The sequence below is a fragment of the Varroa destructor genome, unplaced genomic scaffold (genome assembly GCF_002443255.2).
Source record: "Varroa destructor unplaced genomic scaffold, Vdes_3.0 BEIS01000007.1, whole genome shotgun sequence".
NCBI classification, from domain to species: domain Eukaryota; kingdom Metazoa; phylum Arthropoda; class Arachnida; order Mesostigmata; family Varroidae; genus Varroa; species Varroa destructor.
The window spans coordinates 11450248-11592759 of NW_019211460.1; the positions used below are offsets into that span (position 1 = coordinate 11450248).

Sequence of the window (142512 nt, forward strand, 5' to 3'; positions counted from 1 at the left end):
ATTACTATTGAGAAAGATATGCATTTTGCAGTTAGTGTGACAATAAATAACTTTCTTTAGCTAGGCTGTGTAGTACGCGTCGTTGGCGGGACTTGAACCAAAGACCACCGCTCACGTTTATCGAGAACATAAAGACATGAAATATCGCCTTTATCCTTTACTTTTCCCGAGTTATTGGCTTCCCTTTGAAAATCTTCCAGAAAATTATTCTTTGCTGAAAAAGACGCTATATGGGCAGGGTGCTTGCTTCGAAACCCGGAGAGTATATAATTGAAACTAACGCGAGCCATCCTCAAGCTGGTTCTTGGTTTCTCCGATCCAATTCAGATAGACCTTGATTACGATAGCAAGTTTCAACCCGTAAAAAAGCAGCAGATTTATAGCATATTTATAAGTGCTGCGGTAACATTGTATTGAAGCGGCAAAGAACACTAATTCAAATTCAGTGTTACCACTGCGTATATCTATGAAATTAAGCGACCAAGATTATGGAACAGCCACCGCTAGAAGCGATAAATACAGAAAGTTAACTAGTGGCTTCCAAAAATTCTGCACAGAACATAATCTATGATATCTGCAATGATTACCCTGCAATGATGCTCAAAATTAAATTGTGAAATATGCTTTCTCCCATTGCAGTTTCTTCCTTTCAGTGGCTAGGTAGAAAAGTAATGAGGAATAATACTGCCTGTGTGACTACATATTACCCAAACACTGACACTACGTTAAGTTCCAAACAAAAATATTCCACTGAACCAGTAGGTATCCAGACAGATATCCAGCACGCCAGGAGCGAGTCTTGAATGTTGGCGCCAAAATTGGTCACCGTTACTTGATGATCCGAAATATAGGGGAGTCGCTCCATGACTTTGTTTATGCAAGCAGCGCGCGTTGCGAGAGCGGTCCGTACTAACACAAAAAGCAAATCCATTTTTTTGACAGGGCGTCACTAGTTACGTTATGCTGGTTGCATATGCTCGCTTGTTAGTATGTGTCGTAATAGCGTCAGATTTATGGATGGAGGCAGAACGTTCAAGCTAGATATCAACATGGGCTTCTGGAAAGTTTTCTGAGGGAAATATTGGTTTACGTTTCACTTTACTGTACTTGATGATGGCATTTGAAGGCAACGATCTCGAGCTTGTTGTAGTATATTGAACGATACCTTGAGGAAGCTTCACTTTTGCGCGCCTTTTTTCACTCGTCATTCAATAAATGATTGAAGTATAATCAAACACGCGTACCTGATCTAGACGAGAGGTGAAGCGAGTACCTAGATGGTGCTGCCATATTTAGTTTATGGTATTTGTGCACTCCGAACTGAACTGGTCACTGTCTCCACAGACACACGAAGACACTTTACAAGGAGTCGTTTTCTTCAAGAAGGTCGATTTCACATAGACGAGACACCGAATATTTGTGAATACAAACTCATTTGTTTATTGCTGATCGAAATCCAGTCATTTTAATGTCGCCTCATAACAACCACACAAAGTAATCCAAATTCATAAGCGACAATAACGCAGGTTTTGTTTGGCTTCAAGAACTGCTAAAGTATTGTCACAACCTGCTTAACTGTGGTACGGTCACTGAAGAATACAGGAGGAACAGCTTGACTCTGTTTCCTCACCGACCATTAGCTGGTCGATATCGATACTGTGATTAGATGAGTATCAAACCCTTTATGAAAGCCGGTGAAGTATACGGTGGCTGTAGCCCGATACGAACTTCACAGTGGCCGAGAACACTCTGTGGGTAAAACACCAAGCCAGCCTGTCTTCATCTTGTCTCCGTTCGCCCAACCACCAGCTGAAGTTGGGCGAAGTCAAGGCGTGCTTGACAATGGCGGCGGTCCCAGATGGCGACCACAGCGCCCCTGCTAACGAAGACAGTATCATGCGAAACAGACCCTTTCCACTTTCATTCTGTCTTCATCATTTCCGCCACTTGGGCTCGCACCGTGTGCGCAATGATTCCACTAGATCCGAAAGAAACGCGCGATATAACCGCCACATTTCTACGATGATAGAATCTTCAAGACCTAGTCGGCAACTTTGAAACCTTAGCTAAAAATTGTGCCTTTTATGAATACTTTGTCTTTATTCTAAACTTATCAACTCGTGCACTTCTGGTAGGTTCTCGAAACAAGGACATACGCTAAAGTGCCATTATGTATCTGACATTTGACATGATTATGACAGAGATATATTTGCTATTAGGCCTCGGGGATTATCTTCGGGGTCGAACCAAGGAAGCGAAAATGAAAAAAAAAAATAACAACAATAAAATCGTATTCACTCCATACTCACAACCATTTAAGTGTCTGTAAGCCAGCAAAAGTATATACTCATTCGGAGAAACTGCAGCTTTGTAGGCTAAAGACTTTGATCCTTATTAACATTCATTGAACGAGTGTTGTTAATAATAAAAACATGTCAAACATGCGTACAATTTTCACAATAAAACGTATTTATGAGTTTCGACATATGAGTAGGAAACGTTTAGTTAACCCTATTTGGACTTTATTATTATCATTAATTTGGAAGCGAGAATTCTGCAGTGCCAGAAGCGGACTAAAATGATGATGACTAATATATTTATAAGGTAATGGTATTGAAAGCTCTAGCTATGTGCCCAGGATGCGCCAAAGTCTGAGGTTAGTTCTCGAGAAAGATGGCTAAGGTAAAAGAGGGTATTTGGCTACGCATTTTCAGAATTCTACCAGTTTTCGGTTACTTGCTTGTTAAGCTACACTATCTGTGTATGCGAGCTTTCCGTAATTAACCTTAAAGGAGTCCCCTTATTAACACTTTTTTAAAAAAGCTGTACTGTGAAATCAAAAACTAAAGCCTAGGACGTACGAAACTGATGCGGGAGACGGGGGTGTAGGCTTACTGCAATCTCATTGAAACAAGTATACCGATTCAAGTTCTATCAAATGTTACTGGCTCTATATTTGGATTGTTGTTGCTTTACATAACATGTTAAGTGTTAGTGAAGATGTGTAGCTCTATGGGAAATTAGCTGAAATTTAACTGTCATTTAAGCAACGCATTTTATGTTCTGCAACTACATATTTACCTTTATTCAGAAACGTTAGAGATAGAAATTAATCTGGAAAGTATGACGTGAAAAAATCTTAGTTATCAGTTAAAATTCTATAATATAGGTAAGCCTCTGGCCTATTTGAGCTCATCTGGAAATTCCACACATCGTCAAATTTTATCGATACTAAATACTTTTGTTTTTTTTTTGTGAAAAACTAGACGAAGGATTAAAGAAACTATTGTAAACTTACTGAAGCTAATGTGGTTTGTAGTAGTATTCAATAGTAAAGTACGATCATCATTGCTCCTTGGTTTAATATGCTCCGAATGCACTTTTGTACCATCTTCGTTATGCCTGGATCCTGCCATACTTCGAGTACCGTATTATTTAAATGATGAAACGTTTCATATTTTCGTCGCCTCCGATTCGCCTTTTCGCATAATTCTACAGGTTTTCGAGCGGATTCATGTCGGGCAACTTTGTAGGCCATGATAGAACCTTAACACCATTAGCGACACACACCTTTAAGGACACTTTGCCGTATGGCGCAGTGAGTTTTCATACGTGAGCACATAGTTTTCGCCTGAACACCGTTGTTGTACTTCAGGCAGTATTTTTCTTTTGAATTACCCCACTGTATTGTCGTTTTGTTTCCATAATCCTACTAACAAAAATAGAGATTCTCTAGCCTGAATAGAAATCACGATATTTTGTTCAGATTTTTGATTCGCTAAACTATACGGGCTTGTGGAATCTTTCGCCAAAAGGCCAATAGAAATGTTCAGTAACTATACGAAATCTCAAAATGCAATTCACCTAAAAAAACCCTTCCACAGTCTTCAATATTTCAATGTTAAAACTATTTAGTCCATTCGATAGACGTATACGTCTTCTTGTTGTGGTAGGACGTCAGTAGCTTGTTATAAACATGGTGACTCAGCGCTCTGACACTCTCTAATGCAACCGAGAAATCGTTGGAGACAATCGTTTTGTAGCTTGCTTAGAATGGCCACATCCGATCCCCACTTTGTATTTCCCTTGATGATAGCGACACGTTATCTGTGGTCACAACAAGGTCGCTGTCATTGAATAGATGAGAGCAGCGATAATTGCTTTGAATCTATTAGAAACGGAAAACGGTGAAATCGGGTAGCTAAAGAGTACACGATGGCTTTAATGTTTATATATGCTGTGTAGCACACGGTGCATCTTGCCTTTTACACTGAAAATATCTTTCTAGTGAACACGTCATCACATATGCTGTCCTTGAAAAGCATAGCTTTGACATACAAAAGACACTTACCGATACTGAGCTCGGATGCAGAGATATCCTGCGTCAATTTCTAGGTGGCCTTACTTGATTGGCCTATTACATATGTATATATATATTGGGCAATAAGTATTTTTGTCGCATTTCATCCAGGTTTTTTCGAACTGTATTGACCAACCAGTTCGTTTTTCTATCATGATTTTACTTGTGCTGAAAAAAGTTTCTAAAGGTAAACTAAAGGCAAGTCCCGTTCGATGAAAGTTACTATATCGATTTACGTTACTTGATCGCCCAAAGAGTTATATAAATCAGGTTGAGGTGGGGCGATTGGGTTTTATTGCAGTTTTGGGCATCTATGAAGCAGGATGCCGTCAATGCTGATTCTACAGAGAATTTGAAAAGAGAAACGCGTATATGCGTACATATGTCAGTTAAAGCCAAGGAATCTATTTTTGCACCTTTTGAACTACATGTCGTTGCTGCCAACAACGTACTACATATGATTGCTTTTGAATGAAATTTTATCGGCATAACAGAGCACCAAAAGTCACCATGACAATTTATAGATGCGCCAATTAATGACCTGGCTACACAGAACTTCGTCTACATTTATGTTTGACAGTAAAATGTTACAAAGTATCGTCTTTACTAGTCGGAGTAATAGCCCATTTTATAAAGATATTCGTCTCCTAACTTTGTTGAAAGGCTGACTTCTTTGCGCGACGCCATTAGCTGCTCATCTGGTCTCACCTCCGCGTCACATGATTTCATCCGGTTGGGTTAAGTGATATATTTAATTGACATTCTTTTAAAGTGAATGAGTGGTAGTGATTTAGGCCACACAATGGAAAAAGTCTTCACTGAGTTTAGTGGTAGATTTTCTCTTTCCTGTGGAACCGGTCGTTTTCAATAGCGTTAAGCAAGTTTTGACCCATATTGAGCCTCCCTTCTCTATATTAAAAAAAGAAAATAAAAATAAACACCTAAAATAAATCAGAAAAAAGATTTTTCAAACAATTAAACGTTCACTGACTTCTTAGACGCTTGCGAAAGTTTCGTAATATACTGCACAAATTGTTTCATAAACATATGATTGCCTTTGTTTTCGGGCCAAACCTCGTAGCCAATATTTGGACAGATTACGTTAAAAGTGTACAGCGGTAAGTATTAGGGAAGACCAAAATGATTTAAGCTTATAAGCTAGCAAGTTAATAACTCGCAAGGCCTACCATGTAGATAATAATAATAACTAGCCAATGTTTCGATTCGTTTGAAAGCGCTTGTTATTATTATTTAGACTTGATTGATTTTATGTTGACACTATGTGAGATATCGTGTCGGATCAGTGTGTCTATATCATCAGCTTTGTTTGTTGCCGTTCGCCTGCTAATTTCCTATCTGTTGGTGAATTAAACCTTCATGTGAAGATTAATATTTACATCACAGATCCTTAACGATCCAGAAATTGGATACGATAGAACGACTTAGTCGTAAATGTTGTCTCTTTTTGTTTACTCCGTTGCCTCATATATAATCGCTTTTACATTCGATGGCAAACGTGTACCGTACGAGTGATGTAAGAATGACTTGCCGTTTTGGAACATTACGGCAACGTATAGAACCGGACGGCTGAACTACAGACGTTAAATGAAATCGATGGGAATTAAGTTGAATCATTATATATATGTTATAAAGTCACGATGAAAATTAAACACGATAAAAGACAATTGTCAGCTCCACAATCATGCAAACTGTGAATTGTAGTAATGTCGAAATTAGGCAAACGATTACCAAGTAATATTATAGCAACAATATTAATTCAGCAAGCGATTCGGTTCCGTCTCGATCATACTATGTTTGTAAAGTTACCGGACAGGGGTAAAACGGGGGGATAAAGGTAAAAGGTTCGACAAACGAAAAAAGTTCGCCAACACATCAACGACCGTAGACAAATGCCGCGACGTCAGAGACAATTCGCAAGAGAAACAAAAGCTAACTGAAATCGGAAGAAAAAGGACTAACAATTAAACCTAACAAAACCGGTAATAAGTGTAGACAAATAACGATTCGGCCCGTCCTCGTAAGCCCCGTTTACTATACGGCAATGCCACAGCAGAATTGACCGTACGATTACTTGATAAAGCCTCAAGTTATTCACATAAATTAAAAAAAAAATCACATGAATTCGAAGGATTACAAAGACTCAAATCCCCACAATGACGATGGTGGTACCTTTTGCGATGGTTAAATGCTGATTAGGACTAACGAAAAATGTAGTGCTTGCACAAAATTGATACATTTTTTAATTGCCATCTATGACAATCATGCGCAATTTTCATAGAAGTTTGATGTACAACTCTAGATTAACCTGCCACAAATATTACGAATATCACATATACTTCTGCTTTTCCGTTCGCCCGTTCACCCTGGGTTACCTTTTAACTTTTTTGCTCTGGTAGGTTATAATCAGGTGCCTAGTCACAAATATTACTTTTATTATTTTAGGGCGGACATGAAGGAAGCAATCACATAGAAAAAAATCAAATATTGTAAGATGCGTTTATTTCGGACTGATCATGGCTCCATATTCAAAATCTAAGTCTGATGCTTTAAAGTGAAGCGGACAACTTTTGACTGAGTCTAAAATCACCTCAAATGAGCTCGGCAGACGCTAAGGTTTTTCTACTTTGTGTACAAAAATATTTAAGGAAATTGAAAAAAAAAGAGGGGTATCAAAGCTGTTGTACGAACAAGATCTATAATGAATTAAGCAATCGCGTAGACTATCCTGGATTCTAGGTCTTTTCTTCGATAAACAAATATTGCCTTTAAGGCCTAAGGTTTTGGGTGAAATTCTTCAACAACTTACGGAACAAAAAAGCTGTTATGTAAATCGTTGATAAAAAAAAAAAAAGAAAAAAAAAACACAGAATCTGAAAGGTTTTACATAATTCAGCACCAAAAGCAGACTTGAACTTAAAACGAAAAGCCAGAGGACTGATCTCAATAAAACCCCTGCTTTAATCGTATACAGTAATTTGTAATGCTACTGACGGTGCTAGAATTGTACTCAACGTACACTTAGTACTCAACGACGCTGTTCAGCTAGACGTTTTAATAGTATGCCATCTATATGCTGTGTTTACTTGGGACCCTTCTGGTTGACCAGTTTGGCAGATGTTGTCGGTTTTTCGCCATGGAATCAGCGGCTTCAGTTGATTTTGTTCCGCCTTTCTTTAACGCGTTACATCCTCTATTTCTTTTGATTTATCATTAAAACTTACCGAGTACTTTCAATCGAGCGTTTCCTTCCATATTCTATTAAAACCTTCTCAGTATTCAGGCTGACGGCGTCCCCTCCTCTTCCGAATGTACGTTCTTATGCACATATCGTCGTCGTATTCGTGGAATAATTTGGTCTTTTTTGTATTGTACTCGTACCTGGAACGGATCGCTACAAAAAAAAAGAGGGAACAATCGAATATCTTTTCGTTTATGCTAAAAGACGTTAAATGTAATGATCCCCTTTAGGAAAGTATAAATGAACAGAATTACATTTACAGAAGTGTATCTATTCTGGACGCACCAGTCCATATATAATATATATATATGTGTGTGTGTGTGTGTGTGTGTGTGTGTGTGTACGTGTTTCTGTATTGATAGGCCATTCATGACACGGCATTGTAGCTACGCGTAATGTTCGTGTCGTGTTTTGTCGAAGCTTCAAGCCGATAGAGTCACAGTCATTTATTCAACATAGATTTTGCTTACTAGGAAGTACAAATGGGGGGAACATCACTTTAAATTCGAGAAAGATAAAAAAAAAAACTGTAGATCGATGATGCTATCATCAGCAAATGTCATCGGGTATTTTCTTATTTTTTTTTCAAGCTTTGCTTTGGTATATTGTAGGTGTTATCGTAATCGGTATTCCGTTTTTCAATTACCATTGTTTACTTCTGTGTTTATTAAATAGAAATACTCTTCGCTTCTGCCAGCTTCTTGGCATCTTTCCTTCGGCAAATATGTGGTTAAAAACTATTGCGTTCATTACACCTTCTGTTGTCCGATCTAGCCGATGTGCAATGTTTTGTTTCATCTCTACGACGGCTCTTCCAGGTACTGCTTACATTTACGAACGCCATAATCTCGGTGCTCATTCGCGAAAGGCAATATTTCTTTAGCTTCGTTTATCTCGATTATATATATGCACGAGCTTTTTGCACGTGCGGGAAAAGTAATTCCTGGCATTAATGGCTATTCAATATCGTAACTTTTTACAGCTTCAACTTGAAACTTAAACCCCTAATGTTCTTTAACCTTCTTAAATCAGCAAATACATTTTAATAGTGTATAGCATCAAGCGCTATTCGTAAACGTAAATTTGCCAGAATGCACTATATACAAAAAATATTACCAGTATTACAGTTTGGACTTATAGAAGGTTAAAAACCCCTAAAAATGCGCGAGCTCAAAACGGCCAAAAGGTTCAAAGGGGTAAGAAATGCACACCTCGGTAAGGTGGAGCAAAATCATTGTAAAAATGCAGTAACATGTCGTATTTAGATGGTATTCTAATTTTTTCAAGCTGATAAAACAGTGATAACGCGTAGTGTCGATTCTCGTGTCACCGATTGAGACTGACTGACTCATTGTTGAATTCGGCCTGGTTTGTACGAATATTTCACGAAGCACAACAAGCCCGAACGGATTGCTCTGTACCTTTATACTAGGTTACAAATCGATACGAGCCTTGAGCAGATCGATTTTTGAGGAACAGACACCTATAGGAGACGCAGTTCCTGAGTCTACTTATTTATCGTGATCACTGTCTTGTTCTGCTGTTCCCTTCAAATGTTCTATCGCTAACTGGATCCAATAGACGTATCGGATTATATCCAGATCTGTACACTAATCTGTAACGCTTCCATTCAAAGTGAAATCCATTTTTTGTATATCGCAGACGAACTTAAAATTGGTATGAGAGATAACAAAACAGTCAGAAAGAGCGATGCGTGCTTTCGTTACGTGAGATTAATATTGGCCTCGTTTTGCTAAATCCTCTTACTATTTACATGTATCTTATTTTAGCAGCGGAGCTTTCTCTGTCAGTATTCAGGAAATATAATTTCCTGGGTAATCTGTAGCTTATATTCAAATATATTTTGTTTAGATTCAAATATTGTTTACAGAAAAATTGACGGACAGCAAGCCATACCAATCTGCCGCTTCGCAGCCTTCCGACGACGACGATCAAGAGATAGCTCTGTATTTAGAATTACTAAACGATTTCCCAGTCAGCCTCTAGCATAACCAAAATAGGCCAAGCAATATGGAGTAATTTAGGATGCAATAGGTGTATAATCAATATAGCGCTATTACAAAGTAATTAATTTAAATTCAGTGAAATTTTCGGCTGAGGCCGAATGTTCAACTTCAGTGTTCTCCTAGGCTTACCGTTGCAATTGAACTATTCTGATTATGGACGATGCTAACAATTCAATGTGATTCCATTGTTGATGACTAAAGCTAGCCACTGGCATCATGGCTGTACGTATAGCGTAACTGTCTCTCTAAAGATCTAAATTAGAAAATATAGGACACGATTTATAGCCTTAAATACAAAAATGTGTCTAGTTCCCGTTCATTTTCGTTTTATTGATTCTTCATTGTTTATCATAGTCACTACCGAGGATCAGCGTATCTTATTAACATAGTATATTATTTTTTTGCTCTTGTAATTTTACCGCTGCTTGCAATGGAACATGATTTATTTACTTCTGTATAGATTCCAATATAATCTCTCACGTCCTTTAAAATTATGGATTATATCACCACGTCATCAACAGAACGGACATCTTCGACGCGTTTAAAATGAACCCATTACACTACGAGATTTCAACAGTTGATGTTTGTCGTTGTGTCAGGAGACGCGGTCCTAGCATCACATGTTATCTAGTCCTATTTCTTAGGCAGTCAAGTACACATTGTGCCCGACACAATATCTGACCATGTCCATCTGTGTAAGTAAATACTTTCCACTCATGTTAGAAAGTTACAGGCTTCAAGCACTTTAATGTGATACAATCATTATGAAATGATATGATCATTTTAGTTTCACAGGCAGACATGGCGGCAACAGCGTACTCGTACGGTGACGTGTAGATAAGCTGACAGTGAGTTATTTATTTCTTGGCTATCGAACACGGCGTACTTCATCTACGTCATTTCACGCTTATACCTCCTATCTTAGTAAACATTTATACGTATGTTAACTTAGCCTAAAGCCACTGGCACGGTGATCAGTCGAGAGCGGAAACCTACAGCGGTTATTTTGAATTTACACTTGAATTTATTTGGATAGAGGAATAGCCGTTTGAAGCAGCGTGTTAGGTTTCTCCTCGCTGAAAATCTCAGATTTACTCTTTTTTTTTTTTCTTTTTTTTGTTAAGCCTTGTGTTTCGTCAATATATCTTATTACTGGTCGCTTTGACAGCGTCTCGGACAAATGCTTTCGCATTTTAGAAATCTACGTTTATGTGCTGGTAGGTGCGCACTGTTAGAGATCTTGATGGAAATCTGTTTGCACAATTGCCATATGTCATTAGTCAATTTTAAATCGGCGACAGCGGCGCGCAGAGACTTCAGCCCTTAGAAAAAAATTGGCCAGTTTCATATCTGTAGTCTACAGTACAAACATGTACGATAGTACACTGGACATCCGCGAAGTCGGAGAAGTATTTCGAATGTCTCCGTGTGCGTTTTCACACAGAATAGTGCACCCCACAATGAAATTCAGCAAGGGTAACTGTAGCACCTGTGTTAAAACTGTATATAGCCTAAGTTATTATTCATTATATAGATGCAATTATCTATTTGGTAGGCAGTTTACGAGCTGAACAAAATTACTTATCGTTATTAAATTATTTCTCATATACATCACAATCTAACTATGTTATAAGATAAGACCTCATGCTTACAGTAGAAGGAACCACGTAGTAAAAAGGTTTTTGTCCACAAAAATACTCGTTAGAGTTCGGATCGTATCGGAAGTATTTTTTACAACGCTTAGGTAATGCGTGACTTTAGAAATCATATAATTCAATGCAATTATATTAGGAACAACGGGTCGTTTGGCCAAAACGTCATGTGAGAAATACACATTTCAACCAATGTAGAATTACAATATGTGTCCTATAGAGCAAGTTGTAAAACACGTTGTAAAGCCCGTCAAAGATCTAGTCATATTTTACCGTCAGCCCACTATGGAGTCATGTAAACGCCGTGTGTCTTCAGATCCAGCTATCTACCTGTTTGTCGCGTAGCTTTTTTGCATGATAAATTTCTATATAGCCTCGCATCGTTGCCTTGCTAAGTACAGTAGATAATTACGAAGCACTGGAAAGGTCAAAACAGCAGATAAGCATACTTCTCACTTTGTACGTTTTTCCATATATATATATATATATATATATGATTTACAGGTATAAACACACCCCACGCGCATGAGCTCACGACGTTCTGGTTCTACATGTGAAAATCTACGCTCTCGCAATCATTCTTTAGGGCTGCGCGTTGGAACACGTTTAGTCAATGATACGCACTCAAAACGAATTCGATATTGAGAATAAGCTCCAAGCCGAAATCACTATCTTGAGAATTTACGATTGTCTATAGGCAAACTTCGAGTCACCGAGATGTCGACGACTCGTAGAACAGGACACCATTCAATACGGTGGGTAACAGCGCGGCAAGCAATACTGTCAAATATGCAGCTACGCTGGCTCTACTATACGCGTGCCCGTAGCAGCCGAACCAAAATTGTACGATCGATCCGGAGTCATTGAAGATTGACATCCTTTTGTCGTGGAACCGCCAAAAGCGACGTCCTTTGAAGAAGTACGTGGACTCTATAAGCAAAGTAAATAGACGGTAATTAAACTGTCGAAATTTTCGGATACTGTCCGCATATAGGATAGCGGATAACATCATTGTTATATTATTTTGGCAAAGTAAATCATACCTCTTCTCAACGCCATATTCGATGTAAAAGTAACATTGTTTATGTCAGATCGGAGTAAGAAACGGGTAAGGGCGTCTATTGACTTCTGTTATTATTTGCATGCATAGTCGTAATAATGGTCAGTATATTCATTATCTGGGGCTTTGTGGACAATTCGATCTCATGAATCAAACGGATAAAATAGACTGTGTACAGTATTTGTCAATACAAAATGTAATACATTAAACTTTTTTAAATGATAAATTCGAAACTTACGATCGGTCCACGTAAAGGCAGCATCAAGATTTGGAGGAACACCACCCCAGCTTCGTATATGACGCGGATAGTCGGGCTCGACCTACGAAAGGACGTTATATAACGTACGGGCTATATGCATAGAGTTGATCAATTCAACATTCACGTAGTTTATCTAGCCGAAACCAGAATTTTCGCTCTGAGCTCTGGACCAATCAATCCTTTCTGTTAAAGCGAATGAGTCGACAAGCAGAGTTGCAGTAGCAACGCGCCTCTGTTCCGATAAAATTAACTTACCCTTCCATCGTATTCATCGAATCGCCAATACAAGTTTTCGTGAAAGAAGTAGATCTTCTGGTTGTAGCCCCATATAAACGCAGCATCGATCTTACTGATGTTCAAAGGGAGTCCAAGCGAAGAGATCGGAAGAGGGTAACCGGGCTTCAATGTTTGCCCTTGGAAGACATATAACTCCTAGAACGAAGAAACACAAAATCAGTCTTAACATTTCGACTGAAGTTCGTTCGATTGAAGTTAGAGCAAGACTCTATCCCGCGCTTTGTTAAACCGATTTACATAGACAAGCTATCCACTGGAAGTATGACAATAAGAAATTTTAATTTTAACTTATTTTAAGACATCCGTACCCGTCCGATAAAGAAATGAATTTCTCCGCGACGATTTTCGTAGACAGCGTCAACAGTTACGTCCCGTCCCTCCGAAGTTTCCGTAGGAAAGCCACGGAACAGCCGACTCACCTCAAATGCGTGCGAGCTCATTATCTGAAGGTCGTTGTTTAGACGAAAGAAGTATTTACCTGTAGCAGTGATGAATGATTAAATAAAGCTTGCTAGTTACGGAAAAAGGACATCACCTTAGTTCGAGGAAAGCCGTAATGAGATCACGATTCACGAAGGGCTCACGAACTATAAAGGCCGTCAGTGTTATTTTAAAGGGTGATATTTCAACTAATAGTAGTATCCCTAGCAAAGATGAGGACGAAATTAATCGATAAAGCGTGCTTAAGCAACAGTTTCGAATTGTTAAAGTATTATATATTTTTCCTAAGTAAAAATAGATTCTTTTTGCTATCTCGAACCTTTAAAAATAAACGTTTCTCCTCGAATGATTGAAATCGCGTCAATGCTATCCACAGCGCACGGTTCCGGTGGCTGCTCCCTTGGACTGATGAAAACTTCTCCACGTCGCGTCGTCGTTGCCATCAGCGGACGTCGGGTTGTCACATAATAACGTGCTGAAGAATCGACAGCCCGCTCCGGACGACCTATACAAATAATTAAGGCCAGCCAGATAAATCATCATGGAACATATATGTAATGATATTAGATCAAGTAGAGTTGTGATAAAGGTGCCGGTCATCGAAACAGTTGGGTTTTTTTTTCTTAAACTAGCAAATAGACATTGACCGCGTTGGTCTACATACGTTCGTATTCAGCTACGCATCGCATAATTGACTTGGGTTTGCATTTTCAAGTATCAGAAATATAAACAAGAATTCCTTGGGTCAAGAAGATGAGGAGGAGGACCATATGCGATACCTGTCTCGCCAATGAGCTTAGCATGTAAATCAATAATAATAATATTACCTAACACCAGATAACGCAGTACGAGAATAGTAGTTTACCGTTCAATTTTAAAAGCGATTATGATTACTGCAGTGACTAACTGGCGATCATCCCAAATATGTTACAGATGTTTGTAACGAAACTGGCAATAAAAATACCTAGCATGCGTCGCTTAGGTAAGTCTGTTGCCGTCATACCGTATAGATGCTGTATGCCTTGGATATCATCTTGAGGTAGCACAAACGAATTCTCCGTGAAGTGTGGACTATCCTGGTACCAAGGGTACATAAGCGATGAAGGCTCAGATACGTGAGCCAAACCCATCGAATGGCCGAACTCATGGGCACCGGCAACAAATAGTTCCACCCCTAAACAAAACCAGAATTAGAACATGCATGGTAACATTGTCTTTGAAGGTAGTCTAGCGAAAGGACAATTTTGAAAAATATAAACGGTAGTTAGAGCTCAATGAACGTGTGTTTTCATTTCGATTCTGTTACTGAAGGAAGCTCTCCTATTTATAAGGTGTTTATTCAATTTTCTACCATAGTCATCATTATCACCATCAAAAAACCAACAACAAAAGATCACAGATTTCCCCTGACGGTGGACGTTAGCTTGCGACAACGTCCACACTCTCGAAAGATCAATAAGACTAAAAATACAAAAGGTTAACATAAACGGCAAAGGATTTTAATTTCTTGGCATCGATATAAAGTAGATATTATGTTGGCTCTTGACTGTCACTTGTGCTTTCAAAACAGATATAAAGTTGACGCTATAATATGAAAGATATTGTTTACCTAAGATTGGTATAGGTTTTGGGAGGATTCGACAAAAACGTGGTAGAAAAAAATTGTGAAGTCAGACGATGCTACGAAATTAAGTTACTTTCATCTCTAGACGGGAACAGAGAGCTTTGTGGGTGTCTATTTTATGCAATGTAATGCGTAAAAATGAATCAGTAATTTATAACAACAGAAACCATGCAGACCAAATATAACCAATATTCCAAAATATGACATGCTAACCATCCTTCGCTTTACAATAATAATAGGTAGTAATAATAATAGCAATTATCCAAAAATGATTGATCAATTCTTTGAAACGTGTTAGCGACAAAAGTGTAACCCTGCTGTTTTAAAATTTACCCAGAGTCGCCATATTGCCTCCCCAATTCTCGTCGGCGTCGAAGTGTACGTCACCTCCAATATCGTTGCCAGGAAAATAGGCGTGTGCCAGAACCATTCCCGGGCCGTCGAATGGGTACGCATCGCCATGGCGCCCCTGCGGATCAGCCCACAAATATAGAGCAACAAAAACAATGGAAGCTAAATTGAATCGGGCTATTTTTACTTGCCTCCGCGAACTCTGAATGGGTTGGGAGGTTCGTTTGCCTCGGACGGGATTTGCCTAATATAGTTTATTCTCAGAAATGTCGCCTCCCGGACCGCACAAGTTTTTTTTTGTGTTGATCTAAGGGCTTAAGCGTGTCCAAGTCAACAATCAGAAGTGCAAAGAGGAAATTTACCGTCTAACTTTGTAGACCAAAGGTAGAACTGAATTCGTTGTTTAGGACAACGAGTTCTTCTACACGTGCGATAAGATGAGCGGTTTGCGACGTGGAAATGATACGATATTTGGTAAGTCATATAAGTGCATCGTTGCTACTTCCACGGTTTTCGAATACGTATTCCTTCTATTCGTAAGTTAGCTTGGGTAATGTGATTTTTACCTTCAAGAACTTGACGAGAATATCAGCTTTTACGTCCCGAGTCTCCGTGAATACGAGTCGTGAATGCCTTGACCATACATTAATTGCCTGTTGGCAATTAACGCGAGCGAAAGGAGAAATATTGAACTAGCGGTCTCAGTACCATATCTAACACGTGAGATATTACGTCTCAAAGGTAATGGGTTCTGAATTTTACGGTATTGATATTGGGTAAATCTCGTCTATTACTGCCTATAATATCTTGAAATTCGTTGAAATGAACTCTATTCAGTACGCATGTAATTGTAACGTAATTGGAGTTTCTTTTAATTCTCGCTTTTGTCGCATCCTTAGCCATGATAATCTTATATGTAAAATCACTTCTGCACTATATAACGTACACTATATGACGCAAATCATTTATTATTAAGTATCATCCTGTATGTGAGCCGTCGGCTAATATTCTATATATTTGATCATAAAAATGTACTAATTTCTACCTTTCCGATTTTTTGTCGCACGAAGTTGACATCCAAATTTGATGGCCAATCGGTTATACTGAAATGTAGATCATGTAGCAAAAAATAACTACAAACCCATAATTATTTTTATACAACGGAATAATCCTTCGAACCTACCGCATCTATCGGAAGTGATCCTAGGACAGAAGTAACTTTTCTTTACACATTTCACACATAATATTTAGATGCGGCCTTTTCGGATGGTTTATAACCGCCACGTAGCAGGGTCCTAATTGCTTGGGAATCCCTATTCTCTATCTCATATATCTCACGAGAAACTTGGCCTTGCTTTTTTTTACCAAACTTTCAATTACTAATCAAGCATAGAGCAAATACATGAACCTTTTGTTTTTCTGCTCCTTGTTTACAGCACACCTGTCCGACCCGTTTGCATTTACAGCATAAACCGTTTGTTATTTTCGCTTTCCATCGAAAGATACGTCATGAATACAATTATCTTTTTATCGACGGTGTGAAAAGGCATCGTGTGAGGCGAACTTCTCAAAACAGAATGTAGAAAACACGGTAATAATGGCGGTGTCTGGAATCGTGAAAGGCCCGATATTTTTTATGTTTTTTAATTAACGTAGCAAACTGCCTCGTTCAGCTGGACGAAAATTTTGAAACGACTAAAAGCGTTGGGGTGACAGGTTTCAACGGACGACCTTATAGTGTATGAGCAGCTCTTGTGACAAACATGATCACTCTTTTATCTAGGAGAAAAAAAGTCACAGCAGAATTAGCTAGGGTAGTCTCTTCTTACACTGACACTAAGCAAAGTCTATCAGCGGCGGTGATCAACGATATGTTATTGCATTATTAGCCCTGCTAGGATTAGGTAGATCGTGCCTCTTACCTATAGGTGAGGTTCATTTTTGACCAAGGATCACCGTGTACAATATATCGCTTTCTCCGTTTGACGCTTTCACGACCCCAATCAATATCACTCATACCGCATCTAGGTCGCGCCATCCGAGCTATTGTGGCCGCGTCCGCTTTCCCGGTGACTGGTAGATTCGCGAACCTTTGAAAGCGACGGATGGCGCGCGACAATGAATCTTCTGCTGAGTAGATATTGGACACGAAGGACCGCGCCGAAAAATCGTTATTTATATAGCCGAAACGTCGCAGATAGTTCTGAAAAGAAGAGAAAAAAATATGGCATTTTCAATTAACTCTTCTATTATTTATTCTATTATTAGTCGTTAAATTGACTACATCGATTTACTAAAAGCAATAGCTTTTACTGAAAGGTTATTTTAATTGCTTTTATAGGGAAAGACATATACAAAACTGCACGGGGGTGCTATGAATATTTAGGTCTAATATCAACGTATTTATATCTGCGTACGAACATTTCTCTAAGAACAGCCTGTGAGATGTTACAAATTGTCCTTGTATTATGCACTATTTTTGATTTTATCATCAAAATTGTAGCAAAAAATAAGTGCTTCCGCTGGGATGATTTTCGATATGGGTTCGCCGGTTGTGTCCGCTTCATGGGCAATACATGCAAAACATGAACAAATGTGACCTCGAAGTGGTTATTACAAAAAAAAAAAAACGAACGGAAAATAGTACAAATGAATCAGCTGGCGACATCAGTATATGACAACCCGAATAATTATAAATTGTGCCTACGTTCGCCAATGACCAATCAATATGTATATGTAAGTAAGCAGTTAAAACATCTAATCAGAAATTATCAGCTTCTTCGGCCATATTTCAATCAGTAATGTTTTCTCTTTTCGAGTTTACCTCATTCTATTGATACTCGTATTATGCGCGTCGGTAGTTAGAACCAGCGACGCCCTGAGCTTTAAATCTTTTTAAGCTCGTTTTAGTTTTGAATCAAAACAAATTTCAATTCAACTACGAGCCTATATTTTTGTTACCCAAAAAACCATTAATAATAATAATAATAAAATATTCATGTACAATTGAGCAGTAGCCAGTGTTTTAGTGAATGATACTAGTCGTACTATTTCCTTTTTAATTTGTTATTTGCAAAACATCGTTTCCGTTGGTCTAGTGAACCACCACGTTCCGATTCTTACTAATACTATGTACACTCTGTGATTGTTTGTTATAAGATTGACCAATCTCTGTTATCGTCAAACATTCACTTTCAATTTCAATGAGAATTCGTTCTTTGCTTACTGCTCTATCATCGGGACCCTTTTATTGGATAAACTACTCTGTCACCTTACGCGCCGCAATGCCTATTTATAGGAGTTCCATATTGGCGTCAAATCATGGTTTCTGTATTTCAATAGCTTTCTCAGCATAACCCTATTGTAGTTTCAGGCTGGCGAGCACGAATAATCTCTATAATCGGTGTTTTATGTAAGACATTCAATGGAGAATCGATGCCACAGTAAAAACCTATAAAAAAAAGCGTTATTCCTCTCCAGTGGGACGTAATACCTATAGTATTCGCTGTACTCTTGAATGGCAAACTGTTAATGTTGAAATAACAAATGCCTTTTTAATCAAACACAAAATATTGTCTTTTTTTTTTTTTTTTTTTTTGTTAACCTAGTGACCCCAAAACTCGTTCCGTGACCCATTCCATCATATGACGAGTTACCTCGAAAATAGCGCATAATAGAATGAGTTCGATAACTGACCAATTCCAGCGTTTTCTATAACATAGCGGGGGAAGACAGACTAGCGTACCCGTTACTCCGGGCTTTCTGTAAATGGCTGCTTTGTCCCTAACAGGATGGGGTCCGTGACTGCCAAATGGCGTGACGGCGATCAACGCCGCTTGCCTTTGGTATATTGCGCGGCATATATATTCATTTGGGACAAGGGGTTCGAGGGAGAACAGGGGAAAATGAGTTCACGTACGACGTGGGACAGCGCGTGCAGACAAAACTGAATAGAACTCCTCATCGCAGTACGAGGTTAGCTAGGCTTAGTATTGCTGCTGCTGCTGTTATGCCGATGTGTATAGACACATACATACAGCGACGCATCTATGGCGTCAGCAGGCGAGTGACTCGCACCACCGCTCAATCTTTGGGGGTAGCATTGATCGCTTCCGGATTCGTTTCCACCGTGCTTTTATTATTCGTTTGTTCATCCGATAGATTTGTTGCGATATGCAAGCGAGACAAACGCATCAAAAATCGGGATGCAGTTAAAATTTGCTGGCACTAATATTAGACAGGGCAGTCAGCTTCGTGTATAGGTAATCTTGTCTTTTACTTATTGCTCTTATTTATTTTTTTTTTTTCTATTGATGGTCAAGTGTTATGTACCGTTCGAGACCTATTTCTTTACCCTGTTAGGTTATTGTTTTGATAGGATCACAACGTTTTACGCGCATTTCGGATTCCAATGATAAGTGCGAAAAACACACTCCACTTGATTTTTTCGAATTCGTCACGGACCGCCTTGACCCACCTTGCAAGATGCTAATTGTTAGATAAACCCACATATTTTGCCTGTCAAGTTCTCCAGATATGCGAGGCAAGCATCCTAGAGTGCTTTAACGAACGGGAAATTAGGCAAATGCCAAAAATTCTGTCCTTTACTGCCTTACGTAACCATCTCTAGAGCCCGAAGTAAAAGCAAACCGTACGATCTGGGCTAACCTATGATAGCGATGCATGAACGAACGTTCCAGCACTTAGCCATCAACAAAACGTGGACAAGACAACAACCAAGGACGTGATTCTAAGGACTTAAACCTTACAAAAAGAAAATCAATCCGAATAATATAATAAAAAACTTTGATAAATTAATGAGCGTATATGCGGCCATTACTCAAGATTTACGAACACTAAAAGCTACTCGATAGCTTTCTTAAGACAAACTTGTAAACAACAAACTGGTCAAAAACTATGAATGGACAGAAAGAAGCGTGTTAGAGGTAGTTCGTCGAACAGCATATTTCTTCATAATTTTGTTTACTTATTAGTCAAGACGTAGTTCGGACATACGCAAGACGAGCACGTTATAGGACAATCGTCTCAAACAACAAATTCTGCGTAACAATTCTAACAAAACACGCTTCGTCCTTTCTATCTAACGCTAAGCACACTTGTAGCCCTTCCCGGTTTCGCTGTAAAGTAGCGCAACAAAACGCCTCCGTCTCCATTTGCCTCTCCAGAAATCATCGACTGGCAAGATGTCGAAACTCACTTTCTCCCTTGCACTGATAACACACAGAAAAATATTTTGCAAGCGTCTTTTCGTACTAGCATTTGAGCGAACTAACTTTTTGTTTCCTAATAAAATACCGATATATATCGTTATTGTTGTTATTGCACGTCACATTATAAGGTATATTATATGAAGTATAGCAGTATACGACAAACTGAGTCTGTCGGTCTCAGGGAAATAGATACGAAGTTAATAGAACCATTGAAACTAAGTAATATTTCTTGGGATATGAGTGTATAGAAAGTTGCTATGTAGCGTGAAAAGCAGACTAAGAAGCGTTGACTTATTTCGACCTCGACGGCTGAACCTAATTTTTTGCTCAAAGGATAAATATATATATAAGTGTGTAATTTCATAGCCTTTATAGTATTGTTTACCACGCCAAAGCGCTGCCGCCATCAATATTGCTATTTGTTCCTAAGTGAAAGCGAATAATGAGCACCGTCTGATCGCCTTTTCCACTCATACCTTTAGCTCACGTCCTGTTAGTCCACTAGAAAATGAACATTACCTATGTGCTTTAATATAATTCGCTATGAGCAAAGCTCAAAACAGTGCACACGCACACACTGTCAAAAGAACTACAGTTGTTTACAATGACATGGACATTTAGCATCGTCACGTAATATATGCCATGGGGAAACCCCGTGACGTCACATCATTGTCGGTGAGATCACCTACCTAGGCTACACCCTAGCTTATTTTTTTCGGCAGGATTTCTTTCAGCAGCCACAACGGCAATGTTGGTGGCAATACAACGGTACAGGTGGCAGGTCTGCACTTCCTTGAGGATGTACAAAACACGTCATTTTGCAAAAACTTTCAGCCCGTAATGAATAAGGGGCAGTCCAGGAGCCGCCTCAGCGTATCTCATCTGGTTCGCCAAAAACTGTGTTGCTTTCAATGGCTCTCAATGGTGACGCAACCCTTGTTTCACTAAACTGATACCTGGTAAAAAGATTAATGTGTTTCGTTTCCACAAAGACAGATAGCAGCGGCATCTTCGTTAGTTTTCCGTTTGTAATGCTGCCCAATCATTTGCCTATTGTAGTTACGTTTAACTTAAATGAAACATCATTCTTATGTATGTAAGTTTCGGTTTACCGCTAGGAACTTCTAAAATACATTGGGGCAACCAACCTATGGTGCGCTTGTCAATGCAATTCAGAACTTCGAAACGCGTCTATCGAAAGCATAGAGGACAGAGGGCTATTAATACAAGTGACAAACGAGAGTTTTTATTCGAATAATGGAATAATAAGTGGGCTTGAAACTCATCATAACAATTAATATTGTGCTAACAAATCAGAAAATAACTAAAAATAAGGTAACTTATTATTACTAAGTAGTTATATATCATCAAAGGATATGGACGTAAAGTAGCCACTGATCACAAATCTACTAACTTAGACAGGGTATAGATACGTTAGGGTGGTTTACTATCTACTGTTTTGGTGATTTTGTTGAACAACGGAATGCTCGTACCCATAACACGCATTCAACTAATTAGTAGCTAGCGTTTAGATGATACCCGAAATACATCGACGACCTGCGACAATCTGTCAAATTCAAGACAGAAATCTCCCGTCCAAATCGGCTTACGTCGTTCAGATACACGTCAACCAGAATCGTTCACGTGTTAGTATGAATTTTTTTACCTTTATGTTGTTGTTCTACACGTTATTCGTATTAGTAACGTGTAGACGACCAGCGAAATAGCGGTATCTAGAGATTTTTAGCCAAAAGCTGCTTCTATTAGTTACGCTTCAAGAATATAATTCAAAATATGGCTTAGTATAGCGCACAAAATTAGTCCAGGGCTACAGGCACTGGGGAATTGGGAAGGGGACAAATATATTTCAAATTTTATGGTAGAGCTGTCGCGACGCGCTTAACCACGTGGACAGACCGACACGTGCTACAATACTTAACTACAGGAGTAAACACAGAGTGTCCTGGCACGAATATTACATAGCAGACTGGCTTTCTTCTCAGGTCCTATAATACGAGAAAGGTTTGCACAACCTATAGTGATCATCAGTGTCTTCGTCACTCACCCTTGCTCCCCCTTAATTATTCGAGCAACTATCTCAATAAACTTTCATTACGTATTAACGTTTAAAGAGTCATTGCCGCAAGCAATTCCATTTTACTATAGCAACTATCGAGAAGTGTTTAGTTTGATAAAAGAAAAAAAAAAGTTATTCAGTGATTTCTGGCTAACTAGTTAATTAGTAACAGGACGTAGACGCTTTTACAAAAATTCAAATAGCTCACTCTAATATAAAAACAGCTAGTGCCTAAAACCAATTAAACTAACATTCCGCTAAACGATCTAAAGAAGTGCCTCAATCCATCATTCGGCACAAGTTCTAAGTATGATCGAGACGAAATAAGCAAGCTTAGTAGTCAAGTCTAGTAATCATAAAGGAACACGCTTTAGAAACGGGTGTCTACGCAAAAACAATATTTATCATTTCCCAAAATATCAATTTATATATGTATTGCTTAAGATGACGAGTCAGAATTGCTAGAAACTGATCGTTCGGCCAACGGCATTTCCTTTGGCCCAGTCTTATCATGCACTGGAAGTATGTCCGAAAATGCCTTCCTTCCACCCTAAAAATATGCCCCATGCGAATCATTTTTAATCATATACGTAAGACTATTACTCTATGATTTCAATTGCAAAGGTTATAGCGAACAGCTTACTGCCCCTTTTCCTACAGCCTTGTCGGCAGCTTATACAGGTAGAGTGTATAAAAAAAAAAACCGATCATTTACCACGCGCTCATTTCTATTTCTGACAATGTTCAAAAACCAAGGTAATTTTAACTGAGTGGTTTTCTATTATTAGTACAGTATTCTGCTTTTCGAGTTCTCTGCTGTAACGCCCAGAGGTCAGATTCACGGATATGTCAGTATTTATTGGGAACCATTGATGCAAAACTTTCATGGACTAATGCGAAAGATCATTCAAATTGGCTAGTAACGGTATCAAGGTGAATGTTGCCATAACAATGATAGCATAAGCGTTCAAGCTTGACAGCGAATCTCCGCACACGCCAGTTTCGCATGGGTAAACATTGCGGTAAGCATCTATGTACTGTGTGGGTATGATTTTAGGCTAATTTCATCTATTCACAAAATGGCCTCAAAATGACCTCTTATAGCAACTGTAAACTTTACATTTTCTTCCCAACGTCATGTTTGCTAATAAAAACCAATTAGCGTTCTTTAAAAAAGCATGACCATTGTCAAGGGCAAATAGCAAATAGCAAAAAGTCCAACATGCTGACCTTTTATTGAAATTACTTCTTTGAACTATAATATTCCTCCATTTTATTTTGTACACGACATTTTGCATTATTTGGAAACCTGAATTTGGGCCTCGTGTAGCTTAGACGATTGATCTTTGGCTTTTCTCCCTGTGCTATTGTTTCCTTTATACGACAGTCTGCGTAATGGCAATTTTAATTGGATGGCAGTTTTTCCACAAAGACGCGACTGGAGGCAGGAACAATAGGTACTGAATTGCCCTAATTCCTTCCAATTCCTCTAATCTTGGTTGTAAGGGTCTCTATGTCCGGTATTCCATCAGACAGTTGGCCCCCAATACGAGGTAGTAAGGGCCTAAGAACGATTTCTTTACGCGACAAGTCTAAGATTCAAACCGAGCCAATCAATTTTCACACGATCGCAATGCTGTGCCGGCATTATTCGAGACCCATATAAACGCTTTCTAATGGCACACTCCGTAACAAAGGACAATTTCCAGTACCGAAGATGCCCCTCGTCACCACCCTACTGAGGAACACGGCTCTACCTCAATCGACACGATCACCCGGTATGAAGGCTACAAAGTAAAATACGTCTGTATGTTTGTATGTGGTTGTAACAAGAGACATCTTCTGTACGGAGAATGGCCGCAGCTACTTTCGTTGAAAGGTCAACTTGTGTGGGCCTCACGTGCTTACTGCGCCAAAAGATGGGCTCAGGATAGCACAGGCTGGAGAAGTTGCTCAGCATTGAAAGAATGTTGCCTGCCGATTCGGTTATCTGTTCTGTACCCATGAGCCACCGCTGCTTCCCGGGCTTTATAGCGTACATTTCTACGATATTGACTTGTATCCTGTACAGTGCATGGAGCCTTACTCTGGTGGGCCATCAACGAGATGCACATCATGGTGTCAACCAGACTAGGCACTGCTAGCTATGGCAAGTTCCGGTTCTCTACATCTCATACAGTTAGACGAAACTCCGATCAGGGACAGGAGGGCCACGCGACAGGCATATATAAAGAGACGGGAGGCCTTCACCTAGTTCTGCGTTGCCCCTGCCCTTCCTTTGTTGACTAATCCCTATGCTGCTCATTTACCCCAGCTTACCTTTAAGGGGAGAACACGTCCACCTGTTTCGGGGTGTTCAAGCAAGCGGGCAAACGAACAATATAAACTATAGCCTAAGCTCTGCCTAGACATAGGTCAAAAGTTTTCGAATGCACTTAACCAACACAGGATGTCTCAAGTGCAGCCCTAGTTAGATTCTAATGTTCTTAATAGGGTTGTACGACCTTTGAAAAGCATGGCCATTTTGATTAAGTTGTTGAACAGCCAGCGAACATACAACAGAACCCAAATGTCGAGCCTAAGGCATGCCCTAAGCAGGACATTTGAGCATTTCGCAAGCATACCTTAACTATAAAATTAAGTGAGGTAAGGTTATCTAATATTTAAAATTAAATGACTCACCATTTTCATTGATACGCTTTTTATAGCAACGACCGTTAAACCCATAGATACGTTTTATGACGCATCTATTACAATCCTCTTTCTTGTAGTTTATACATCTGTAGATTCCTACGTTTGTAGAAGGGTCTAGATTTACGATCGAATTTTAAGATTAGGCAGAATGTGTTATTTTCAAATGAACGTTGAATACTGAAAATACAAATCCTTAAAAAAGACTCTAACGTAAGGTATACTGAAAGTGCAATAGTTACCCTTAAGTTCAACGCCTACAAATAGATAACTAGATATATTAGCTACAACTTAACTTGGGCCTGCGCGACTCTAGCTACGGCCAGTCAACGGGACTGAGTCGGTATAAAGCACATGGTGTAAATGAATATTTATTATGCCATTGTTTCCACACCACAGGTTTTCCTGTAAGAGTGATACTTGACCACCGAAAATAACTTGCTTGTACATGTCGGTAGCACAATTTGGACCCAAACGATCAAAGCCTGTAGCCTTTATGATTTATTGTAGAGTAACCCGCATCGCCGAACAGAAATATTGAGTGAACTCACGTACAGGAACGTAGAAATAGTAATCGGCAAATTATGAGACATGGTCAGTCAAGGAATCCTGGTTTAAACTACATTCTGATAGTATTCACAGGTATTTATCAGTAGCTCAGGTATTTACAACGAGGACTGACTCTTAAAATAGGCACCAACTCAAAAGGAACGCGGACAGAATGGCGTTTACCGCAAATGTCAATAAACTTATCACATGTATTAATTGATATTGTTCAGGTAGACGATAACCAGCGCAGGGAGTTCGTATTAAACCTGCCTATACGCTTATACATAACGTACCTCAATAATATCACTATCGATATTAGGCAGGATAAAGGACGCTGGAGCATAATTTTGTTCCTTAAGCTAAAAGTGCCTAAATCTTTCAGCTAAAACACCCACTGCTGAATAATATTTTCAGCTATGGAGTCCTCATCATACACGCGACATTCATTCCACCTTGCCTGAGCAGGTTTCCGGCTTAGGCGACGGACGAAGAAAAAATATCGAAAATGCTATGTTTCACTATTCGTTCGAAACAATGTTCAAATTCGAAATAATGTTTTGTAACCCAGAGGATTGGAAAACGATCAAAGAGCCTTTCAGCTCTCTATAATATTCGACCATTAGCAAACGAAAAATGTAAAAAAAAAAAGAAGCAATAATTACAAACGATCAGTAGGTTACAATTTATGCCAGACCGATCTCTTATGTAGAGGTAAAAAGCCACTGAAGTGACACGCACTTCTGAAGGGACATGCAAGACTTTTTCCTTGTCTTGTCCTGCAGATTAGAATAAAGGATGTTTTCGTTTAAATATATTTTTGCTAGCCTTGACCAGTATCATGATGAGAACATAGGGAGAGAATAACTCGAACACCCTAATTAAACAAACGTCTGCTGTCATCTCTCACAGATATTCTTAATCCTCTAGAGGTGGCTTTCCTCAACAGTTGTGGTGCTATTAGCAAAAACGTGCAGGAAATAGCTACAGTGTTACAGAACGGCATGTAAGAACAGATTCGATGGTACAATTTTAAACATGTAGCTCTTCCTTTCGTCAAATGATTGATTCATCTGTATTTCGTCGTGGCCATCGTCCCACTGGTAGATTCTCGATGACAACTGACTGTCGACAGGAAGAAATGAGCTGCAACACCTGTCGGTTAAGTAGACGTTCTTTGCTTTACATGTTGTATGTAAATGGTATGTGCGTGCTTCCAAAGCTCATTTATTAAGGCTGAGCTGGATGAATATATCGGGCACCTATGAAGATGCACAAAAGTGCACAAATGAAGACGAACTTGTTAGTTCGAATACGTATTCAAACAAATATCGTTTTCTTTGCTACATCTTGGAACTATAATCCGTTATTGTAGTCGATCTGTAGATGAAATGGCTAGGTAGTGCAAATACCTATAAATTTGCACCGCCTGATATGTCCTGGGGTTGATTTTTGCAACCCCTTGAAAATGACAACAGCCGAATTTAGCAAGTTAACTCATTAAATTCGTGATTTTATGATTGATTCGCATATATACTTGGAGAGCTAGTTAGATTAGCAAACGTGAGAGTACCGAAATGTAAACAAATATTACAAAGAAATCCTGTTCCGAGTAGTATACAGTCATGGGTCTATCTTAGCAGAGTTAATACCCATATGTAACTCAGCTAATTTTATGATTTTATAACGTCCTTGTTACTGGATAATTTTGTTTAAAGAAATTTGTCAATCTTCAAGCTGTTCTTTTTGTGCAATGAGAATACCGACTGCGCTGTTCTATACGTGGAGCGGCCTTACAGTCGTAGCTAGAATGATTATTTAGAACGTTAACGCCTCTTTCGTCCTCGTTAAAATAATACCCACCCAGAACTAGAACACCCGCATTGAACCTGACCACGAACATAGATTATTCGATTTGCAAAACATGAGAAAACTGTGTTTCACTAATCCAAACAGCCGCTCAACGGTTAAATAGGTGAACCAACATAAGTGAAGAGCACGGGTTATTTCCATTGTTTGGGGGCAAATCAGAACAATCGTCCTTTAACGGGCATCACAGAAAAGCCGAACTGCTCAAACATTTTTTTTCAGTTCAGCAAAGAATGTTACAGATATCACCGTAGCCCTACAGCTATTGACGAATCCTAGATACCGTAGGACATCTCCAAGCCCTGAGCATTCGCGAGCATCTGCGAAAAAAAATCCTATGACGCTATAGTTGCAGCGTTCAACTAGCTGAGTCAGTCTGAGTACCGTATAGGACCTAAAATGTAAACATATTGCCCAGAAACAATAAAATACTTTCCTTATACATGTATGAAGAGTGAACCGCCCGGCTCTGCTCTTCCGGTCTATGTTGTCCTGGCCGGTCTACATATCGCGCATGTGCGCCTAATTTGGATCAACGGGGATGTGAGCTTTCAAAATAGCAACATATAGATGACCATTATAAAAAGAGCACAGTGGTGGTAAAGAATGACATTATACAGCGCAACGGCGCATCAATTATATGTATGTTTCGTGTCCTCTCCGGATGATTTACTTTTGCCACTTCGTTCTTTTTCCTACCGTATCGTTTCTATTCAGTCTTTTATGCCCGACTACGTTACTTGACCATGCGTAGGGTCAATATACTATTGCTTGAGTCCTCACGCGTGCGTTCATCAAGAACCACAAAGATGATCATGTTGATAGGGCCTTTTTGCCACGGGACATTTATAGAGACGCCTGCATGCTACACTATTGCTCTGGTCTCGTCGTTCGACCGTTATCGGTTACACCAAACGTATTACTTTATTTATCTTTTATGCTTATTTATAACACGAATATGTCAGTGTAGACACTTATTCGAAGGCGTTTTTCTAAATGACCATTTTATGTGTGATGTGAGCGCCTGATTCTGTCGCTGTAAGCCAATCTCTCGCTGAGTTATCCTCAGCCACTTAAGCCCGCCTTCTAGGCGGCATTTCTCGCTATCGAGTCGACAGACCGTTTTCTACAGTAGCTTTATAGAAACAGAATTCTAAGTCGAGTTTGACTATTGCTCTTACCCAATAGTCCGGAAAATAAAGCCGACAGCAACAATGACGCCGGTAACGATTACGATGGGGGGCAACAAACTATTTCTGACGATGTCGAATGACCCTACACTATAAATATGTTCATGGTCGACCTAATACCTGTGTCCAAGGGCTTGCCGTCATTGGGCGAGACGAAGGGATCAGGTGCACAGGCACAATGCTAACTGGTGCAGAAGCAAGCAAGTACGTTTGTCCGCTTCCTAGTTCACGTGTCATATCTTCCCGTTTCATTTTGTTGTGCAGCCATACTCCGCCCCGTCGGGTAAGTAGTTCATGACGTTTCTGTGATGTGACATTTTTCTAGGTTGCTCACCGCGTCAGGGTAGCGGTAAAAAACGATACGACGGCGGCGGCGCGGTTTAACTTGGTGGACCATTAAGTTGCTATCGTCGATGCCCCCGTTTAGTACGATGGCACATCATCATGCAGACATAAGTTTGCCGCTGAGCTCATATACATACAATAACTTTAAATGAAAATCACTAAGTTGTGCTGAATGATTACTGGCCAGAGCGCATCTGAAGGTGCCACAGTCATTTAAAAGAGCTCTGTATCCATGCCTTAGATTCGGCAGAGTTATCTAACGGTCCCTTAGCAGATTCCTGTTAAGCTTTATGAATCTACTATAAAAAGGAGTCAGATCTACACGAAATAGACTACAGCCTTGTCGAATGATCTCTTTACAATTATGTATGATGTTTGTTCGACATAAAACGGATAGCTGTGAGTTAACTTGCTCGACTCTGCCCTCCGTTGTGATTAACTTAACCATACCAATAACCTGATCCTGTGCTACTCGGTACTCGTTGGCTTGCCTAAGCAAACGAACCTCGTGTTGTAACCCCGATCGCCTGCTTCTGAATATGCACCATCACGTAGCATCAGATCATTTTCTCCACTGTCGATTTCAGCCTTGGAAGACAGATATATAATTTTTATTTGTCACACAGTGACTCGGCTTCACTGGCCTAACCGTACATTTAAAATTCAAACGACGAGTGAATTTATATAACAAACTTACATGACCTTTGATCAGCATGACAAATAAGCGACGTAGACACAAACGAAAACATTTAGGAGCAGAAGTTACATTCAGCTTAAACCATCTAATCTAGTAATAGGAGCCAATAGGTCAGGCTTCACTTATTGCCTCCATAGATCTCGTTTCACAGGTAGGTTCTTAAGTTAACCGTATCATTAGTCTATTGTGTCGAAGGCTTTCTTAGTGGGAATAACATAAAGCGATCGTGTCATTCTAAGAATCTGTTAACTTAATAAACGAATTATTTTAGAATCGTTACATTCAACATGACGCACTGTTGTGATCTACTTTATAGTTCTAGTCATTTGTTGAAGCTGACCATTCAAGTTAAATAACGGCAGGTATGCGTCAACGAGAACGATAACAATAAATTTATCGATGTCTTAGTAATACTTTTAGATGATGATTATGGTAGTACATATAATAACACTCCACCGCCCGTGTGTCATCTACCCAAAAACAGTTGTGCCTACGCTATCTAAAACACCGATGAAGCGGAACTTAAAGATTCGATTTTCCCATTCCGTCGCTCCAGTTTCATATCATTATAATTAGTATATGACTCTCTACTTTAGCAAGCAACAAAAATTTGATATAACCTATACTATAAGACTCTCCAAATTATAATAATGGCGAAATACCGTCGAAGTGACTCATGAAGCATTAAATGAGGCTTGCGTAACAGCAGTCACAGTTGAAGTCGCAGCACTGCCCAAAGATGCTGCTAGTTATATAACGTCCAATAGGGCAACGTAGTTGTTTCAATAACGATTATTAGAATAACTAGTCAACATGTTCGGTTATACTGATTCGCTTTTTACAGAATGCTCTCTAGCGCAAAGGTTTTAGACACAGATCTATACTAAAATCATCACTAGAATAGATTGTCCATACAGCTTCTAACAGAAATTCATTCAGCAAGGTCATTTGTCTCGATTGACCTCTGTACTGTTAAACGTTGGTAAGATCATTACTATTCAAGTGGAAATAGTTATTATCTTGTTCAAGTTGATAAAACTATTTACAGCATTGGCGTGTGATTCACATTGTAGCCACGTTAGAAGCTATTGTCTTTCTAGATGTGCACGGTTCTGGACATTTTAGATTTTTCCACAGCTTGCAAGCCAGACAAGTATGAAAGCTAGCCCGGACATACAAATATTTTACGTAAAAATCTAGTGAAATATAGGTGTACTTTCTTATCATTTAAGAATCGCGTCCGTTGGCCTGTAACCTTTCGTCTGCTATTTTCTTCTAGCAGTTAGTTACTCGTGAATGTTTTAGCTGCTATTGCAATAAATTGGCGCATATCGCCAGGTCCAGCCTGGAACATCGAACATTCGTCATGGAAGGATGCGTCCTTGTTGGAAGGCATAAGCGTATTACATGCTCACACGTTGAAATAACATTTATAATCACACAAGACGTCTTCTTGTCGAGTGAACTCCTAATTTTGAAAGGTGAAATCGATGACTAACTCCGAATTTCGCTGCTATTTCACACGAACAAAATATGTTTGGCCATTTGATTGTATACAACCTTTTGAAAAGCATTGAAAATTACGCTGAATTGTAGCAGATGTGTTAGGATGTTCATTCGTCACCTCCATTCAAAATACGTGTGACTCTCATAGTTTCTATTTACGTACGCGCCAACGTTTATCCGAACTGGGAACGCGGAGCCGTTAGGGAACACCTGTACGAGCTGTATTATGTCTTGATCTGTAGCGGTACAAACAGTTTCATCTAAGCACTTTGCCTTAAGACAACTATCTGTAGGCCACTTAAGTAAAGCTATACAGTAAGTGTAAATATATTCTTTATCGGCGCATATCTTTGCAAGAGTTTTATAGAGACATTGTCAATTCACCTACCGTATTCCTCTCGATGACTGGAAAACGCCATGTGCAATACATCTGGCGAACGAATCTCGTTAGAAATGGCTAGGGATAATTCTATAAATCGGTTTCATAAAATCCATTTTCTGTTTAACAGCAGTACCGTAAAAATGAAAACATTGGTTTCGGTCCCAACAAATGCAGTTTTGGATACGAACTTGACCAGAATTAACCGACCATCGGGATAAATGCACACCACTTGAATGTGTTAATTATTAACGATGACATAATGGTAGACACTTCGTAAGCAGGGTCAGGATTTTTTTACACCGAGTTAAGAGTTTTCGCTCAGTATATACATATACCTGCTAAGATTTCCATTATCCTAAAATAATCCCTATTTTAAAATTCCCTAAAATAAAAAAAGCATTATTTTTACCGTGTAAACTAGTGCTGGACGTGTTATTCCTCACGGTCGCGTTCATTCAAGATAACCAAGATAGCTAAACTATTCAATATAGCTACCGCGATGACACCCTTAAATCGGTACCTAAACCACAGTTTAACAGTCAAAAATTAAATTTCCAAAAATACGAGGGCTCCAAATACGCACAAAGTTAAATGTAGCAAAAAAGTCTTCAGACTAACTACTAAAGTTTAAGTAGACTGTTGAAAAGGGTTGTATATTTTTACCGCATAAACCCTACGCGTGTCAAAAAGTTTTTCTCTGCGTCATTTTCACGAACTTCCGAACCCTAGCTAGTAGCTAATCTGCGTTCAAAAACTAAAGACAACACACCGCTATTCGCCATGAGAAGTTTGTTGTTTTATTCTGAAAAGACCTAACTTTCTTCTGCTAACTCGAGTAGCGAATGAATGCATGTCCGTTAGGAGAATCAGCCCTTTAGTAATTTGAGTACACCACCCTGTATATCGACGAGGACCGTATGACAAATCGGCCATTTAAAAACGTTGCTTCACTGCGACATAACACAAGCATTTCATTCAGTAGAAGTCCTAGTGCCAATGTTTCTTGCCCGTCCCCTGTAGTTATAATAAGGACCACAAATTTCTCATCAACATTTGTAACAGACGAACTTTTAACTAGCTTAAAAACATTTTTTCAGCTTCTTAATCATATCTTGGATATATATAAATGATGAATGAACGCATATAGTATAATACCTGTAAGACTAGTTGACGTCTATATACGACGCAGCTGCCAAAGTAAATATTTACTACATTATTATACTATGTTAAGGGCAGGCCGTGGGGTCGCCATATTTTACGAAAAAAGAAAAGTGCAAATATTTCAAACGGTGTTACCATGGTCCTATGTAGCCTGGCTATTTCGGGCATACTAGGCATTAAACCGAATAAACTACGTCAGTATGATCGCCTGTATGGCTATCAAAAACATTTTATTGACAATGCTTTAATACAAAACCCATCTTTCTTCTTAGCTTTACAAAATGCATGTACCATAACTTCGAAAAGCCATTGCTTTTGTCAGAAGCACTAGAACCTATGGAGATCGATAAGCGAACAAGCCATTAGTTACAGGACGGATATAATGATAGATCTGTCGGTATTGAAAAGCCGTGAATAGCTTTTAAATTCTCATATGGGTTGTATGATCATGTTTCCCTAATCCGGTCATTTCTGATTACGATATGAGCCATGTAAGATCACTTATGATACATAATACACATATTACTACAGCAGATAAATACCTAGAAGTATATCAATAAAGGCCACCACCATAAGCGTAGGCAGTTATGTTTTTTACATTTGAATTACTAGACTAGGGACAACGATCTCATTATAGTGGACCTAATGAAGCAACTTTACAATCTGCGATGGATGCATTCTATGCGAGACATTGTTGAATAGGTCAGCTACCGAAAAGTACACAAGACGCTTTTCTGGGAACGAAATATTGCGCATCGCCTTTATTCAATCATACCAGTGTCCGCTGGCATCGTTCTTTCAAATAGGGAGAAATGACTTTTGCGTGTATAATTTCTTAATAAATTAATTGTCAAACAATGTTTGTTTTCCTAGGGAAATCACTGCTATGGAAATTATCTCTCTGTCATTGAAGATTGATTTGCTGGAAAACCATTGCAATCATGTAAACATGTAGTTTCCTGAAAGACCATTGCTGTTAATAACAGACATAATCTTATACTAAAAGCACTCAGGGGGTCGATTATTATTGATTACTTGACCAGGTAATTAATTTTATTATAATTAGGATAAACATTTGCACATTAAGTCGGATTATCGACAAATACATAGACTACCAAATGTTATTAGTAATATAAATAACAAAAATAATAACATAAATAATAATATTTATGTAGATTATTCTAGAGCATCTTTCTGGAGAAACTTGTCTTACTTGAGTTACCTTGACGTGAAAGTTTTGTCGCTTTACGAAACTTAGTAGTTTTTAAAACGGCTTAAACGCAAAATTCTTGCAAGGAAATAGGGGCATCGCTGTGAGAGCTTAGGTTAACCTTTGTCCCCGTGATAGCTTAGTGGGTAACGTATTCTTATACTAATATTAGGGACATCTTGTGGTCTAGGTTCGAACCACGGCATAGACCATTTCGTGCTGGGAACCAGCCGTCTAACGGTGATACCCGACGTAAACCGTCGAAACCTACAGGTTACTTTCGTGAATGCTGTTCGTAGTAAATGTATATTTTTATACTTCGCATTGGGGCGATTCTATTCTAGTGTTATCAGGTTATGTAGCTGCTTAGACTTGGCTCAGGTGGTTGGTTTAAAGGATGATTGAGATATTGTTCAAGGTAACTAAACCGTCCTGCAAAGATTTTAAATTATGTTTGCATTATGCAATTATGATTGTAGCACGGTTCTGATGTTTCCCCAGCTCCGTGCCTTATGGTGAACGAAGGGCTCTGTGAGATTTGTAACCTCCAAAAATCAAAAGTCTCCGGTGGAGAAGACAGAGCTGACTGGAATTTCTCATTCCATCATATCTACAAATAGATCTCCTCAACGACTGAAGCGCTTCTTCGTTCGAACGCATTTATACGTTTTTTGTCGTATCGTTTTCTAACAGATTGCTGGCTAGATAGATAGGCTCAGCGTCTTCGCGTTACACTCCTCACTTGGTTAATTTTATAACATAAATTATTGTTTAAAACTCTATACAGTGTCTTTACACCATCTGTTGCACGTTTCGACCTAAAAAGAAACGGATACTGCTGCCAACATTACTTTGCCAGCTCTACAGTCTCTTTGTTGTTAGATATTCGACTTTCAGCCATTTTCTAGATCTGGAAGAATGGGCAATCGAAGATGCCGGTTCATTGAATTGTGGAGTCCAGGAACGGGATTTATTAATAAAGGCGACCCAATGCATGGCGTCCAGCTTCCGCTCTACCACCTTTTACTTTTCTCTAAGAAACACATAAAACTCGAACGTGAACTTCCGTAGAGCTTACAGTACAGAGGCCATTTTTAATGACAACTTTTATTCGTTATCGGTCATAAAACCAGACTGACTTTTTAAGAGAGCCGTATCGTAGTCTGCTGTCTTGTCGTGTCGAACTTTTGTCCGGGCATTTTTCTGAGAATACTAATTGCTATCTCAAGTAGACAGTTAAAGCCTGCAAAGACTGCGTGAAAGTGAATCTTGACATCACTCTTTTTTCCTATACAGCCTTGCAACAATTGTTAATTGACGATAATCTTCTTCATATTAAAATATAAATAGTCCTCATCCTTAAGTTAAAAATACCAATTATATTGATTTATTTTTTTTATAATATACCCAGGAAAGGGTGATTTCGTTTGGAGAGATTCAAAGCAATAAGTTCTAGGCTTAAATCTTTGACATTACTACTGATGTTCACCAAAGAAAATTCGTAAAAATAAATTTTACAGCTAGCAGCCCCGCATGAAAGAGACAGGTCGCGCAACGTATTGTTTCGACAGCTCCTATCCGTAAAGATAGACTTAATATGTAAACATATTAACTTATCTTTATGCCTTCGTAGATGTTTCGAAAGTTGAACCGCTTACCTTTACGGCCCGTTTGCATGTCGTTCTATGAGCATGCTAATATAAAATATGCACACAGCAAATGGTGGGTTTAGAACCACTGTTGGTCCAGCATAGTAGTTGGTCATGTTCTTGCAAAACTAGCCATTTATGGAGAGTCGGAACTTAGAGGGCAAAAAATGACAATCAATTCTGTCGATTTTATCAGATGCACACCGCCTACTCGTTAATTGCACTGTTCAGCTATGGAGTACCAGTAAGCTCTTTTGAAGTAAAACAGTAAAGATTTAAAAACAACTTACGACTATGTCCTGTTTTTGCTCCATTCGCCGCTGCTGTTGTTCTAAGGTTACTGTACCATGTATAGTTTCACCGGTGTCCAGTGATGATCCGGGTTGCCTGCGTACTAGGTCACCGAGCGGCAGTCCCTGAGGACGAGAAGTTGGAAGGCAGAACACCCCCTTTGATAGAACAGCCACCATAACGCCCAGCAGGAGCACCAACAACGCTCTAGCCGGACAGTTTGTCACTCGAGTAGCCATGTGTTAAACGGAGCTCGGGCATACGGAGGAGTACGGGCATTAGGGAGGGAAGGAGCCGCTTAGGAGGTTGTTAGTATCAAAGCGACATCACATTATTTCCACTATCTCGTCTATTACTCCTGGATACTCGTTGCTGATCGAGTCTCCAGCTTAATGCTAATGGTAGGAATGGTTGAACTGCACTTGGAGGTACTGTGAATCGCAGTGAAGATGGAAGCTCGGATAACTAGTCTAGTATACATACGTAATTCACAGGTTCTTTCTAACGTTGAGAGGGCAAACTTGCAAACATTCTAAGTAAGGTCTTGAATGAGTACATGAACCTTTTAGAGAACAATTCGGAGTGCTCAGTAGAACCTGGTCCTTATATGGCAATTAAGTACGTTCCGTCCTGAATTCACTCATACATTGGTCACAAAGCTGTAGGCATACGTTATTAAACTAACGGGCGCCGCTTAGTACTCTTCAAGTAATAATTAGCGCTACGAATAATTTTGACTTTTCGGCGTATCTAGATATAATCATTATCACTTATCCACCGGCTCTTGTCGATTTGTTTCTTTTCAATCCGAACAAAAATATAAGGAAGAAGCTTATGGAAAAGTCCACATAAACAGTGTCACATCATGCTACACGAACTCTCACAACTCCCAATTGATTGCCTGCTAAGACCAAATAAAGGAGTACCAAATAAATCGGGCCCGATCATTGCGTTGTCAATATTCAGCCATCCACACAGCCGCTGTTCTACCGGCTGATCTAGCATTCGGCGATAGCATCACTGGTAAGTACTCCACCCAGCGCGTGGCTTTTTGAACTGCACTATGCACTGATCAACTGAAGGTTTGCGCGCGGAGAACACTTCCGATGGGCGAGGGTGAAATTGGCAGGCGGCACTGCAACTCAGTAGCTGCTTCCTACTGTCAAATGGAGCGGGTATGTGGATGAGTTGGAACCCCCGAGGCTGCCCTTTCATGCACCGCCTCGCCGCCAGCAGCGATAGCCCTCGCCGTTTCTTCTCGTCTTGTCCGCTTTGTCTAGCTGGCTTCCTACAGCAGGACCAGCTTTACTTTTTTTACTCACTTTCTGTAAGATGATAGCAACATTTATGCTTACACTAGAAGCGCTGCTACATGTTAACAGCCGTTGTGGTGACGCACAGGTTGCCACATTGGCAGAGGGAGTTCTACGCTAAACGAATGGCGCATTCTTTATGGCAGTCACTCACGACCCTTTCATTGTAGGTCTAGCTTTGGTCGGGGCTGATTAGTGGGCAGTTAATAACAGTTGACGCGGTGACGCAGATAAATGAAGAGACTGTCAAATAATGAAGCCATTTCTACGGCAAAAGGGGATAAATTGACAATAAACTCACTTCGAGGATCTCGTTTTGGAGATGACGCGCAGTATAAATGAATAGGCCACTACCAAATCGATGTAATCACATAACATGTAGAGAGACAATCGTTTGTACATAATCTCGTATCCCGTTTACTTCGTTCATAGCCTAATAAAAGTAAAAGAATAGCGAATTTTAACCCGTAGATGAATGATTACCCACTTAAAGTACATTTTACTCCTTCTAACAGGAATATAGAAAAAAAAAATACAAGTAATACGGACAGTTGGGTCATTGTCATGTAGGATCCATGTTTCTGCAGCTTCGCCATTGCTGCTCATTCGAATAGTTCACAGCATACGAACATCGCAAGTTGTAGTCATAAAATTTCAACTGTATGTAGATGCCTCGCGCTAATTCTATAGCGATCTTTGTTCCACTGACATCGTAACACTCGGACCGCTGCTAACAACACTACCGCAAAGACGCACCGACGCTCAAAAAGGCATGAAAAATATAATGAATGCAGCCGATACCTGAAAGAACGCGGTGAAGATGATAGCCCATGTCTTCCCAATAGGACTATCACGTGATCGAAGAAAATTCAGTCAAGTTTAGAAAATCAAATCGAGCGTTCCTCTTTGTGACCACTTTAAGACGCTACTTTTATTCTCTAGCTCTTTAAATGCATTCGAAGCGCGCTCACTGCTTGGCTTTTCGACATCGATACGCGCCGCTACTATGCAGTATGCCTTGTTGGCATCACGTCCCATCCAATGGCGTCAAATGAGGGGCCCCGGAGAACGGAGAAAGGGTGTTGCGATGCTGCTGATACTTAGACCATTCATACCGTTCATTTTGCGCAAGGAAATGAATATCCGTACAGCCGGTTTACAGTGGCGGAGGGCTATAGCCAAATGTATACCGACGCCAATTTTTTTTCACAAGTAAATAGTCCAAATCTGTATAAGAAAACGTTTGATATTAGTCACTGATGACAATCTATCATTTGTAAGTGATGTATCTGAAGACATCTCATTCGTATTGGAACTCATGGGTTATATATTATTGGAGATGACCGCGAAACGAAATTTGATTGTCATGATTTAAACAATAAGATATGATGTTTTAAGCTATAATCCTACTTTCGAAAAGCGCTTGGACGAATTATTCATTCAATCCAATGACGCTATCTAAAACTCTAGGAAAGATTTTGAATATTTCCGTACATATTTGAAGCTTCCGGGCTTAAGTATGTGTATTGCTATGAATTTTCGCTGACAGTCTCTAACAAAACAAAACATTTGGAGCATTTAGGCACATGTAAAGTACATGCAGCAGCATCAAACAATCATTTAGACAATTTACGCGATTGCACATGGTTCTGCGCACAGCACCAGAAGATAATTTTGTCGAAAAGAAGTTGAAAGTACATAGTCTTCTTCTGATGCTTCTCCGAAGTTCCTATAAAATGAGCTTGTTCGGAACGTGTTCACTTCGTCATTCAGCGAATCTTTCCATAACCGATTAAGACACTGAGCTTCTTTGCTTTTTTTTTATTTGTTTTTGGGGACTGAATAATGCAATTATCCTGCTAGGAATCACTCAGCATCGTCTTATAATAGATATTGAAACAGCAGAAACCTATTGTGATACCTTTTATATACTGTTAAATTCTTAGCTTTTTGATATCCATACCGAGGGGGAAGTGCTCTGAGAAGATCTCAATTTTTAAGAATCTTTTTAGGAATTTTTTTTCTGTCAGGACTATTCTAATTTATTTCCCTACAGACAAATAAATAATGTGTATGGATTATTACATTTATAGTCACCTCTCTGCGAATTTACAAATATCAGGGTTGTACTATTTGCCTACATGCGTAATACAAAATATACATGTTTAAGACTAAACCTACCGACACTTTTTTTATATCGATCCGAACCGTGCCCAGTCAAGACGACCCATACTCAATAAAACTCGGTATTTTCCTAGTTGAGCATAGATTTTCGATAGCGTGAGGTCTGTTGACGATGTCATATTGCGGACCGGAGCATCCTTTCTACCTCAAAAAGTATCAGTTTAACTCAAGATGCTGTAACTAATCAACGACTATGGCTATCTTATTAAATTATTCTCAGTAAAAGATTCCTAATCTTCTTGTGTACAAAATTTTCTTGAACAAAAATTCCAGCACGCTATGCAGTTAATTACATACTAGGGAACACCATTAAGGACTCGAAATAGAGAGAAATAAAAGTTTAAGAAAAACTGTTTCATTGCGCAAAGTGTAGCTGCCCTAGAGGCAATATTGGTTTCGCACCAGGGTATTGTTTGATACGTATGGGTAATAATATCGTTAAGAACTGTTTCTATCCAATGAGTAGTTCCAAATTACTTATATAAATACGTCACTCCGAATCTAGGAATCAAAAGCATGAATATCGATCTTTTTTTTTGTTTGTCTAGCTTTATAGATGACACTAGGCATCTACATTCAGCAAACGTAATCAGTGGACAGAGAACCTGTTCCGTCTACTTCAAACTGATAGTTGTTTTTTCGTGTGATTCTACGCCAAATAATCAAAAGAAGAGCGGTCCGAGTTTAAACCCCTGATGATTTCCCAGGTGCGTATTGGTCGAGTATGATGATATCAATCTTACAGTAAAACATGTTTTTTTTTTCAAATGGGGTTTAGTCCACTTACCGACTGGTCACTCACACAATCTTAAAGTTGAGCTTGCTATGATTGACCCTGTTAAATTGCTTCATAAGTTATATCGTCTATAATTAGGATCAATATTAGTGCTTTCATCGTGGTTACTGCCTTGATTATCCAATACAAAAACGGTGCTCGGCGCTACGTGAAATTACCTTTGTGTGAACCTTATGTCTAGTATGGTCGATTATGAATATTTTGGACTTTCAAACGGTCGATTCTGTTGTCTCCACAATATTCCTTGTACTCCGACCTCAGAATTGCAAATAAGAATTGTCTTTTTAAAAGTAAAAGAAGCAAATGCTCTTTGATCTGATTTCATGCGCCAGCTACCTGCAGTGGCTAGATAATCGTATTCGATTTGAAAAATCAGCCAAATAAACCACATAATTTAGCAGTCCAAATAGAGAGTTCGGTGGAGTGTAAGAAGTCCTAAAGTACGTATTCCAAAGATTATTAAATAACTAGCAAAAAGATACCTAAAGTTTTCTACAAGTAGAAAATGAAATATTCTAAAAGAAGGGGCTAATGTTTACCTCTAATATCTCAAGTTTAGGATAAATACAAGAAATAGAAGTAATCGACCAGAGCTTAGAATTTTAGGCAAAAACAGGCCAGATAGTCAGAACTTTTATAACGAATAGGCGATCCATAGCGTGCCTTAAATACGGCCAAGATGCGGCCAGGAAATGCGCAATCAAACCTAATGGGACACTTTATTCATGCCATGACAAGCCTCAAAAACTCATTACATATTTCCTGCTTACGAATAGAAGGTAGAAGGTAAATATGGGTCACACTTCTTGATACACCATCCGGTAAACCTGCAACTTTAAGCTCCAAACTGTCCATACGCTGACAAATGGTAATTATACATCCGAAGAATAAAACTGCTCTGAGCTATCTCTAAATATTAATGTATTCAAGAAAATCCATAATGATTGAACTTCAGTAAACTCTTGAAATTCCTCGCTTTGCCACATACGCGAAAGACCGTAAGTGTTAGTTATAATACATACTTTTTTCGAGCTTTAGAATGTTAAACTTTTAAGCACCTTGAATAACTAAGGCCTTAAACTTGGAAGAACGATTTTAATCTTGATATATGAAAGGAATACTGAAACTTTTTCCTTTGATTTCCAGCAAGCTTAGTCTACAAGTTATCCAGTTCGCAATCGCCTATTCAAAACTCAAGAAACTGCTTTTTACAATTAAAACTCGGTCTTGAAAGCCATTAGTCCAATTAGTCTGAAAATATTTCATTTCGTCTACGTAGACTTCACAGTCGCAAGCTTTCCAAAAATAGTTCTTGCCTTTTCAAAGGAGCTACAAAATGTCAACTAAATTATTTCAAGCAACAATATCGCTACACGCATACTCTTTTACAATTCCCCAAGTGTTTTCGCACATATATTTCGGTCAGTAATTGGTCATTAGATAAAACATGTACTGAGGCTTCAGGATAATACCGAGGCAAATCAATCGTACAAGAACACCAGCGGAAAATCTAAGCGTAGGATTCTATACCGCTGAAAAAAATGTCTACTCAGTTAGAATTTGTGGCGGGCAAAGTTTCGACATTTAGTGGCCGTTTAGCTGGTTTGTAAACAAACCAGCAGCCTCCACGGAGCACGATAGCACTTGTTCAAGTGATTGGTTAGCCGCTGACGTGCAAGAGTCAGAACATTTATCATATTTTATTGTATGTAGTAATCTATGTCTTGTACGTAGCTCGTTCATTTCGAATGAGAAAACGCGAGATAAGCCGCTAAAGTTAAGCTATAGCGCGAACAGCACTGAAACATAAAATGGCTCCGGAACGTTCGAAAGATCTGTTGGCTTTAGAACATCGATCAAAGGAAAGGCACCTCGAAAGGTTATTGGCCAGTCAAACTAAGCCAAACATCGAACGACTTCACTCGACTGTTCTTCAGGTATTGGCTCCGTTTGTTTTAACTTTGTTAATGTTGAATAAAAAAGCATAATGTTTTTTAATACGAGCCAAAAAGTCGCGCATCCCTAAAAAAATTACCATCTTCCAATAATCAGACTACAGAGTGGTAGTAAAATTAACAACCGCGGGCTTATGGACAACGATCAAGTTCAAATAGTAATAAAGAAAGTCAGACGGGTCAAATGCAACAAACTGGATTAAGTCATTTATCAATTAACCCCATTCGAAAGGACATAATTTTTCATTGTAGTAGAAGTGTATGTATTTTGTTGTAGATAGCCTTTCTTTTCTATTCAAAAGTCTTTTTTGTTTTTAAGTCACTCAAGATTGTCTATATCTTACGGTTTCAGGATGCGCAACGCTTTCTACCGTTAATGCAAAGGGCTAACGAAACTTTGATGCAACGGATAAGACCCGTTCAGGCTGAGACATCTAATCTAGTAGAAGACACCACGGGTCCCTCTATCCGGACATTTGACAATGAGAATACTTCCCAAAACGAGGCGTGTTTTGAACTTGATGAAAACCATGTAGGAATTGCTATTGAAATGAACCTCATATTAGCGCCCGAAGATCAAATTAAGGTAATTGTTATTGACTTCACTGATAACGACGGAGAATATCGTCAACATTTGCTTCTTTTTTTTTTTTGTTATTTAGGATATGATATGACAACTGAATCTATTAATTAAGGTCTTTACAGTTAGTGTAACGACTAAGCGCAGGTATATTTTTGGCAATGTGCAGTCAAAATTACGATTGCAATCTTCGTTGACGAAACAAAATGTTAGGATCAAAAAATGTAAGGACGTTGTCTCAGCTATAGTTGCAATTAGTTAATGTGATAATTGTCGAAGTATAATCGCAAAGGAAGCGTTTCATAATTGCAGGTGATCACTAATATGGAAGCGGTCGTTCGAGCATCTCAGCCAGATACTATTAGTGATTCTGATAATGCCTCGATTACAGAGGACAGCGAACCAGATTCGAGCTCCGATAACGACGATGACCTTATTAAATATGAAAAAATAGACGTTGTCCAGACTATCCAACAGTTAACAAGTGACACGGCTGATAACGAAACTGTATCGAAACAAACCAACAAAACACAAAATAATGGAATATTCCGACAACTCTCCACTGCAACAGTTACCTAACGGAAGAACATTTATTTCTATGAGCAAAAGGCTAACGTAGTTAAATCTCAATCGTTGATAACAGCTTTTCCTTGACATAGGCCTTGAACCTACGTGTCACTAGTTAACAAATTTATGTAATTCTGCCATTTATCGCGAGTAGCGCATATATACGTAGATAATTTTATCACGCAGGGCACCCACGTTTCACACACACACACTAATTATTAATCAGTTCAAGTGAATTCTAGTTAACTAGGTCATGTTTGGTATTTTTGTATATTCAATTGCTAACCTGCGTCCTCGTATGGTAGCTACGTACAATATATAGAAAATAGTTCATTAGTTCTGTCATTCATCAAGCGACTGCGGTACTTAGGTTGATTTGTTCTATGCTGTCATGCTAAATATTTTACTAATGTTTAAACAAAACTGAAAGCTGACGAAGAAATCAACCTCGAATGTGCCATCTTATAATAATCGACGTTTATTAAATACGACCTATTCAGGGAAATGTCAAAACTGCTTCTCGGCTCCAAGACAAGTATGCGAAGACACTAATTAAAGAATAAACTATTATATTTCTTTTGACAAGAACAATTGTGAGATTAATGAAGAAGTCATCAGTTGAAATGAGTAAAGTTCGATTGTTAGTGAGTTTGATCCAGGGGCAGGCTTTCTCTGACCCTACGTAGTACGTTGGCATGGCAAAGAGTTAGTTACACACTACAATTTTCCAAAAATCGTTGTTTGTGTTGTATATACGTATGTTGTATATATAAACTGTAGTGTATATAAATCACCACAAAAATTTAAACTTTCGTTTGATACCAATGTTCACCTTGTTTTTTTGACAAAGAATAAAGAACAATAATCTTACAACATAGTAACTCCTTGTTAGGTGAAGACATATATATATATATATATATATATATATATATATATATGCAAATAAAGAGAAATAAGTTTTGCAGCTTAAAGATGTTTTTGGCATTGTCGTTAAGCATTGCTTCATACAGCTGGCTACCAGCAACTGTCTACACCAGGTTTCAAACCATCGGCCATACCACGTTGAATTCGTTGATCCTCGTCAGGTCAGCGTCAAACCTAGGTACTACATGCGATCCTCACTCCGCATAAGAAGATTATATTTAATACACATTTTTTAATAGTCAAAGCAACTTTCTTCAAGTTTTATACTTTCTGAAACAAAGAATTATGATGATATATGAATAAAATGGATAAGAGAACATATAATGAAAAGTAGCAATCATTCAGTTCAAACTATCGCAATAGTTTTTATCATTCGTACCTTATGATCAATAAAAATGGTGCATATATTTATAGTTATTTTTACTTCGGCATTCAATTATCAGACGGACCGTTTACTCCAAGGCCTAAAGTCAATGCTATCTTTGTTGTTTCAAATAAGTAAGCAAAATATCCAAGTTCGTTTGCGGTTTAAACATTGTAAAAAGACAGGTAAGCTTAGTGGAGATTTAATTATTACTTCACAGCAACTCTTTATCTTTTTACATTTCAGATTTATGCTCAGTTTTTAATTTACTTTTTGGGCTATCCGAAGATGTGACTGATGGCCACTGCCAGCGCCAGCGCCAGCGCGCATCTGATTCAAAGCGGACGAAAACGCAGCACACTGTTGCACTCGGAATTGCTGCTTTCAAAACACAAACAAATATGTGCAACGTTGACGTAGCCCGAAACACCCTGAGTTGATAAACCGAAATGTTCGAAAAGCGGTGGTGTGTGTTCAGTTCTGTTTCCCTATAGAAACCATTGTATGTGTAATTCAGAACAACGAAGTTTCGCGGCAGCGTTGCTGTTTCTAACTTGCGTCCGTGACGTTTTGCAGTTCAAGATACTGTTGACAATGTCAACTGAAGTTGATAAGACCCTGGAGGAGCGAGACATTCTTTATGAACTGTTCATATATTCTGAGTGGGTTCAGGAGCCTGAACTTGTGGTGAGTAATAGTTACTCTCGTCGTATTTGCTGCGCGGGGTTGTTCACGGTCAGCTGTTGACTACTTGCTACATTTATGTTCCGCCTATATATAAATATTTGTCAGAACTTTACTAAGGGCGGCTTTCAATGTATCCCGTTTTTATCTGAAATAAAAAAAAGTCGAAAAAATAGTTTATTGCTTAAAAAACCCGTTGTTGTTATTTCTTTGTTGACTAGGTTGGTATCAAGTAGTCAATGTGTCAGCGGCGAGACGCTGACAATAGGAAGTTTGTTCTTACAAATAAAGCTATTTATTTTCCGGAAATGACGAATATGCTCAGTAAGTGGTCTGCGTTGTTTAATGCAAACTATATTCAGTATGCTAATCTTCGCATTGAACGGTTGTTTAAACTAAATCCAACAGTCGCGAATCAATATACAGTCTGTTTTACAGGTCTACTCCATCGGTAGACACCTTCAAAATGCTCCAGATTTTTTAGTGGTTTTCCGGTAACTATACACATTTGCATGGATATATGTAATTTTTATAATTCTTTTTAAACAAATCGTCTGTTTGCCATATAAGCGGGCTGGTATGACTCTGCGACATTGCTGTGGCATCATAACTTTCCTCAAGGAAGCACTTTGTGTGAAAGATAAAGCTGTATATGGCATCGGCGTCATATCGACTTAAAATAGATGACTACATTAAAATGCAAGTAGCAGGTAAAATGTCGCAGTGACAATTTCCTAAAAAAATGATTTAGTTCTCTATTATGTTTTATTTTACTTACAAGTAAAAAGTATTTTCACTACTGATATTAATGACCAACTCTTCACTTTCTAAGACGCCTTGAGTGAAAATATTTGCTTAGATGTGTCTAGATGTATTATCCAAAATTATTTAGCCGGATATATAGCGGAACGTAGCCTAAAGTTGAGTAACAGACATGAATATAGTCTGTTCTAACAAGTAAACCATATAGTGATCTATAAATCTTAAAAAAATAGACAGATATTATTACATAAAATATTTTCTTGTTATAATTGAGAAATTCTTAATATAAAGTATGACTTGTTACTTCAACTTCATAAATATCGATTAATGATTTGAAAACTGTAGTAACTATTGTTTGGCTTTGTTGCATCTTCATCACTGCATACGAGTCCGATAGTTGGTGTCAATTATTAATTAAACAACGTGATCGTATTACTTCCTGCCTCAAGAAAAATACATTGGATCTCATAGCCATCATTTCGATATTCTCAGTTGGGGAAACTACTGGTGTACTCCCTAGAAAAAAAGATGGCGGCGCTGTAAAAGAATTGAGACGACGACAAGAACAAAAGCTAACTTTAATTTTTAATAAGGCACCGTAAAATCGTATATTATAATGATTAATGGTAATCCAAAGTACTGTGATACATTAAAACATACCCTAAATTGTACATTATCTAAATTCTTGTTAACTATATATGTACCATTACTATACGACTATAAAAACGACGATGGAAGTGTCGTTTCATAAACTACTCGTTATTTCAGACAAAATTCGGATATGGTGATGACTCGTTAAGGAGACGTAAGTACTTTTCAAATTGTGCATGTTAAGTTATGTTATTCCTTTTATGTAATTTTTTTCGGAAATAGTTGAAGGTGAGATGTAACTATTTATATGCACAGTAATGTCTAACACTGAGCTCGAATATAACTTAGCCTAGTACTTTTCCCCTGTGGCAAAGTGATAAGAGCATATATTAATTTATAGTAATCGAAATCGGAGATTTCCGCTCAGCAGAGATAACTGAAAAATTCAATAAAAAATTGATAACTAGTTTTATATACATACCTTTTGTAATAAACATATTATCATGGGTACCTTTTAGGCAGCCGTGGTTCCGGTTTGATTAGTTGGTTCACGCCAACATCGTCCGTGTGTCCACCAATTCTCTGGCACAGATCCTCATTTCCCCCCTGGCAGCTAAGTCTATCAGCAGACCATCGGCTCTGTGCCATTCTCAAGCATAATGAGACAGTCGAAATTCGTAGCAGTGGCAAAGAGAGAGCCGCTTTTAGCTTTGTCGTGGCTACCTGCCACTGTAAGCATCATCCGCTTGAATTGTATGGAACGAAAATAAGCTACCTGTTTACTTTGTTCAAATTGCCAAATAGTGGAAACACGTCTTAAATTGCATCTTCATAAGTATGTTTGCTTCTCTGAGCCAATTACTCGGTAGTTTATCTGTATTCTTTTGCCATTTTTTGAAACGCTGTTATATAACGATGATTAACTGAAATTCATCTAAGAGATTTGTTAGATACTATAAAGATACTACTATCTATGATTTTTTCTAACTGCTAAACATTTTTTTTTCGAACAGTAACCCCAGAAGCGGAGACACACTTCCGTTGTTTGTCATGGTCTCCTGACTCATCACTATTAGCTGTTGGCTCGCCCTCCGGACGAGTTGAAATGTTTGATCTAGCGGGAGGGTTACAGTATAGTCTAGAAAATGACAATCCACTGGCCGCGTTAGAAGGTGCGGCCGGAGGTCATGCACTTGTTGACATGCTCTGGACCCGGACAGATAACACTAAACGGACCCAATGGTAGTTATATGATTTTTCTTTAATTCGATCTAGTAAAACCAGCACTAATGTAGCTATACGTTTGTAAGGAAGGACAATAGAATTATTAATACAGAGGAAAACGTAGATCTGTTTAAAAAAACCGTCACAAAAAACCTATGGCGGAGAGAACAGCGTTCGTACAGCTTTATAATCGCTGTTTATTTTATTATATCATGATAACATTTTCAGGTTATGGTGCTACTATTCGACTTTTATAGTAGGCTTACGGCGGCAAGCTTTTCAGGTTGTTTTTTTGTGCTTGTGTATCTCATTGTTGTGTATTTAGGTCGTACGAGCTTGTTCTGGTCTCTTATAATGGCCAGGTTCGTAGCTACCTCGTAAACAGCGAATCATATTCACCGGCGTTTACCCTCGACATCCCTTTAAGAAATGGATCATCTATTGGCTCCGTCGTTTATCATCCAGGGTAAGTAAGCATGTTTTGATCGGCAGTTCATCGATTTGCAAAAACAGTGTCTTCTACTATGGGACCGTATTTCTCTTCAAGATCATGAATGCTATTTTCCTTTGTTAATTTCATTCGTCCTCATCTAGGTACTCCTTACTGTTGATCGGTGAAGGTAGTCTACGACAGATGGACCATGCAGATGTAAACGATCCGACATTGGTAGCTGAGGAAGCAGGCCTGAGTGCCTGGAAATTTTTATCTGAGAAGCCCTATCTGGAAAAGCTTGCTACGATATATCAGGACACCACACGAGTAAGAATAGAGTTTATCGGAAAAAAACTGCTGTCTTTGTAAATCGTTATAGTTTTGTTTAAGCTTGAGCAAGAATTTGTTAGTACGAATACAGAGAATTTTATGGCAATGCTTATTTTGTTTTTCCCTTCTGTTTTTATCTATCTATACTCATAGGTGAATTTATCCATTTATTTCTCTAGGGTGGTATCTTTTCGTCGATGCTTACATATTTTCGAGTCGGTTGCGAAGACGCTGTGCTCTGCCTGGCTGTTTCACCATCGGGCAAACAACTACTCTGTCTTCACTCGTCAAGCACCATTTCACTCTGGTATAATATTTTAATTTTTATGGACAAAGCCATTAAAAGCTCATCTATTTCTAGCGACTTTTAAACATCGTTTTATATAGCAATATTTTTTAATGACTGATAAAACATCATGAATGACAAGAGAAAAACTACTGCAGTTTTTATCATTAACAACATAGTCTGCTATAAACGAGAAGTTATCAATATTTAGAATCTTTATGGTAATATTTTCTACCTTTATGCTTCTCCCTGGTACAAGGTTACCTTTATAATTTTAAGGGCAGGTTAGATTTGCTACAAAGAAGCAGTGTCTTTTTACGCTACAGCATGGTATTTTGCTGGCCACTTATTACGCATATACAGTTACCAAAAAGCTTGTTGCAAAGCGTTGTAATGGATCAAAGGATGAAAATCTACAATTATTATCATCACTATTGAGGTAATGACGTCTTCGTGACCCATGGCTTAACTAAACCGATCCCCCATTAAGCCTAATCGCGGTCGATATGATATTATTAGTCGAAAAGGGTGAAGCGGGGGAAGCAGAATTCGAAAGATGCGACAGAGGTACTTCCACCGCTTCTCAGTACAGGCAAGCGAGCTGTGTCGAAATACAAAAAGCAGAAAAGCATGGATATGTTCATTTGTCCATAAACTCTAACATCTTCAACATTTTCAAATTAATATTTAATTTAACATATAAAACAAGTATTACAAAAAAAGTATAACAATCACTATAAGATTCTCCAGCCATTCTACAAATTGTATCATAATTGTATTAATTAATTTGATATCTCAAATAAAAGCAAAACCGTGCATGTTTTTTCTAATCTTTGAAGGCTGGCTATTATGTAGGGGGCATCTTGTATTTCCTACAACAGGGACCAATTTTATTTTTTTACTCATAAAAATAGTTCTGGGTGCTAGGACGACCATTAGCATAGGCAGGCCACGTTAATTACGTCATCACGTTAGTACTATTACATGAGACTCAGAGTCAGCCGAAAACAATAATGCCGGCTGACTCTGCGGAATTAATTCTCCACATAAATATTTTGTTGAAAAAAAAAAAGACCAAATTTAACATAATTGATAACGCTGGCAAAGTTTCAGTGTGCTGGAAGGGTGTTTTTTTTAATTTCCCATTGTTTTCTTTTCTAACGTAATGCAGGTCGCTGCCTGGCCTTATTCTCACCCGGGTGTGGCAGTCGTTTGAGCTGCCAGCTTTTGAAACTACGAACCCGTACCTGCCAGATAGCGAATGTCAGTTACACCAGAAGACGCGTGGATTTTGGGACGTAATAACCGTCCAATGGTGGAACGAACAAACTATTGTTATAGTGAGAAGGTTAGTGTTGGGTTAAATAATAATGTGTTTTCTAAGAACCTCGTATTGACCGTGTAACGTAACCTAACCCAATTGGTGCTATACGAAATCTGTTGTGCTATTTTTATCGTAGGCGCTAACCCTAAATATATACAATTATGCTTATCTTTTCAGGGCTGGGTCAATATGCGTCATGTCATTAGAAAGTAAACGAAATCTTTTAGGCGACAATCCTGAATGGTTCGGATTGGCACCTAGATTGGCTGCAATAGATACGCAGGAATTTCTCACATTAGAGGTAAACAGTCTACAGTGCTTATAGGGATGATACAAAAAAGCAAATGACATATAATTTACCACGGATTTAGCAGGACGTTTTCTATATACCTTCAAAACAGATGCGCTTCTCGTAAATTAAAGCAGTGCTTAGTTGTAATACGTTTTATAACTTCGGAAAAAGCAGTGACATGTCAAAAAGTAGATGAATTATTGTAAGCGAGATACCTGATCCCCTAGTTTTCAACAGGATAGGTAGCGCCTTTTGTTGTTGTCATTTCTGTTGATAGTTTTTTGCTTTGATCAAAAATAGGGATATGAAGGGTTGCTTATTATTCTGAGAACAAAAAAGTAGGGAGGGCGGTTTCAGGTCTAAACACGTAGTCTGTTTTTCGGCGACCACTTATATATTCACAGTTAATCAGAATTAATTTAATATTTGTTACCATACTTTATTTGACACTTAATCGTTTCCGTTAACTTGTTTTAATGTTTTTTAATATTTGTTGCTAATTGGCTTGATTCCAACTTCAGTGTGAATGGCAGATGGGCTTATCGAGAACGCGAGCGAATTCCTCGTTCATTGGTTCAGAGTTAGAGAACAGCCTTCTGAAGGAAGATGTGGATAACGAAGACTCTACCAATACTACGACAAGTCCGTCGTGGGTGCGTTGGTTGCTAGGATTTGGACCTCTACGAAGGACATTGGAATATGTGGCTGATATGGACTTTGGGGACGATGCAAAACCTAGACGAGTGGTCAAAATCTATCGCCTGCTCGGTGTGAAAGCTACAAGTCCTTCGGAACTGTTTTCTGTTAAGGTATAGAAGAAAAATTGAAAGATATGAATCAGGTGTAGCCATTAGTTACATACTGTAATCAATGGTAAGCGTGAAAAGGAAAGAGATAATGTGTGAACTTTGAATGGTTTTGAATTAAAAGTAAAATGTTTGGGGATTTGTACTGTCGGCCAATTCGTAAGGCTTAAAACTTACCTAAACCTTAAATCGATAAATAATCTCCCCTCAAATGCTTAGGTAGCCTGCTTCTCCAAATTTATAGCTCCTCTAATACTTTTTATGGAATGCCTATTTAGATCGAAAATGGCGAATACGAGGAAGCCCTGTCACTAGCGGCCCGTTACGACCTCGATCCCGATCCCGTATTCCAGCGTCAATGGCATCGAGCGGAACCGTGTAAAGCAAATATTGACGCCTACTTGCATCGTGTCTCCGACCGCCAGTGGGTTCTTAACGAATGTTTGAACCAATTACCAAGTGATGTGAGTCAATTCAGCGGCGAATTCGATTGGAGTCTAAAAACATCAGTCACAATTATTTTGAACAACTTGGTTTCACTGATATATGGATTAGTTTTTATAGAGTCCAAGGACTCCTTTCGCTTTTAGTTTCTAGCTCATTTTCCAGTACTCTCTGTTTAAAAAGCTGTTTATTTCTTTCTTGACTTTCTTGTTGCAAACTCTTACCCCTGTCGATTAGAAAAACCCTTTAGTTATGTTATACGTGTTTGCAGTACGACTTCACCGCCAATATATATATATATATATATATATATATATATATATTACACCGAATTATAACAACTAAATCCAAATTCACAGGCGGTGTCCTGTCGTGAGTTGTTTCTGTACGGCATTCGCATTACCAATGTGTTTTTCGTTGCCGGAACTAAACGCGAAGATATAGCGGATAAGGACATCGCTGCAGAGGAGGCCATGAGAAAAAAGATCATTCGGGACGTTCTACGACCCGAACGTTTGACCCAGTACCAGAAGTGGATATTAGAGTGCCGCAGGAAACTGCTTATCTATCTAGAAGCCCTAAAAATATACGAGGTATTAATACTACGATACAATATTCGCAAACGTGCATTTAATGTGGAATGCCGTATTTACGAAGAGCGGTGTGTCATTATGTCATTTTAGATAAGCCTCCAGGTAGAAGAATCAAGAGTCATTCTTTTAAGCCTTGCCAATGATACCTTATACTTTGCAGCAGGTGTCACTGAGTGAAGAGACAAGCGTTAGCATGTTTAAATCTTTTAAATTTACATGCGGTACTGCCATTAAACATAGATGGATTATAATATTTACATATGTTAACCGGGCTGTTCCATTCTGAGTAATTTAACCTACTGCTTTTTATGCTGTCTTACATTGTTCGCAGTCTTTCAACAACACGTTTTCGAGTACTGAGTTTGGCTGGTTTCGTGAGCAAAGTGTACTGTCGGTTGCCATTCACTATGCGCGAGACGGCAAAGCTGATCCCGTTTTCGAACTACTAATTCAATACAGTAATCAGCTGGCACATCATTGGCTACCCTTGCTTACCCAATTTCCAGAAACAATCAGTCCTGATATTTACGCCAAGGTAGCTGTGCTGAAATGCATCACATTGATCATATTATTTACTTTAAATGAAATATAAAAACATTTAAATATGAATTGTGTAGGCCAGCAGAATGCAACGAATGCCGATGCAATTTACAGATCTTGCCATACGCCAGTTCCAAACCTCCATACTCGATTCGAAAATGGCAACCAGGTGATAGTGGCTCGGAACCTGACTGGGCAGAGAACCTCGTTCCCTGGTAAGTGCGTTATAGCCATTCATTTTGTCTGCAAAGCTCAGGCAGTTAACAATTTTGGTCTCAGTAGAGCACAATATAGTGCAGTTAAAACTATCACTTACCTGTTTTATTCAGTTACTTAAGTATCAGGTCATTGTAAATTAGGACAGTAGATGCTTACCTGCTGGTAATGATTTTTGGAATTATGATTTATACGACGATGTCCATAATGATATTCGTCGTTGCTAATTAGTCCCTTCGTAGAAGAATGGGAGTCGACGGAGCGCGAATTCTACGAGGAGAATCCCGAAACTGTGCAATGGCAATGTGCCCCAGGAAAACAACCAAATTATGAGATGGTTTCTCAATGGTAAGTAGTGTGTCGGAACATTTAATTCGACCGCCCCAACTTCTTGTAATGTATAATGGTGTATGACGTGTCTTACCTAAAAAGCATACAATTTGTGAGAATGACATTGATAAATGATTTGAGTGCCTCTTTTAGTTCCTTAATATACTTTTGAACCTAAACCAAAGTCGAATTTGCTTTAATTTTTCATATGTACCCTCGATTTCGGAAAGCGCTAATACTTCAAAACAGCAAAAACTAACTTTAGCACCATCGATTTAATCGAAATTTTTTTCATTTCGTTCTGGTGATGTTTCACACGTGGCGCGTTAAAAATGGTCGCACTTGCGTACTAGCTTGTATTCGTTTGTTTGTCGAATAGGTAGGCACTATTAGTAACGGAACTAATTAATCGAATTTCTACATATCATTTTAGGTATCTAAGCCGGGCAAAAATGATTGAAGAGTTTACGATGCTTACTGAAAATGCGTTGGATCTTGTCCGTTTGGCTTGTCAGAAGCTACACCCCAAAGGAGACTTGGAAAAGCAGCTTACCCAGCTGAAAGATAACCTCACCTCTGTTAAGGTATTTGTGAGAAAAAATAAACACTGGCCTTTCACTAATTTTGTCTGTTATTATGGTATCGTTAACAAGTGAAAGCAATATGCAATCAGATGTGCTGGATTCAAATTTTATAATCTGTAATGATATAGTTGTATCGACTATTTTTTTCTTACAGATGATGGCATTCGATTGCGGAATGGAATTTGTGACGCTTCGTGATATTGAAAATAAAAGCTTTGCGGAACAATTACACTTAATTATGGCTAATGTTAGTACAACTGAAATGACTTGACTACCCTTGATTATAGGATTATTGTCGCTTTATATCCCATAAAGTTGTTTTTTTTTATTGATAGTCATACAGAAATGACGTCGTTTCATTTACGACAGAATGAGGAAACTGAATATGTAATTTATATTCTATTTGAATTGAAGCAAACTTATTTTTATTTAATAGCTTATTAGAAGAAAATATAGCTCGACGCCATTTGGGAAACTGAACCCGGTCAGTGTGGTAAACATTTGAACTTCTTTTCCTTAATGAGTCTGTCCAACTTATAAATAGGGCCCTACGCAATACAGTACCTTGCGTTGATTTGTATATGGGATGTATCTATTGTGGTTGGATCGTCCAATAACAGTGAGGTAGTGGTAAATATGACACCGAAAGATGATTAGCTGTCGTGCACATCTTCATTTAGTATTTCTCACTATAGGATAAATTACTATAGATTATCTCGGCATAGGACCTGCTATTCATGTAATACAATTACCTTTATCATGAGTGTAGATTAATATGTTAATTTCTTGATCCTTCTCATTTGCTTGTAGACTATTGACTCTAAACAAGTGATTTATTTTCAGTCTTACGCATATTTATGTATATATAAAGGCTTCGTTAAAAAAATTAGCATATGACAAATTGTGTCTTGTTTAACGTGAATCAGGCAAATGATTCATCTTATAGCACGTGTTTTCGTGAATGGTTGTTGCCATTCATTGAACGCTGCGAGCGATCGTGCCCGGGAGCAAAGCTAGAGCTTCTCAAAGGCCATCTGACCGAGCAGGCAGCCCACAATATGGACAGGGTACTTAGGGTTTGGGATTTCCTTACAGCTGCGGATGGTGTATTCGTTACACACTCAGTCATTGGAGATCTTGGTTAGTATACGGAGTTCATTTACATTTAAAATTTTTCAATATTTTACTATTTTCTACGTAATGACGGTTCAGTGATGATAATTATTCGTTAGCTGGTTTGATTTGTAAAACCGGTCTCGATGTGCAGATCATCGGGTGGAGATTGCTTTGGCGTGCATTGAGGCGTCCCGTGAACACGAACAACTGCAACTGTGTCACAAACTACTTTCACTGTTGCCCACTCGTCCGAGGTCTGCCACGAATCAGATCAACTCGTTGTATGATCGACTTGGAAAACTCAGCAACCGAGTTGATACCGCTCAGTTCTTTGGCGAGTATGGAACTGAATTAAACTTAGCACAGGTGAAGTAATCACATTTAGTATGAACACTCAGTAAAGGAATTTTTTCCTAAAGCAAAACGAATGTAAATGCTCTACTAATCCTAGAGAAGGCCACATTATTCATTTATGGCTTTTTATACGGCTGCCTTCCTTCAGGTGGCCGAAATCGAACAAGACGGTGAAGCAATACATGATATTCTAGGGAAAATGTTTCGCCGCCTATCAAAAAAATCACCTTGTCTTGATCATCAGGATTGGATTTGCGTCGCTAAAAACTGTCACGGTTTTTTGAAAAAAGTTTTGCCAGCTCTCGATTTGGATCGTTGTTTCGAGGTAAGTAATTATCGTGGAATTGCCTGAGTTGTAGCTGGTAACATTGACGTTTCTTTTTTTTATTTATTTCCGCCTGTCGTTTTTTTCCGGTGACAAATTATGTACATATTAACGAATCATGAGAAAATGTGAAATATTGTAATCAATTTTGTTATTGAAACAAAAACGTACAATATGTTTTGATTTTTACTTTTACATGGCTGCCTTGGCTTCGGGAAATAAAGCTAATGTGTCAGGCCCTCCTTAGTTCAACGAATCACGACAACATACATATTGCAAAAGGTCTGATGAATATCAAAACAACAATTTCTGCTCAGGTAAGTTTGAAGACATATTAATAGCAGCGTCGTACTTAGATCAAAGTCAAGCAAACATATAATGAAGTAGATAATTTATATTATCGTAATGTGGCACGTAATGTGATTTTTGGGCAGTATCATTAAATCTGGTTGCTACACTAAATGGGTATAAAAAAATTCGTATCTGGCGCTTTATGCCAAAAAAAATAATGCAAATATAACAGCGATGCAGTGCAAGGAAGTGAAGTTTCAAAATAGTGTATCAAGGTAAGTACGATCGACTACTACTCCAAAATCGAGGCCGTGTTATTCACTATGTAGTAAACGTGTTAAACCGTTGTGAACTTTACACTGTTGGGAACAGTGAAAAAGATGAACTTTTTTTTTTATCGGATAATGGGTACGATTGTCACATCTAGCAAGCCAATTAGCTTTTGTTTGTTTAAAGCCATAGACAAGTTAATACTTGTGCTGCCTTTGATCTTATATAACAGAAATCCATAAGGTGGTCATATGAACGATGGTTGTGGAGGATTATTAGTCTAGTACTCGATTAATATTTTTTCTATTCACATGACTTGATTTGAACTTGTCTGAACAAACGCCATGCGGAGGCAGCATCAGCAGCAAACGGATGACACCTTGATGTTTCCGTATCGACTTTCGCCTACCATTTCGCATCGCCTGGTCCTACACGCTGCATGTGATTACGTCGATTCGGCAACGTCCTCCAACGATCCCAGCGTATCTCTAGCTACGGCCTGTCTCTCTTTAATAGGTGATACGGACCTTAAGGATCTAGGTGAAGACATAAAGCGTGAGGTACAGAAAGAACTCGACCTCATACAAGCCCTTCCGCTTTTGAGTAAACTCGGCGTACAAAGTCTTCCAATATATAGTACGTTTGTGTTACGAGTCTACATTAGCTAACCATCCAAACTTTTTTAGGTATGCAACCAGACTATATAGATAAGACTTTATTTTGTACGATAGTTTTCTCGCTTTTTTTCTACATATATCGAGAATATATCTAGTTGTATTAATACGTGCGCTAAGCATTTTTATTCTTGCGGTTTTGGAAATTTTATGTTAAAATCTACATTTTTGTTCAACTGCTGGCATCGTTTCTGTTGTATCTATTGATAGGACATGTCTTATAACAAGGTTTTCCTATTTTCAGTACGATCTGCTGACAAGATGAAGTTGATTCAGGAGGCTCTTGTTTGCAACAAGACAAACTATAGAAGTTTCAATAAGGTTAGCCACACTTCCCCATTTGATAATGCAGAACAATTTTATGACCGTTACCTAGATTACGCAACGAGTCCTATTTTTTTTATTTGCACTGACCCACTATAGTATCGTGTTATCTTGATTTAAACGGGTTAATACAGCACCTATTTTGGACATAAGATTTAAGTACGATTAGATCAGTTGTTTCTATAAATTGCCCTAATAAATTCATACACCGGTAGAAAATCTGGAAACTTACAGATTCTTACAGATAATAACTACTAATAATTTGCTGCTGATTGGGCGATCGGTTGTTTACCACAATTTAGATAAACCAGCTGGCACAGTATCTTGGTGTCTACAAGGAAGAGGGTCCGACGGCTGTGGGTACCATTTTGTCGATGGTTGCTGAAATCGCCCAACGAGAAGGCGACCTTAACACTGCTCTTTCGTTGTGCCAACGCATCGTGCATGGGGAACACGTTAGTGGTGAGCTTTTAAAAATTCAATGATATCAAATACTACTCTTCATCTTTACTTGTAAATAAAAACTTTATGTATATATATGACTGGTTTAGCCTCAAATATTGTGTCGCTCTGCCAACTGCCTCAGAGTTTCCTCACCAGCTTAAAATGAAACGTACAATTTCCTGTAAGGCTTCAGGTCTCCTCTGGTAGAGAACCCAGATATATATTTTTTTGGAACAAATAGTCCAATTCGAGTGCCTTACAGAAAACTCTATGTTCAGTTAATTCCTTCATATATAACCTAAGCATTCCAAATGCGTCACAGCAGGTGGCGCGGTCTGATTGTTCAAGTCAAACTTTAGTGGGCTACAGAGAGTACTTTGCCGTGTCTCTATAACGATAACCATTAACGAGTATTAAAAAAGCAGCTCGATAATACTTATTGTTTTTCTAAAATTACTTTAGCTCCATACGATAACTGTTGACAAATGGCATAAAGAATCTAGTATGCTTATCTGCGGCAGTGTTGTTTAATCGCTAACACGGTCAGATAGAAATGCAGATCGTTTGAGAAGTAGATTTGTAAGATTACGACAGCCCTCCAGTTACTTCTCGGTCCATGCAGCAGACGTAAAGGTTTATGCCCTTAAGTTAACTGAATCTTTATGGACCGAACGTCAAGGTTTTCGTGCACTACACGCATTCTATGACAGGCTAAATTGTTGCAGTCTGCAAGAAATCAAAGTGTAGGTATTTCCTGTTATGTCTCCAGCTACTGCACTAATGGCTTGTCCCGCGCAGACTCTTTACAAGTGTCAAAAGCACGCGGGAACTAATACCGACCTAGCCATTTAAACCCCTACGTAAGACGGCGCAGAGAGGTCCTGCAAGATTCACCATCTGACTGCGGTAAACATTTGGTCAAGGAATAAGCAGAAACACTCGTTTAGTGGAAAAAGGTTGATGAGGTCAACCCTATCCATATCGTAGACGGAAATCTAGGTACAATTACATTAGTTTTCCTACACAAAAAATTGTCAATAAGCTTGTTCGTTATATTCACAACTATAAACTTTTGGGAAATTCGGATTCCTTCTGGTAAGAGGTTTTATGTATGGTCACTGTATGTATGTGTGTGCTGTCATGCATAGAACTATCGGGCAAGTAAGTCTAGGACGAAAATTTATCTGAGTTTATTGTCACTCTGTTATGTATGCAAGAGAGTTACTTTCAATCTGTTTTAAATGCGTGTAAGGAAATATATGTAGTTCTCCGTTAAGGGGGGGGAGTGCTTTTGGTTTCCTCTCTAGGCTGGAAAGCGTGTGCTCGACTAGCTAGCTGTGACGATTTAAAAAGATTCGACGAACGGCAAAAACTGATTGACTTCTGTGTGGTTCACGCTCCATCTCAACATCTATATAAACTTATCGAACAGAAGAACAATATACAACATCAGGTGTGTATAAAATTATGTTCACATAGCTTATCGAGTGCGAAAAGCTAAACGATATATATGTCGTTTCGCATATGACGTGAAAAAGCGGGTTGCCTGCTAATTAAATATATTTTCTTTTCAAGGATGTCTTTTTCAGAAATAACAATACCAAAAATATTATAAAAATACGTATGTGCTCTAAATAGGCCACTTGGTTTTTCGTCAGCAGCAATATTATCATTCGCTGGAGCAGAAATATAACTCACGACAAGAGATTTCCCTTTCTTCATTCCCGGCGGACGCCGTCGACACCGCTAAGCAATTTGTCAGTAAGGTACGTAAAATGTTACTGAGTTAGGAGTCTAATAAAGAACAAACAAATCTAATATAAAATGGTTAACTCGTGCAAGTGTATGTAGCTCATTGCTTTTCCTTAACAATGAAGAACATCACATCTTTGTAGGACGGAACACCAGTGAAGAAGCATACGTAACGATAATCACGAAACAATGCATTAGACGTAACACTTGCGTATTCGTGCAGTGACAAGTAACAAAGAGACTACACGTTAAAACATTTCTGAACCAGGCATTCAAATCGCAATCGCTTAAAGCGCTGACCTGTCTCACTACAAAATATTTTCACCGAATGACGTTTCCTTTGTTGCATTTATCTTAGTAATTTTGAATTCATTATTTGACTTGGTGATCATCTAATTGGAAATCATAATTATTATTCAAATTTGAAGGTAATTCCCATTGTAGCCCAAACAGTAAAAGGCGCTGTGAAAGTTGTCGGACCTTCTAACTCCCCGCTAGAAGACTCTACACTAAAAAATAACAAACAAGCTTACACAGAAAGGTACGTGCTAGTGTCTAGGTCGCGTTTAATTATTGTAGATTGTCTCATTAGTAAAGGCGATTGAAACACAATTAACTTGAACAGAAAAACTTACTAAAAAATTAATAGAGATTATCTTACATCACGTGCCGTGAGGCGTTGTCGATGCTAATAACCAATTTGGTAAATACGTACATGTTACCTAAAATGGATGCGGTTTACTTTTATCTTGTAGTGACGTAGCTTTCAGGCGAAGTAGCAAATGTACTGATTATCAATATAATAGAATAAAAACATACTGATAATAAAAATCCCTGTTAGGGAAACGTTGACGAAGTGGAGCGTACCAGCTTTCTATTCTGGTTTGTGGGGCGAGGAAACCTTACATTCACGGTTAAGTTCTGATTTCCACGCCATCAAGTACACCGAAGATATTTTTGAAGAGTCCAGCATTTCCAGTAGAACTTACTCGCTGCCTCAGTTGGCTACGGTAATGCATTTCGCTGCAGTTAATGACCGGATCAATGGGACGAAGTCCGTCATGTCTATAAACGATGACAGTAAGTACCTACGTTTGTTTGCTATATACATATATATATATATGAATTGAAAATGTAAAGGAGTTTGCGTAAGAACAATAGCGACTATCATCTTGAATGCTCAGTGAGCTGGCGTAAATTTTCTGAATAAGCATTTTTTATAGAAGTAAATAAGTCCTTAGACCCATTGCGAGCGCCAGATTATATTACAGGTTATGTCGTCTTATGTACGAACATCGTATGTGTGATAGCAGCCCCTGAAAAAGGTGACGACTTTATGAACTTGAAGATCAAATATATGGACACAGATATTTGTCACTAGTACAATGATATTTAGTTTCATTTTTAAATGAATTATTTGTTTATTAATAACAATTTTTCTTGTAGTGCTACTTTCGTTAGCCAGCGAATACCTCGCAGACGATGTTCTATTGGCTTTAGGACACTTGTTGCAGCTGCGCGATGTGCGGCGTGCCGAGGAGCTTTTTTTGCAACAGTTGCCCTATACTCGGCACTGCCTTCAACTAGGGGGATATACGTTTGCACTTGCAACAATCAGTCGGGAAACTCAGGAGGGTCACATCAAAGGCGATGTGTTCGTGAAAATGTCTAGAGACGAGGTTGGTCGCCATAAACAATTCATAATATAAACTTAAATCATTATGGATTCAATAACATCTCTAATTATAGAAACAGGCTTCGCTCAGTGTTAATCTTGCATGTATTCCACTAGCAGAGTATTTCGAAATGATAAAAGTAGAAAATATGCTATGCTTAGTAGACAAGGCCGGTCAATACGCTATAAAGCACAATGGCCACTCGAACTCTTCATGTTTTTGCCGTGATGGTTATGCGTTTCATGCGTTAACCCGGATAGTGGATTATTATTATTTGTACGAACTAAATTTCAGTACAGTCAAAATTGCATTGTTGTTCCGTTGTTTTTGTTAGCTTATTAAACATATAGAATCACTGGAGTGTCATTCGGAAGATACGGAGTCACTGCGCGTTCTAGTAAGCAAATTCCATCAGTTGGAGGCTGATCTGTGCCGAGCAGAGTTGGTGCAGCAGCAAAGTGGAGGGACAGTTGATGTCGGGCGTTTCGGTCACGATGAACAGTACAAACGAGATACCATACTTGGAATGGCGTTGTAAGTTATTATAGCGTTATATGGCGATAAGCATAATCTCGAATTACATTTTTCTGAGTAACCTTTATCCGTCGCGCATGAATTTCCCTATACAATGGGCTATGTTAATGAGAAGTCATTATAATACATGTTAGTTTTAATCTTGACACTAATATTTCGAGTTTATTATTTCAGTCTATCATTGTTATTATTATACGAACTCGTTCCAGATGCGAGGATTTGGAAACACTTCGCGTAGCTTTGAATCTTGCTCGTCATTATGACGTGCCTGAATTCGACGTGTGCCTTGGCCATCTCGAGCACCTTTTCCGTTCTGCGACTGACCCTTCAGCAATTGAGGCACGCCTTCAAGAGGAAATTATCGAAAAGCACCTTAAGGAAGACAAATCGGCTTTGTGGCATACATTACGCCAGAAGATCTATCCAGTTCTACGTGGAACGAACTACGATGTTTTAAAAGTGTATTACCATCTACTGTTAAGCTGCTCCCAACGAGAGTCAGATAAAAAGCGAATTGAAGCCTACATGATGCTTCTAGAAACTGTTAACAAGAAGCTGGATGGTATAGTACTCGTCAAACAAAATAGCTCATTCTTTCTTCTCTTCTTTCATTCTCTCAGCAATTTTTCTTCAATCCCCTTTTTCAGTCTCTTAGGGTGTAGAAATCACTAATGCTTTATTAATAATAATTAGTGTAGTAAGCGTGATGGTCAATCAGGTAGATAAATCAATACATATATACGCAGATATCGCAGAGACCAAACGGCTGACAGATTTATATAGTGCGTTACCGTCATAAGTATTTTGGTTCACGGACAGGTGAAAGATACGCAAAACATATTATTTTTGTTTTTTAGGTGTTGACTTCAAGCGTCTAATTAGCAGCAATACTGAGGAGCAACGGGCAAGTCTGTTGGAGGTAATTGACGAGATGAACATAGACGAAGTGATAAGAGTGTGCGGCCGATTCAAGTCATTGCTACATTCAATTAGTCGTTCAACAGTTCTGCAACTTTATCTCAAAAACGAGTTCATCGCTGCCGGTGATCGTTCTCGTACGGAGCTTAAGGATCTCTTTAAAAAGCATCTTAAACACATCCGATACCTGGATCCTGACGACGTACTCGACTTTATTATAGGTGTTTGTTTTGACCCGTTTGTTGCCGCTTACAAAGTAAGTATACGAACGTTTTGTGCGCACTTGAAAAAGAACTATGATAATATAAAAATGCTTAGAGGCACGTCGACTGGCAAAAATAGGAACTTCCAGTTCACTACACTTCTACGGGAGATAACAAATAATGTTCGTTGTTGCGCCCTGTTTTTGAATTCTTAGTTGAATCGAGGTTATCGTCTTGAAATTCTCAAATCGTTTTTGGCTTTCACTAAAAGCATGGCCAAAAAAGCTGCTGAATCATCTGCTGGGCCGGTCTCTCCTTCTCGCAGTTCATCAGAGCCTGTCACCGTCAGTACGGATCGGTCTGATCAGCGAGTCCCTATAAACAGCTGGGAAGAGCTTCAGACACGTCTTGCAGGGTTCCTACAGCATCTACAGAAAATCGAGGATGGCTTCGTCAACGAACTGCTTAACACAGCTGAGAACCCTCGACTGGCTGCTTACGTCGATATGTTTGAGATGACGGCTGGCGAGAAAATTAAAGTAAGTTACTTGAAAAGGATTATCTGTGTTAATGATTGCTAGCTGTACGGCGCTATTAGTGAAGTATTCAGAATAGGAGATTTAGCCCAATAAAGCGGACCTAGTTTCCTTACTTTCTCTATTTAACAGTTAGGCTTCGGCAATTTAGTTACATAAATCATCTATGAAACATATAATTTCAGTTGGAAGAGCTCCTGATGCACTGCGCGCTCCAAGAGTGTGATCCAGGTTTACTCGAATGCTTGCTGTCTATCTGTCCGTCAGCTGCTATCAATTACTCCCCTTCTGAGATCTTCTTAAGAGCTACGCGACTTGTTGTGGACAGACTAGTAAAGGAGGCCACTTCAACCGCAACAGTAACCGCCGATAACCACCAAAATCATGATAGCAGTCTACCGAAAAGGGATCCTATTCAGTTAGCATTTCAGACAAGGAAACCCATCTCAATTATGCGACGACTTTTAAAGACAGGCGCCAAACTTAGCAGCAACAAAAATTCATTCGATCGGGCCGTAGTCGAACTCGTCCGGCCGTTCTGTCTTGACAAAGGTACATCTGATCAATCAAGCTTACTAACCAGATTGACTTAAACAAAAATGGTTTTAGATTTAAACGCCCAGCGTTATAAACGTTATAAATGTAAACTGATATAAGTATATGTCGAAAATGTGATTCTACGCTTTTAAGTTTACCATAAGCTCGTAAATACGTTAATTATATAACTTTTATATAATTATATATAATATATAAAATTACTACTCTTACATTCAAATGATTCTTATGTGAACACTACCATCTGTAGCGGTAACTCTGTCTTCTCGACTGGAGGTTCTACGCTTGCTCAAGGAGTGTGTATGTATGGTTAAACCAGAAGATGAGGCAATACGTCTTCACCTCGAAACCTTGGCTCTACTGCAAGAACAATGGTCAGATATCAGCGTGGAATCCGAAGAGACCGCGAGCGCTGGAGGTCGTCTAGCACTGTTTTCAAGGCTGCTCGATGCCGCTGAGAATTCTGAACAGTTTGACACGCTCGCAAGTCTTCTCCAATACTGGCCAGCCTTTGACGAATGGTGTGTAAAACAGTTCGATTTTGATATAATTTTAATTAGCATAACTTATTCACGTACATAGTTATTAGTCAATTACTTAATGCAAGAAATATTATCTCAAGGTATAGGAAGAAGAGAACGAAAGTAATTCCCTAGATTCGGTAGATCGATACTTGAGTACAAAATGTACTGGGCCAAAGTATCCAGTATACCTCAATTTTGTTGCCTTTGCAGCGTCCTGTCGCCTTGGTTATCACTGCTGTTAAAAATGCCCAGCTTGGCCTCGGCGTCAGGTGCGACCTTCCTAAATTTGGTTGAAATTGCGCGAAAATACCACCCTTTCACCATCGACGACATTTACCAACTGGAGCATGCATGGGCAGATAGATTAACACCTACGGAGAAAGCCCTCTTCCTGCTAGAATCGGACGAGACCGAATGTCATAGCAGGGCACTGGATATTGTGCACGACCTTAAACCTGGGGTACGTGAACAATACTGTTGTTTATATATATGTGCTAAGTTTGCTCTAATATAAAAGTATGGTTTACCGCAGTTGCCTGTTATTATTGAGCTGATGGCGCATAATTAAAGAAATTTTATGAGCTATATTTACACCTTCTATACCACGTAACCATATTGTAACATTAGCATGTCTATTAGCATTTGACAATATAAATTTTCCTAAAGAAAAGTCTGCAACACAAATGACGTGGCCATTTTTGAAACCGCGATTTCGCAAGCTATGTATCGCTTTTTCTAAGTTTGGATACCGCTGGAGAATAGTAGCTGTACAGTGCTTGAAATTTCAGGAAATTACCGATGGAATGCGAGATCGTTTACTGAAACTAGGCCTTACTCCTGATTTCGTAGATGGTCCGCATTATGCCGGTCTTTTGGATCGACTCGTCCAAAAACCCGATTTCGAGGTGAATGCCGATTTTACTTTTTTTGGTATAGTTTTCTGTCACATAAAAAGTACCTGGAATTTTGCTTAGCAAAATAAATAAGTAGGAAGCAGTAGTTGAAGAACATAAAAATTGAAACATTTACTTGGGTGGCTAATATCACTGCTATAACCTAAATAGGTTCTAACATGATTCTATGTCTTATCCTACAGGCCGTCGCTGAGAGTACGGTAGACTCACTCGCCGCTGCCGGCATGATACCTGAAGCCGCCTCTCTTGTAGCATTGACTGATATGCTACCAAGCGCCTTGCAGTCATTTACTGGCGCCCTATCTTTGCTGGCTTGGAAACGAGGTGGCTATCCTGAGAAACGGACCTCTACGCCGTCCTCAGATGCCAACAAGCAGGCTGAAATTTCTAGTAAAGGTGCCACTGACATGGCCATACACTGACACCTGTTCGCCTATCAATTTTCCAGATCGCTTATAAGTTATCCCACAAAATGGGACTGCGATCTATTTACTTGTAACAATATGGATCAGCTTAAGGGTGCTGCACTGTAATTTTAAAAGATTCCGGGATGAGGCAGCAATTCAAGGCAAAATAAAACGTATCTGGAAAGTTCACAATGAAAATATTCTACTAGATTTAAGATTATTGCGGTTGATAACGCATTCTCATAGACTTGCGTTTTTCTGTTGGTTTAGACCCGAACGGTTTCTACTGACAAATATGATGGGCACCAAACTATACTAAATTTAGGTACTTTTATAATGCAGGCGGTGTTGCATCCTACGGAGTGCAGCTGTAAACATAGTAAAAAGAACACTATAACACAGTTTAGAAAAACGTCTTAATAAATACCGAGGTCAAAGTATGTCTATTCATAGCAGGTATGCGATACAAACGCTGTTCGATTATACACCGTAATTACTCTGACTAGTATCAATAAAGAATCAAATATTATTAAATCAACATACATTAACTGTAGCTATTTAGTAATATGAAATTAGATTAAGCAAAACGTACGTAGCGTTCATAGGAAAATATCTACCGCAGTAATGAATATAGATGAATACCGAATTTATTCATTTTCACTTTACTTATTTTCCAGCACCGATTACACTTAATCATTTGAGGGAGTGATTTTTTGTAATTATATGCGAGTGTTGAGCTGCGTTCTAGAGACGTTGTCTGCTGGAACCCACGTGTCATGGTTATGTGCCTTTTGAATCCCAATATTAGGCTTCATCGTTTACAAGAAACAGAGACAAATGCATCGAGGTATAAAGTATATCAAAACAGACCTAGAGGAGCGAGAGCAAAATTAAAAGCGAAATTGCGCAACCTGAATAGAAATTCACTTTACATACTATCAGGATTTTGAATTTAGGCCACGATGTCGACTCTCGATAGCCAATGGCTTATAGAGAAAAATGCGTAGGTAACAAACTTATTTAGCGAAAATACACCTCATAGCTTATTAATCCTTATTACATATCAAATTTATATTAACTATAACATCAAGTACATGTTTGAGCTATATGGATTTGTATGTCATAAATAGCTGGAGACAAAGTCGAGAAGCTAGATATATAGTATAATAAATAAAAGATAATTTCGGCTGTTCTTGATAATTATAACCATGCTCTTAGCATTACCTTTAATTAAGTGTTACAACAGGAGTCGACAGCTTTCGTTAAATAGACTTCGAACTGCAGATCATACGCCACCGCACAGCCCGTGTAATCGAAAGTAAACGAACAATGATTCAGATCGAACTGATCGTTTGTCTTTTAGTCAAGAACACGGCAAGTAACAAAACCAAAGTATTCGTTTATCGCTGTTGTCCTATTCGGAGTAATTCTGTGTGGTAGGTAGCAGTTACTCTGCTTACGCTTTTCTAATAAACGAATGCCACGTTACGCATCCTTGTGTTCTATATCAGTTTTTTTTTTCACAGAGAATTCAATGTTTCGTTGACTAACGCTCTCCGCTGTCCTATATTTACAGCGGAACAGTAAAAAGCATTGCGGCATATAAACTTGTGTGATGAGAAAACAATAACGTTACGAAAAGCCCGCCTTGGACTTGGAAATCCTTGATGACGATAATGACTCAAAAACCCAGTTGAAGTTTTACTGAATCCAGTTTATTTTGGTATACTTTGCTCCTTTGGAGTAAAAGGTCTCGACTTGTTAATATATTTATTGAATCCAATTTATTTTGGGTATATTTTGTTCGTTTGGAGTAAAAGGCTTGGACTTATTATTAGTATATTTATTGAATCCGGTTTATTTTGGGTATATTTTGCTCCTTTGGAGTAAAAGGCTTGGATTTATTAATATATTTATTGAATCCAATTTATTTTGGGTATATTTTGCTCATTTGGAGTGAAAGGCTTGGACTTATTAATACATTTATTATTAACGTATTTCCCGTTCATTAACAGTGGTGTCTTAAAAAATTTTGTACGTTAATTACGAAAACACCTTTAGTAGTTCTTTGTAAATTTCACCTTTCATGGAGCCAGTCGAAACTCGAAATAAAAAATCTGAATAAATGTAGTAGGAAAAATACAGAAGTCGGCTAATAGTATAAGATAGAAATGAAAACAATTGCATACGTCTTTTGCCTCATACGAGGGGGGTCTTTTTTTTTATTTACATTCTTACAAAGGGTTTTTGTCTTATGCATCGTTTAATTTCTACCATATCCGCCAAACTTCCAGACCAGAAATATTGTCATACATCAATATCATAAATTTATTTCTCACAGAACCGCCATTCACGTTAAAATTTTTAAGTAATTTATATGAAGTCATTTATTTGGTTTTCTGTCTAACTGGCCGGGTTGTTCCCATGCGCTCAAGAACGACACCGAACCAATGACAGTAATATCCAAAACCCGCGGGTTATTTTACCTCGGATACAAACTCCCTCAGGAAGCTTACTACAAATTCACAAACGCAGGGCAAATACGTCTCCTTATACTCGCACTCGATATATAGGTATATATATATACAGGTTATAATAACTTTACACAAATTCGCGAACAATACGGCTTACGTAAGGTCGGTCTGTTTTACGAGTCTGGTATGGCCTCATAACAGAGCCATAGTATAGCTTGCAGTTGTTTCATCAGCATCAAGATTTCTTGATTTCTCGACGATCCTACGACGACCGAGTATTTACTTGGACGAAGTGTACTTGGTGACCGCTTTGGTCCCCTCGGAAACGGCGTGCTTGGCCAGCTCACCAGGAAGCAGCAGCCTGACGGCGGTCTGGACCTCCCTCGACGTGATGGTCGACCTTTTGTTGTAGTGTGAGAGGCGGGACGCTTCGGCAGCGATCCTTTCGAAGATATCGTTCACGAACGAATTCATGATCGACATCGCCTTGGATGAGATGCCGGTGTCCGGGTGGACCTGCTTAAGCACTTTGTAAATGTAGATCGAGAAAGACTCCTTCCTCCTGCGCTTCTTCTTTTTTTTATCCGAAGCACGAACATTTTTCTGGGCCTTACCGGCCTTCTTGACCGCCTTACCAGACGGGGCGGGTGGCATTTTTTCTATTTTTCGACAAAACGTTCGGCCGACTGTACACTACGCACGCACAACACCGGCAAGATTAAGCGTCGTCATGGGTGTCTTTCTATTTATGGCGGCTTCTCAAGCCAATTCGGGAGCCAACATGGAAAGGGCTACGAAGAGAGGAAGTCAATGCACCAATTAGCGATGGCGTCCCAAAGCGCTCGCAGCGCCACATTGGAGAGGACGGTTCGCCGCATCTAGCCAACGTGCGCCCCTTATAAAGCCGCTGAGTTGCAAAATCATTGTAATACCAGTCCTGTGAGGTGCTTGTTGGAGGTTAATTGACGATTACACGCTAAGCGATATCAACATGTCTGGACGCGGAAAAGGAGGAAAGTCGAAGACCAAGGCGAAGACGAGGTCTTCCCGCGCGGGACTACAGTTTCCTGTGGGCCGTATCCATCGTCTACTCCGTAAAGGCAACTACGCCGAACGCGTTGGAGCCGGTGCGCCCGTGTACCTCGCGGCAGTGTTAGAGTATCTAGCTGCCGAAGTTCTCGAGCTGGCGGGAAATGCGGCCCGTGACAATAAAAAAACCCGTATCATTCCCAGGCATTTACAGCTGGCCATTCGCAATGACGAAGAGCTGAACAAGCTGCTATCCGGCGTCACAATCGCACAGGGCGGTGTACTTCCTAACATCCAAGCCGTGCTACTGCCCAAGAAGACCGAAAAGGCGCAAGCATAAACAGCCGGATGGCAATTCAACTCAAAGACAGGATAAAAGCACAGCTCTGTTCGGAACCAACCCTCCGTAAACTACGTCAAAGAAAAAAAACTTCAACAAAGTTAGATCTGCGAGCCGAATGTGTACTCTCTGTAAAGTTACCTTTCACACCCATTGTATTACCTAAAAAGCTGGATACAATCAGTTCATAGGACGATATAGTGACCGTCCCCATTGGGTGGTTAAAATATTAACGTGTGATATTATTGCCTATTAATTGCGGTTCTGTCAGGTGTTTTCGTATTTGACGATACGGTGCGGCGATTTCGTTAGACAAAAAGTTTAGCATATCACTACTTCTACACATCGATTCGACACGACGCGACACTGTGCGAGTGTGAACAGGTCCCAAAACAATGACGCACGTAAAATAATCTTTTCGACCAGCGAATTCAGCAAATAATGGCTTTCATATGATAACGGTAACTGATGGTAATGATGGTAACGCTGGCGATGACGCTCATCATAAAATAGGAACGAAACTTAATTGTGATGTTGAAGCAGCGAATTCAGCAAATAATGGCTTTCATATGATAACGGTAACTGATGGTAATGACAGTAACGCTGGCGATGACGCTCATCATAAAATAGGAACGAAACTTAATTGTGATGTTGTGAATGAATCGCCCACTTATTCTGTGACCTTGTAACACACACACACACACTTAGTTATATATCCTTTTATTATACAGCATACATACTTAATACCCCTACGTGAGCGCTAGTATTAAGTTATGAAAGTAGTGTGATTGGGACTGTAACTATAAGTAACTATACGTGGAGCTGAAATAAAGTCATTTTGTATCATATTGTGACAAAATACGAGTGAGCTTTTGTGTAAGTGCACGCCAAATTAGGTACTTAACAGTGCTAAGGTTAATTAAGTGCCAAATTAGGTACTTAACAGTGCTAAGGTTAATTAAGTAAAAGAGCAAAGCGACAGTTAAGTACTACTATTTCGGTGCGGCTGGAATATATGTCCGGATCATGCACGACTGGAATATATGTCCGGATCATGCATGCATTCTCATTTAGTGCATCTGTTGTTGCATTTTCGTGTTTGTTTCACGAACGAGTCGAGTATCACGAATAAACATACTCCACGACTACGATGCTCGTTCTTTATTGTCACACTTATATACTTAACTTCTTAGGCGCAAAAATCAAATGACGCAGCTAAGGTTCCTACTAAATATCAAAATACTCGCACGGACGGCCGTATACCCCATAACCAACCTCACCAGTTGGTGCAACGATGAAACCGTCCAAAGTATGTAACACATTTATAGCGAAACGATGCAATTTATTTGGAGGCAGCACGCAAGTTGCGGCCACTCATTTCTCTTCATACTTAACTTATCATACCTAAAAGAAAACCTCCCTCCATTGCCACCCTTCATGGTTCGAATAATCAGAAGGCAAGCATTGACCGTTGCAACCATTGTTGATCGTTAACGGACTTCACTTAGAAGCAGTGTATTTCGTGACCGCTTTGGTACCTTCCGAAACCGCGTGCTTAGCTAATTCTCCTGGCAGCAGCAGGCGAACCGCGGTCTGAACCTCTCGGGAAGTAATGGTCGACCTTTTATTGTAGTGGGAAAGACGTGATGCTTCTGCAGCTATCCTTTCGAAAATGTCGTTTACGAAGGAGTTCATGATGGACATTGCCTTTGATGATATTCCGGTATCTGGATGTACCTGCTTTAGAACCTTGTAGATGTAGATAGAGAACGACTCCTTCCTCCGTCGTTTTTTAGTCTTTTTGTCCGACGACCGCACAGGTTTTTGAGCTTTACCTGTTTTCTTGGCCGCTTTATTCGAGGTGCTGGGACCCATGCTGACTATGAACTCGAGCTCAACTGCTAAACACCGACAGCGCTACGATCATAGTGCATAATTATCAATAATTCTACAGTATTTATGGTAGATGGGTAGGGCGATCTTAAAGCATAAACTGGAGAGGGTAATGCTACAATGGATGGAAAGAACGAGTCAATAGTCGAAATGAAATTGCTGAGAGCGGTTTCGTGTTCTTTGCGGTCAAATTGGAACGGTCTCATACTTATTCGTGTCGAAAAACAAGATGTGATAATTGACTGTAATTTTCCGCTTTAAGAAAGATTGTGCGAGAAAAACTATTAGACAGTTCGATCTAATGTATGTTTATTTTTCAGTTATTGCGCCACAAGAAGCTATTGGAGTAAAAACGACAAGGATTTCAGTAATTTTTGGTTCACGGTTGTTTAAAACGTGCGGTAACTTTTTTTGATCTTATATGTGGTATGATACTGCTAACCATCAAATCCTTCGATTTATAGATCGATTAATGTCAATAACGAAATACATACGAAGGACCGGTAGAAAGCCATTTCGGTTGCACGTCATGCTAAAATTTACAGGTTCGCTGTCAGAATAAGGCGTAATTGGTCCGAAAAAGCCTTACGATGCTTCAATAGACGCAAACTTAACGTTAGGAGAGTTCTGTTTGTCAAATTATACCTGCTGATTCCGAAATATAAAACGGCCATTCTTTTACCGGTTTGCCTTATAAAGTTAATTTGACGAAAACGATAGTCTTCGAGAATCTTTCATTACAAACTCGTAATTGGGAACAGCTATAGTAAATCACTTGACAGGCTTAATTGCGACTAAGCTTGCGATTATATGCTTTCACGCGACACGAAGCTATGCAGAGGTCAGACTTGTAATCATCCTTCAATGTATATTAATCTGTAGTTCATATACACAAGTACGGCATTTTACACGTGAAAACATTTGCTCTGTACAGACTAGTTTGAGCTTCAAACAAGAAGCTGTTTCTGTGTTTTCTTGCCTTGCTTATCACGCTTGCCATACTAGATTCTCTAGCACCCAGTGCGTTTAATTTCATGCTTGTCTTCTAAAGAAGGAAAACGCTTGTATATTCTACTTTTTTTTTTTTTTCGATAGACGTTACTTGTAAGTACTGTTCCGCTTTTGGTATCATCTTGTCGGTCAAGCGCCAGCAGTAATCTTTACCTAGGCGATCAAATTGTTCTATCCACATTTCGGTCGATTCCCGTGACGTCGTCGGATCACCGAGGAATTCGACCGATCGGGTCGCTAACGTTTCGATATCGCTAGCCTTTCTACCGCTACCACCAAAATGAAGCCGACTGGCTTAGCTCTGTCGTCGCCGAGCAGGAACGAGCGCTTTAGAGCTACTTTGCCCTGCGCTTATATATACATAGACGTAGATTCATATGTTTATGTTATATTAATTAATCCAGTACGATATTTAGAGGCTTCACTAATTCATGGTACGTAGATACGTGAAACTCCATATTTAAATGCGAGTCCATGTAAATGATTTTTCTAACTCTAAAACACGATGCGGCCTTAAATAAAGTAACTACAAGAACCAAAAATAAGCAGTAGTAAGTACAGGGGACGCATTTAGATAATTTTTCTTCTCTATATACTTTGAATTTGGATGGAGAAAGCTAAAGTACAGCTTGTACATGTTAGAGTATTACTTAAATTAAATTTACTAAAATTCGTCCCTACCAGAACAATCCTATAAACTTTGGTAGTTATGGAAATAACTGTTTTTTTTTCGGGTGCTATTCGAACCATCGTGGGCTCATATTGGTGAAGTCCGTCCAACGCGATATGACAATATTGCTAAATCTGAAGATGCTTGTCATATTACTGAAAGGTGAAACATATGCTTCTGCTCGACGAACATGACAATCATAAAATTAATATATTAAGCAATATAACATAGAGACGTCATTTGTATGAGCGTCATTGACCGGACGACATACATAAGTATGGGTACTCAGACGAGGCCAATGGGGTAGCTAGGATACTATTTCATTTTTTTTACTGTTCTAAATGCAGTACTGGAACGGGATGACTATTGCTATATTTACTATTGACATACCTATTCAATGCCAGCCGACATAACAAATATTCCGTTGCCATTTATACGGACAAATGTCATCTTATGCATCGCTTGCACTTGCCCGTGCATCAGTATTACGTATCACTTCCTCAAACAAAGTACTTCTGTTTTACCAATAAAGCTAATGAAAACCGCTGAAGCCGGTTTAGAGATAATCGGCACTTGCAAATATAGGATACGGTTAAATTCCATCCTATAGATATAACTAAAGAAAGCTACGTAAAAACTTAAGCAAATTATAGTATGAAGTGTATACGAAATATAATGTCGTTGCTAACAGAACTGGCATCGCTTAGTTGTGGTCAGTTAAAACGAAGTCAGATCAGGGCGAGTTGGTTCTGTTGGACTCTAATTCTACCATACGAGATTGTTCTCCTGGGTTTAGGAGTGAAATTCAAGCTAGCATTTGCACTTTCGAATAACACTTGAAAAGTACATAAATGTTGTGTTATTCGTACTTGCTGCCGCTCTTCTGAGTTCATCGTAAAGGAGAACAAAGAGGAAGCACCGCAGTCTTCTAAGTTCAGTTCTAACTCCTCCACATCAATCCTCAGGGAAACACTGACACACAACAATATCTTTACACTTATTAATAAATTTCGATTGCAATCTCAGTTAGATTTTGGGGAAGAAACGTGAGCCTAAGGTGTTTTAACGCTGTGGACTAATGGAAAACCCCACACGTTAGGTGCGATTTTTTATTGGGTAATCTAATGTTGTCGTAAATGGTATATGCTGGATAGATCGCATAAGACGGAAACCCTACATAAGTCGATGCACGAAGGTGTGACAGTTGAGGCGTTCCCATTTTTAAATCACAAGTAACCTCCATGATATATGTATTTACAGAACATATATGCACATCTCGTCTCGGCAAAAGCAGAGAAGAAAGAGATAGACTAAGAATTTAAAAACGTGGTGTGCTATAGGCGAACTACCGCATCCTAAACGGGAGTGCTATGCACACAAAAGAGACAGCTTGTTGACAAGTACGTGAAGTACAGGATCACCTTGACAAAACAAATCCAAGGTCGTAATGGCATCGCATGCCTGGTAGTCAAAATGGCACAATTTGAGATCATAAACATAAGGCAACTATTCAACTACGGTATGAACCTAGAAATTGAAGAATTGTAGCATCTATTGATGTGAAGTACATGGTGGTACAAAATCAATTTATTGAAATTTTCATGAATATCCAGTGGCTGCCGTGCACATGTGTATATATGTATGTAAACCTGATAGCACAATAAAGTTACAGGGCCCGTGAAGACCGTTGTGTATTGCACGTTCAGTGTATTGCACATTTGGCAGTATACAGTGATTGATAATGACAACAGTAAAGCTCTCAAAGTATTAATTAACGTCCACACCTATACTGTCGTAAAAGGACCGATTATATGAATGAGACATTCAGAATTTGTCACATTCAAAATCAAAATAATAATTAATCACATCTATGGGAATGTAATTTATATACGTACATTTTCACTGACATAAAATATTATGATCGGTAATTTTGCGTCGCAAGCGATTTGTCAAACAACATTAATTATGCTCGCAAGATCAGGCGATGTACGACACTTTTTATGGGTGAACAATTGCCTCAGAGGCATCTGTGTCTCTTACAAAGGTCAAGGACTTGGAAAATAAGTGTTCGAGCTCATTCCAGTAAAAATCACTTAAATCGCGTTTCGTGCTGACAATAATGCAGAATGTTCTTCGCACTCGATTTAAACCAAAAATACTTAGCAAAATTGTGCTCTAACTAGTTTCGTGAAGTATACATTGAGGTCCATTGAAAAAATGTACTAGTAAGGTTGGAGTAGTTTAATAGTAACTAGATCTCGCAAGGTATTAAGAAAAGCCAAGATTTACAGAGCTAGCATATCGAAGATCATTGTGTGCTCGACGATTATGATAATTATACGAAGAAAAACCATACTACCTTCGACCTACCATTTACATGAATATACGTAAAATTGCATAGTATTCATCCACTGTATGCTGGTTTGCGATTTTGTAAAAAAAAAAATTGCAATTTCTCCGAAACACCCAATGTACTAAAATTATCTATCGAGTAATCGTGAATTGCTAAATTTCGGATGTTATAAATTTGCTAAATACACTTTATTAGAAATAGAAAACATTTGTCCGTCGTCTTCGTTTCAGGCACATTGCGATATCTACTGGTTTTAGACAGTTACAATAAGCAGACGATGAATTACACTTTGACATGCTTATAATAACCGAGTGAATTCTTATGGCTCATTTCGTGTGTATAGTACGGACAATATTTTAGTCGTAAAACAGCCTTTTGTCGGTTGAAGAAAACCGTTGTACAGGCATACCTAACGGCAGCCGGCGTCGGGAAGTACTCGCCGACCTGATAAATCGGCCGAATCAGTCTGAGGACAAAAGCACTAATGTTCATGATAAGGATCACTAACAGATACGGAATGATCGAGTCGCTCACTCGAATGCTGCCTTGCGCCTCGACGTACGGCTTGATCGAAGTGTACAGATCCTCGAGAGGGGTGTCATCCGTTATGTAATAGATTTCACCAGCACAGTCGGCATTTTTTTGTAGAGCGTTTTTTGCAATAACATGCGCGTACGCGATATTTCCAACGTACGTTGTTTGTAGCCGTTCATCAGTACTTCTGACTTTCTGGATCTTCGAATTTCCGTAAAGCTTGGCAATAGTCATAATCCGAGTTATAAAATGTTTATCTTGTTCACCGTAAAATGTCGTTGGCCGGAGGACACAGGTAAGGAGTTTCGCGCTTCCGTCTGCCAGCGGCAGGTTGTTGGCTTGAAGCACCAACTGCTCGGCGTGATGTTTGCTTTTAGCATATGGTCCCATGAGGAAGTTTTTGGGCACAAACGTTGTATTTTCAGTTCCATAAATGATGTGATTTGATGAGACTACAGTATCCGTCGTAGACGCAAACACAAGGTATGGGACACTCTCATGAATGCAGGACTCAATTATATTGCGCGTTCCTTTAACGTTCACTTCTTCTAACGCTTTTTCATTCGGAAAAAGCGAAATGTCAATTAGCGCCCCACAATGAATTACACAATCGACACCTTTACAAGCCTCGCGAACCGTTTGCAGGTTTGTCAGGCTTCCACATATTTCTTTCATTGGCTTTTTAGTGGAGTGATTTAGATTGTTTACATAAGGAACGAGATCAAAAAGGAAAATATATTGACAATCGTTATCGTACTCCTGGAGGAGTTTGACCACATGCTGTCCCAAACAACCACTGCTTCCCGTGACCAAAACCGCGCCTGTCGTTTGGCGAGCTACCGGAGGAACTTTCCAGAGGACATTGGTACTCCCTTTATTTTTACGAGGATCAGTGCCCATTATCATCTTTGTCTCTGCTGGTAATTCAGGACGTTTGACGCGTTTTCATATGAACTGTACGAAGTTGTATAACCATGATAAGAAAGATACAGAAGACTGGATCGAAAAATTAAACATTGAATTTTCTCAATATTATCAATAAATTACAAAAGAACAAATAATAATAAAAAAAAAAGAACGAATAATAAAAAAACGCCCTTGTACGGGTCTATGTGAAACATACACTAATTTGTTTGTATTCTTCTCTAACTTCACTTTATGAAGATTGACAGATTACGTGGTCACATCAATAATGGTACCGGTTGATATCAGCAAAAACCGTCTGCCCGGCGCCAAAAAATAAACGCGCGAAATTTGAAATATCCTACATACTTTTTCCAACCAATTGCTAGAAACATGCAACAGATGCTTAGAAACTCTTCTTTTTTGAATTGTTCATAATACTGAAACGGCATAAAGTAAGGATGAAAATCGTAAATTGTGTTTCACATATTTTTGATCATCAAACTTCTAATGACAAAAACGCTAATACCTAATTGTAACTACCTGCTTTGTTTTTCGAACTTCATGATCAATTTTTGAATGAACTAATTATACTATTTAAAATAGTATTGAACTTATCTATTTAGCCAATTAACAGGATACAGGATAGCGTATGCAAAATAAAAAAAAGTATAAAGCAAAATAACTTAATCAGACCTTATATTAGCCGCAGGGTTTGGCAACGCGTTTTTTGTGTGAACAAGTTTCGTGCCAAAGAACAGAGTTTAAGTGTTTATCGCAAAACGTTATATATAAAATTCGTATTATTAAAAAACTATATTTCGATCACATTTCAACAGTATTAAAGTACTTCTTTCACATTTGAATAAGTAATATTAAAAAAAATATCTTTCTTCGGTATAAAAACCATACGAAGTTTTATATATTTTCGTATAATAATACATATTACACAAAAATAACAAGATGCTTGACAATTGATACGTTTTAGAATATCAGGCCGCGTTTACACTCGCCTTTGCTTTATAGGTGTTACGTGATAACCAGACAGTTTTATTTCGATGCGAATGCTGAATACTATAAAATTTCCATATTCAGCTAACGGTGATAACATTTACAGATTCAGCTAATGATTATGATTATGATTGACTGCTTTCTTAGTACCTTTATTGATAAGTAGAAAAACAACGTATATATATATATGTATATATACGATAACTACATAAACCGATAAGTAAATGGAGTTAAGCAGTTCCTGCGTTTGCACGTGCAAAACTTTTTGCATTCGTAAGTATAATTTTAAGTAAAAATACAGTATCATTGATACGTTTCCTGTAATCTTCCCGTTTTCACAGACACTGACAAGATTGTAGAAGGCTATGTTATTTTGTGTGCCACTAGACTGTAGCTTCAGTAAAATAGCGTACTGATTGTCGTGCTCTGTTCTTTTAAGTTCGTTAATAATTTTGATAACTTCACAGTAGGAAGAGTGTAATTACATGTTAGTTTTTTTTTTTGAAGGGCGTTGCAAGCTGTAATTTAAGAGCTACCCAAACAATGCCCAAATAAGTAAGTTTTCAGCAGCATTCCGCAAAGGAAAGTCTTTCAAATGGTTTTCTTAATACTACCAGACCCACAGTTACTTTCGGACTTTCATAAATCTAAATCTGTTTCCCTGTCATATTGTAACTTCCTCTATTTACACAAATTGTGCAATATATAGGTATTGGTTTTAATGCGTGTGTATTGCATAGGGTCCCGATGTTAAATCAATTGTTCAGTATTGCAAGAACCTCATGTTCAAAAAAAAAAACATTCAACAAACGCCTCAGTTGAAAGCACGAGATCAGAGACGGTACAGCGACATCATGGCTGCTTGCAACTAAAAAATGGCTAAGAAAAACCTTAAGGAGAACTACTTAAGCCATAATTGAATAGTTTACAAAATCAGGTCGGTAAATGTCAAGAAATGCTTTCTTTGTGCAGCTCACCAAATATACATATATAGCACGTAAGGCAACCTTATAGTAAATGTGTATGTATTTAGAGAACAAAGAATAATCTGTATGAAACCTTTAAGACTTCGTTAAATCGTCAACAGTTTTCGCAATTTCTAAAACATACTGTAGCTTCTTTAATTAAGCCCACCAACAATAGACAGGTAGGCCACGTTGTTGAGTACCTAAAATAAAGCTTGCCTGACCTGGTATCGTGCCAGGCTTAGTTGCGTAGCATCGCATTCAAGGATCCATTCAGGTTTAACATCCCCTTCAGCTCCACCGTAAACCAGTTCGCAATTGGCCGCGATTACCAGCAAAGCTGCAGTTCGCAATTTGCCGCGATTATCAGCAAAGCTGCTTACTTTTTTACTTTTGTCTTTCCGTACCATAAAAATCAACCATCTGTTTATCTGCGCCCGTTAGCTGCTGACGTTCGCCTGCTCTTTTTGTCTTCCTTGTGTATTTATGGAGTGCAATCTACCCACTCACCTATCTTATATATCACACACCGCGTTAGGAGCTATTGTTATACAACAACACAACAAAGGTAAACATGGCCTCCAGCTAAAAATACAGATGCGTGGTTCCTACATTGCTATTGCTATCAATAAAAATATATCAGACTATACATCAATTCTTCATTATAGTTCGACTCTCAGTATATGAGGCTACCAATGTATTATCATATTACACTAAAATAAGCTACTATGGCTTGAAGACAATTTACCTCCTTTAGTACGATAAAGTTTTATTCTCATGATGTATACATGTCACCTCACAATAAGAAAGTGTTTCATTGTGGCGTTGTTGTCGGAACTTGCGTATCCCTAACGGCGTTGCGACGTTTCAACGTGGTCGATCCCTTTACTAGTCTGAACATCGTTTGAGTTTTATTTCATTTTTTTTTATAGTGCGCATACAAAGTTCCCGTACCGCAGTTTCCAATCAATTAAAGCTAAGATTGTTTTTCGTAAATTAGCGAATATTATAATACATATTAACAATTCCGTCAGTGCACGATGAATTTCAGTCACTGCATCACGGTACAATACAACTTTAAGTTTGTAGAGGTTTCGACAGCTGCTTACAAGAGCGGCTTTTATCTGCTACCTTGTCAGCCCTCAATCGGGCCATGTTGTGCTGTTCGATCAGCACAACAAATACAAGTGGTGTTGACCTAACCACCAAATCCGTACAGAGTGCGGCCTTGCCGTTTGAGAGCATATACAACATCCATGGCGGTAACTGTCTTTCTCTTGGCGTGCTCGGTGTAGGTAACAGCGTCACGGATAACGTTTTCCAGGAACACTTTGAGCACTCCTCGGGTTTCCTCGTAGATCAGGCCGGAAATACGTTTGACACCACCACGACGCGCTAGACGACGGATGGCCGGCTTGGTGATTCCCTGGATGTTATCACGAAGAACCTTACGATGACGCTTGGCGCCTCCCTTGCCAAGGCCCTTTCCACCCTTACCGCGTCCAGACATAGTCGCACTTTGCAAATGGTTATTGTGAACACCAAATCCAGCAACGCACTCACAAACGATGCGATCTCTGTCTTTAGTTGGTCTTTTATAGCTTCACAAGGCACCGCCTGTACTGACAGCCACCGTTTGAAATTGACCGACCAATCACAGAAAAACTTCATCAAAGAACTGTTCCCATTGGCTGGTTTCACGTCGATGAGAGTTAAAAGCCAACTGCGCGGGTTTTTTTGAAAACCAGGAGTTATCGAATGTACCGAAGCTTTGCCACTGCCAAAGATTTACTGACGTTGCCAACTTGAATCTCATTGTCACCCATTTTGCACATGCGGATTGTATCCATGTGGTTAACAAGATCTATTTCAGATTTAGTTAGTGGCATATTTACAATAATCATGCCATTCGCAATGTACTAAGCGCGTACACACTTCTGTTAACGGTTACTGCGCAAGCTGAAGTGTGAGCTTGTGTTATGTAACTCGAAACGCGTTTGACTTTGATAAACGTTTCTTCGTTACAATAAACTACTTAGTAAAAATATTCTATCAGTGCCAAGGAATACCTAGAGCTCGAAAAAGGTTTGTCTGTTTAATGTTATAATACGCCGGATAGAACACATCTAAATATCATCTTTATATCTTGCTGGGCGACAATATGAAGTCAACTAATACATATCAGGCGTATTAACGAACGCCGATAACTGAATAACCGGTGTGCTAATCTAGAGTGCGTATCAGAACGACTTGAATAGCATAGAAGCTGAAAGGGCTGATAGGATCTTGGTGGTGATTTCGGGCTTTTTCTGCCAATTAGTAATGTCCTCGACACCGATCTAGTTCCTGTTGGCGTTTCCAGATCTGCGCGTTTGCATTCAACCGGCTAGTTAAGGCAAGTTTCCACATGTAGCAGCAGCAGCAATATCGTTTACAGCTAAAAATAGACGTATCATTATGAGTAGTAAAGTTACTAGTTTTTACATGACTGTACAAGTTCAAGTGTGCGTCCCAAAACCAGCCTCACAATATGCCATTTGTATGCGTTACAATACTCAATGCTATTCTACTCTCTTACTATACTTTGATTGCAGTACCTTACCTGAGTTGGATTTTGTTGCGTTAGAAATAGTTATGGCTAATAACTAGTTTGAATAAACAAGGTTAGCTTTGAGTCTGTTCTCTGCTTAAGATAAATCGGCAATAAAGACGTTTTAACACACTGCCGAAACTGTATTCGTGTCTTATTTGTATTCTCTGTTTGGTTTCGATAGACATCGATTTTAAACGACGGGAAACATTCACATAATTATTTGTATGCCGCAGTCTGTCGTACCCCTGCTGTTCAGATTGATAAATGAGCGCTTTCGCGTTAAAAAAAGTAAACTACCTTCTCAAGCTAGATCTCTTTCAAAGCCGTATATCGGTGTCTCCAGGCAGTGTTGCATCCTAACGAAGATCGCTTATGTAAACTTTTATATAGCCATCTTGTATTTAACTGAATGTTTAGCACCTTTATCATAAAGATAATAATGACAATGGAGTAAGCATCTGCCAAAATGTATTTAGATTGCCATTTTACCAGCTTAAAGAAATACCTATGTGATCTCTGAGGCAGACCGTTTTAACTTAAGTATGTATTTTGGTTTTGGATGGATCCTTTAATTGCTTTTTCTATAGTAACACTATTTTATAGGGTAATTTTTAAATCGGAATTAACTAGCTCGGTTAAAGATTTTTCAAAAGGTTCGCTATTTATTGTGCATACAACGAAAACGGTTTGATTAGTAGCAGGTCGAATTTATCTAGCTCAAAGTTTCACAAGTCAGTCAACTGTTTATGTCGATTATCGTTTTTTAAATGGGCATAGCTTAATAAAATGATCTTATTATTAACATTATTATGTATGACAATGAGTCCTTCCATTTTCGAGTTTACTTAAACGTTCGAATTTGTATGACATATTGTTTCAGGAAAACTATTTCATGCTCTACTGCAATGCTCTGTCCGATGAACGACGATCCTTGAGATTACCGAATTCATCTCTTGTATAGTTTCCAGCACAGTTTAGGACTTAAGTGGTCATTATATTGTCCGTACGTATTTACATGAGACATCATACGCGATCTCGACCACCTGGAAATTATACATTGCTAAATACTAGATTATAATTAAATCTACACCAGAAAACTTTTTAGTGCTATAAAATGCTATGAGCCAAACCGATAGATCAATAAATACTAGCCAAACCATACCAGATCAACGTAGAGTATCCATATATATCTTGCTCTTTTTTAGATGAGCTTTAAGTTATTAAAATAAATGTGTAGAAGTTTATTCCTTACCATTAAATGATCAGTTTTAACGTTATCTTCAGATGGAACATGACCTTTAATAAAAGGGTGTGCCCATATACTGTCATATTTCATACTGCATTAATCCTACTGGTAAACACACTGCTAGATAATATAATACCAGGTATTTGTCAAATAATATTTTCGTAACATTCAAAGCGCACGTTAGTATTCAAATAACCAAAACCTTTCGTCCAATTACAAAAATAATCAAAGAATATTATTCTGAGACTAAACTGGAAGTGTTCGATATTTTTTAACAGACTTTAAATAGGCCGTTATCTCTATCTAGTTCCATATTGAATTCGAGCATTTTCCACGAATTCTACATGCAGTTGGATATCTTTGGGCATAATCGTGACACGCGTAGCATAGATTGATTTAGTACACTCAAAAGGACCTACTAAGAAGCTCCCGATGCTCCATGTAGAGCCAAAGCTTCTGAGCTTTAGAAACGCAAATCCGTCTTAAAATCCTGGTCGATTTTCTAGACCACTTGTCGAAACGAAAGTCTGCGAGATAGTGTCCCTGTCGATTTCTGGTAACTTCGAGTTTCATACAGGAAAACAGTACCTGATCTGTAACGATGAGACCTTTTTATACTACCGACAGGTAGCAGGTACCGATTTGCGCATAGTCCAGGTGGCCAACTGTTTTCACACAGCCTCTTCCCCGGTAGACTTGCGAAGAGCTGCTTTGATCGCGCCACAGCTCACAAACTGTTCTACTTTTCGGCAGAACGACAAATAAAATTGATGCGATACGTGTCTACTCTTTTTAAAGGAAGGGTAATACCTATGTGGGGCGTCCCCTCGCGGAACGCCAAACAGGAGCACATGTACGCTAACCGCAATGAACTATAGGAACGCATTTAAAAAACAAATCACAATGATTACATAAATAAGCGGAAATGGTCGAAAATGGTTATTATTAAATTATTATTGGTTGCGTGCATCTGTATATATAATTGATGAATTGATGAAAAAAGTAGATATAATTGATGAATTACATAAAAAAGCGCATTTTAACTAATGTTGTCATTTTTCTTTGTAACTAGTCTGCGCGCGCTCTTACTGCATAAATTCGACCAATGAGAGAGGCAGCTTGCTCGGTGCAGCATTCCGATTGGTTCTTTAGCCCTCTGCGATGCTGCAATGTATGGTGTCTTGCCGCAGTATATAAGACGCAGCCAGTATCTTGCTAGCATCTTTCATACGTTTAATTTTGCGCATGAATTAATATGTGTAGCCGCGGCAAGGGAGGCAAGAACCTTGAAGAGGGTGGTGCCAAGCGTCATCGCAAAGTTCTCCGAAAGAACATCCAGAAAATCATCAAGCATGCTATCTGTTGTCTGACGCGTAGTTGTGGTGTCAACCGTATTTAACCCGATCCACGAGAAGAGGCGGGACGTACGTAAGGTGTTTCTCGAGGACTCCATCTGAGACGCGATCACGTATAAAGAGCACGCCAAGAAAAGACCGTGACGTCCGTTGACGTGGTTTGTGTCCTGAAAAGGCGAAGACGTACACTCTACGGTTTTTGTGCTTAAACAAAATGAATTCACCAATGAACAAACAACCCTTTTCAAAGCTACCAGCAAACACACGCTATGTTATTTTATTAAGCTATCTCGTTTTTGTACTTAGATATTGAAAACTACCTTACAGCGCCCAGCATCCTGGTTTCGTTACCCTTTTTGTCTAGCTGATCTGCATAAATGTATTAAGCTTATATACTTACATGAAGTATATGATGCGACATAACTTCCAGAATTGTATTTCTACAAACTCGTATGTAATATACGATAAATGCGAAAGTGGATAGGACACTGTGTCATTTAATGGGAATACCGTTTCTAGGCATTTGTTCCGGTTTACCAACCAATGGGAACAATGTTTTTGTGATTTGGCCTATGTTGGCGCAACTAAACTTTGTATCTTAAAAAACGTTATGCAAATGAACTGCGCGACCATCTACAGATTGACCGAACGTCCAACATGAAAAGCTTTTCTAAGTAGTATCAAAGGTTTGAAATACAGTATACTAATGATCCATGTTCTGAGGCAATCTCAGCATCATAAACCGCATGCTTTCTGTTCGCAGCAGCTTCCTTAAACATAGAGGTTTGTTTTTAATTTTTGTACCGAGAAATAAGTACTATGTAAAAACTTAATAGACTTAGAAATACGTAAATTGGCTATGCAAGGGAAAATTTCAGGTGCACTGAGGGAGGTATTTTTCATAATGTTCAGATTTGCTTCATTTCTAAAGTAGCGTTTGTAAAAGACGAACGGTATATATCCAGTGGCTGATCAATACATTTCCGCCAACTTTTTTTCAATGTTTTAAAGAACTATTTTCTTTGATGGAATAAAACCTCTATTTGTCGTTAACATTTGAAAATGTTTTAGATTGGCAAGGCTCTTAAATGAAAAATAGAACTTTAGGCCTTGTGTTATTTGTGTTCAGGTAAATACCTTTTGTATTTTTGCCGTATTTTCAGAAAAATTAAGCGATGGCTAGGACCCTAAGTCTTTGGTTGAAAAAGCCATGGATCGCTGGTTTTAACCTTGCCATTGAAACATATTTATCCCACAAATTTTGTTGAGCAGATGAACTGAAGTGTGTTTACACTCACGAATTCGTACTCGACTTTGTCTATATGATTTTACATACGTTGCTCTCCTGTATAGCAATACACATTATATGTAGTAATCAAAAAACATTAGATTTGACTTTAATTACAATGATTTTTTGCCGAATTATATGAGTTCTTTTTATTAACGTGATAGACCGTTACCTTTGATCAAAGTGGTATCACTGTACTTCTTGTCTGTAAGATGTTTTAATGGTGTAGCGTATCATTGAAATAGGCGTTAAACAAGGTTCCCTCACCAGGAGACTCCCCACTAGAGATTTCGGTCACACCTTCTGCAACCCTTGTAAACAGGACTGAACCTTTTTGAGACTGAAGGTGCACTTTTCATCTCTCTAAAATATAGTTACTTGTAAAGTAACGCTAATATTGTAAGGCATAGTGTTTTTTAAAGGCCTTTTTCTAACGCAGTAGTCGATAGATATGGCCTACGGGAAAGTGAAGATCGGCTCACGACGGCTTCGATTTAGAGTCGGAATTGGCCTTACCGTCTTTTTCGCGACAATACATTACGTGATCGTGGTGCTAATGGTATTCAAGCGTAGTTATAGTAATTAAATGAAACAAAATGAGAACCGTCACTTTATAACGAAACGGTTTGGGTCAATTAGCCGACTCACTCTTGCCACATTCGTACCGCAAGCTCATTACGGATCAGTCGCGCCCCCCTTTCTACTGCGTAATGCACACGTCAGTGTCACGAATGCCGCTATCGACCCCCATAAACTAGAATAGTTGCCAAGTATCTTCGATGTTAATTTCTTATGGCAAAACAGATCTAACTTATAGGAAAATATCTGGAAATACCAGAAAAAATGTAGAAAAGTACCTGGAAAAACCAAAAAGACTCCAAAAGACGTCCGGTTTTCGGACAAAAAGAGCAAGGGACGTCGAAGGAAAGAGTCGTTTACCATCCGCATCTACGAGATACTCAGGCAAATCCGCTCTGATACGGATATTTCGTCGAAGGCCATGTTGATCATGAATGCTTTCGCAAATTCTTCGAGAGGATCGCTGTTGAAGGTTTCCATCTGTCTTATTACAAGGATAGGCCGACCATCACCTCGAGGGAGGTGCCGACCGCCATCAGGTTGCTACTACCTGGTGAGCTGGCAAAGTGTGCCGTGTTCGAGGCTACAAAGGCTGTCGCCAAATATACTTTATTGAAGTAGATTCACGTAAAGGTTATAGTTGTTCAAACGGCTCTTTTCAGGGCCATCAAACGCACCAAGACAAATCCACCTTCAAAGACCTGCTTGCAAGGGACGGCTCATGGATTCTGTAGACAGACTAGTTAGTTTCTCATAGTTTGTAATTTTACCTCATGCAAGATTTCATGTAAGTGAATATTGGATGTTAATGCAATGAATTGCATTCATGAAGATCCTTCTTGTCCACGGTTTTTGAATCAATTACGTTCACAAAAAAATTTAGCACAACAATTAAAAATACTTAATTGCCGCTTCTATTTCGGAACGTTTCGAACCAGATGAAGCACTCCCTCTTTTTAGTTTATGTACAGAGAAAGCAATTTAGTCATTATCTAAATATCTTTTTACAAAGGTTTGATGTTAATATTAATAAATAAATAGATGGATATGTCGTGACAGCTTTATATTTGCAGGTCTGAAAAACGTTAGCTTATTACTGCGGTTTATCCAAAGGAATCCCCGCAATGCCAACGGCATTACTCTTTATTGTAGAATTATATGAAGTAGGTTTAGACACAAAATCATTCATTGAAAAGCTGTATTTTTCGGCATAAATGAGGTCCGAGACAAATTAGTGAACTTGCTATATATTTTCAATGGAATATAAAATGTATTATTATTGGTTTTCAATTTCAAAGTAAGGTAAATGTTATTCAATTACACAGGTGTATCAAGTACAGTTGATACTTTAGCTAGAAGTTGAGTTGTTATACATAACTCTGCGCTCGTGCGGATGTCTGATAAAGCACCTCCTTTCAACCGCCTAATGTCAGAACGGGGCACGACACGGTCACGTGTTCAACATACGTTTATTCACACGGGAATTTATGATGATTCCACATGATTTGGGTTGCATCTTTTGCTTGGGTCAAAAAAATCGCCACGAGATCTCAGCATTTTATTGATACCGTTCCTCACATATACGTCAAAAGTAATTTGATGTACTAGGGTTAAAAATGCAGTCACAACATACAATTAGATCACATTATATTTAGAGGGTAGCGAATGTATATTGCAGTTATTTTCCTGAAGTACGTAATGCATTCAATTAAATGAACATTGATTTCCTAACCGAATGCGCCCTTAAATCACCATGAAGAGCTATTGAAAAATTAATTTTAACGAAACAGTCGCTAATAAGATTCCAGAGATTATGAAAACCGACCCTGTTGGTACATACCCTCATGTACTCCATTTACGTGAAACACCGTTCGATTTCTTGCCGTGCCTAAATCCTGTGAACCTGTGACTTCACGTAAAACATGGCTAGACGCAGTCAACTTAAAACTGTGTTTAAAACTGTGTGTGTGTGTGTGTCCAGTAAACGCTAGATAGGACCGACTCCGTGTGTAATAGTACGAGTGAACAGATTGAATTAGTCGGAATAGTTAGTTGGCGTCTTTTATCCATCGGCGATGGGGTGCATTTTATCTGTTTGGCGGAAAGTAACATCTACAATTTTTAGCTGAGTTACGCAGATGGTCATCAGGATTATGGAGGCAACCAAAATGCAGAAGGCGAATAAAGGTCAAAGTTTTGATCGTAAGGACGCACAGCAGGATGAGTATAGCAAACGACGAGGAAACATTTTGTGCAAGCTTAATGTTCACAGGCTGTATGGTTATTTTCTCCAAGGGGTCTATAACAAAAAAAATTTTATTCTCATCTACAGTTTTACACACGTTCATCAACGACATATGCATCAGTGAACTTGCGGCCAAATCTGGTAAAACTAAAGATTTACTACAGAGCAATGTTTTAAGATAGTGGTTTTTGAGCGGAAACTGTAGTAGTCTGTCAATCGAACCTATAAATATAATGGACATAGCTGTATACAGTTTTGAGTACAATTGCACAAAAAAGTTAGACATTGATTATTTCATATAGCTGAGGTTAAATGGATATATGAAGACCATCAAGCTGTTGTCGTTGTTGACGATAAAATGAATTTTTAACTCCTGTTTCATTTAAGCATTTGTTCACGCAAATTTTACCCAGTGCTATATGCTTTCTATACGCAAACCACGGAAGCACTTGTCATTTGTGATAAAGCCATTATGTCGATGGTGTTTGTAATTTATACGCATGGTGCTTCAAAAACGTATACATTGTACCTTGATTAGACCAGTACTTTTTTGGAAGTATAGTAACTGTAATAGTCTAACTTTCTATGTATTCGGCAGGACTTTAATAAAATAGGCAAATCTCATTTCTAACTGAGTACCTGCACACTATCATCGTCATCTAAGAGCATATATTGATGCGAATCTTCCAGAAAATACTAGGTTGAATAAGGACCCTGCTTGTTCTCAGATCCAACGCCAGTGGACTTTTCTTCTTGTCGAAGTGCCTTGAAAATAAACTCAATATCGGAAAAATGCCGAAACAAAAGTATAGAACAGCCAAATTTGATCTTGTTAAATGTTTATGCATTGATAGCCACCGACCAGAACAGTAATGATTTTCAACATCTTTAGTTGGAGGAATAGTTAACGTTGTGTAAATTATTCCGCAATGTGAATATTACTTATACATGAACAAGAGTTGAAAATATAATTATTCAAACTGCGTATACATTTTTAAAGACACCCTATATATATATATATATATATATATATATATAAAAGTTTTAATCGTTCGACATCTTAGGGTACCGTATAACAAGGAATATCCATCAACTATATAACAACTTCGCTGTTTCTAATAAATAGAATTTTAGCGACTAAGGAATAGGAAGCTGACATTAGACTATGTCAATACTGCTATTATAGGCGTTAATTTTATGAGTGTTCCGATATACAAACTAGTCCGAATCACTATATATTTTACATTTAAATCTAATCAAATAGCATAGTTCTTTATTGAATAAGTATACCATGCTCCGCAGAATCTCAACGACGCGTCATAATTTTTGCTAACGTCGATGCGACTGTACCACATCTAAGGACATGTTGATTTTCTTTTAATGAAACGACATTAATTAACAGATTTCATTTATAAATGGCGCCGCATATCGGTGGCGACTTACATGCGACAATTTTTGCAAAAATCCCTGCACAGGTCCAGAATGCCTGACAACATTACCCTCTTACCTTATTTATGTGCTCTTCCAGGAATCGCGTGCAGTGCACTCATGAATTTTATCACAACTTATTATTCCCTACTGAAGTGGCTCTATTATTATCTGATCGAACGCAGAAGTGTTCCACTATGCATTTACTTTTATTTAAACCAGATGGCTATTGCATGCTTTCAGCCTGAACATTTATTATCGCGATATACCATCAACCATGAGATTCTATCATTATATAAACAGAATATATGTAATGACACACAGATCTACAAATACGATGACGATGCTTATATAATGTCGTTGCTTTCAAAGTTACTATTGTTTGAAATAAAGTTAAATTATGCACAGGTTCTCATTAAAGGTTAGTTTTTATTCCTTCAGGTTTATTTCATTTCCGATGTTACTTACCCATTCAGCAAGTTGATCTTGGTTTTCTAGTAAAAAATTGGTTACATCAGAAAAGGAGGCGAGATGTATATGGATTCCAGTAAACTTTGTTGCGTATTTCTTGCCTTGTTTTGCTGCGTTGTTTTATATCCGTTCGCTTTCCTTATATTTTGATTCCGTGATTAAATTTGAGTGCCTATCGTTTTGGGTTTTATCACTTTATGACCTTCAGCTTTATTTAGATTTGGGCTCCACACGTCTGGTTCTATCTTATATTTTAATGATCGGAGCAGTACCACAAAATATGTCGTAGTACTCGTTACGGCAACTGTTTCTCTGATTCGTTCATGATATCTGCTATTGTAAACAACCTGGTGCAAACCTGCAAACGGTTACTATATAACTTATTTGTATTTACTACTACTCTTTGTTTGTTACTGTAGTGCTGTGGGCTCTTATTCTTGCCAAAGCATCTTCTCAGTGTCCTAAACTTTACTATACGATGACTAGACTCTTATAGCATTTTTGTAATATATATGTATATATAATTCAACATCGTAAACCTGAAATACCCTTACGATAATCAAGCATTTGATAAATAATGATTTTAATAAATCTTACTAGAGTAGCACGCACGGAACTGCCAATAGTGGGAGAACTTTAGTGATACAACGTCACCCTATTGCCAGTTATCATTGCGTTCACTGTCCTCTCGCGAACTTCTTCAAACAATGACTAGCTTTGATTCACGTGTTATTTGGTAAGCTTTTTGTGGCATTTGCTGACAATAGAAATGGTAATGTACAACATCATTAGAATTCTCCTAGCATCAATGGTTCCCCCATGTACGGCACTCAGTACGGGGTTCATTATAGTACGTTGGCAAATGCGAAAGTACCCGTTATGATGTGCACGTATACCCCTTTAGCGTGTTGCTGTGTTACTATTGTGGTCCTCCTTACGAGAGAAATTCTTCTCGAAATCTATTTATTTGATAGGCATCACATACGCAAACATGGCACTTTTCATTTCACATAACGTAGTCTGCATAGCGTACGCATCATATATATATATATATATATATATATATATATATATATCACGCATAAAGAGCATTTTACCAAAAACGTTATTTGGTAAGGTTAGAGATCTTCGAAGTCCTAATGTTTTTCACGTTTCTGTTTTTTTTACGGCCACAAGCATATGGCTATGCTTTAGTTATCTACGAGTGTTCTTCATCGGCTATAGCTTTGAGCCTTTCCGCCAGAGCTTCGGAAAAGCGTCTTCGATACTCCGGACTTTCATGATCAAGCAGTGCCTGAATTGTTTCGTAAACAGCACCATTTTCAATATTTGATGTGTCGCGAGCATCACCTGACAATGACAAGAATATTGAAAAATGTTAGAACCGTATCAATGAAGAACACTGAGTTCATTTGGAAATTTTCTGTTTGACTAAATTATATAAAGTAATTGACGACGAAAGCAGTTGTAGTTAATGAAAAATTCGTTATGATATTGCCAACGCTGGAACACATGCAGCTATGAGGTCGCGTGCTCGCATACCATGGCTTCTCCCTTGACAGTGCGCTAAGAATCAAGAGCCAGAAGCTAGAAAGGATTCTTAGCACTCGAGAGTCATCCACGGGGAAACGTTCAAATGGTGCTGGCTTGTCCGATGTTTTGATAATGGTACCTTCCAAGCATCGCTAGTGGTAGGTCTCTATCAAGTAGAAAAGACTATTTTTTTAATGAAATTTTATTCACTTGGAATATTTGGTCCAAGTTCTAATAAATTAGTGATATTTGGTCTGACACACGCAATAGAAAAACGAGGCTTTTGTCATCACCACGGTAACAAACATTTCACCAATAGAGAGATGTTAAAATCCAAATGTAAGTAACTTCTAGTGAATAAATTCCAACAAAAAAAACTGTCAGATATCCATAATAATATGACAAAAACCTGAAATAAGCCTGGGGAAACAACTAGAGTGCTATAGATTGTATGCCGGGACGAGTCAACTAATAAACTCACCTATAATACGGAATCCCTGGGGTGACATGAGCACGAATAGTGTGCGATCTTCCTTTGTGATAATGTTCAGATGCGCGCTGATTGGCGTTACCGCGAACTTTTTCGACAGTGAAATTTCCTCAACACCAAAGCGTACATCATTCATGACCGATTCCACCTCCTCCGGAAACGGGACCTCCTGAATGCCGTATGGCGGTTCTGGTGTGGTCGCCTAAAATACAAAAACGCAACACGTACTTATGCCTATAGATGAAACAATAGAATGATTTAGCGGTATTATATGGATTCGTTATACTCGGTGTTGTAAACGCCCTAAACATTGATTTTTGTAGCCCCTTTTCCTTAATTAGCAGAAAAATTCGTCCCACACCGTCCTAGCTGTTGGGCTAACCAGCTGTTGAGAAACCAAAATACGCATCTAGCCCGATGACAAGCTCTACCAGTAGCTTGCAGAAAAAGAATGATATACCCCGTTTTGCATTGTTGAGCACATTAGAAAGCTTAATTTAGAAAGCTTAATGAAGACCAAGCCGAAGCTTGCGTCTTATTCCAGTGATTCTGGAATGGAACTGGAGCCTAGGGGGCTAATGTCTGTTAAACAAGCTTCCAGGGGTCGCTTGCATCATTCGACCCGTTTCGTGAAATTTTTAATCACTAATCTGCACAGAGGATAAGGATGCAACTCTTGCTTCAAAGTGCATCGCAGAGTTGTCCCGGATAGGGCAAGTTGTTGGACACGATGTCGCATTGAGGCCGTTGGATCACTACGTATATTGTTCCGTATTGTAGCGATCCTGTGCCTTGTTCGTCTAGTTTGTCGTCTCTTTAACCCCAATCTCCTCGAACTTTTCGATCAATTGCCTTAATGTTAGTTCCGTCAACGAGACGTGTTGTCTATACGTTGCGGGACATTTGCAAAGAAAGTATCTTTTTGTATTTCGATAGTAGGTGTGTACAAAAAAACAAATGCTGTTCTATACTATAGCTTTCGACCATCGTAAACCGCAAACCCTGCTCTGCTTATCCCTTGATAGTCGAATTTTCATCTGTACACAAACTGAAAGAGAAAAGTGAAATGGCAGTTGGCCCACCCAATCCTAACTCTTCGTTCCTTCATTTTATTTGAAATGAGCATAAAGGAAAGTACATATCTCTGGTTTATGTTTGCAGCTGTGGTAATACGTGCTAACGAAGGTTTTCGAGCCTTGCCAACGGTTTGAATCAAGCTTGTACATCCGTACATTTGTGGTTTAAAAATTACATTCTGATACTAAATTAAACTAATTATTCCGCAAATTAAAAGATTCTTACGGCACTTACGAGGATATACATTACCGTCAGAACTTCACACTATTTTTCGAACGACAGCCTATGTATAGAAAACTGTCACACATTTATCTAGCGTGCTAAAATTATGCAAAATTAAGCTACCCTTAGAAATTTCGTGCATGATTTCGGAAATCAAACGCGATATCTCGCATACTTTGTTGTGATCTGTAAACTTTACCCCAAAGTTATCGTTCGATTCACAAACAATATCATTAGGGAAATTGCTAGCCCCGTCAAACAAGGAGCCAAGTGCCTGCTGTCATACAAATAAGTACAGGAGCACAAGCGTTAATATGCGATATATAGCACGGAAAAACCCAAATTGATAGATTAAAACGGATGTTTCGATGGTGAGGTACAAAAGGGGCACATTACTCACACATTTACATTTATGTGGTATTTTACCCCCTCTCGCAGAAGTTGGCATAGCAACAGCTGTGACTGTGCCGGAAACGTTATCGTTATTTATATGCGTTAGATGAAATTCGCTTAAGGTCGGTTTGTCACCTGTACATTCATTACAATATTACTTTGAAAAGTTCATTTATGCTTTAGTGAGAGCGATAGAAGCGACTTTTTTTTCCAGTTTTCTCTCAGTTTTACATGAGAATCAGTGGTTTGTATCAATTTATTTTTAATCAATCAAAATTATGTTATATGGTGCGTGGTCCTATTCGTACGATTAAAAGTAATCGGTATGCATCAGCGACCGCATACCAAGTTTAAATAGCATATATACAAGTACTGTCTTACAGCTGCTCGAATTGCGAGTAAGTTTTCCGTCATAATGAATATTTTTGTCTTTCATATTTAATGATCCCGTGCGTGAAGAAAAATGTTCGAACAGATGCTGCCTCGTATTTTGTCTTCGTGTTATTCTTTAGTCTGGTTGTAGCTGAAAAAGACGCATTGAATGTAATTTTATTGCACTGCGAATTAAATAATCATGCTTATTTAATTGGAACATAATAGCCCCTTCTCCGAAAGATCTCTTCGTTTTTATTCTTCTGCTACCGACGACCCTCCTACTTTTGTCTTCGAGTTTATTTATTAACGTTCATTTTTACAAGTTTTAGTTTAGCCTTTAAACTGAGGTAAATTTCCTGAAGATCGAAAGCTTCTGACTTAAGAAGGAAATTTTCAAGAAAAAGCAGGTTCATGAATTAGTAGTACCGTGTATCTCTATGTGTCTAATATAAAGGAGAACAAAAGTTTAATTAGGAGTGGTGGCTCCTTAAAAAAGGAAAAAGCTTTTGCGGCAGCCCGTCTCACAATCCCTCTCATTACTTTGCCGCCAGTTCCTCACTGCTCAACGTATTTGCTGATATCACATTGGAAAAACAAAGCAGTTTTGCGATTTACCTATATTTTTGACGAGCTAGCACAGACTCTCAGCCTGTTATTTATTCGCCTTCTTTTCCAAGGTGGTATTTAGACGAAATTCGCACCTTATATACATGAGGACCTACGTGTACTTCAGCTACCACTCTCGTCGGCTCATTACACCGGCAGCTTGCTAAGTATTACAGCTTTTATCTATTCGTACAAAATTAAGTGCGCTCATGCAAGCTCGATGATTATGAGCTAATATGGTTTCGTGTCCACGTTGTACTTCTGAGACGCGAACGCTCTACAACATTTTCTAACCCTATCAGCAAATAGTACTGCGGCGCCAATTGAACTCTAGTGAAAAGCAAAAGCTCGAAATAGAATAACGAAACAGACTGATACTGTATTATTATTATAATGGTCAGACTTCGCCGTTCGTTTTCAGAAGATGCTAACTTGATATTCTTACGATGAATTGTGTTAAAAGAATCTTGCCAAAAACAAAAACCCTCAGTAATTTTTTGTATCATTAAAGGCTCGGTCAGCCTCGTTCTCACGCGCCTTCTATTTCCCACACACCCTCTAGTTTAATTCACGGACACGCTGATGAAAACATTCGGGCCGCAGTTGTTTGCAACCGTGTAGTGTGTATGGACTCTATTTCCTTGTTGTAGACCGGCAAACAGAAATCTTGCGTTTAGTTGTCGTAATTGCCTTACCTTGAATGCTGTGCCTCTGCTCGCACGCAACACCAAACAAACGGATCAGTTTTGCCGGCAATCGGCAAGGACGCTAATCGGAGACGAAACTGAATAAGCAGGTGCATGATTTTCAGATATTTTATTGTCGTAATTTAATTTCCGATCGACTTTATGGAAGCATAGTGTATGTTTCAATTCGGCACAATCAAGTTTTTGCAGTACGCAGGGCCTGTTTGTGGATGCAAACTTTAGTTGCTTCTAATTTTTTTTAATATAGGTAGCATTGTTTATTGAAGGAATAAGCGAATGCCATTGAATTATAGCGCATTTGACAGATAATTACGATGGATTGTTAATACGAGGTAGACGTGTATTGACTGCTAATGAAGTAAAAGAATCTAGAATATTCTCTTATTTTATTATATTTTTTACAGAGTAAGAAGTTTGTTTGCTACGGACTAATCACATGTTCAGACTAATTATCAGAATATCTTTAATTAAGGTTCTTATCTGCATCTTGTTACTCTTTCACAATAGAGCAATTTGTTTTGCCTTTAAGTATGTTGTTCTTTCACATCGAAACGCCACCGCTAATTCATCAGATTGCTTTGTAATCTAAACCCTAATGACATAGAAGTTCCGATTTGGTGTCTAGGTCAGGTTTATATAGAGTACTAATGAAGTACTATCGAGTTTAACGTGGGCACAATTAACCGCAGTTTCAGTAAAATATGACGATTGCTGATCAGTTGAAGGAGATGGGTTTCGACGCGATTAAGGTCGAAATGGCTATGAGGGAAACGGGTGGATCTTCTCTCGAGCAGGCTATGGAATGGATTTTGGCTCACAATGAAGATGAAAAAAGACAGCAACCAGGTCCTTCGAGTAACTTGAAGACGGAGTCGGCAGGACCCGGTGTGTATATGGCTACTTGTGAATTAATAGTTGAACATCGAAGCCACTGGGCTCATCAGTAAGCCAATAAAAACCTTTATTTTTCAGCTGATGAGCATTTTCGCTCCACATCGGTTTGCTGTGCACTGCGTAGAAATATGGCTGAAGTAAATCAATAGATAATACGTGGTTAAAATCGAAAACACGTTTTTCGGGATGCCATGTTTACGAAATCGTCAGAATTCAAGCTAGTTTCTCTCGATACCTTTGAAACAGCTTCCAGATTGCTCTAACTTAATTGTGTTGTTACAAAAGACATTGACTGATGTACTATTTAGGCAAATATTACGACGTCCGGTCGTTCGCGCTGGGCTAGACTTTTACATTCTTTAAAAGGATGTATGCTGGTATTATAAGGTGGACTTTTATGTATATATTGGATTAAATTTTTAGCACAAGCAGAGTTAAGTACTGCGGACGAAGGGCCGGTTCCCGAGGATCAACGAACTGTGCAGGGCCAAGAGGGTAAGCAAAGTTTAGCAAAGTAGCTACGAACACTTACGTATGGCTTATATCCCGAGTAGTACTGGTACGATTAGGACAGTGCCATGTTAAAATGTGACATGACCTATTTTACCGGTTTGTTTACTTCCTCAACTGACTGAAAAAAAGGCCGTGGACTATCAAGTAAATGTAACGTAAAAAAAGTATTTGAATATATTTTGTTTTTTTAAATAAGGTCTCGAGTATACACGAGGATAAAACGGATAATTAGAAATACAGAATTATTTAATCAAATTATTATTATTAGTGCATAGAACACCAATAACTAACTATAAATACATGATACATATGGGTACGTTTCTAGCGCGTTCTATGAAATGTGACGATTGCGGCAAGCTGTTTCCAAATGAGGATGCTCTTGTGTGGCATGCGTCGAAAAGTGGACATACAAATTTCTCGGAATCTCAGGAGGCGATTAAACCAAAGACCCCAGAGGAACTTGTGAGTATTATTTCATAAGCATACGAGGTGAATAATGATTTAAAAAGCTCCTGGGATACAAACGGGAACTGGCCGCAAATACGTTTGATAAGAATATCTAATCCGAGTAAATTTTAATGGGCTTTGTGTCATATAGAGCATGTGTCCATTCACCATTTGTGATAGTCCAAAAAAGCTCTCAATTAGTTGTAGAAGAAGATGAAAGACTCGTCATGGCTAAAAACAGTGCGTCATTTTCGAGATTTAAGCAAAGATCAATTATTATCCGATCTCTTCATGCTAGATGAAGTGATCGGGTGATGTCTGCGACTTTTTGCACCTTTTGGGTTTCCTCGACCTTTAGCTCTGTTTCAGTCCCAACAAACATATAGCATCATCTTTCTTAGTATCAGTCGTTCAGCTCTATAAATGATTTGTGAGCACATCCTTTTCGTCTATACCTATGTGCTCAATTTTTTTATGACCCTTGATCAACGATCTTAAAAAAGGCTCGATTTATTTGCGTTTTTAAGTTTATGTATGGAAATACGATCGACTAAATTCTTTCGCGTCAATTCATTTGGCACACAAGCATCCGAGTTTCTTTTTATAGCCGTCTTAAATTATTAAAACTGTTTGATGGTGAGCTGCACAGTTCCCTGGCGATTTTATAGCGGCTAACGTACCGGTGGCTCAACTTTTGTCATAATTTCGTCAACTTTCTTCATGTTGATCGACCAGAACCATTTTTTGGTTGTATCTTTCAACCACGCATTTTGATTTATGGACCTAAGTAGCAGTTGTGCCTTTATCATGATAACATTATAAAATATAGCGAATATTTTCAATAACCTATCTTTGAGGCGCTGTAAGTCTCAAGACATGCTTTTCAAGATTTAAGATCTACTGCTATCAAATCCCAGCTTTCGAGTGAGATCAATGCCGACCCGACACGTATTACTTGAGGTATATAGAGGATTTAGAGGCTTTGTTATCATCATAAAACCGAATATAGACGTTCGTCACGGTAATAGGTTAGTGTTTGTACCTTTTTCTTCAATGGCAGTGTCTTAGAGTGGTTCTTTGCAGAGAAAGTCGTAAGTGTCATTTGCTCATAAGGGTGCTCATATGATGGTCGAGTTCAGTAATTGGTCTGGTTTCACATTTATTCCGTCATATGAGACTCACAGAAAGCTGCAAAAGACGCTCTGGAGGCTCGAATCAAAGCAAACCGGTTAATTCGTCTGGAGAAAGAGCGCCAAGAGGAGCACGAAAGGGAGCGGCTTCGCAGAGCACAAGGACGAGAAATCGTCGAACTCAGGCAGAAGTTCAAGGTCGGTATTGTTGGTGAGTGGAAAGCATAACTAAAGAAAACGGAGGTTACTTTCATGCTGTGCTTTGTCAAATAACTGCTCTTAGCCAATAACTCGATGCAAAATATAAATTACATTTTGATTGATTAAAGGAACCCCATCTAACTTGTGCAGTTATAGAAGCTTGACGTCACCCAGACTACGTTCGAGGGCTCAGGTCGTGATTATATACCGAAGTTGAATATAATGCCCGCATCTGATTATAGGCGTCTATTGGCCCTTTCTGAGCAGGAAGATGAAATAAAACGAGAAGCTGAGGCTCGGCGACGTGAAAAACAAGAAGGAGCCGCCGCACGAAGAAAAATTCTCGAAGAAATTGAGCGGGATAAGGAGGAACGTCGTAAAAAACTACAACAGCCCGCGACCGGGGGAGCAGCTCAGAACATTCCTGTTATGCCAGCTACTCCTAAGCCCGCGGCAACTACCGGACCCGCGAAAGAGTACAATGAATGCCGTATACATATCCGGTGAATGGAAAAGATATTGTTTTAGTTATAAATCTCATATTGTGACGTTTTTCTGAGGGACACATTCCTTGCGCATGGAATCTGGTCTTTCCTACACTACTCAATCATTAGTGTTTTGTCCGTTTAGGAATCCCAGAACTTAATTATCATCATATACATCTAAATTACGTAAGAAATCGCTAGTGGTGGATCTAATACTTAACCCAGTAGGTAGTTAGGTGACACTCGGTAGAATGAACTTCAATTATTGGCACTGGGTAAATCCGTTTTTCACTTGCGTTTTTAGGCTCACCAATGGTCAAACCTTAACTCAGACGTTCAAGAGCTGCGAACAGCTAGCGGCAGTCCGGTGTTACATCATGACGAATCGCTTAGACGGCGATGTACCCTTCCAGCTAATGACATCGTTTCCAAAGAAGGTGGGCTTAACACGACTTCAATAGTAATACTATTTGTAAAATTACAATTGTACGAATGTGATTAACTATGACGACTGTCTGCGCTTGTTTTAATTCAGACTACGTATAGAACATGCTACAGGAATTTCTTCGATGGATATCCGCCGGGTTTGTAAACAGTGTTTACCGTTACCGAAAATGCGATAGCACCTGGTGATAACGGGATAATGATGAGTTTCGATACGTCCTTTTAATAAACTATTTGCTCCACTTTCAGATATTTACCGAGGAAGATATGACCCGAACGTTGAAGGAACTCAGCCTGGTACCTTCGGCTGTACTCATTCTCAGCAAAATTACACAGCCGTCACAATAACTTCAAGATATCACCATAGGTCGGTACTTGAGAACAAATTGATTCGAGAGGGAGATCCATTCGTTATTGATTAGCTCTTCCGTGAGAACGGTATCTAACACAGCCGTTATGTATAAGATAAAGATAGCAATGCTATTTTTTTTTATATTCTATTCTATGAAGCCACAACGTAACAAAGCTCTCGTTGTAAACACCTCCGTGGCCTAACAAATGAACCTGCTGCATAGTTACGGTTTTTGGGTTACATGTGGACTAACCAAACCTCTGTAAGAAGGTAAAAATCTTACAGCTATGTATTTCCCTTGAGGTTTTTTAATAAATAAATTTGTTAGTCCGAACTGTACGAGGGCTAACGTTGTTCCTATTACTCTTTCTAATAGAACTACTTCGTAGTTTAAAGTTGGGCAAGCCCGCAGTTAGTCACCTATTTTACTAACGTGTCAAGCGTAAAAAAACGTATTCTAATGTATGAAAGAAATGAGTGCATGTGGCAATGTGTTTTAAATAAAGCTGCTGAAAAACACATCTATTGAGGACTAGAACTTAGGTGAGGCATCTGACTGCAAGAATTTCTGAACAAAAAAGTATAACAGAAAAAGGGAGCAGTACGAGATTAGGCGATATATATTTTCATATTGCCAAAAGTCTTTCTCGTAAAATATTCGTGACGGCTTGCTCGCAATGACGCAAAGCGTTACCACTCCGTAACGTTGTGTGAGATATATTGTACATTTCGAACTTCGATTCGAAACATTACAAGTAATGTACGGTCCGTATCTGGGAGCTTCTTGGACTGAAGAGAACTGTGGGTATATTTAAATTAACTAGTGAACGTCAGCAATCAATATTCATAGATAATATATGACTAGCTCCGGCCTTACGTTGAGGAAAATCTACATGGATGATTAATAAAATCGAAAATATAGACCTAATATAGACCTAATAGAAGTTCCACGAGAATATTTTTGCATACAGTGGTTTAACCCAATACAAGTTCCACTTTAATGGATTATTGGCGAAATTTTTAAATCTTGGGAGGAAGATCTCGGAATTTTTCTGTTTCCATTAGCTCTTGTAATGTAACATTGTGGATTTCAAGTGATAGCTTTAAAGATAAGCGGTTCAAAGAAAACGAGAATATTGGGTGGTGCAAAATTTGATTCAAAGCGGTACTGTAATTCGTTTGGTTTTCGGTTTGACTGCAGCATCTTCTAGTATTGTTTTAGATGTTACACCGGTATGTAAGGTATAATTTTATTGGTACTATACATCCAAAAATTTGGTCATAGGCGCCGTTATGACTTTTGCCTTGATTTGCAGTACTTGCGCGAGCTATGTTCTTAGGCTTTGTTTATTAAATGACGTTTTCAAAAATTTTTCCTGCTGAGACCTTTCTAACATTATAAGTCATATCATTTTGATCCCGTTAATGGATAACATAGGCAGTTGTAAACCTGCTGAACATAGCAGAACAACGCGTCCCTAGCGCTGGAACTCTGATGTCATGTTAGCCGATGCTAAAATATTAAAGTGCATCATTCGAAAGGGCCAGAGTAAATTGTGTTCTCCTGCTAGAAGGAAGATAGATAGTTCACAGATAGAGTAAGTCGCGTATTCTGCTTGACTTAAATATAGCAATTGGTTTGTAGCAAAGCATAATGTTCAGGCGTTCAGGCAAAACCTGACATTTCTTTTGTTTCGTTGTTGACAGTTGGTCGAAGGATTAGGCGAATCTGCCTTGAATGAACGTACTATGTAGCTGCTACCTGCGCAAGCAACAACTAATAGGGCCGAGTAGAAAATAGCAGGACTTCGACCTGACAATCTAGCTGAAAATGTGGAGAACGGCTGTGATCGAAGTAAACTTAGGCAATAAGGTGTGCGTCAGCTAAAAATGTCTTAACTTATGAACTCAGTGTAACACGTAACATAACTGTGGGCTTGATAAGGTGAAACTGTTAGTACAGTGGCATAGTAAAGTATCTGGCGTGGCACTGCCAGATAGGATTTGGCCTGCAATCATTACGATAGCTGTTTTAAACAAAAGAATTCGTTACTGTCAAGTGTTTAGTCTAAAGTAAACAATCTAATTTTCTAATACGTCACGCATATACAGCGTGGCTATTTGATGAGAACGACTAAATTTGTGCTTGAATTAATTTTGGATTGCGATATTAAATCATAACTCGTAGTTTCGTATGCCCCAGACAAACTCATGTGTTATTTTAGTTCCTTGTATGAGCATGTCAATGTATCCATATCACTTAAACTAAAAACTAGAAACTCTACAGTTAGTTTATATCCTAAAGGAAATGGTAGATGATGAATTTAAAGGAAATTGCGAAATCGACAGGTACGGTTATACAGGGAAACACAGAACAGTAGTTCTAGCTTATACTAAATATGGCGTATCTGATGTCTCAAAAGAACTACTTTAGGTTTTATGTCTTGCGGAGCCGTGCCTTCGAGGCACGAAACAAAATGTGTTGAATGTGGTTTCAGGCCTAGATAACCACGTTTAGCAGGCAAACATATCACTGCTGGATCATCCCAGGGACCTACTTAATGTGCCTAAATGTGTCCACTTTTACGCTTTTATAGCAGATACCTATAGAGCTAAATATTGCTTCATGCGTCATTAGTTCAAATCTGGCATACCTAGCAAATTTAAACCTCAAATGCTTCTAAAGTTTTATTTCAAAATTATTCTGTTCACGAACCTATACACGAAATTATACTATATTTATGTTTGTGGAAAGCATGGGTGTTTTTTAAAATAGGCGAGGCCTTGCGAAACTGCGGTTGCTGGCTAAGCACCTGAATCTCAGCAACACATCAAATTATTATCACGTATCATTCCTGATTGTATTTTTGATATAGTAACTCTTGAAATTAAACACTGCATCAGTGTGAGCCATTAGATACTGAGGCCTCATGAATCCCTTTAAAAAGCAATAAATGGAAACATAGAATTTTTTTTTGAACTCTCAATTCGAAAGTTGAATCTGTTGATGAAAAAAGTCCTGCGATTATTATTAAAAAATTAAGGTTTAAGTAAACGAATATGCCGTATACTCCGGTCAGTGTCAACGAAGTCACCCCTATGTACGGTTACCGCTCTGTTTAGGACAGTCGTAAATTTCAAGTTTTTGTGAAACCTGTAATTAACGACTGTCCTATCTCATCTCTGATTTAGAAACCTATTTGGGTCTGACACATAGCCCACGAACAGCGCTCTGTTTTCACTTGATCAGAAAATGAGATTAAGAGGACAGGAAGTTCTAAGACAAAACAGTAGATACAACTTTGTCGCCTAGTGTCGAAAAACACCACACTCTGACCGATGTTCATAAACATAGTCAGCATATCAAAACGTGACAAAGCGAAGGGTTTATTCATGTCACATGGCGCGGTTCGAACAGCTGCGAAAACCAGCGACACTCGCTGTGGAGTCGACATTACCAGTACACTGTACCTAAACCTCTTCGAAGTGAGCTTTCCTTCTCACACGATACCCTGATGATAGAGACCGGCGCGATTTTTGCCCACATGTCGTTGACTCGTTTATGATGTGTCAGCACGCAAAAACATATAATCACACTTATGGTAACTCACCATTGGAGAGGCCATTACTGTGTGTTACGCGATGGTACGCACTAAAATTTAACACGTTCCACTGATAGCCGCTCTCCGATAGCTTCGGTCTATCCGCTACTCAACTACTGCGCGAAGTCAGCCACCCCTACTGTTCAATCGGTACGAGTTGTTTCTGCTGGAAGGGTGGTGCAACTGTTATCAAACAACAATAACAAACAGCAATACCAGCCCATCCTCCGTTGCCCATCCCTGAGCTCCCCAGCTGACGGCGACTGGATGCGGCCATTACTGTTTTGATTATTCCGTCTGCTAGCTACGGGTTCTTGCAAAAACGAATGCCCTTTCTCATCAAGATGTGTAGGTTCAGGTTTTTCATTAATTTGACTATGAATTCTGTTGGCCTAGGTTATCTAAATAACTCAGCTAAATGTTCCAACTGACATATTAGTTCTAGAATTATATGACAGTCTACATGCTTCGTATGTAGTCCACAGTGCACCACTGCATTTTTGAAAATAACCTTTGCTGATAAAATTGTGTTATAATAAAACAGTAATTTTTACTCCGGAAATGTTTAATGAAATAGCTAATGATTATACATATATGCCAAGATAGTTTTCTACGCGTCAAAAAAGGTGTTACTCTAGAGAATGTCCTTTTACGTGAAAAAAGAAATTACAAATATGTTTTTTTCTGTAGGTGAAAAATTTTTAGTTGCATCGCTTTCAATGTAAAGTTCTATTGCGACAGTAACGATGCAATTTTTTCTGAAGTTTACAAAGTAATCACCTTCTATGTTATATATGACATATCAGACAACTACACCGAAAGTTGCTCGCTAGAGTTTCCTTAATTTAAATTTAATTCGACAATCATACAGGGAAAACTGGAACTCCGAGGATGCTCGTTTTGCCCAATGCCAATAAGAAGTTGGATGTTCTTCTGATGCTTATACGTCAAGGTGGCCCAATGTGCTAGTACTGACATCGAAAAATTTTATCTTTAGCGGAAAGAATACTAAATAAAATAAATAAAATCTGCGCATTAATTCTATACAACTCGTTAGAAAGTGCGTAAGTTATCCATTATATCGAGACTCAAGTTCGAAAATTAATTATAGTTTTGCCATTACGCTTTAGTGATGATTTACAACGTACTATAATAGCATTGATGCATAATAGACTCAGCAATTTACTCATCGAGCCTCCTCAATGCATTACGCATTTTTCAATGCGTAGGCCATTATTGGGAACTTGTTTTTCTTAGTCTTCTCAGATAAGAGCTGCAATATAAATGAGAGTTACTACGTCTGAGTCACGCACTTATCAATTAGATTTCGCCGCTCTTTGAACATAACCATTAAGTGAATGAAGTCACCACTAAGGGCTGGCACACGAACCTAGTTAAAAGAAAGTGAATTAAGCAATTATCATAGCTATCTGATCCTGGGTTGGTTTAAACAGCACACGTTATGATTACACCTACAATACATTAATATCTATTGGTCTCAAACTGTAGGCGTCATTTGAAAGCTTATAACTAAGTAGAAAATAAATAATAAAAAATGGAATCTTTACACTAAACATACTCATTTCGAATACCGATACCAAAATTATCCAAAAAAAAAATTATTATACCAAAAAAAAATTATAAAACACGCGTCATGTAGTTAAAAGTAATTGCCTTAAACTTCATGCTAGTTTTTTTTGTTTAATAACTTTTTTTTTTTCGTCTACGTGTCATGTTATTTTCGGGTTTTCAAGTAGCTGTAAAGTTCTATTCTAGCGTCTTCTAATTACAACCAACATTGCAGTAATGGAACTTACTACAAAATAGGTTATAATTCTCGGACAAACTCAAATGATAGCTTCTGTGGTAACATTCGTCAGACTTACGTTCGATTAATCGGCATGCGTTCCATGACAGAAATTGATTGCTAATAAAGAAGCTAATAAGGTCCGTCTGCTGATCGAAATCAACAACATTTAAGAAACAAAGCCAACTAATGAATACAAAGCACCTTTATTCATATTGATAATAAACACTGAGTTTAAGTATTATTACAGGTTATGACAAGATCATGTATATCACAATATAGTTAATGGAACTCCGATCTTCTAAACACATTCAACGCGCGTGTCCCTTTTGAAAATATCCAGTAGATGTCGAGAAACGGATCTTACAACTCAATCACGCATCGATTGGCAATCCAACATGAAGCTAAGGCGTGTATAACGCCTTTGCTTCATGTTGTAGCATATATATTGTCTTGAACGCCAGCAATATTTTATCAAACTGGTAAATGAGTGAAACAATATAAATTAAGTCATAAACCACAGTTTGAACTCGTGACTTACAATATTTAGACTGGTCCCCGCGCGGAAAAAAGCTGAGTTATATCTATAGCTATTCTAGGAAACTTCAATTCTGAAAAATTAAAAATGCGATGGGTTGATCAAAAATATGGAGTACGGTATAACGAATTTGGAAGTTCCTTGGAGGCCCATAATACAACAGAACACGGTATCTGAAATCAACTTGAAGATACAATGCTGGTAAAAGGTAAAACCAGCGGTCAACGTCCGATATTATAACATCTATAAGTCGATTTCCGTAGGAGTTGTGCCGAACTGACCATAATAAATTTTAGTTGAAACGTCATGGTTTCCGAAGCATGTCGTACTACCGATAGACCTCTTTAAAGTAAACAAATAAAAAACCACGCCATTCCATGCTGGTCTTATTTCTTGTACCGAAAAGTTAGCAGAAACTTGACTTATTATACTCCCTCTAGTTTCGACCTGTATCTTTTGATTTGGTGGGGCTTCAAAAGTCTTTCATGTACCCTATTCATTCAATTCAAGTATCCAGCTGACAGTTGAATGTGTCATCTAGTAACATGGTCCATATTAAATGCTTTGCAAATCAAACATTAAAATATATGCTTACTAGATTTCACCGCAGCGATGCATTCTCTGAATCATTCTCTACACATCTAGCGCATATAGGTCGAATACGCAACTGATCAAAAAAGTACAGTTAGTAGAAAGGTATTATACAGCTCAGTATCTAAAACGATGTTGCTCAATGTGTGATTAGTCTTTTTATATACAGGTCGGATTTCTGTGCCAACGATGCTAGACGATGATCATTGTTTTTAATAACTGCTTACAGGGTGGCAGCATCTTGGCTATGTCAGAAGGATGTATCTATCAATCTTGTGGCAAGATTTCGGCAGTCACAACTAAGAAGACGATTTTACGAGATACCTTACGACTGCTATTTATAAAATACGAGATTCCTTTCACCTTTAACACTATTTAACTTGTAAACAAATTTCGCGTGAGCACGTACATTGTTATGATACTGGCTTCATTCTTTAAGAACACGAAATTCTAAACCTTCATGCAAATGTCATTGATATTTAGGATGATAATAACATGTTATCGAAATTCTACATGAAATTTTTATTAACCTAGATGTATCCTGTACTCCCGAAGCATTTACTCAATATTACTACACACACCTATGATATTACTACTAAATGATATTACATAACAAGCTCATGTCACAACATTATGTCTAGCAAACCATACTCACGTCCATTGCCTGTTCGTGAGGACGAACCCTACTCAACGCCGTTAAGACCGTTCGGAATATTTTCTTAATAACGTCGCTATTTAGTTGATATCCTTGCACTTGAGATGATAGAAGGCATGCGGATTGCGTTTCGTGAACTTCATTACGAGAATGAGAAGGAACAATACTGTTCTGTGCTTTTGGTTTATCTTTTTCTGTAGAATACATTATCAAAGCTATATCTGCAAAATTGATTCGAATATAAAACCTTTTAAACTGATTTTTTTTTTAAAATCGTTTCACATTACAGACTGCAAGGTGAATTTCCTACAGTATACCGGTTTTGGGCGACAAACAAATCTGCATCGATTGGCGCACATGCTCTTTGAACATTCAGCTTACGAAATAGGGCCTGTTCTCACTTCAGATTGTTAACCTATACCGATTAACTTGAATAAAACGTTTTGGCCTATAATCATCTTTTCACGCATTATGATCCATGCTGATATCGTAATATGATACGCCAACTATCTGTACACGAAGTGGCGCTATTACTACAACGCCATCTGCATCGAAAATTTCATCAGTATTCCCCATTTTGTCAGTTCACAGTGTTCCTTTCCCAGGGATTCCAGAACCATGCAATCACTTCATCCCAAATAATAACTACTTCTAGGAGATCAAAAGGAAAAATATTGAAGAATAAAAATCCGCGTTTTGACACGATGAGAGTGTAAGCCATTGAATATCTTGTTTCTGAATTGGTTTACGCGCGCGGCAAATGCGTGCGGCCCGCTCCTCTTGATTTTTCAATATCTGGCTTAGAAATATGACGAATACCTATTCTGGTCGATTCGGCGGTAATGAGATCACACCAAAAGGCAATTTTAGTGTAATTTACTTATATAAAATATATTAATAACGTAATGTTCAGTGGATTTTTTTGTTTTATGCTACAATTCTATTACTAAAATTTTTATGCCAATTGTACATGAAATTTTTATCCAAAATCAAAACTAATGTGTATAATTGGTTTTTGAATGGCTCAAATGCTGGAATCTGGGACCTGTGGAACGAGCTATGCTAACAATTAGAAGATCCTCAAATACATTCAAAGCAAATTTTGTATGTGGCTTAATTAAGACGTTGTCACATTTGTTCAACTGCCATTGAGAACCACTGGAGTTAGCTAAGTGAATCGATCGCATTAGAGAACGGCAAGATCGAGTCATCGTATTTTGTGACGGGACCTATCTTATATATCACTGTAGACTTTTTTAGGAAGTGAAAGTTGGTTTGCGTTTAAGACGTCTCGCTTGAATGTTAAATGCGTTTACCTTCTATAAGGAATTTCCTACGAAAAATACACTCTCATTTTGCATTAAATATTTAGACGAAATCGTTTTAGCAGAAACTGTTTTTTTTTTTCAAATCCCTCGCATTCTATGGAATAGGATAGGTCCCTTCTTAAAATGCCACGTATGTGTTGCGCCGTTTCGTACTTGGATATCGTGTCTCCATATATACAGTCCAATAAATGCTTCGTTTAGATACACGTCTTATCTTTTAAACAGCTAATTCAGTAGTTTTTGTGACGTGTTTCTTAGGAGTTGAGTTACTCCTGGGTGACAATATGTGTCGGAAGATTTTTAGCAACGAGTTCTGTGCAGGCTGTCTGTTCAATCGATGGTACTGCAGGGGCTGATGCCACAGTAACTACATGAGTGTTAGATTCCGGTGTCTGAAAGTTTTCAGAAAAAAATATCTTATTTCATGTACAAAAACTGCTGAGCCGTATGGCATAATTCTTTTAATGTTAGTACTATTGTCAACATGGAAATCTTGCTTAATTTAGCGCTAAATTTAGAATAAATGTTTTATTATGCTTAATTTTAGCACTCTGTTTTTTTTATATGTCAACAAATCTACAAAATCATCCCTTTTTTAGATAGAGCATCAAGGACTTGCCTCCCCACAAGGAGTCTAACCGAGGTGGGCGTTCTTAGACTTAGTTAGAGCTTTTTCAGCACTTCTGTGAAACGGCACAGCAACTATACAGCAGCTATTCCCCTTAAAAAAAGTTTCTTATTTTCGTAATTATTAATTTCTGGTAATAATTTTTATCCATGCTAAGATCTAATAAGCGTGGAAGCGTACTTGTTCGTTATGGTTAGCGCGGCAATGCACCGAAAAAAATGAGCATTAGTCATCCAGACTACACTACTATGGGAATCAAGGGTTCCGCACCTTTGAAGTGATAAAACTTTACGATTTCCCAATGATTAACTTCAATCTGCGTCTGAGAGCAAAAAAGATGCTACATCTATTTCTGATTCCCCGTAGAGTTGTCCCATTTCGCTAAGAGCTCAAACTCAATTTGAGCTAATTTAAGAAGCGCCAATTGCCCCGCAAAACAGCAAGCTGAATACAACTTAGCGAAGTCCTAGCTATTACTAAATAAGAAAAATTGGTCTAAATAATAAATATAAGATGCCTGTAAGGTAAAAAATGACAAATAATACCAATCACAACTGAAAAAGCGCGATGCAATTTTCTTATTCTTGGACCAAAATAAGCACTTATATGAAAGTTCTTGATTAGCTATTTGTTTTCAAATTCGTTGTTATAAATAAATTGTCCAAATTTAAATGTTACTTCGTTCCGGAATTCTACAAAATTATGAAGAAATCAAGAACGGAAAATTTATATTTCTCTGTTAAAAGTATAATTGGGTAATATCACTTTTGCTCACACTTAATCAGCTCTATTTCTGGACTACCTTTTGAGAATAATAGTTTAATCTTTATATTATTATTAAAATATTGAAAAATAGGCTGAACCACAAAGTGTAAAATTTTATATTTTTAGTCGTAAACAATAAGACATTCCTCGCCTTTCGCTATATTATAGGCCTACTTTAATATTCATCGGTTGTCGAATACGACGGAATCACATTGTGTCTGCTTCGTATGCCCTAATTGTTAGATTTTATAGTTTTCTATAACGATTACTTATATTCTGTTAGAAAAGAAAAATTAGATCAACATACGTCATCAAATGAATTAAAGATTCGACCTGTCTTTAAGTCTTCTTTCTAATATTATGTCGTATCAAAAAGTTTTGAATATCAGAAGAATTGTAATTATAAAGTAGGAAGGACCCAGTAGATTCGTTATAAACTTGGTATATTTACATAGTATTAAATTTTGCACTTCCTACTTCGCTTCCTACTTTACTATATTTTCTTAGGCGTAGACACGCAATTATTAAGATTGTGCAATTTTAAAACGTATTTTCATCAAACATCCGTATAACTATACCATAAAAAGACAATAAGATACATATGCTACCCGGAAAATAAAGAAGATTGCCATTAGATCCTGAAGTCATTCACATATAGAAATAAGATATGGTTATCAGGCCTTACCATTGAGGTGGTGGATAATATTGGCACTTGCAACGCTCTCACATGTATAGTATGGTACTGGTGCCATGCTAGTGGCGCAGATCGTCGGTTTAAACCCGATAATTTCGAGTAATCTTCGTACAAATACTGCAACTCAGGACCGTACTCTGCCTTCACGGTCGTTTCGCCACAATTCTGCGTGCCAGCCACTCCAGTAGTGGCCATATTGCAAATATCTGGCGTTGTTTTAATCAACTCACATCCAGATTCATCTTGCATTGCAACCACCTTATATTTCACCTGTTTTGCAAACAAAATTTATCAGCCCGTAACAAATAGAGTTGCAGTCTTGTTAAGACTCGATTATCATTCGCCGTGCTCTATAATATTCTTCTCCACTTATCAAAGGCTTTATTGGTATATAAATGAGTTGAACGCGTCATCAGTATGGATATACCAATAGTCATTTTAATATAAAATAGCATTTCAATACTACCAATTCTAAATTGCTTTGACCTAAGTAAACAAAAGCACAAATGCGATATCCTTTGAGCAGAAGGGTGTTTGTATTGAGCATAGCATATTTCTATGTCATTCTGAAACGAGAAATCTTTTTCCTCAGCGATGCAAGCACTTCTGAGTGTCTGAGAAACACACCATGTAAAAACCAACGTTCCATTCATGGCAAGCTAGACTTTCTCACCTCTATTAATTGTTCCGTCCTTTCAGGGGCTTCCAGAACCCTTTGGTGTTGCTGCTGTGGCTGCTGCTGATCATGTTCTAGCTGTGATTGTTGACGTTGTTCAACCGACTCATTGGCTCGGCGTTCCATATGCCTTTCAGAGTCGGAAGCAAGCCTTTTCTGACGTTCCGCAACAGATTCGTTTGCTCGACGCTCGCGCTGCCGTTCGGCGTCCATCGCTAGTCTATGTTGCCTCTCGACGGCGGACTCTTTTGCACGACGCTCCCGTTGGCGTTCAGCGTCCATGGCGAGTCGGCGTTGCCTGTCCATAGGCGATTCGTTGGCTCGACGCTCTCTTTGACGGTCTGCATCCATAGCAAGCCGACGTATGCGTTCTTCTGGAGTTTCATTAGCACGACGTGCGCGTTGGCGTTCCGCAGCCGTTGCTAAACGCTGCTGACGCTCAGCCAACGTCTCACTTGCTCGGCGCAGCCGCTTTCGTCGGGCATCGGCCTCGAGTCGCATTTTTCGCTCTTCCTCAGATTCGTTCATTTGAGCAATTTTCCTTCGTATGGTGCGATTGCTCATTCCAAACACCTTCTGATTCGTAAGACCACACCAAATATGAAAAAAAAAAATCGAATGCAAACAGAAGGCAATAGCGCATTTTCGTTTAGATTAAGAAAACGACTGGAATTTATACGAATCAAGTAACAAAATACCTAATTCCTTTTTGCTTATCTTGCATATTTTCGAAATAAAAAAAAAAAACGGGCACTCATCGATTCCACAAATTGCTGCACTTGATGATGATGCTAGATAAAAGGTATAAGCTGCATTTTGTAAAAAAACCAAATATTACACGTTTGATTTGATGCTCATCAGGGTACTTACAGACCATCACACCGCCTATCATAAAGTTTTTGATTAATATATTTGCATAGCATATGTGTAATAGATCTAAGGCCTAAACGGGAGAAGAAATACCTCGCAGTCAAAAAATAAAAAACGCATAGAGCCTCAACTTCGGTTTACTTAAGTGAGCTTTGAATCTTCTTAAACCTTGCTCAACCTAAGTACAAAAGCGAACAGGCAAATAGTACTTGCAGGTGACATCTGAACACCGGAAGATGTTTGATATACCAGAAGGATATTCTCGTTCGGCGTTCTGTTTTGGTGCATCTTCTGCATAACTATGAGCACAGCATCATTAGAAGATCAGCCCGCCCTTGTTATCAAAACGATAACTGCCATTGTTTGCTGGTCTCACCGGCAGGTTTACAGGACAGATCCGGAGAAAAAAGGCACCTCAAATCCTTGTGACTGGAGTAAATCAAACATAAGATCCGCATTTCCTCATATTTCCCTTCGCACCGAAAATTCTCAACTTTACAAAAGGGCAACCAATCTGGACCGTCGTGCTATATTCTCACATGTTTGTCAGCCTCAGTAGGAACAACAGGGTACCTTAGAAAATTCGTAACTGTTTATAAACTTGACAGCTAATAAGGAAGCCTTGCTAAAAGGTAACATAACAAAACATGTGTTAAAACATGTGTTTCTTCTGAATCCCAGGACAGCCTAACTGGGTAAGGAGGAGACTGTTTGTAAATAAACACCCTAGGGGGCGCTGCAACGCAAGGCGGCAGCAATTCAAACACAAAAGACGGAATTCGAAGTACAATCGATGAAATGATTTGACCGATATTGCCGTTAACAATAACACCGAATCCGCAGTTAGGAAGTGCACTGAATTTCCTATACTAACTTAAAGCTTTAAAATATCTTTGCTAAGTTATCAATCCAAGTTGATCTAAGAAGCTATACATGTATACACATGGCTATGCGTTTAAAATGAGAGTTTGCTTTGTATACGGAATCTCACGTTTTTAAAGATGACTGAAAGCAATTTAAAAAAATGCCCTTCATAATAGTTAAACGAACTGGGTTCAATTAAATAAGCATCAGTTTTCTATACGTTTTTGGCTCAGTTGCATACATACAAAAGCTGTTTCGCTACAAAGCGAAACTTTTTTGGTATGGACGGGCGGCTTGTCATTACATAACTCTGTACTAAAGTAGTAAACACCTGCTCTTTCATCAGCGAAAAATGCAAAACGAAGCAGCTAACATTTAGTCTCAATCTTAAATTCCTGCGCTACGTGGCAGACATTGCTATTCTACCTACAAACACAATACCGTTGTGCTGCCTATATTTCAGGTGACATATAAGGATCTTGCCTAGAAATGCAACAAAGTTTTTGCTATAGTAATAAAAAAAAAACTAAATAATACTTCATGTGTGGTGAATTTTATAAGTAGATACGCCTTAGCATATAGTTTGCTTTCCTAGTTGCTAAGAGTAACACGTCAATAATGTTCTTTTTCTAAGGATTAATCCCTAAATAGACGGCCAAGCTAATATACAATAAAAATGCTCTAACTATAAAAGTCAGGTGAGAATGGCAACTTCGCTCCGATAAAAAAGACCCGTTGTTCAATCTGAATGAAACTGTTGTTGTTATTAAAATAAACTTTTATCACATATATATTTTAACTATTTGAGTAGAAGCAGCTGCTTTAGCCATAATTAAAACAGAGTTTATTGTATTCGGCAGCAAATTAGACCTGTTATGACTCCGGCGGACTTTGAAATCGAATAATTTTGAAATAGTTGAACTAGATTGATGATTGTTTAATGTGCATTAGAAATACTCCGTTTTATTTTTTGCACACCTGCCTTAGCGCTTCTGGTAACTTCTAGCCAGCCATATACCTACCTTGCGCGTTCTTATATTTAAGTTCTTAATCTATGGCTTCTTGAGGTAAATTGATAGTGGGATATGCTGGCTTACTAGTTACCCTTTTCAGGGTCCAAAAAGCACCGTAATCACTCGTACTAAGATCAGAAGAATAAGCGACTCAAAATCAACCTTAAATATTCATTTGCTTAGTCCAGTGCGTAACTAAGCATGGCAATGTAGTCTAGCATTGTCATTAAGTAACCAGATTGTACGCTTTCGCCGAGTTTCTTTAGACTCTTTCTTTAAGACTGCGTTGTTTCATTTTCGGTGAGTATCTTGTAGTTTCTAGAAAACTCAAGTATTCACCAGCCATATTTCGTCTGCTAGAAGCGCGTTATTCAAAAATTCTCAACAACTGCGGAGTCCCTTCTAACAGCCTCGTATCTCACAAAGAAGGCACTCCTTAAGCAGTAGAACAACAAGCTATTTTCGATGACCATTCACTGGAAACATACTCAAAATAAGAGAAAAGCCAGGTTCCGTGAGATAAATTGGATTATGGTAGACGTCTAGGTAACGGTTCAGCAGTAATCTGTTTGCCCACTAAACCTTTGATATATGTGAACCAAGCTAGGCTCGATTAAAATGACCTAGATTGACGCTAGGATGAAAAGTCTCTGTGATAGCTTAGTGAATAACGTATTTGCCTGCGTAGTAGTCTAGGTTCGAACTTGGGTGTAGACACGCTACGTTTTGTGCTGGGAACCAACCGTCTGATGGAATCGTGTTACTTAGGTTACCGGGTTACCCCAGAATCCCGATATTTTAGACATCCAAATTTGTGAATCTATATTTCGCGTGAAATTCCAGCGAAAAACTGTAAACCCTGTCAAACACTGAAAACATACGAATTGCTCTAAAAGTGCCTTGGATTGTTCACTCTTTGAACGTTTATGTTATTCATCGTGAGATCAGTTTTTACGCTCGCGAGGTGCGTATCTACGTGCTGCAAATACCTCGGTGATAATACATTGGTAATGTGTTCCCCTATCTGACCGCAGGCACGTGAGGTGCAAACACAGGACGTAAATACACACGCAGTTTATGCTGAAAACCAGCCGTTTGAAATAGCGGTACGGAACAAAAGTTCGACATAAGCAGAGAAAAGCTGCCGGAAAACCTTCGATACCACGTGGTGGATCGATATCAGAAGACGAACGTTAGGGTGTTATAATTGCTTGTGTTGTGCATCTTTTTTTACGATTGCAAAATTTTCCATAATTTTTCATACTGTCCCTATAAATTGTTAGCAAGACAAAGTAAGCCACATGTAAATGGAATTGTGCCTTTTTGTCTTATCCATTGCCTAAAAAGCCCAGTAGAAGGTACGCGAAATCGAATGAAATTTCCAGCTGAGAACGGCGAACACGGTAGGGAAATACCTAATATTAATCTTTGCACTCTATGAGGTACATGGGGTGGCAAACTAATACGTGAGCAGTCTAGAGGATTTCGTTACTTGCAATTTGTGCCGTGAATCGTGTTTTCGAACGAATTTTTCGTTTGTTATTACTATTTCCTATAGACGGAAGTAACTTCACACATTTAATACATTGGATTTATAATGGTTACACGGTCTCGTTGCCCGATTATTGAAAAAGATGAAGTAAATGTGGCGTATGCGAAGATGAATATCTTATGGGACTGACACATTGCTAAAAATAGCTAGTCAACCCAGGTCCACAGATTTTGTTACTCGACACGTACGCATCATTCACGTAGCCATTGTAAACACAGGATGAGCTGTAGAAGCTGTGTCGGGAAAAACGACACTTAAATATCTTGGTTAACACGATCCTGAAAATATATTAACCACATTACAGCTTTTCATTCCTCTTATTGCCTACAAAAAGAAAAAAAATTACTATCGGGTGAGTTTCTAATGGTACGAGAACGATTTCTTTTAAAAGAATACTATCCATTTATTTAAAAAAAAAGGTCTTCCTAGGATAATATATCTCACTGGGCTTTTTTTTTCGCTTTCTATTTTGCCCCTGATGCCCAGCGAACAGTTCTGAGGTTTATTAATAAGGACACAAAATTGTTGAATAGGCTGATACGCTGTTTTATTGGACGTCATGCATGAATAGATTTTTACCTTAAGAAGATCAATCATGAGCAGAATTGAGAATGAAGCTCCCCAAATGCTATGAGTTATTGTGAGAGGAAGTGCTAAGGATTAGAAATCTTCATTTTGTGTACAATCACACGTGATTACTCGAGTCCTGTTAAATGTTTGAACGCTGAGGTCATCAGTTTCAGAAACGACGCCTGAATTTGTCGAGAGAGATGCTCGTCGACCCTACAACTTTTACCAATTCCGCTTAACGAAGAAATGCTGTTGAGCATTGTGTAGACTATACCTTTAAAGTTCCTTTTGCCAGGTTCACTACAAATTTATAAAAAATTACCAGTGACAATGCGCCCGCAGGAGCTCCCCGTCTATGCGCTTGTTGCAATGTGTATCGCAATTATTTGAAGCAGTTAAAGGACGTCAAAGTGACTATCAAATCTTCTAGGTATTTAATGCTGGTCGTCCGGCCTGGCTGCGTGCGGTGAAGACATCAAAATTACGTTAAATGGTAATACGGCGTGGGTGTTTGGACTGAGCCGGCAGATAGAAAAGTTTTACCTGAATCTCATACTAACATATATAACTCATTGGGAGGCTATCCACAGTGTTCGTTGTCACGGCTTCATTTCAGTATCAACACAGACAAGGTAGTAATTATTTATTACTCCAAAAATTTTGCTGCCCTGTTACAGCTGTTGCCATCGTTTACCCCACGTTCATTTCAAAGATTGTCAAAAGCTTAATTATGGTACTCAGCATAAGTACATGCAACATGCTGATGATGATCACCATTATCATTCAGGGCGTCGTATGCACGCTAAGCATCAACATGAGTGATTGTTATTAATAAGATTTTCAAACCATATCCGCTTGCTCATCCCGTGCCAGTTTTTCGTGTAGTATGTATTACCAATGAGGTACCGATCTACAAAAGGGTTTCGGTATTCAAACATATACCTCATCTCTATGTTATGCACAGGGTCTATCTAGTGCACAAAATGGTGCCTGTCCATGGAATAGAGTCTGTGCGAATTATTGTAAGAATAAAATCCGTTTTGTCAGTTGAACGAATCGTCTCGTTGCCTTATGTTGCATGCACGTACACACTTCACTGTTCAAGATCATAAACATTACCTGACGCCTGTAAGGAAATCGGTTTCCGGTTGTTGTGCCTATTGTGAAAGCAGTGAACGTTTAGATGAAGAAACCTGTGCCAATCTATTTGAACATACATAATGACGAGAAGTTGGACAATACTGTTATGAAGTACCTAACAGCTAACGAAAAACATTCCACGGATAACCCGTGACGTATCTCTTATTGTACGATTGTAAGTGAATCTTACCGTTAAACGCCAAAACATTTGTTTTTTCTCTAAACATAGTATTTAATAATATCTAACATGTATTGTTTACATGTAAAAATGAAATTTGAATATAGATTAATCACCAATTTAATAAAGTAAGCCTGTTTGCCCGTAGGTAAATGCCGTTTTATAAAACTTTAGCCTTTAAATGCGAATAAAAGTTAATAATAATTTCGTCGACTTGGTACCTAATTGTTCTAAAATTTACCATCTGAATATAGGTACTAAAAAGTACTGCGATTTAAACGGCACGATAATATAATTATGGGATCGAAATCAAACAATCGTAATATTGTTGTTAATTATCAATAATTAAAAACAATTATAAGTGAAAAGCCATTACAGTAGTGCTAATATAATAATTCTGAGATTGCAGACCGTTGTGTCAGACCTGGGATGCAAAAAAAGAAAAAAAAAGATGCAAAAAAAGAAAAAAAAAAAAAAAAATGCAAAACCAAGCATTCTGCTTGGTACAGATAAGTAATTTAATAGTAAAGACATTTGTTCAACAACCATTGGCCAGTACACTTTTGCGAATCGACGCTTCTCTGAAAGACATTCGTCTTTGGAGGCTCCGGGCAACTCCGGAATCCGTAAGGTGTAGATAAGCGAGTTTACTCTACTCTATAACCTCTCAGCGTAGATATACACCGCCTATCTTCATCTCACTCACTTTTTGTTGTAGAGGTTATCTTCTTGTCGGTGCAGTACACGTATTTCAGGTGCATTTTATATTTTGTATCTACTGCTCAGCTATTTTCATTGTGGAAACAAGTCTTATCGATAAAACATTAAGGGCCTGTTCCAGTAGAAAAGGAAGCCAGGCTTCACTTGCATGTCAATGAACGTATGCGTTGTGGCAGCCTGGCTCCGTCGTTTACAAATAATAACCAGTTGTTGTATCCTACAGTAAAAGACGTAGTGCAATCCAGATTACTGCTACTAATTATTTAGCTTCTACCATTACTTATACAGCTTTAGCGCTATTTCGATACACCGTTTCGCTCTAACTTTATATTCTGATTCGTTATACAGCGTCTGCTTGTCCCGGGCTCGTTTCACAAGCAGCACTCAACAAAATGAGGTGAAAAATTGGCGTGTAATTTAAATCTTGATATCACAGTAGCTGTGATGACAAAGCGATACAGGCTCAGCTGTGCAGCAAGTTTTTGGTCTTTGCTTGATCACCGGAACCCACACAGCTTTGGAATCCTTCCGGTTTTGGAATCTTTTGGGCTTTGGAATCTTTTGGACACAAATTCAGCTATGTCGCCCTATTAACCTCAGCGTGAAATATCTTAGGATATTCATGAATGTAGTATGGGGTCAAAACCGAACGTAAACACATTGTTCTTTTCATGCTAGGCACCAGCCGTCTGAGGTAGTACTTAACGACGGTACTGGACAAGCATACTTTACTTGTTTCTGTGCGCTTAGTATGAGAGGTAGGAAACAGCTTTATCTCAATGTACTCGTACAATCTGGTCTGAATCGGTGTTTAACGTTCAGGAACGTTCAGGTTTTGGTTGACGTTGACGCACCATCATATAAACGATATAATTTGCAATGCAGAAAATGATAGCAAACAAAACGATACCGATAGTTGTCATCAATCAACCAGTTGCAGCAATCAAGAAATAATTAATAATAATTAAAAAAATTAATAACATTTTTGTGAGTTTTTGAAACGTAGTGCCTTTGTATGTACGAAGATAAAAAGAAGTTACTTGAAATCACTGCCCAATGGGACGCCTCCTAACACCAAATGTTACAGCGCTATCCGCTGTCCATCAGAGTATTCAGTCAAATGTAGCCCATTTACGCCATAGCAGCCAAGTAACGCGTTGCGTGGTGAGGAAAAAGTAATTTTTTTAAAGGAAAATTGCATTTCTATATATAGAAAAGAAGTTATTCATCTTTGTTATGTGGCATCCTTAAAACACAAGAAATGACGCAATCAATGACATTTAATGCTCCTCTATTATGACATAGAGAAGATGTTAAGAGCTCCTTGCGAAGCAGTGACAAAGTAAGTATCGCTTGTCGGAACGCATGCTCTTTTTCATATATATGCGCAAAATAAGCATACGCTGTCCGTTTCAGTACACATGAATTAATGATGGATAATAGTATGGAATATTAAATGTATGAGTAACAGAGACCGATATAGCTGAAAGGAGTTAATTATAATCTTAATACCCTTAAATAATTGATTAAGCCTGGGGTAGATCTTAGTCCTAGCAGACATAACGTTGGTTATAATTAGTAATCGACATTGAATAAAATGTTGCTGTGGTGCTGAGCATTTTGCCGTTCTTGCGTGTTTGCGTGACTTTGTTGTGCTGTTAGATTATGTTGAGCTTCTGTTCAATGTATCGCTCACCCCTGCAACTCGCAGCCGACGTATTTGAGAATTGTATAATCTTCCGTCAACACAGAGGTGATCTGAAAAACCAGTAGGGAGGGACGGAATCTGTTCGTTTGTGATTCTGTGTACTAGACGTGAAATGAAGCTGACATGTAAATGGCACGCTTTTATATGTGAAATACCGGTCGGTTGTGAACGCGATACGTGTTAGTCGTCTGCTTAGGTTGGTGGCGCTTACAATGCTCCGCAGAAACTGCGGAGCCGACGACATTTTTACAAAGCTTGAGGAAAACCTGCGGCAAGTGGCGGGATTGGCAACAGAAAATAACCTCGACTATATTCGCGAACGATTAGGATTCACTGAACCAGCCTTTCCTGAGGCAAAACAAGACAATGCCTTGACAACAGAGTCTTGTAGTCCAGTTGGTAGAATAAAAAGTCGGCAAACTTATCGCCAAACGATAGAAGGTTGAAATTGTGAACACGTGCCAACGACTTACGCATATACTGGAAACGATACATGACAGGATACTTAGAAACGAGCAAATTATTATGGCACGGTTTGACAACCTTAAAGTAATAGCGATACTGAAGAGTATCGCAAATGCGATTCCCGCCTCGGCTAAATGCCATTTTTAATTTACATTCTCTTATATAGACTTGCACGAGCAATTTTCAAAAACGTAATAGCATTGAAGCTGATGTTCAATATGTCTCCGAAATTTGTTGAGTACTAATTTTATAGAAAACGCACATACGATGATTTTCGGCCAGATACATTCTTAACGTGTTCAATCGATTAATTAAACACTCCTTTTGCATCGTTCGGCATAAGGAGTGTTTAATTAATTCTATTGATCTATGTAACTATTGGTGTAACTTGAGTGGTACCTCCTCCGACTAATGCTTCAGACGAATGGCTCATGAATTGATTTTCACTACTATATATTAGCAAGGCTTCTGGCTAAGGTTATGTAATGATAAGAAGAATCCAATAGGTATGGACATTTTCAACAATATAAAGTACACACTATATTTTTGTGTGAAAAAAAAAAAGCACTCTATGATAACGAACTACTTAGAATTCAGCTCGAAATGTTTAATTTTGCGTCGTCTAGCGGTCCTGAAAAGGGCCGTAGTCAAACGACACTTTTCAGGGCCGTTAGATTTATCCTATATTGTTATCTACCACACGAAATCTAGCTGGGCGACGTGTACTTCGGCACAGCCTTTGAGCCCTCGGACTCCGCATGCTTGGCTAGCTCGCCGGGCAGAAGTAGCTTCATAGCTGTTTGGACTTCATGAGATATGAGGCTTGACTTTATAATGTAGCGGAAAAGGCGTTGTGATACGTTGAAGATATCGTTTGCGAACGAATTTATGACCGAAATCGCCTTCAACACAATACTGGTGTTGGCGTGAACTCGTGTAAGTACTTTGTAGGTAGAGATTAAAAATGATTCCTTTCTATTACGTCTTCTATTCTTTTTGCTAGAAGATCTTTTTTAGAAGATCTTGCTTTTAAAACTTTGCAACCTTTTTGGCGGCTTTGATGGATGTCATCAGAACAATTCTGATCGTGTGAAGAGACCGTGCGACACTTTTGTTTAGCTAAAAAAGGAAAGAGAAACGATGTTAGTTCAAAGTTTTGTTGGTGGCACTTACTGATGTTTAATGACGCTTTCCCGATGAGAAGATGGCTAAATCCCGAAACGAAAAGTTTGGTGCATGAACTACTTGCGTGGTGAGTTAACGGCGCTACTGTGGAAAGGGGCTATCGAAAAAGGTAAGCGTCCGTGGCGTGCTCAAACATCAATAACATGCATTTTTTTTAATTACAACTCGTGAGACTGTACAGCTGTACAGACACGCGTAAATCATCATCAGCAGCATCATTATTAATGTCTGGTCGTAATAAACGAGGCAAAGCTAAGGTCAAAGCTAAGTCGCGATCAACTGGTGCAGGACTCAGAATCCTGTAGGTCGTGTGCATCGTTTGCTTCAAAAAAGAACGTGTCAGAGCCGACACCCCTGTATACCTCGCAAGTCTTCAGCGCAAGTATCTTGCCGTTAAGGTCCTAGAATTTGCCGACAAGGCTTGTGGAAACTACAAGAGACGAGAGTGATTTCTCGCTCTTTGCTATTGGCTTTCTGTAATAATGAAAGATCAGACAAGCTCCTCCCAGATGCCATTTTTATTCAAGGCAGTACCCTATTGAATACCCAATTAGTGATTTTGCTGAACAGGTCCGAGAAGGCTTCACTATATTGCAAGAATAGCTGAGATCGCAGCGTCTACTAAGAATAATCTGAACTAAAATGACCCTTTTCGGGGCCTCCAATTTTCTAGAGGGTTAATAATTTTTTAAATGAATTTAGATAAATCATAATAATAATAAAAAAAAATGTCATACATTATTTATTCGTTAACCAATTCAGTTGCATTCATTTTAATTTTCTCTACAGGTGTGTACTTGTTGTTTTGGCGGTGCAGTCCATTTTATCACAGCTAACAGGTATAATACAAGTTTTTCACTATTAATTTTTTGCCATAGTCAGTATCAGATTATTCAAGGTGTAGCTTAAATCGTGCCGATTATATTCAGTATGAACTCCACTATAGTATTCAATGCTTGTTATTGCATGAGAAGGAAGTAATTCATACCGGCCTATACATTGTAAAAATGCAATGAAATCCCAAATTATTATATAATTCTTGACTTGAAAAATGTTTATAATAAATAAATAACATTTAATTTCACTGCTCAAATATATCAGTCTACCTGCTTACATAAGGCTAAAACTAGGTATTTCGAACTGCGGCTAACGCTACAAAATGATACTAATATCTTAAACTTAATTCTAATAATAACAATTAATAACAATAATAATGTGCCTTAAGTGTCGGAATTACCGCAGAAATAGAAAAACAAGACACCCATTGATCTCTTATTAGTTTAGATTATTGCATTTACGTATCCACACCATAACAGCTAACAATAACATTACATTTCTTTAGGCTGAGGCTACATTTTCGTTTTTTCAGCATTCTATATAAACAATGGAGTCTTCGAACGATCAAGCAGAAACATTGCCAAGCGACATATTAATGGAAAAGATATGTTATTCGGAATCGATAAGTGTTTGTTCGCTTACGAACACAGAAAATCATTATTTTTATTAAAAACGACCATTTGCCGCTACGCTCAGGGCTTCCAGAGGTTACGGCAACAGGAATTACGCGAAAATCGTATTAATTTGCTGGCCTTTTAAATCGATCACATACAGAACATGGAAAATATATCATTTATGTATGACTGAAAACGCCTACGTAAATTTAGCAGCTTAGACGTAAGTCGTTCATTTCGGACGGCGATGTTTAGTAAATGATATTCACGATTGAAGAGAAAGTTATGCCAGCCGGAGCGAGGTCAGGCGTTGACGGGAAAAAATGAAGTCATGGGGTTTTCCTCGCAAGGTACCTGACACCGACGCGGACGGGATGCACAACAATATTTAATAGCTGGCAATATAGTATTTTGCTTCGTGCCTGTTTGTTATACTTCACAGGAGCTGAAAATTCGCGGCGACTAGACGTCGAATAATTGTAAGGTAGCTGCTGTGTACCAGCTATGAAGCCAAATACTAGATGATCACACTATCCCTATAATTTTAAAGGCGTAAATAATGTTGGAGTTTTGTGATAAAATAAAAGTTTGAAAACGATCTGTGACTGGCGTACATTGAGAATATTAGTCGATGATTAGTAAATGGCACTTGCTAAATTACTCCTTATTTTGAGGTCCGATCTTATTGTTGCCAGGTTGCCAAAAACCTCTATTATGGTATGAAACCACGAACGTTCCGCGGTTATAAAGTACGTACAATTACAACATTTGTGCAAAATTTACCATATCCAATTATATGTGCGTCGGCCATATTTGTATGGCGGCCAATGACCTACTGCTATTTGCTTGTAACCAATGACTGTATTTACAATTGCTGACCTAGTGAAGTTTTTAGAGCCTTACACCATGTTGACAAATCGCTCGAGTATCGTCTTACGATTATTACACAACTGACTATCAAAACGAAAGACATGCGTTTTGCTTGTCTTATATTGTGCTTATATATATATATATAACAATAACGCGTTATTGTTAACTTACGTAGAAAGCGCATCATGCTGACGAAGTGAACATGACTCTCTACCGAGAGAAGTAATATACGGGGTCTTGAGCCTAAGCATAAATTATCTACTTAGGTAAGAACCGGATCACTGTCAATCATCATTAGCTGTACTTGAAATAGAGTTTATTTACAATAGGAAACAGGATGTTGCTCCGATCAACATTGGCCATATACTTGTTCACCGGCGGACTATCGTGCTGAGCTTTATATTCATTGGAAATTTTAGGATATCTCGCAAGCTTACACGCTGCTAGCTCTTTACATTAGAGATGATCGTTATTCGTCTGTACAACAAAACTGACACAAGTCAAAGTTCGAAACGCGTTTGATTAATGGCCGGCGGTACGTTGACTACATATAGCAAAGAAACTGATTAAGAAACTTAACTGGCCGCAGCGTTTCGTGCTTTGAAAGCTTTAACCCTATCAGCCACCCCTCGTCACACTCAAAGTGAAATCTTGCGTTAGGGCAAGAACACCGAGAAGGCGAAGCATCGTAGATATAGAAAGACACTTAATGTTAAAGATAAATGGAACATAAAGGAGGAAACACGACTATTATGCAACCGTAGCAGACGATATGCGAAACGTCGTCTCCGTTATACAGGGGAAGAACCGTCAAAAAAAATAGGATATAAGTAAATGCGCATTTTGATAATACTTGCTTGTAGTGTTGTACAACGGCAGCATTAACAACAGTAGTTAACTGACCGATATCTCTCACACAGAAGTTGTGCATATGTTTGTTTACGGCTACATATCAATATCCATTCAATACACGTACTCGTATCTATATGCTTGTTACAGAGATGACGTATAGATACGTAGGCGAGAAAATTAGATTTTGAACTATTAGCACAAGTAGTAAGTTACAATCTTACTAATAACTTACCTGTCCTCTAGTGATAAATGAACGTTTGGTTAGCATTGCTATTTTTTGATTCGCGCAGGCGCTGGATTGCTAACAAACCTACCCAGTAACTACTAATATTAAGGCAGCAAAACAAACGTATGAGAGACGATGAATATTAATTTAACTTCACGCCTTTGGAATCAGTCAGTTACGTGCCGCCTAGGGGTGCCTGTCGATCTGGGCGGACTTGGACCTTTAGTTCAAAAATCTATGTTACAAGACGATTAGTCCGCTCTGTTGCAGTTCATTCGCTGCACGTGAAAGTTCCCTACGAAATGAAGTTTAAGGTGGTAATCTACATTGATCGCTAAAATCGAAGTTGAGCTATTCACGCGTCGAGCTCGTCGGGCGCCGAATAGTTACTCGCCACAACGGATTCGATAGTTTACTGCGCATGTGATGTAATCAAGTAAGTTTACCGACGATTTGACAATGTGTCCAATCCCTATAAACATACAATACAATGCACAGAAGAGTAGTTGTTGCTAAGTGTCTATCTTATCAGAATCTTTGCCACATAGGTCATCGCTGTCTCCGCCTTACGCTCGCCGCACTTTCGGCACCGTTTGCAGCTGATATCTTAAACTATGTGTACGCCTGTCTGCCCTCCTCCTTTTCTTCTTTTTGTATCATGCGTTTGCCATATACGACATTTTTATTTTATGATAATAAGTGCCAATGAAACGGTTGAAGAGACATTGTTTACTAGAATCAAACGATAGGCATGGCGCTGATGAGATTTCGTTGTTGACTATACACAGTAGGAGTCCGTAGTAGCGCACGAACATCAGCTTGCGGATAGCACGGGTTGTCCGAACGCCTCCTCTCTTTGAAACTTGAATGCCCGAATGTACTGGAAATAAAGATGACGGGCGCACAAAACTGCAGTCGCTGTGCCAACATGCCACACCTGATGGCTGTTGCCGATGAAATTCACTCGTCCGGGAAAAAGTCTGTTGCATGAAGCGAACGATTCGGTTACAAACGTCTGTTTTTTTCTGCCGGCTAACATAAAAATTTACCAGTTACTATTGCAATTTATCTTCATATTCTTAGAATTATCGTAAGAGACAACGCTGCAAGAATGACAATTACAAACATAGAAAAGATCGCCATAAATATCGGAATATATGCGGTCTACTAAATCTCTCACGATTATCGAGGCCTCTGTACCCAGACGATTCATTACATTTATAGATCGCCGCATGGTGAAGGATGGCACCTATTTTTATTTGTTATTACCACTATTGTTAGCGTTTATACTATTATTATGCTTAGTTTTTATCTTTCATGGTTCGTATTCTTCGATGAGTTTGTTTCTCCGTACCTTTCCGGAAACTGAACACAGTATATGATGTAACTACCGACAAGCAAAAACATCACAATAAGATGGGTCGGTAGCGTATATTGCACGACAATGTTGCCAAGTCCGTCATCTCGCATTAGGATCGAGTGTACAATAGGCAAAACGTTGAACGCTACAAATCCGCCGATCCACACCGAACGCGAGTCGTCGTACCTATAACCAGAGAATTGAACAGATATCAAAAAGATTTGCTGTGATACCGCAGAACTTATAGTTTACGACAGTTAACTTTGGTCGAAAATTATCAATCAGTATTAATCGATTATTCTAAGCTATCAATTCAGTTAGCCATATAAATATACGGTTATTAAGAGAAGATTAAAGCTGAAATGATGGATGACTTAAAAAGGAAGGCACAGCAGGTCGTACGGGCATGGTTTGCGGGCAAAATTGACGCCAAATATAACCATTGAGAGTAGATTATTCACACATCAATGTCATTTTTTTTTGTCTAGTAGCTGTTTTTCAGATGATTTCTTCTGACGCGACACGAATCTATCATGCGGAAACTTGTAAAAAATAACATGGTTTCATATACATATGGGTAGCAGTATATTTTTTTTTCATCTAATTATTTATAATAGTTGATATCATACGTAAGTTAATATTCATAATAACAGTTCAGAATCAGTCATGTTTTCATGAGCAGGAGATTATACACTAGACTCCTATTGTATCCAATGTTTAATCTAATAGTTACAATATCATATGCATATTCAAAGAAAAGCTGTGCTAAAACGAAAAGATGGGTTTTTTTCCCATTTGAGGATTATCGACATGTTTCAAGCTCATGTCGTTGTCTCTACGTAACTCGCATTATTCTTATTATTATCGGCGTGACTTGAGTAGTCACGCCGCTTTCACGCTTCGTACTACTTGACAACTTTCACTCTTCGGCGGAATAGAAAGAAGCAAAGTAACTATTATAACGGCGGCATTGTTTTAGGAAACCTTAATGTTCTTCTGTGTATGCGAGTATGCAAAAAAGCCTCTCCTTAGATCCTCATTTACTATTATACGAAAGAATATATGGGATAACGGTATTTTACTGTCAAACAAAAGGCCCAACAAGGCAAACGCATCGGTAAAAAGAAAGCTCTACTGTTTAGTAGTTCCATACATTTGCACTGTAGTTTAGAACTTCCCGATCGCGCAGAGTATAAATTCGTACTCTGTAAATGTTGTACTTACGATCTGTGCAGATAGCATTAGAAGATGAATATAAGCGGCTTGTTTAAACCTAAATATTTCAATTATTGAAATATTTAAGTTTAAACAAGTAAAAAATTAAGTAAAGACATGCTTTTTTCAGCTTGAAACAGGCACATGTACAGAACCCTGCTGCTAGTCAGCGGAAGCTGTTTATGGATAAATATACCTCTCCTGGAAGTACTTTGTAGAGAAGGTCATACATATGGGAACGCCGGCGATCACAGTCTTAATGGTACCATAGAATGCGATCCAAAGTGGCTCATCCCGGAACTGTAGAAACAGAAAGCCACATCCGTATCCATAAATCGAGGCACATACGCCCACAAAGTCCCAGCCATACCTGAATGCAAACATTCAGAATACATTGTAATATATATATAGAAAATCAGTTCTTTCCATAACCAAAACCGTGCATCGTTTTCAAAACTTCAAGAAACAAACTAATCGATTTTTAATAGCGTTTACATTTAAAATGTCCAAACATCCAACAAAATACCCTAAAAATAAATTTTTGACACGCCTGGGTATATTATGCAGGATTGAAGCGCGTTTTGAAAACAAAATATTTAGTACTAATTATAACTTCACACTACTAATTATAACTTCACACTAAGTTCCAACGTTTAGTCCAACATTTTTAACTTTTTGGATTTCTTAGCCGTTGTGAATCCTCCCTGTATTTACGGGATTTTTGGCTGGCTATCAGCCCAAAATTTAATCACACTTTGAATTTTTGTACGCAGTAAATTCAAGCGACATTTAAACACGTGTACACCTACCACTAGCGGTTGACGTACGACAACTAAAAATATATTTGAGGAGCCACAAATAGGTATCTTGAAAATGAGTATATAGATACAGTGAATGACGGCTGAACATAACGGTCAAAATTGAAACTTCTAGTGTAGTCAAAAGACTCATAAGAAGAAGAAGACTGCCCCACTGTGTACATAATGCATGTGGCATCTGCTATGTTATAACAGATAAAGCCATTTATTCTGATTTTATCCTGAAACGGCCTAGGGCACTAAAACAGAATACAGTAATTGATGTTTAATTTGTTCAGCTTGCATATTCGATTAAACAGAATCATAGACTAGAGCTATAAAGAAATGATCGCTCCAAGGGTAAGTACCCCATTTCTGGGATCAAACAAAAAATTTTAGAGAGATTACCCTTGTAGTCGTTTCGATCTCTTTGTGCGTGCACTTCATAGTATGTATATATACAGAAGGGAAGACAGAGCATCGCTTACCAATATCGATAGCACGGTGAACAGCAGCAATTAAAGATGTGATAAACACTCGATAGGCCCAACATAATTAGATAGCTGGCAAGCATCAGGCCACTTAGGCGACGGTCAAATTCGGCAAAACCTTCGACGTCATAGTTTGTTATGACGTCCTGTTAAAGGGTGTATGTTTCCGACCAGATAATTGATTTACATCGTAAGATCGATGATATCAGAAGAATAAATGAAAACAGAAAGAGAGGACATAGGACAAGATATTAACTTGATGTTATCAACTACCGCACCACAGAGATCGTATGGTAAACTATTTACCACTATGGCTTTCACATCTGATTCCTAAACAACGCCGATGGTTCGGATAATCTAAAACAGCTCTTAATTCCCCTGTCTGTCGAATATCAATTTAAAGTGTATAACGCGTTTATATTAGCCTGTTCTTGTAATTGTCATGCTTCAAATGTGAACTCGCTATTGATCATGTTATCATATATTATATATAGTTTAGCGATAGTTCATTTCACAATACAGTTATTGATCCGAGGGTAAGCGAATACCTATGCATGCATCAGGACATTGCTTTTGCAAGATCTTTCTACTATCTGATATTTCAAGGATCAGGGATTCTACGCATGGGCAATAACATTCGCTTTGGTTCTACCTTGATTCGCTTTTCAGTAGACGTTTAATTCTACAGAAATACGCCCAAGCAAAAAGTTTGTAAATTGCTTAACGTTTATAAATAGCTTTAGTATGACTCGTCATCCTATTGTTATCCTCGAGAAATCTAAATAACCATTTGCTTACTAGCGGTGCTCACCTGTACGTAAAGGGCGAGCACAACAAAGAACGAACCCAGATGGGTCCATATGTTAACTGTTTCATTTGTCCATAGAAGAATGCCTTTTATGCAACGTTCCTTCGACTTAAACGTTCGATATCCATGAGTAATATAACTGAATTGGAGGCAACAAGAATCAAGAAAGTTGGGTATTGTTTTTGAAATACTAAAATGCTATTCATAAGAAAAAAAAAAATACATCCACATGTCATTGTTCCTACTTGGTAGAAATTGAGGAGCTAATCGAACTATTTCGCGTTATTAATGACACTGGAACCGCGACCAAACAATAAACCACTAACTTTTTGAATTTGAATAACTCTATTGTTTGTTAGTGAAAACACAGCCTCTTCCCTTAGAATAGCAACTTATGTTAATTAATCATCTGTAAGTAGAAGCTTCATAGGGAAAAGGCATGTCGTCACCTATATATAGCGTACTATGTTAAAAAATATGTCTACCGAATGGGGGAAATGTGGCAACGATTATTGAAGAAAGAAGAATTTGCATAAGCGAAAATATTCAGAGCAACTTCATTGAAGGACTCTTTTAACTGTTGCCTATTCACTATTCTATAACCAGCTGGAGCGATCTCGGCAATCGTGTAATAGGTTTTTATCCGGTCTATGTCATATTCAGTCGAGTATTTGCAGTATTTCAGGGTATTTAGTATGAAAATGTGTGTTTGCTCAAACATGAAAAGCGTTAACAAGGGTTCAGATTAGCGCGGAAGTTTCCATGGCAAATTAGTACATTGCCTATCAGATAATAGAAGTACCACGTATAGGCAACGGAACAATGATTTGCGGAATAGTCTAATCAGTTTCACTGAACTTTCGCAAACTGTAAGTGCATACTCCATTTTGCCTAACGATCTAAAAAATAGTTTAACTTTCAATTGATGTTACATAGCTGCACTGCTTATTTTGTTGTGAAGCTATTTTATGGTTTGTGCATGAAATACACATTTACAAACCTGTTACTTGTCAAAAAGGGCGGAGCCTCCGTAATTGAGCATATGTGTAGTTTCGAGCAGTCTTTATCGCGGCCACAAACACTGTGTAAATCCTTCGACGAAGGGGTTCGAAGGATACGCTGTCCAAAGTAAGCCAAGTCCTGTGCCAGTTGAAATTTAGAGAACGATACGAATACCAACAGTCACGATCTGAACTTTAAAGGCAACAAGAAAAGAGACTGAGTTCGTACCCACAGAAAATACTTATGGCTCATTTATAAAATAATCCTTGTAGTACTGTAGAAAATTCATAACGCTTTATTCCGCCGACAAGCTTGTCGGTGCTTGCTCAGGCGCTTATGGCATCCGTTTGAAAAAAAATCAGGATACACATCCTCATTAGTAAAACGCGTTAAGCTTTGTAGGCGTTATAACAAATATACACGTGTATCATATATATATATATCCAAGTTAGTGCCATAAATACTCGAGCAAACATGGATAATACTATCAAAAACGATTGTAGATTTATGAGTTCTCTACTCTCAAATGCTGAGATATTAATTCCAAAGAAATTGCACAAATACTTCATACTCACTGAAGTAGATACTTCGTCTATTTTGTTATTTTTGTATTTTAAGCAAAAAATATCGGTAAGTAATGGTAAACCTTGTCTAGTGAAATATTATTGTACATACACTATGGCAGAAGGCATTATATTCATCGGCCGATTCATATGGGTTCCTGCCCGTTTAGCCACGTATGACTTTTTCCACCCTTAGTTTCAGTGTCGAGGTTGGCCTAACGTTAGGATCCCATGCGCAGAAGCGGGGCCTACTTACCTGTTTGACTAGAACGCCCAGTTTACGAACATCGTCTGTGTTGCATAGGCATTGACTTAGAAGGTTGTTGCAATCAATGCAAAGCTCCTGAAAATTTGGTTGGTTTTTTGATTACACGTAGCGATTCACTTGTGTTTCACGTTACCCACTGTGATATGGCTGCGCCTTTATAATGGGCGTGCCTAGGATGTGACTTGTCACGTTTTTATTTTTAGAATCCGTTTTCTTTTCTGACAGATTTCTAACCAGTATTAAACGAAGCTTGAAAAGCTTGCTAGAGTGCCAATATCACCATCATTAACAAATCGATCTGTGTCTTTCTCACGTACAGCAGATGCTTAGTATATTCAAACTAGCAACATGAATCGTGTATGCGTACATATTAACACAAAAGATACATATTGCCAGTCACAAAGCCCCCTAGTCTATTAGGCGATCTGTCCTGCCCAGTCCTCGTAGTGATGCTGGACAGTGATGCGAAGGTTGTTTTACAAAAACAGCTTAGAATAACCTGTAGACAAAAACCAGAAAGGCTAAGATTTCGTGTTTATACTCTCACCGGTTAAGTACTGAATTTTACTCATTATACATCAATTAAAAATGAACTAGTCGTGTTCAATTGTGGTTTATTGAGGAGCTAGATAAATGTAAATTATGTAGTGCGTATGCCATAGTTGACGTAAGCGATTCATCTAGGTGCTGGGTATCAGTTGTACTGCAAAAAAAATGGTGCATTTATTATGTGTTCGTTATTATCAATGCCTAAGGACGGTGTGATATGGATAGACCAAGAAGGGCAATCTAATTCGAGCGTCGTAGCGATGATAGGGAACCTTTCGATGAATAGTTGTACCGCACTGGCTCAGCTGTTGGTTGTAACCTATCCGGGTATCACTGAGGTGTACTGCCTAAAGGCAACTTGGGGCCACCGTGCGCATGCTATAACCTAATAGTTCATTAATTGCATAACATATAAAGCTTAGGGCAATGCAGGATCATCGACGGTGACTGTAAAACGGCACTAAGTACCCACGAGTCTGCTTTTACAATGCTGGTAATATAACGTACAGAATTTACAAAAAGTGACTATACACAAAATTTACAACAGAGCTGTACTTATTACTTTAAGATTATTAGACCTGCAACCCGTATGTTGTAAAAGATAAAGTCTCTCACAGTTGACACCCACGAAGTTGGCAATAATTCGTGCAGTACGTGCTGCTTTCCCTAAGAAAAGTAAGACTCAGAAATAAATTATGAATGGTGTTTGCTAGTGGAATCGATTGTAGCCATTCCGTAAAACGTAAGCTATTTTTTTTAATCACTAACTTTTGATCACTAACTAAAAATTGACCTAAATTTTTCAAGAGAAGCAAATAGATCGATATCCGAATAGCATGATACATTATACTAGAATTGAGATTAACAACGCAAGTTCTCCTTATTGCCGATTCAATTATAGGATCATGCTGCTTGTTACATTGTTATAGCTGGCAGTTATAGTTTTAAAAAAAAAAATGTGATTTGTTGTCAGTTCACCTTAAAAAAGGAGCCTGTTGACCTTCGCCGCATCGTTCGCTGTATTGTCTGAGTTGTATCCATTCTGTGACACTGCTGAAATGGCGAAAGGGCAAAAACGCGCAACTGATGACTATTAGATTCTACCAATAGCAAATATTTAACAATAGCTACCTACAATGAAGCACATCTCACACCTGTATCTACTACGTACTATCTAATATAATATCTATGTAATAATAATATCTATATCCTATGTACTAGCTATCTAGGTCGAAGTACTGACGAAAAAGAAAGCTCTTGACGAAGCTTGAACTTGAATTCCCTTATATAAGAATATACCTAACATGGTTAATACATTGATACGATAACTATTTATATGACAAGGGCACATTTCTAAATATGTCATAACAATTGATTTCGTTCGGCGCAAATAAATGGATTTGTTAGGTAGGTAGTGTTAACTTTCCAGTCGTCCCTATACGGACCTGGTGGACATAGAGGCCCCGGAGTTTTAACCCCTGAATCCCATTAACCCAACCCACAGTGTTCAATAGAACAGCACCGGCTAGTGTTTATATTATTGACAATGCTTTCCTTTCAAAAAACGATTATGTACTATCTACTGTTCGGTTAGAAAGGCAACAATGATCCTTGCCCGTCAAGCAAATAGTACAATAGTTTATTGTACTGTTCGGGGTGCACCAGGACATTATTGAACTCGGCTTCTTAGTCAGGCGCGCCGGTCACGCATAGCTGGGAGCAGAAAGCTTCTGCTCCGGAACGTTTTAGGAAAGTGGCTCGGAAATTGTAGTCATAGACAATTGTGCAGCTCCTGCCAGTTAGAGCACCCACAACTGGGAGGTCGGTAAGCATGAATATCGCTGTCGATCCGCCAATTAGATGCGGTTACGCAAAACCAGGATTGCCATCCCTCTTGGGCCTCATGACCTGACATAGATAACGGTTCATTGCTAGCCGGTTGACATTGGAGCTGTGGCACGGCCAGACAAGTGGACCTAACTGGCTGAAAACGACAACGAGTTGAAAGGATTTATGTAAGAAAAACTAAAGTACCCTATATAAATGACAAATATGAAATAAATAAAAATGGAAAAATATATCCGTTTGTTAATTTTCTAGCATCAAAAAATAATGGCCGTGTACGTGGAATATAGTAGCATAAGAAACTGAAAAAAATCTATTTCAGTAATAATAACTGCGTGTCCGGCACACGCATAATACATAAGAAGTCTTATGTTACTGTGTGTGGCTACAGTTTGGGCATATCTAACGGTCGAGGAATGTCTTACAATTATCATACTCTAATAATTTTTAATACGTTAATTAGAATCTATTAAAGCTTTTAGGTCATACAGGATTTGATAATCCTGTATGTCCTAACAACTGTGTCTATAATTAAAAGGCACATCAAGTAAAATCTATCGAAAAGGTGCCATCTAAAATAAAATCAGAAAACAAACCATTAGATGAAAATAGAATTGCCCCGATGTGTAAGAAAATGATCTGTCTTTAATGGAACCAAATTTCGACTACAAGAGTCGTGGCAGGTATACAATAATTTGGCTAATTAATAAAAACAATGGGTGGAAAGAGAACGGATTTAAGCTTGTAATACGGCATAAGCTCAGGGCAGGAATATCATTACTTATATATTTATATCTCCAGCTCGGCGGAAACCCACTGTTGGGGCATTCTCCCAACGGCCCTAGCGGAGTTGCTCGGTGTAGTTTGCCTGTTCAGAAGGATACGCAGTGCCGTCATGGATTTATATGTGGGGAACATATTTTTCATCACTATAGATTATCCTAACCTCTCGCATCAAGGTTTTTCTACAGGCTATGATAAATTCAGTATAATCGCTCTATTATTGGGTTTTGTTCATCACTTTACTAATACCAAGCGAGAACACGAATTGGTTCTAAGTTTCAAGAATAAAGAAATATTGTAAATTCTTTCCAAGTCAGAGTCATTTTGTGTCCTATAAGCAAAACGCTCAGTTTTGCACCAGGATTATTCTGGAAAAATATTACAACTAGTATGTACTGATTCGGTGTTATAGTGATGTTATCATTGACCCTGAATTAAAACAATGAAAATCCTGTATAATCTTATCTTGCGTTTAAGCAACACATCTCAGCTGCGTCCATTAATCGTTGGACCAACCGTTAAATATATATATATATATATATATATATATTATGTACTGCGTTTTTCTAGACAATAGGCGTAGTTCTAGTACAACAACAAACCTTTTAACTAATGTATTTTTAAGTACATGTTTTTATTGTATGGGTTGTTTTTGCTGCAGTTATAACAATATATGATAGGTGCTAAGGCAGGTGGCTAAATTCATTGCCCTGTTGTTAGAGCCTTCTCCCCGCCAGCAGGGAATGCAGTGATAGTGATATGAACCACGACTATGTATCTTTGTTCAGTTGGCATCATGGATTCAGATCAAGTCAGCTGGTCGGTTAATCTGGCAGATTATTTAACGTGGCTGACGCTTTTATGCTTTAGTAATGAACGACAAGCAGATGTAAGCCAAAATAGGAATGGACTGTCAAAAGGCACTTATAGCCTTAATAGTCTATTTCGGCATTTAAATATAAAGGGTTTAATTTTTATCGAGTCTAAATTTTTTTCTCAATTTTTTTCATACTCCCAACAATTTTTATAAAATATCTCCAAGTAATTTATAACGTAGCGCTCAAAGGACTTTCATCTTTATTTACATATGTTTACTGAATTAAACTGAGCTTGTCGAAGCTCTGAAAATATATCTCAAAGAAATTAGCAATATAAATATCCAAAAGTTGGCTGGAAAAACAGCAAACGCAGTAAAGCTATCGTTCCTGACTTCCTTCAGGTGGAAACAACGTCACCGCGTTTCGTGTTGGTTGTAGCTTGAGTTCAATGAATAAAAGTACAAAGTGCCAAAAATAGGTGAGTTAGGTTGAACGTTTCTTTGGTTTCTATAACTAGCTATCGGATTTTCCCTATATCTGAGATATTGCTTATGACATTCAGTGCTACATTCGCTATCAGGTGTTATACGTATAATATCATTGACGCTGTCGGTAGATAGCCACGACCGATTGCCTCAGAAGAACGCGTGAATAGGCCGAGTGGTAGTTATCGGTGTTCGCTGTGAAAGAGCAGTTTGATCTCAACATGATGGTGGCTAGAACGATGGCGTTGATAAGCAAAACAGTACAAAGAAAGAACACTGTACAGCTATTTACAGTTAAAGGCAAAGAAATTCCTAAATGATGATAAATATAGACGCCGAATATGCCCCTGAATTGTGTTCAATTAAACCACATTACCTATATGGGCATTACGTAGCTGTATTTAATCATTGAGATTGTCGGAATGATCAAATTGAAACCGCAAAAGTGACGACGAGCTTTGAAACACAAAAATACGATCCATGGATAAGTATTGCCTTGCTACATTTCTTATAAACTTGCATCGGTAGGAACCCAAGGCCCCAGAAAAACCTACACGTAGTTAAGGCATACATATACGAGTGGCGTCTTTTTTTGCCGCCAAAACAACTAGAAGTGGTAATCGGCAATCAACAACAATCATCATCTGGCGGTTAGCAGAAGGAAATCGCTATCTTGTTGTCCATTGTTAACCACCCACCTTCACTCGGTGCAGCTGTGATGTCTATTACGCGATTCCTATACCAGTTATTTGTAAATGAATAATACGTACCTTACTGTTTGCTAACCTTTACTATAATAGCTACTTAACTACTTCTACTAAAGAAACAAATATTTACTATGCAACATTTTGAATAGGTCCTCTTTGTGATTGAAAGAACTTGTCCTCAAAGCAGAAATCTTCTACGCTAACTATTCGCCAAGTCTAAATGTTAGTTAAAAGGTCCAGCAAACTTATAAATCGACGTTCCTAATTGCAGCCACGAGGAGACTGGTATGAATCCTTCGTTATCCCCGTAGACGTTATTGTCTTAAAACATTTTAAATAAGCACAAAATCTGATTAGCACCACTGTTTGCTAGAAGTTCATACATGTCCAGAAGTTTCTTGACAAAGACAAATTTCATGCGGTAACAAGTTGCGGTTGGTAAACGGTCTCTATTTGGAAGCAAACTAAAACCATAGCATCTTATGATGCCAAATATCATGAATAAGTTATATAAAAAGAAATAGTTACTATCGTTGTCTTGGGTGCTGTTGGGCGATGATAATGATGATGGCGAGTATTCCGTAGTGATTTCCAGAGCAAGTTCCTCGTAGACAAGTGATATTTTTAATACCACGGCATTTAGCGCCACGTAAAGCTAGATAACTTAACCTAAACAACCAACAGGCCATGGGTCACGTTTCTCTTATAAACTTTTAAACATGCAAAATAACCCATTCACTGCGAGCCCTTAAGTTGCGTATTTTGGTGTGGGTATTTCGTGTGACGGCCTCCCATTGTTACGAAGAAGTGAAAATAGAACCTTCAATGTCGAGTCTGAAAACTTATACGTAAACTTACTAGTAATCGTAAGTCACTTCGTCATGTCTTACCTTCAGAGTACAATAACCAGTTACGTACAGTTCATTTCATAAAATGATGTTCAAGCAATGGTTTGAATCGCAGACAGCACAAGGCTAGTGCATTCGTTTCTTATGAATTGGAAATCGCTAGTAAGTCACGATCATACAAGATCAATGATTTCATTACTAGGATTCAGGATTAACATCCGTTTCCTAGATCGATGCTGAATTTCTCTTGGGACTTTTAGACTTTAAACATTATGTTAGTAGGATTACGCAGAACGTAAACTAAGTTAAGACAAACTGAATTTTACGTTACAAGCCGTCAGTGACACAGTCAGCGTTGTATATGGCTGATGGCGGTCAGATCAGGTTTGAACGAAAAACCAGCGACTCGAAGATATGGAACTAACTCGATATTGCGCAGAGATACGCTGTATGCGAATATCCAGCCTACACTCGTCGCTTGCAATGTACGCTCTTCATTACAAAATTGACTCGATCATTTGTGAAATGAACTATATAGCGAGTATTTAAAACAGTATAATAGAACGATAAAGTTACTATTGCATAAAACGCTTTCCGCTAGAGTTGGCAAAAGTATAGCATTAGGAGGTATCAACCCATAGAAGATTGTACACATGGCGAACCCACTTAATCACCCCTGTTTTTTTGTTCTATGTTCTATATTCATATCGATGATTACGTTAAGCTACTGATACAGAAGCTGATATTTTATCTTTGAGTGCAAAAACAATTTCTAGAATTGCAACGATTTTGCACTCTATATTGAAATCATTGTTCGATGAACATCCATCTGCACTTCATAATCTAATGTTTTCCAGTATTACGCTGACATTATAGTCACGACGTATTGTCTAATGTCATTAGATTTCGTCCTGTGACGTCTTACTGCAGACCGGCAATTCGTCGGATGACGTACGAAGATCGAAACAACATTGGACCCGCCGCCATAGCTGTCCACTCTTTAATTTTAAATGAAAAAAATCATTGGTAAGCGGTCTAGCATACGTTTCGGCCAACGGATAGTTCTGAATTGTTCAGAAGCCTTCTCTGGAATGCGTTTTACCTTCAACTCCATTGACGATAATTCCAAAAAGAGCCACTCAAGAAAAACTCAACTGCAAGGACAGTTTTTATTCGACGCTAGCAGACTTGAAACTAGAATTTCTACGAAAAATAGAACTAGTGGTAGCAACGGTTCTTGAAACAAAAAAGGTATGGCGGCCGCCAAAAGTTTATTCGACTAAAACGCTTTCAGTTGTTACTCGGACGACCCGGATAACATTGAGATCAATAGAGAGTATGCTTTGATCAAAGAGGAAGCGCTCTTGTACAAGAAGTGAATACGGAATGTACGATAATTATATAAACGAACGTAAGGTAAGTACTTTATTGGTTGTTTTCGAATCGATTTCTTAAGGTGATTACTAATAGCTGTAAGCCCCTATGCTTAGTAATTGGTACCTTCAATTTATCAATGTATTTTCTTCACTGCTAGTTGCATCGACAAGACGTCGGAGACAATATAAATTTATATCGAATACGTAATCAGAGGCGTAAGCAGAGATTTTGGAATAGGGAAAGCATCTAACACTGTATTGTATGGGCAGCTCCCGATAAGTGTGATGCGAAACTGACCGCTAGGCATCACTCGACATAGAGCTCACATTGAATAAGAAAACCGTTTATTTTCTTGACAACAGGCTACTTTACCCACCACTGTCGTTACCACTTACCCGCGTCAAATTCAATGTACACTACAAGTAACAGGGAAATGAAAAAACATAAAGACAAAAATAAATTTTTTGCATTCGGAAAAATACGGTGCGGATATTGAGTAAAGCCACAAAAGAAGAGAAAATCTTCCAATAACACTTAAACATCCAACTGCGGAAAAAGCAGACAGGAGCATTTCTAAAATTAGGAACTTAATATTGTAATGTTTCTTAGATGTTGTTTCGCTACTATAGTAACGACAAAACAGAAGAAAACATGGCTTTTATTCTTTGCAATCAGCGTGTGTTTTCATGACATTAATCTCAGACATAGTTTTATGAGCAGCCGGTCCCAGTTCGATACTCAAATCCAATCATTTATCGAATCTCGTACATGGTTTATAGTATGTTTATAGTTTAACTTTGTATGTTCATACATCACATACATAGTAATTATATGTACTGCTTGCTAATGATGCTTTATATTATTGGGAAGGTGTTACACCCACAATGCTGACCGGCGTTGATTGCGAATATTTTGTATAAATAATTCATATGCAGTATGATTTAATTTGCTCATTTGAAGGCTGCTGTCATTTAATAAGCTGAATTACACGATACTTATAGCGGTCCTTAGCACTTTTGATACCCCTGTGCAAAACTTTTCAGTTATTCCATTGGATCATTGCAGTATAGCCTTCCGGCAAAATCGAAAAAAAAAAGAAATAGCATAACTCTCCGCATCACTTGGTGTCCCGTATACCATTATGTGATTACATGATGAACTATCTGTGTTACGTTATACAAATGCGATGATTATTATCTCCAGAAATTTTACTTATTTGCCGCATCATGTTGGATAATGCCTGAAGAGGAGTTTCCAAGTTGCGTCCTTGACGCCGCATACGCATAGTACACACTTTCTGTAGATAAGGTATACGAATATAGCGACCTCTAACTTCATCAGCGGTACGATTTCCGCTTAGGTCGTTACAATAGGCAGACTTACTATCGCAATACTATGTCCTCTCAGACAATTGCAATAAAGTTTTTCTTACAAGCTAAAAGCACCTTGGTTGGTACCGGATTTGCGACGCGCTGCTCTCTGCATTGTATTATTAAATGGCCAATCAGACTAAGCCCGTATGCACTTTGACGTTTGGGACTGTTTGCCGTTAAAGCATTTTAGTTGTTGCGCCTTAGATTTAGACAAGCATATATATAATATGCTGTATTTCTATTTCGTGTTCAACAGTTGATAATTACTATAACTACATTTCAATTTTAAAATACAGTTCAGGTTATAGTCAGCTGGGTTTGGACTGGAGAGCCAGATGGATAAAGAAGACCTGACTACGCATAACTTCATAACACTTTTGTCCTTTCTGCTTTACCTGTGCGGTTTCGTAAATGGAATTCTCGAAATATTTTGGTGTAGGCCGGGCTGAATGGCCGTCACCACTTCACCTGTACGATAACATTAGCATTAGACATGCTCATCATCTGACTTCTTTATTCTACTTCGGTAACTTATTTATCCATTTTTTGTATTTTAAACTGGAATCAAAACTGATTGTTATTGTAGATCATCTGTAACTCTATTTCAGTCGATACAAAACATCGTCTGATATTTTTTTTATGTTGTATGTTATTTGAATTTTACGTTGTTGTTTTTTATTGCTAATTGAATCATATTGTTTCAGCAATTATACTATCCGTTGGTTCGGATTATGGTTTCGAAGTCGGATATCTGCGTGAAATCTTTTTAAAGAGTGATTTTCTCGCAAGAGAATAGTATCACAGTGAGAATGCAAGTCAGCGACCCGTTGACCTTGGACGCAAGATTGTTAGCTACGTTGAAAAAAAAAAGCGACGTCTCCTATGAGAAAGAAAGCGCTGCCAAAATTTCAACGATACCGGAGAAACGCAGATACGGAAGTGGGGCGGCTAAAAGCCAAATTCGCGCATCTCACGGCTACCGATAAGGTAGCTGTCTCAGCGATCCAGCGTCGTGAGGCTGAAAATAGGCTAACAGCAAGAAGGCTTTTTACTACAGACGGCCTACTTCGCTCCGTCAGTTATTGTGAATGAAAATTACTACTGTTATAGTGTCAATTATAGTGTTCGGTAATCTTGCAGCAGGTGTCCCATTGCAATTCAGCCATCTTCTCACGGTTATTATGTTGAGGTAAAACTGATCTCAACATTAAGAATTCTATGTCAATATTAAACTATTGAAGAATGTAAACAGTGTGAGAATATAAACATATTTTTCAAATATTTCCAGTGTTTTTTTGGAGATTAAATTATATTCGGCTTAATAAAGGAAAATCAAATTTTGTTTTTCCCGATAGCCTTGTCTTTATTGTGCGAAGCTTGAGAAAACTTACATTAAGACGTTTCACAAATGTTAAACATTTGGTGAGATAACTATTTAAAAGACATCTTCTCCACTGGTTTTAGGAGTCTGTAAGTATAATTTTCCGCATATATGTGTGTTAGGATGAGATAAACCAAAGGATCACGTTTCGATATTATTTGCGACAAAGTATCCTCCGAAATTTAGTATGACTGATTATAGATGTGAATGGTAGTTGTCGCGCAAGCCAGAATATCAAAATTCATTGTAAAAATAACTTTACTATTTTTATTTTACAAAAAATGTAGCTAGTCAATAATATTTGTTTTCGGGCTATCATTAATTGAAATATATCTACTAAGCAGTAAGTATCCTTAACGTTCCTGTCATTGATAGTGAAGTGACAATGTTAATGCGAGGGAGGAATACATTCAGTGCAAGCAAATGCGAGTAAGACTTCGTAACTTTATAGGGATGCACAATATCGACATATTCCTACCCCTATATATTTTTAAATCCCAAAATGAAAGGGCATCGTGGAATG

At 38.4% G+C, this 142512-nt stretch overlaps 14 protein-coding genes, 1 long non-coding RNA gene and 1 pseudogene across 41 annotated transcripts in view; 7 read left to right on the forward strand and 9 right to left on the reverse strand.

Moving 5' to 3' along the window:
• Rsod (superoxide dismutase family protein Rsod) overlaps positions 1–1847 on the reverse strand; it is an 85566-nt gene extending 83719 nt beyond the window's left edge. Inside the window, exon 1 of the mRNA XM_022815005.2 lies at positions 1245–1847. Within this exon, the coding sequence (XP_022670740.1) occupies positions 1245–1290 (46 nt within the window). The 5' untranslated portion in view covers positions 1291–1847. The remainder of the gene's footprint in view (positions 1–1244) is intronic.
• An 8103-nt stretch (positions 1848–9950) lies between these two features.
• On the reverse strand, positions 9951–38508 carry LOC111254490 (matrix metalloproteinase-14-like). Of its 7 annotated transcripts, none has more exons than XR_002675049.2 (12): positions 36175–38278; positions 17253–17533; positions 16376–16433; positions 15897–15983; positions 15313–15448; positions 14359–14529; positions 13675–13860; positions 13223–13392; positions 12873–13049; positions 12597–12678; positions 11923–12228; positions 9951–11716 (listed from the first exon to the last, which is right to left on the reverse strand). XR_002675049.2 is itself a non-coding variant. In XM_086974056.1 (12 exons), the coding sequence occupies exons 2-12, from the start codon at positions 36196–36198 to the stop codon at positions 12008–12010; spliced, it is 1593 nt and encodes a 530-aa protein (XP_086830182.1). In that variant the 5' UTR covers positions 36199–36300; positions 38290–38508; the 3' UTR covers positions 9951–12007. The 7 variants fall into 7 exon arrangements, 6 of the variants coding, with proteins under 6 accessions (XP_086830182.1, XP_086830180.1, XP_086830181.1 ...); XM_086974056.1 differs by adding an exon at positions 38290–38508 and having other exon boundaries at positions 9951–12228; positions 36175–36300; XM_086974054.1 differs by adding an exon at positions 38290–38508 and having other exon boundaries at positions 9951–12228; positions 36175–37500.
• A 3584-nt stretch (positions 38509–42092) lies between these two features.
• LOC147754312 (uncharacterized) lies at positions 42093–44173 on the forward strand. The gene is made up of 3 exons (XM_086975986.1): positions 42093–42405; positions 42776–43009; positions 43316–44173. Exons 1-3 carry the CDS (start codon positions 42280–42282, stop codon positions 43580–43582), a joined length of 627 nt encoding a protein of 208 aa, XP_086832112.1. The 5' UTR covers positions 42093–42279; the 3' UTR covers positions 43583–44173.
• Positions 44174–45231: 1058 nt separating this feature from the next.
• LOC111254722 (NBAS subunit of NRZ tethering complex-like) lies at positions 45232–67619 on the forward strand. 2 transcript variants are annotated; one of them, XM_022815867.2, is made up of 38 exons: positions 45232–45545; positions 47073–47109; positions 47414–47626; positions 47909–48137; positions 48445–48585; positions 48714–48879; positions 49062–49189; positions 50340–50516; positions 50670–50793; positions 51306–51593; positions 51869–52054; positions 52394–52627; positions 52959–53162; positions 53282–53382; positions 53615–53731; positions 54147–54297; positions 54452–54544; positions 55224–55437; positions 55565–55779; positions 55916–56092; positions 56317–56409; positions 57010–57289; positions 57572–57648; positions 57954–58113; positions 59403–59548; positions 59757–59861; positions 60276–60388; positions 60689–60927; positions 61294–61526; positions 61858–62057; positions 62267–62619; positions 62915–63231; positions 63394–63717; positions 63900–64266; positions 64520–64790; positions 65004–65253; positions 65582–65698; positions 65890–67619. In XM_022815867.2, the coding sequence occupies exons 1-38, from the start codon at positions 45363–45365 to the stop codon at positions 66127–66129; spliced, it is 7263 nt and encodes a 2420-aa protein (XP_022671602.1). In that variant the 5' UTR covers positions 45232–45362; the 3' UTR covers positions 66130–67619. The 2 variants fall into 2 exon arrangements, with proteins under 2 accessions (XP_022671602.1, XP_022671603.1); XM_022815868.2 differs by lacking the exon at positions 47414–47626.
• Positions 67620–68300: 681 nt separating this feature from the next.
• LOC111254726 (histone H2B-like) lies at positions 68301–69316 on the reverse strand. The gene has a single exon (XM_022815874.2). The coding sequence runs from the start codon at positions 69240–69242 to the stop codon at positions 68868–68870; it is 375 nt and encodes a 124-aa protein (XP_022671609.1). The 5' UTR covers positions 69243–69316; the 3' UTR covers positions 68301–68867.
• A 187-nt stretch (positions 69317–69503) lies between these two features.
• On the forward strand, positions 69504–70818 carry LOC111254725 (histone H2A). Its single transcript, XM_022815873.2, has one exon. It carries the CDS (start codon positions 69580–69582, stop codon positions 69955–69957), a length of 378 nt encoding a protein of 125 aa, XP_022671608.1. The 5' UTR covers positions 69504–69579; the 3' UTR covers positions 69958–70818.
• LOC147754313 (histone H2B-like) lies at positions 70094–72488 on the reverse strand. Its single transcript, XM_086975988.1, has one exon. It carries the CDS (start codon positions 71830–71832, stop codon positions 71458–71460), a length of 375 nt encoding a protein of 124 aa, XP_086832114.1. The 5' UTR covers positions 71833–72488; the 3' UTR covers positions 70094–71457.
• A 2597-nt stretch (positions 72489–75085) lies between these two features.
• On the reverse strand, positions 75086–79878 carry LOC111254724 (3 beta-hydroxysteroid dehydrogenase/Delta 5-->4-isomerase type 3-like). Of its 2 annotated transcripts, none has more exons than XM_086975980.1 (2): positions 77542–79878; positions 75086–77335 (listed from the first exon to the last, which is right to left on the reverse strand). In XM_086975980.1, exon 2 carries the CDS (start codon positions 77322–77324, stop codon positions 76167–76169), a length of 1158 nt encoding a protein of 385 aa, XP_086832106.1. In that variant the 5' UTR covers positions 77325–77335; positions 77542–79878; the 3' UTR covers positions 75086–76166. The 2 variants fall into 2 exon arrangements, with proteins under 2 accessions (XP_086832106.1, XP_086832105.1); XM_086975979.1 differs by having other exon boundaries at positions 75086–77372.
• Positions 79879–80046: 168 nt separating this feature from the next.
• Positions 80047–80880, reverse strand: LOC111254727 (histone H4). Its single transcript, XM_022815875.2, has one exon. It carries the CDS (start codon positions 80805–80807, stop codon positions 80496–80498), a length of 312 nt encoding a protein of 103 aa, XP_022671610.1. The 5' UTR covers positions 80808–80880; the 3' UTR covers positions 80047–80495.
• A 67-nt stretch (positions 80881–80947) lies between these two features.
• On the forward strand, positions 80948–85546 carry LOC147754314 (uncharacterized; annotated as a pseudogene). Its single transcript, XR_015317881.1, has 4 exons — positions 80948–81382; positions 81618–81692; positions 82771–82893; positions 84209–85546. The product of XR_015317881.1 is annotated as an uncharacterized LOC147754314 (transcript).
• A 4894-nt stretch (positions 85547–90440) lies between these two features.
• Positions 90441–104248, reverse strand: LOC111253909 (GSK3B-interacting protein). Of its 3 annotated transcripts, none has more exons than XM_022814142.2 (3): positions 103983–104248; positions 92517–92727; positions 90441–91852 (listed from the first exon to the last, which is right to left on the reverse strand). In XM_022814142.2, the coding sequence occupies exons 1-3, from the start codon at positions 103995–103997 to the stop codon at positions 91701–91703; spliced, it is 378 nt and encodes a 125-aa protein (XP_022669877.1). In that variant the 5' UTR covers positions 103998–104248; the 3' UTR covers positions 90441–91700. The 3 variants fall into 3 exon arrangements, with proteins under 3 accessions (XP_022669877.1, XP_022669876.1, XP_086832113.1); XM_022814141.2 differs by lacking the exon at positions 103983–104248 and adding an exon at positions 94225–94373; XM_086975987.1 differs by lacking the exon at positions 103983–104248 and adding an exon at positions 93837–94032.
• LOC111253908 (UBX domain-containing protein 1-like) lies at positions 95778–109094 on the forward strand. Of its 3 annotated transcripts, none has more exons than XM_022814136.2 (9): positions 95778–95994; positions 96595–96790; positions 97223–97294; positions 97638–97774; positions 98944–99087; positions 99358–99593; positions 99880–100012; positions 100269–100386; positions 107854–109094. In XM_022814136.2, the coding sequence occupies exons 2-8, from the start codon at positions 96607–96609 to the stop codon at positions 100365–100367; spliced, it is 1005 nt and encodes a 334-aa protein (XP_022669871.1). In that variant the 5' UTR covers positions 95778–95994; positions 96595–96606; the 3' UTR covers positions 100368–100386; positions 107854–109094. The 3 variants fall into 3 exon arrangements, with proteins under 3 accessions (XP_022669871.1, XP_022669872.1, XP_022669873.1); XM_022814137.2 differs by lacking the exon at positions 107854–109094 and adding an exon at positions 104845–105012 and having other exon boundaries at positions 95810–95994; XM_022814138.2 differs by lacking the exon at positions 107854–109094 and adding an exon at positions 102079–102579 and having other exon boundaries at positions 95811–95994.
• Positions 105968–113223, reverse strand: LOC111253907 (uncharacterized). Of its 8 annotated transcripts, none has more exons than XM_022814135.2 (4): positions 112902–113223; positions 111653–112228; positions 110971–111249; positions 105968–109284 (listed from the first exon to the last, which is right to left on the reverse strand). In XM_022814135.2, exons 2-4 carry the CDS (start codon positions 112217–112219, stop codon positions 109159–109161), a joined length of 972 nt encoding a protein of 323 aa, XP_022669870.1. In that variant the 5' UTR covers positions 112220–112228; positions 112902–113223; the 3' UTR covers positions 105968–109158. The 8 variants fall into 8 exon arrangements, with proteins under 8 accessions (XP_022669870.1, XP_022669867.1, XP_086832109.1 ...); XM_022814132.2 differs by having other exon boundaries at positions 111653–112231; XM_086975983.1 differs by having other exon boundaries at positions 112775–113223.
• Positions 113224–115040: 1817 nt separating this feature from the next.
• Positions 115041–123516, forward strand: LOC147754315 (uncharacterized). 2 transcript variants are annotated; one of them, XR_015317765.1, is made up of 3 exons: positions 115041–117839; positions 122710–122759; positions 123290–123422. XR_015317765.1 is itself a non-coding variant. In XM_086975760.1 (3 exons), exons 1-3 carry the CDS (start codon positions 119846–119848, stop codon positions 123514–123516), a joined length of 336 nt encoding a protein of 111 aa, XP_086831886.1. In that variant the 5' UTR covers positions 119726–119845. The 2 variants fall into 2 exon arrangements, 1 of the variants encoding a protein (XP_086831886.1); XM_086975760.1 differs by lacking the exon at positions 115041–117839 and adding an exon at positions 119726–119904 and having other exon boundaries at positions 123290–123516.
• Positions 123517–124523: 1007 nt separating this feature from the next.
• Positions 124524–142512, reverse strand: part of LOC111253887 (progestin and adipoQ receptor family member 3-like) — a 26167-nt gene continuing 8178 nt past the window's right edge. Inside the window, exons 1-9 of one of the 6 annotated variants that reach the window (XM_086975756.1) lie at positions 133988–134009; positions 133351–133425; positions 131812–131898; positions 130991–131130; positions 129994–130129; positions 129180–129328; positions 128091–128264; positions 126674–126865; positions 124524–126351 (exon numbers count right to left, since the gene is read on the reverse strand). In XM_086975756.1, coding sequence (XP_086831882.1) covers positions 125976–126351; positions 126674–126865; positions 128091–128264; positions 129180–129328; positions 129994–130129; positions 130991–131130; positions 131812–131898; positions 133351–133413 — 1317 coding nt within the window. In that variant the 5' untranslated portion in view covers positions 133414–133425; positions 133988–134009 and the 3' untranslated portion in view covers positions 124524–125975. Of the gene's footprint in view, positions 126352–126673; positions 126866–128090; positions 128265–129179; positions 129329–129993; positions 130130–130990; positions 131131–131811; positions 131899–133350; positions 133426–133987; positions 134010–142512 lie in introns of those variants that run through there. The other 5 variants (XM_022814066.2, XM_022814065.2, XM_022814068.2 and 2 more) reach the window with 5 other exon arrangements.
• LOC147754316 (uncharacterized) lies at positions 136307–141960 on the forward strand. The gene is made up of 2 exons (XR_015317766.1): positions 136307–141134; positions 141313–141960. It is a non-coding gene; the product is annotated as an uncharacterized LOC147754316 (long non-coding RNA).

Coding starts and splice junctions, on each gene's coding strand:
- LOC111254724 (XM_086975980.1), bottom strand. CDS start 77,324: ATGATAATGGGCACTGATCCTCGTAAAAATAAAGGGAGTACCAATGTC.
- LOC111254490 (XM_086974054.1), bottom strand. CDS start 36,414: ATGGCTACTCGAGTGACAAACTGTCCGGCTAGAGCGTTGTTGGTGCTC. Junction 15,984..16,375: donor TGCGACAAAAAATCGGAAAG/GTAGAAATTAGT, acceptor AATTGCCAACAG/GCAATTAATGTATGGTCAAG. Junction 15,449..15,896: donor TTCTCGTCAAGTTCTTGAAG/GTAAAAATCACA, acceptor GCTGATCCGCAG/GGGCGCCATGGCGATGCGTA.
- LOC111254727 (XM_022815875.2), bottom strand. CDS start 80,807: ATGTCTGGACGCGGTAAGGGTGGAAAGGGCCTTGGCAAGGGAGGCGCC.
- LOC111253909 (XM_022814141.2), bottom strand. CDS start 94,272: ATGCCAACTTCTGCGAGAGGGGGTAAAATACCACATAAATGTAAATGT. Junction 92,728..94,224: donor TACCACATAAATGTAAATGT/GTGAGTAATGTG, acceptor TTTGTATTTTAG/GCGACCACACCAGAACCGCC. Junction 91,853..92,516: donor CCAGGGATTCCGTATTATAG/GTGAGTTTATTA, acceptor TGTCATTGTCAG/GTGATGCTCGCGACACATCA.
- LOC111254722 (XM_022815867.2), top strand. CDS start 45,363: ATGTGTAATTCAGAACAACGAAGTTTCGCGGCAGCGTTGCTGTTTCTA. Junction 48,138..48,444: donor AACACTAAACGGACCCAATG/GTAGTTATATGA, acceptor TTGTGTATTTAG/GTCGTACGAGCTTGTTCTGG. Junction 57,290..57,571: donor ACAAAGTCTTCCAATATATA/GTACGTTTGTGT, acceptor TCCTATTTTCAG/TACGATCTGCTGACAAGATG.
- LOC111254725 (XM_022815873.2), top strand. CDS start 69,580: ATGTCTGGACGCGGAAAAGGAGGAAAGTCGAAGACCAAGGCGAAGACG.
- LOC111253907 (XM_022814129.2), bottom strand. CDS start 112,822: ATGCAGAAGATGCACCAAAACAGAACGCCGAACGAGAATATCCTTCTG. Junction 111,250..111,652: donor GGACGGAACAATTAATAGAG/GTGAGAAAGTCT, acceptor TTTGCAAAACAG/GTGAAATATAAGGTGGTTGC. Junction 109,285..110,970: donor TATTATCCACCACCTCAATG/GTAAGGCCTGAT, acceptor GAAAACTTTCAG/ACACCGGAATCTAACACTCA.
- LOC147754313 (XM_086975988.1), bottom strand. CDS start 71,832: ATGGGTCCCAGCACCTCGAATAAAGCGGCCAAGAAAACAGGTAAAGCT.
- LOC147754315 (XM_086975760.1), top strand. CDS start 119,846: ATGCTCCTCTATTATGACATAGAGAAGATGTTAAGAGCTCCTTGCGAA. Junction 119,905..122,709: donor CCTTGCGAAGCAGTGACAAA/GTAAGTATCGCT, acceptor TTTTCTCTACAG/GTGTGTACTTGTTGTTTTGG. Junction 122,760..123,289: donor CATTTTATCACAGCTAACAG/GTATAATACAAG, acceptor TCGTTTTTTCAG/CATTCTATATAAACAATGGA.
- LOC147754312 (XM_086975986.1), top strand. CDS start 42,280: ATGGCTCCGGAACGTTCGAAAGATCTGTTGGCTTTAGAACATCGATCA. Junction 42,406..42,775: donor TTCACTCGACTGTTCTTCAG/GTATTGGCTCCG, acceptor TTACGGTTTCAG/GATGCGCAACGCTTTCTACC. Junction 43,010..43,315: donor CGCCCGAAGATCAAATTAAG/GTAATTGTTATT, acceptor TCATAATTGCAG/GTGATCACTAATATGGAAGC.
- LOC111254726 (XM_022815874.2), bottom strand. CDS start 69,242: ATGCCACCCGCCCCGTCTGGTAAGGCGGTCAAGAAGGCCGGTAAGGCC.
- LOC111253908 (XM_022814136.2), top strand. CDS start 96,607: ATGACGATTGCTGATCAGTTGAAGGAGATGGGTTTCGACGCGATTAAG. Junction 97,775..98,943: donor CAAAGACCCCAGAGGAACTT/GTGAGTATTATT, acceptor TGAGACTCACAG/AAAGCTGCAAAAGACGCTCT. Junction 100,013..100,268: donor TGACATCGTTTCCAAAGAAG/GTGGGCTTAACA, acceptor CTCCACTTTCAG/ATATTTACCGAGGAAGATAT.